The 141063-nt window shown below is 45.5% G+C and overlaps 3 protein-coding genes and 1 non-coding gene across 13 annotated transcripts; 1 reads left to right on the top strand and 3 right to left on the bottom strand.

Moving 5' to 3' along the window:
- Positions 1–2272: 2272 nt before the first annotated feature.
- Positions 2273–2463, bottom strand: LOC123930395. Its single transcript, XR_006816105.1, has one exon. It is a non-coding gene; the product is annotated as a U2 spliceosomal RNA (small nuclear RNA).
- Positions 2464–21489: 19026 nt separating this feature from the next.
- Positions 21490–28599, bottom strand: TMEM106A (transmembrane protein 106A). Of its 4 annotated transcripts, none has more exons than XR_006816033.1 (9): positions 28282–28515; positions 27037–27257; positions 26472–26535; positions 25674–25827; positions 25015–25155; positions 24858–24901; positions 24311–24364; positions 22654–23933; positions 21490–22182 (listed from the first exon to the last, which is right to left on the bottom strand). XR_006816033.1 is itself a non-coding variant. In XM_045986615.1 (9 exons), the coding sequence occupies exons 3-9, from the start codon at positions 27239–27241 to the stop codon at positions 23813–23815; spliced, it is 783 nt and encodes a 260-aa protein (XP_045842571.1). In that variant the 5' UTR covers positions 27242–27257; positions 28282–28420; positions 28522–28599; the 3' UTR covers positions 22342–23812. The 4 variants fall into 4 exon arrangements, 3 of the variants coding, with proteins under 3 accessions (XP_045842571.1, XP_045842572.1, XP_045842570.1); XM_045986615.1 differs by lacking the exon at positions 21490–22182 and adding an exon at positions 28522–28599 and having other exon boundaries at positions 22342–23933; positions 28282–28420; XM_045986616.1 differs by lacking the exons at positions 21490–22182; positions 28282–28515 and adding an exon at positions 28522–28590 and having other exon boundaries at positions 22342–23933.
- Positions 28600–28780: 181 nt separating this feature from the next.
- Positions 28781–61312, bottom strand: NBR1 (NBR1 autophagy cargo receptor). 3 transcript variants are annotated; one of them, XM_045984739.1, is made up of 21 exons: positions 60915–61312; positions 56319–56429; positions 52849–52911; positions 51943–51961; positions 50425–50447; positions 46895–47086; positions 46355–46432; positions 45435–45649; positions 44566–44733; positions 44072–44281; positions 41639–41798; positions 41253–41543; positions 40170–40319; positions 39634–39709; positions 38892–39002; positions 38487–38651; positions 36407–36809; positions 35478–35572; positions 34752–34809; positions 33784–33892; positions 28781–30550 (listed from the first exon to the last, which is right to left on the bottom strand). In XM_045984739.1, exons 2-21 carry the CDS (start codon positions 56418–56420, stop codon positions 30377–30379), a joined length of 2862 nt encoding a protein of 953 aa, XP_045840695.1. In that variant the 5' UTR covers positions 56421–56429; positions 60915–61312; the 3' UTR covers positions 28781–30376. The 3 variants fall into 3 exon arrangements, with proteins under 3 accessions (XP_045840695.1, XP_045840694.1, XP_045840696.1); XM_045984738.1 differs by lacking the exon at positions 60915–61312 and adding an exon at positions 60560–60664; XM_045984740.1 differs by lacking the exon at positions 60915–61312 and adding an exon at positions 60560–60643 and having other exon boundaries at positions 46355–46429.
- Positions 61313–61607: 295 nt separating this feature from the next.
- On the top strand, positions 61608–128684 carry BRCA1 (BRCA1 DNA repair associated). 5 transcript variants are annotated; one of them, XM_045986453.1, is made up of 23 exons: positions 61608–61744; positions 62670–62755; positions 73071–73124; positions 82782–82859; positions 84242–84330; positions 84908–85047; positions 86705–86807; positions 88050–88095; positions 89039–89115; positions 89729–93169; positions 93567–93655; positions 99382–99553; positions 106603–106726; positions 108704–108894; positions 110203–110513; positions 112983–113070; positions 116244–116321; positions 116758–116798; positions 119571–119654; positions 125102–125156; positions 126753–126826; positions 127203–127263; positions 128283–128684. In XM_045986453.1, exons 2-23 carry the CDS (start codon positions 62676–62678, stop codon positions 128426–128428), a joined length of 5622 nt encoding a protein of 1873 aa, XP_045842409.1. In that variant the 5' UTR covers positions 61608–61744; positions 62670–62675; the 3' UTR covers positions 128429–128684. The 5 variants fall into 5 exon arrangements, with proteins under 5 accessions (XP_045842409.1, XP_045842408.1, XP_045842407.1 ...); XM_045986452.1 differs by having other exon boundaries at positions 106600–106726; XM_045986451.1 differs by having other exon boundaries at positions 86702–86807.
- The last annotated feature ends 12379 nt before the right edge of the window (positions 128685–141063 follow it).

Genomic DNA, 141063 nt, shown 5'->3' with positions numbered 1-141063 from the left:
AGGAGGTAGCTAAGGCCTGGCCATTTTCAAGGTGAGGTTGTTTTCCCCCTCAAGCAAGGCGTTAACATTTAGAGCATTGGGAGCTTCCTGGAAGGAGGTCGCGCTTGTCACACCCAGGGTGGGGGAGGGTGCCCAGTGTCCCTTTCTGCTTGGTCTTCAGCCGGCCTTCTCCCTCCTCACCCATACCGTAGGAGCTCCATGTTTGGTGTTTTCTTTTTAGGTCCTTAGTGACTGAGGAGCTTGCAAGAACTGGGGATGAGACAGGGGAAAAGCATAGAAGAATCTGATTAATGAGGTGCCCCTGAACGTTCCCTGAGAGACGTGAACAAAGAAGTGGGGGAGCTGTTACGCTGTCTTTCTCTGACACAGCCGGGTGTTACTCCAAGCCTGAAAACCTTGGATATAGGACGTCCCCAGAGTTGCAGATGATTGAGGCAATGCGTGGGCCAGCAGAGTGCCTTTCCCCCAACCTCCCACCCCAAACGTGTTCAGGATCCTGGGGCTAAAGCATAAGTGTTTGTGTGTTGGAGAGCAAGTTTCATGTCCAGCTCCACTGGATCCATAAAACTAGGTTGTCTCAACCAAGAACGGGCCTTCAAAACTTGCCTGCTATTATTTAGCACCCACTGTGTGCCTGCTAATCCCCACATTTTCCCCTTGTTTTTTAAGCATCTAAATTCAATTAACGACTATAATGTATTACTCCTTTCAGAGGTAGAGGTCAGTGATTCAACACTCTTATATAATACCTAGCGGGGTTTTTTTTTTTTTTTTTAAGATTTTATTTACTTATTTGACAGAGACACAGTAAGGGAGACAACACAAGCAGGGGGACTGGGACAGGGGAAAGCAGATTTCCCCATCAAGGAGGGAGCCCAGTGGGGATACAACCAGGGACCCTCGGACTGAGCCACCCAGGTGCCCCCCTCAGTGCTCATTCTGAAGCTGGAGAGCTAGGTTCTTGTCTCATGGAGCCAAAGAATGAATCTTGAGGACAAAAGAGAGTAAAGGGATAGAGGTTTATTAAGTAAAATACAGAAGAAGCCCTCAAGAGTGAGAAGGGTCAGGGTGCCTGGGTGGCCCAGTGGGTTAAGCCTCTGCTTTCGGCTCAGGTCCTGATCTCAGGGTCCTGGGCTCAAGCCCCACATCAGAGGGGAGCCTGCCCCACCCACCCCCCCTCGGTCTACTGGTGATCTCTTTCTGTCAAATAAATAAGTAAAATCTTTAAAAAAAAAAAAAAAGGCGATAAGTGTCCCAACAGGATTGCCAAGGAGGGCCGTTAGGGTCTTTTATAGAAAGGGAACCAAAAGTCTTGTAACATCTCTATTGATATTAGTGATAACACCTTCAATGGCTTACTTCCTTTTTATGGCCTGGTAGTTCTTTGTTGGTCGCAGGTGATTATCATAAAAAAGACATTCATCCCACACCTGGGGCAGAGGTCGGGTTTGTTCCCTGATCTGTGATTTCCCCAGGCCTCCACATTTTTGAGATTTCTGTAAGCCAATCACATGGCCTCTGTGTCTCCCTACCTAGTCCCACCTGTCCTTACTCAATTCCATCGCCTGCCCTCCTAAATGTCCATCACCCAGTTTCCCCATCCTCCCAAACCCCTCCCTTTAACCCACTTCATTCTTTCAAGGATCCCAAAGAGAAGGCCCAGCACCCAATCTCTTCAGCTTCCTTCCTCTTCCTCCTCCCACAGAATGAAAGGAACCCTTACTCTTGGCTGGTGGTTTTACAACTTGGTGAGTCCTTAATCCCATCCACACAGTGATAAAGTACATTAAGCTAATACTTGTTGAACAGATTGAGAACATGGAGCTTCAGAAAGAGAGTCGAACTCGCTAGATTTAAAGTCAGGTTTAGCAAAGACAGTAACAGAAAGGTCTAGGACCCTGCCAGTTTCTTCTTCCAGCAATCTCTAGAAAACAAAACAAAACAAACAAACAAACAAAAAACCAAAAAACACTGCCTCCACGTTTAATTAACCTGAATAAGAAAACAGAAAACTATGTTCTATTGCGATAAACCCACGACAATCCCCCCCCAAGGCTGCAAACCAAGGACGAACGTTGCCTCACAATGTACAAAACCGCGCGGCTATAAAGTCCCAAAAACGTTGAGTTAGGAAAACCACAAACCTTAACGAAGCTTAGGTTAAGAGCATCATTAGCCCTAATACACTTTCAGAGAAGTGCCAAAGTGAAAAATCTGAAAACTACCTCATCTAAAGGTGAATTCTGTCATTGGTAACATAGTTTAACCCCCAAGGGGGTGCACCGCTCCTGGAAGTACTACAATACCAGGTCAATGCGTGGAATGGACGGAGCAAGCTCCTATTCCATCTCCCTGCTCCAAAAACCAATTTAATATATTGTCCTCGGATAGAGGACGTATCAGATATTAAACTGATAAGAACAGATACTACACTTGATCTTAGCCAAAACACCGAGAAGCGATACCAAACACCCCTCCCTCGCTGTCACCGCCAAGTCGCCATCCATATTGCACTCACGGCGAGCCACGGCGCGCCCAGCCCACGCCTCGCTTCCCTCCCCTCTCCGACAGCGCTATGGCGGCCATCGGTCAGGACGCTCTCCCCCACAGATGCCCATTCTCTACACCTGAAAACACAAATGGTGCTTCTGTGGTCGCTTTGACTCTCGCGCCGATCGCCATTGCTAATTTGAATGCCCCGCCCCCTCCGCGCAGGGAGGCGTGGCCGCGCCGGAGAGGAACCCCGGTGGAAGCAGAGCTCCTCTTTGCTGGAAAACTTTTGCTGGCATAAGGGGAAGACCCAGAGAAGTGGGGGTGTGTCCGGGGAGGACGAGGGCTGGGGCAGAGTCATCACTGTAGGACCCTGCTACAGGCTTGCTGGGTCCAGGCCGCTAGGAACCATTGGAGAAGGGCCAGGCTGTGGCCACCTAGGAAGGGCTCCAGAGACAAGGCGGAGTCCCGAGACTGGGCCCTGATAGGGTTGGCCACCCTGCCCCATCCGCAGGGCCCTTGGGCACACTACCTAACCTCCTGAGCCTCAGTTGCACTAGTGGAGAAGTGGTCGCCTTCAAACCTCCTTGATGGGATTTAGGGAACACAGACATAGCTAATGAGGTGACCTTGGTGTCAGTCGCGAGAATATGGGTTCTGGGTTAGGGTTAGATGGAGCAAGGGACACAATAAAAAACAAACATTCCTTGTTTGGGCTCACACCTGGGCTCAGTGCTTTCTTCATATCAAACTTGGCTAGTTTGCCTATGGATGGGGCAGTTGAGGCAGACAGGTGAAGCACGTTGCCCAAGACCATGGGCTTCGTAGAAGAATCTGGCTGGGCCTGGGATGACGAGAGCACAGGGCCTGGAAAGGGCACCAAGGAGACGTGATGCTTGTGTGTCCAGCTCACGAGGAGATGAAGTGTTGCCCAGAGTGACACAGGTCTCCTTCCCGCAGACAGGCCGGAAGGTGGCGGCCCGGGCAGCCCCTGAGAGCGTTGGGTCCGAGTACCCAGTGGGACCAACTGTGTACCTTGGCCTCCTCGATTCACCCTCTCCCTTCAGTCCCTTATCTCTAAACTGGGAGCTGGGGAGATGAGAAATTATTGCATCATTACTGGGGATAAGGAGACATGTTTGCTATAGACTGTATCTGGGAGTACCCAAACGCAGGGAAACCAGCTCCACAAGTCACTTCTCTGTAGCTTTCTCATCTCCAAAGGGAGACTATGAACAGCCCGCCTGTAATCCCGACCTTCACCTTCCTTCCTCCACCCAGGGCCCCGGGTTCTCCCTTACCTGCCTTTCTTTTATTCCGGAGCAGCGTATCCCTGGACACCTAAATGTGAGTTTATATTGCCTTTTAGCTCAATAGCACATAAGCCCTAGAGCAGGGATCTCTGTCTGTTTTGTCCACATTTTTTTTTTAAGATTTTATTTAAAAAAAAAAAAGGTTTTATTTATTTATTTGACAGAGACACAGTGAGAGGGAGGGAACACAAGGAGGGCGAGGGGGAGAGTGAGAAGCAGGCTTCCGGTTGATCAGGGAGCCCAGTTCGGGGCTCCATCGCAGGACCCCGGAATCATGTCCTGGCTGAAGGCAGGTGCTTAATGACTGAGCCACCCAGGCACCCCCCTGGTGCTCATTCTGGTAGAGCTAGGCTCTTGTCTCATGGAGCCAAGGAATGTATCTTGGGGACAAAAGAGAGTAAGTAAAGGGACAGAAGTCTATTAATTGAGATACAGAATAAGCCTGCAAGGGTGAGATGGTTCCCCACAGGCCTGCCAATGAGGACCTTTAGGATTCCTCTTTTATAGAAAGGGAACCAAAATCCTTGTAACATCTCTATTGATATGAGTGATAGCACTTTCAATGGCTTACTTCAGTTTTATGGTCTGGTTATTCTTTGTTGGTTGCATGTGATTATCATAAAAAAGATACCCATCCCACATACCTGGGGCAGGGCAGGGGATAGGGTTTGTTCCCTTATCTCTGGTTTCCCCAGGCCTCTTCTCCCCAGGTCTCATTCTTGAGATTTCCGTGAGCCAATCACATGGCCTCTATCTGTCTCTCCCTACCTAGTCCCACTTGTCCTTACTCAATTCCATCACGTGCCCTCCTTAATGTCCTTCACCTAGTTTCCCCATTCTCCCACCTTCTTCCCTTAACCACACGTTTCCTTTTGATCTTTCAAAGATCCCAAAGAGAAGGTGTTACTTATTGTTGGGCCCATGGTCAAAGGAGCGAGACTGATACAAAACGAAGGTCAAGCTTTTTTTGCGCCAAGCATCGAGAATCAAACTGACCGGCCAGGGCCATCTCTTGCAAAGAGGTGATCTCTCTCTGCCTTACAGACTAGCTTTTAAGGGCAAAGGCCATGTGGTTGGGCCTGGCCATGCACAGGTGGCCAATGAAATTGTAATATAGAGAAAGCTTCACATTCCTGCTAGGTCACACATAAGTGACCAACAGAATTACAATTTACCCTATAGTAGATATTTGAACTAGCCTATCACCTTGGTCAGAATGGGCGCCCAAAGGGCGGGGCCCATACTCCTTGGTAGCTAGGAGACAGTATGCGCCCCCACGGATTGGATACCTCCATCTGGCTTGACCCACCCTTGTATTTGGGCTTTGTTACTTGGGACTGATTTCATGGACTTGTTTTTAAGTAAGTTGGGGGTGGGGGCAGGGGCAGGTTGGAGCTGCTGTAGCTAAATAGGCCCTTATACTTATGATATTTTACATCTGAAGAAATTGAGGCTGCGAAGGCCCAGCTCCCAACTTCTTCAGCTTCCTCTTCCTCTTCCCACAGAATTGAGGGGACCCTGACTCTTGGCTGGTGGTTTTACATCTTGGTGATTAGAGGGTCCTTATTCCCAACCACACTGTGAGGAAAGTGGATCCCCATTTAACAGATGAGAAAAATGAGAATGTAAGGGCCTATTTAGCCAAAGCGGCCCCACCTTGGTTGAATAGCCATTTTGTTGTTTATGCAGTAAAACTTAAACTGACCCTGCCCGCCCCCCAGGGGAACTTACTTAAATGCAAGTCTGGGAAACCAGTCTCAGGTAACAAAGCCCAAATACAAGGGTAGGTCAGGTCAGGTGGAGAACTGAGCCGAAGGCAGAGGCTTTAACCCACTGAGCCACCCAGGTGCCCCAGTCGGTTTGATTCTTGATGCTTGGCGCGAAATAAAGCTTTGCTTGACCTTCGCTTTATATCAGTCTCGCTCCTTTGACCATGGACCCATTATTGGGGGACCTGACATTGGGGACCGAACAAGAAAACTGAGCTTCAGGGGCGCCTGGGTGGCTCAGTGGGTTAAAGCCTCTGTCTTCAGCTCAGGTCATGATCCCGGGGTCCTGGGATCGAGCCCCACGTGGGGCTCTCTGCTCAGCAGGGAGCCTGCTTCCCTTCCTCTCTCTCTGCCTGCCTCTCTGCCTACTTGTGATCTCTGTCTGTCAAATAAATAAATAAAAATCTTTAAAAAAAAAAAAAAGAAAAAGAAAACTGAGCTTCAGAAGAGATTCGAACTACCTAGATTTGGAGACAGCCTCGGGTGTGTGGCGGGCTGATTTAAAAAGCTGGAAAACTGGGGCACCTGGGTGGCTCAGTGGGTTAAAGCCTCTGCCTTCAGCTCAGGTCATGATCCCAGGGTCCTGGGATCGAGCCCCACATCCGGCTCTCTGCTCAGCAGGAAGCCTGCTTCCTCCTCTCTCTGTGCCTGCCTCTCTGCCTACTTGTGATCTATCTGTCAAAAAATAAGTAAATAAACAAATCTTTCAAAAAATTTTTTTTATTTCTTTATTTGTTAGAGAAAGGGAGAGCACAAGCAGGGGGAGCTGCAGGCAGAAGGAGAGGCAGGTGCCCCGCTGAGCAGGGAGCCGGATGCAGGACTCCATCCCAGGACCCTGGGATCATGACCTGAGCCAAAGGCAGATGCTTAACTGATTGAGCTACCTAGGCAGCCCAGAACTTAACTTTCTTTAAGCCAATTTAATAGAGATCTTTTACAAATTAATTTTTGCAGTATCACCAGGAGGTGGAAAATACCAGTCTATCACACACACACACACACACACACAGAAAAATATAAGGAGATCTTGTAACTTGCATTTAAAAATTCCTGCCAGGGTGCCTGGGTGGCTCAGTGGGTTAAAAGCCTCTTCCTTCGGCTCAGGTCATGATCCCGGGGTCCTGGGATCGAGCTCCACATTGGGCTCTCTGCACTGCAGGGACCCTGCTTCCTCCTCTCTCTGCCTGCCTCTCTGCCTACGTGTGATCTCTGTCTGTCAAATAAATAAAATCTTAAAAAAAAAAAAAAAAAAGGAAATATGTGTGATGGACATTTAAAAATTAAAAAATAAAAATAAAAATTCCTGCCATGGGGACCCCTGGGTGGCTCAGTGGGTTAAAGCCTCTGCCTTTGGCTCAGGTCATGATCCCAGGGTCCTGGAATCAAGCCCCACATCAGGCTCTCTGCCCTGCAGGGAGCCTGCTTCCTCCTCTCTCTCTGCCTTTCTCTCTGCCTAGTTGTGATTTCTGTCTGTTAAATAAATAAAATATTTAAAAAAAAAAATTCCTGCCATGGGGGTGCCTGGCTGGCTCAGTTGGTAGAGCATGGGACTGGATCTTGGGGTCTATTTTTTCAAGTTCCAGGTTGAGCGTAGCGTTTACTTTAAAAATGTCGAGCTGGCAGGGCGCCTGGGTGGCTCAGTGGGTTAAAGCCTCTGCCTTCGGCTCAGGTCATGATCCCAGGGCCTTGGGATCGAGCCCCGCATCGAGCCCCGCATCGGGGTCTCTACTCGGCAGGGAGCCTGCTTCCTCCTCTCTCTCTCTGCCTGCCTCTCTGCCTACTTGTAATTTCTGTCTTTCAAATAAATAAATAAAATCTTAAAAAAAAAAAAAATGTCGAGCTGGGCAGATAAAAAATTACTGCTGATGAAGTTTTGGACTACAGGTTAAGTTCGGTGGGGTGGAGTCCAGACCCGACAACCAAGAAAGAATTCTCGAGACGTCTTGGTGCAAAATGGTGGTTTATTAAAGGATGAGGACAGGACCTGGGGGAGAAAGAGCAGCTGCCCCCAGGTTGTGAGCAGTGACTGATTTTATACTATGGGGTTGAGGGAGGTAAGGAGAAAGGGAGGTTTTGAGAAAGATATTTCATATGCTAAAAAGATTCCCTGGTGCCTGGGTGGCTCAGTGGGTTAAGGCCTCTGCCTTCCGCTCAGGTCATGATCCCAGAGTCCTGGGATCGAGCCCCACATCGGGCTCTCTGCACTGCAGGGACCCTGCTTTCTCCTCTCTCTCTGCCTGCCTCTCTGCCTGCTTATGATTTCTGTCAAATAAATAAATAAAATCTTTAAAAAAAAAAAAAAGATTCGCAGGGTACTGGAGGCCTTGCCATTATCAAGTTAAGGTTGTTTTCCCTCTAGCAAGACTTTACCAGGGAGCTAGTTGGGAACTTCCTGGAGGAACATTTCACTCTGCCTGCTTCAAGTATCTGTCAATGGGCTGCAGGTTATAAGGACATTTAATTGTATGTACATTTCCTTCTGGCAGCTAGGCCATTGATAGAAATGCTTTGTTCTTGTAAGTTACTAAGATATTAGTAAACTGAGGGAGACTCAGGTCTTGCAGGATTGTGATCTCTACAAGTTAAGGATTTGTTTTTCCTTTAGGGCAGCCAGGAGTGCATGAGGAATGTCACAGATATCCCACTGGCAGGGTGGGAGGGGGCGGGGAGGTGGGGGTTATGGGTGCCAACTTCTGCTTTGTCCTCAACTTGCCTTCTGTTCCCTCATCACTGCCATGAATTAGGTACAATAACACAAAGCTCACAACTTATAAAAGATCAGAGTTGGGGGCGCCTGGGTGGCTCAGTGGGTTAAGCCACTGCCTTTGACTCAGGTCATGATCTCAGGGTCCTGGGATCGAGCCCCACATCGGGCTCTCTGCTCAGCAGGGAGCCTGCTTCCCCCTGCCTCTCTGCCTACTTGTGATCTCTCTTTCTCTGTCAAATAAATAAATAAAATCTTAAAAAAAAAAAAGATCAGAGTTGTTTTTCTGATAAATGGAAGAAGCTAAGGTTACTGCTCAGATGACTAGGACTTTTTCTATTAATATATTTGGGGAAGACATTGAGGACAAGTTCGAAATAAGCTTTCCTCCTTTTATTCTGTTGATAAGAATTACCTCCCTGAAGTGTGCAGATCAGAAAGAAGGTCTGCTCTGGTAGAACGTTTACATCTCCCAGGTACAGAGGGGAAAAAATGCAAGTTCCTACATACCCTTTAAGATACATCTAGACTCTGAATAACAATTCTGGAAACATCTGGAGCCATCCAGCAACTAGCCTGTAAAGGCTAGATTTGTAAGGCAAAGAAAGCTATCTTTAATTCCTGAAAGAACAGGGCAGGGCGGGGGGGCACCTAAATGATTATCAACTCTTGGAAGGTTTTTTCTTCTCTCTGGGTACATTTAGCTTAGGGGAGAAGGTCTTAACAAAAAAAATCCTATCAGGCTTTGAATATTGGCTTCCCAGGAGGCCAAATTTCTGATCGTGGTACTATTGAATCCTTTCAGATAGCTTATCACATTTCAGTGTGGACAAGCAATAAATATTTCAGACTGTATGGCACAACCCTATTAATTTAATTTTACTTTTCCCTTAGCTGTTTAAGGGAGTCATGTGGCAGTTTATAAAGAATCTCTCAGAATCCCATCAACTTTGGGGGGGATTCATGAGGGGGCCCTCCTCCGAGGGTATATGTGGGGGCATTTGAGTTGATGTTATAGAATTTGTAAAGGGCCTTCAAGGTCAACCTCTTCCACTATCCCAGTTGATTACCACTGAGATATCACTCTTTGGGCCTGTGTTTTGATGGTGGAGCCCTAGAAGGGTGCCATATGGGAAGATAAGGGTTTATTTTGCATGCCTGGCCTTGGAGTTGTTCAGCTGTAAAGTGAATAGCATGGTGGGCCTTGATTTACAGTCTTGTTCCAAAGTTCTTTCAAAGTGCTCAGTTACGGTCACGAGTTCCTGCAGACTGGTGCCCTCGCATGATATATTCTGCCTTTTTGGCAATCCGCTAATCTCGGGAGATAAGTCACTTACAAATAGGGCGGCTAGAGCAGGTGGAGTGACCTTAGGAAGAGAGCTTCCAAACCAGCTTTCAAGTCAGACAGACTCTTCCTTTTGTTCACATATTTGCTGTGGTTTTAAGGTTTTATATTTTTAAAGTAATCTTTACACCCAACGTGGGGCTTGAACCTACAACCCCAAGATCAAGAGTCCGTTCCTGCACTGACCGAGCCAGCCACGTGCTGCTCCTTGCGTATTTGAATAATAGACCCATCGGCGCAAACAGGGAAGACTCTAGCAGTGGCTTGTCAAAGATCAGTTGCTGTTTTGCAAGTTTTTCTACCTATGAGAACATATGGAAGATTGAGGACCTCGAATACCATCCTTGTGGTTTTGCCACTTTGCTTCCTGCTTCCATTCTTGGCCTTTACTGGGTTCTACGAACAAGTACATAAGTGATAAGTACCTGGCAGCCCAGGCCCGTAGGCCCCAATAATGACAAAATTCTTCAAAAAACTTGGGGGAGGCGGGGGTGGTCAGCCCTAGGCTTAGGAAATTCTTTAACTATGATCCTAAGTTTAGCCTTTGACTAGGAGTGAGAGATGCTAAATGAAGGAGGACCTTCATTTCATTTCATTTTTATTTATTTTATTTATTTGAGAGAGAGAATGCAGGCGCACAAACGGGGTGGGGGCTGGGTGCAGAGGGAGAGGATCTCAGGCAGAAATCCCACTGGGCCCAGAGCCAAGGGGGACCCTGAGATCATGACCTGAGACTAACCAACTGAGCCACCCAGGCACCCTGAGTAGTTTCACTTTATTTATTTATTTATTTATTTATTTATTTATTTATTTATTTGACAGAGATCACAAGTAGACAGAGAGGCAGGCAGAGAGAGAGGGGGAAGCAGGCTTCCCGCTGAGCAGGGATTACCATGTGGGGGGCTCCATCCCAGGACCCTGAGATCATGACCTGAGTCGAAGGCAGAGGCTTTAACCCACTGAGCCACCCAGGTGCCCCTATTTTATTTTATTTTATTTTATTTTTAAAAGATTTAAAGTCATCTGTACATCCAACGTCGGGCTCGAACTCACAACCCCAAGATCAAGAGTTGCATGCTCCATCTACTGAGCCAGGCTGGTGCCCTCCAACAGCTTTTAAATTCTCGACCCATGCTTTCCGTCTCCGGCACCTTTGGCTTCCAAGATTCCCGTTACCAAGAGCTTTTACTTAGTGGACCCAGTTCAGTTTAGGTTGGACCCTGTCCGACTCCAGCTGGTAACTATCAGCAGTTCCCAGTGTGGCATCTGGGGACTGGGGAAAGGACTGAACCAGCAGACCCAGGAATGGGGACTGCGGACTGATTCCAACCGGGGAATTGCAGCTGTCACCACGCGGTTCCCAGCATGGAATCTGGGACAAAACCAAGGACAAAGATTTCCGATCAAATAAGGATCTGTGCAAAGTCAATTAGGTCAGGGCTTGATGCAAAGAGAATGGAGTTCAGACTTAGAACTTACCTACAGCCCTCAGAACCGGCCAGAAAGAGAAAGCATCAGCTTCATGGGGTACCACACCTGTTTCTCATCCCCAAATGCTGTCAGAAGTTTGCTTGGATGCTGTCTCTGCCACGAAATGTGTTAAAAAAAAAAAAAAATCAACGGAATAAATTTGGAAAATAAATGTGGTCTTATTCACTGATTCGTGGGTTAGGTAGCATCCCATCTGGCAAGTAGAAAAGGGCTCTGGGGAGCTATACAAAATGGAAGACTTTTATAGGCAGAAATGAGGCTGGACAAGGAAGTTATTAGCAAAAGAAAAGAATGGGTTGTTTTGGGCAAGGTCCTTTGAGCAAATTCCTTTGAGGAGAAATGCTGGACATCTATCATGTGGATTACCTAACTGGTGTGCATCAGAAAATTCCAGATTGACTGGTTAAAAGTCACATTCCCGAAATTAAGTCTTGATAGGCCGTCCTGGGGACAAGCAACTCCATTTTGTGCCCTTCCTCCTTCCTTCCTTGTTTATTTACTTAAGTCGTCTCTACACCCAATGTGGGGCTCTAACTCATACCCCAAGACAGTGGCAGTGCTCTTGTGACTGAGTGAGGCAGGCATCCCACTTTCTTTTTCTTTTCTTTTCTCGTTTCTTCTTTCTTTCTTTCTTCCTGTCACACATGGCTGCACACCTTTTTTTCTTTCTTCCCTTCACAAGTACATAAAATCTCAATTAATAACATCTTTTTTTAAAGATTTTATTTATTTGACAAGCAGAGATCACAACTAGGCAGAGAGGCAGGCAGAGAGAGAGCGGGGAAGCAGACTCCCAGCCAAGCAGAGAGCCCGATGCGGGGCTCGATCCCAGGACCCTGGGATCATGACCTGAGCTGAAGGCAGAGGCTTTAACCCATTGAGCCATCCAGGGGCCCCTCAATTGATAACATCTTATATTTATGAAATACTATACAGATGGCCCCCATTTATGACAGTACAACTGACATTTTCTTGACTTTTTTTTCTTTTTTTTTTTAATTTTATTTATTTATTTGACAGAGAGAGATCACAAGTAGGCAGAGAGGTAGGCAGAGAGAGAGGAGGAAGCAGGCTCCCTGCGGAGCAGAGAACCCGATGCGGGGCTTGATCCCAGGACCCTGAGATCATGACCTGAGCCGAAGGCAGCAGCTTAATCCACTGAGCCACCCAGGCGCCCCGCATTTTCTTGACTTTACCGTGATGTCAAGTGATACGCATTCAGTAGACATTGTACTTTGAACTTTGAATCTGGTTCTTCCCTCGGACCAGCGATATATGGTACAATTCTCTCTCGTGATGTTGGACCAAGGCAGCCAAGCTCCCAGGTAACCCACGGGATCTGGAAGGTAAACAACCATTCTCTATCCGTACAACCATCCTGTTTCTCACTTTCAGCACAGCATTCAATCAATTACATGAGACAGTCATCACTTTATCATCAAATGGGCTTTCTGCTAGATGATTTTGCCCAACTGTAGACTAATAAAAGTGTTCTTGTAACCAGGCTCAAGGAGTTTGCTGCTTGGGGTACATCAAATTGAACACAACCCAAGGAAGTGTTGAAAGCAAAGAGCTTTTTAATTACTTGTTGCCAGTAAGGAGACAGCAGATAGGTCTCCAAGCACTGTCTCTGGGGCGCCTGGCTGGCTCAGTCTGCAATGTATGAAACTCTTGATCTTGGAGTCGTGAGTTTGAGCCCAACGTTAGGGATAGGGCTGACTTAAAAGAAAAAAAAAAGGTACTATCTCTCCTGGGATCAGTACAGGAAGCTTTATAAAAATGAATTAATTAGGGGCACCTGGGTGGCTCAATGGGTTAAGCCTCTGCCTTTGGTTCATGTCATGATCTCAGGGTCCTGGGATCGAGCCCCGCATCGGGCTCTCTGCTCCACAGGGAGCCTGCTTCCCCCTCTCTCTCTGCCTGCCTCTCTGCCTACTTGTGATCTCTCTCTCTCTGTCAAATAAATATTTTTTAAAATTAATTAATTATAGATCAAATAATTTCAAACAAATTTTAAAGTTTTAATTTAAAAAAAGATTTATTTATTTATTTATTTGACACACAGAGAGAGAGACAGGGAGAGAGGGAACGCAAACAGAGGGAGTGAGGGAGGGAGAAGCAGGCCTCCTGCCGAGTAGGCAGCCAATGCCTGGCTTGATCCCAGGACCCTGAGATCATGACCTAAGCCACAGGCAGACCTTAAACAACTGAGCCACCTAGGTGCCCTAAATTTTTATTACTATTACTTTTTAAATTTCAATTTTAGGTAGTTGACATATAGTACAATACTGGTTTCTGGAGTAGAATTCAGTGATTTGTCACTTACGAAGAACACCCAGGGCTCATCCCAACAAGTGGCCTCCTTACCCAGCACTTACCTGGCCCATCTCTCCCCACCTCCCTCCGTCAACCCTCCATTTATTCTCCATCATTAAGAGTCTCTTGGGGCACCTGGGTGGCTCATTTGGTTAAGGGTCTGTCTTTGGCTGAGGTCATGATCCCAGAGTCCTGGGATTGAGTCCCCTGTCGGATTCCCCACTCAGTGAGGAGTCTGCTTCTCCCTCTGCCCGTCCCCCTGCTCATGCTCCTTCTCTCTCTCCTTTTGTCTGTCTCTCAAATAAATAAATACAATATTTTTAAAAAAGGGTCTCATCATGGGGTGTCTGGGTGGCTCAGTGGGTTAAGCCTCTGCCTTTGGCTCGGGTCATGATCTCAGGGTCCTGGGATCGAGCCCTGCATTAGGCTCTCTGCTCAGCAGGGAGCCTGCTTCCCCCTCTCTCTCTACCTGCCTCTCTGCCTACTTGTGTTCTCTCTGTCAAATAAATAAATAAAATCTTAAAAAAAAACAACAACAGTCTCTTATGGCTTGTTTTCCTCTCTTTTTTTCTTTTCTTTTCCTCCTTCCGGTATGTTCCATATACAAGTAAGATCATATGGTATTTTCTTTCTCTGACTGACATGTCACTTAGCATAATACAGTCTAGCTCCAGCCATGTCATTGCATTTGGCAAGATTTCATTCTTTTTGATGACTGAGTAATATTCCTCTCTCTCTCTCTCTCTCTGTGTGTGTGTGTGTGTGTGTGTGTGTGTGTGTGTGAGATATCTTCTTTATCCATTCATCAGTTGACGGACATTTGGGCTCTCTCCATAGTTTGACTGTTATTGATAACGCTGCTATGAACGTCGAGGTGCACGTATGCCTTCGAATCTGTATTTTTGTATGTAACCATTGGGTAAATGCCTAGTCGTGCAATTGTTGGATCCCAGGGCAATTCTATTTTTAACATTGTGGGGAACCTCCATACTGTTCTGCAGAGTGGCTACACCGGTTTGCATTCCTACCAGTGCAAGAGGTTTCCCCTTTTTTCCTTGTGCTCACCGACACCTGTTGCTTCTTGTGTTAATTTTAGCCATGCTGACAGGTGTGAGATGGTATCTCATCGTGTTTTTGATTTGTATTTCCCTGATGCTGAGTGATGTTGAGCATCTTTTCATGTGTCTATTAGCCATCTGGATGTCTTCTTTGGAAAAGTGCCTATGCAGGTCTTCTGTCCATTTCTTAACTGCGTTATTTGGGGTTTCTTGGTGTTGAGTTTGATAAGTTCTTTGTAGGTTTTTGGATACTAACTCTCTGTTGGATATGTTGTTTGCAAATATCTTCTCCCCTTCTGTAGGTTGCCTTTTAGTTTGGTTGACTGTTAGGAAGCTTTTACTGAGTGTATTAGGGGGAAGGGGCGGGGACCTCACATAAGCACTTTAGTCGAACTGTGCATGCTTAGCATGTCAGCATGTTAACGCATACACGGTATATTTAAAAAAAAAAAAAAGCATTGAACTCCACCCATAGGAGGAGATCTTACTATTATAATGAGCTAAAGGGAACTTCAGGACAACTCAGGGAAGCTTCTTCTCAGGTCATCAGCTCCATTCCAGCACAGTGTTTGAAGCTGTGGCTGGCTGGGAAGGCCTTTTTTACCCATGCCCTTCCCCTGCCAACAGACCCGAAGCTGGACTCAGGCTCTGCTGCTTCTAGAAAGATTGTTATCTGTGGGTAAGGGCATGTGGGTGTACGAGGGACCCTAGCAGTCAATGGCCGACCTGGTCCCTCCTCCCAGAAGCCTTCCTGGATTGCAGGAAATGACCCCCTCCCCTGGCTCTTCCACCTACGGGGGATGAGAATCAGGTAGGAGAATGACAGACATCAACCTGCCACTGGATAATTTTCTGCTTTGTCTTGTACATTTCTTACCCATTGTCCACTTGGTCCTGAAGCCAGTCCTGTGAAGGGGGTAACAACTAATACCCTTCCCATTCTACAGGCAAGGACACCAAGGCCCAGAGAGGTTAAGTGGGGTCTCCAGGGTCAGAAGAAGAGGCAGACCCGAGGCTTGCGCCCAGCTTTGTAAATCCCCAGGCAAATTAGCCACCCTGCCTTCACAGGGGCTCAGACCCAAGTGAGCGTCTATTGCAGTTTATATTTTCTTAACCCTTGTCTCAGTACAGCAGGAGGAGATGGAGCGTAAGGACCTATTTAGCCAGAGCGACTCCATCTTGGTTAAAAGCCATTTTGTTGTTCGTGCAGTAAAACTTAAACTGACCCTGCTCCCCTCCCCCCAGGGAAACTTACTTAGAAGCAAGTCTGGGAAACCAGTAAAATATGGTCAGCTAGTTCCTAATAACAGAGCCCAGAATACAAGGCCAGGTCGGCCAGTTCCTAATAACAGAGCCCAGAATACAAGGATGAGTCGGGCCAGGTGGAGACATCCAATCAGTAAAAAACACACATACTTTTTCCCTAACCACCAAAAAATGTAAACCCCGCCATTTGGGCGCCAACCTTGAGCACCAATTCTGACCAGAGTAATAGGTTAGGTCAAACAGCTACTATAGGGTAAATTGTAATTCAATTGGCCACCTGCGTGTGACCTAACATGACTACAATCTCATTGGCAACTTTTGCTCTATAAAAGGTAGTCTGTAAGATGGGGAGGGGTCGCCCTCTTTGGAGGGGGCCCTGACCAGTCAGTCAGTCAATTCTTAAGAGCCTGTAAGTTGGGGGTGGTCGCTCTCTTTGGAGACGGCCCTGGCCGATCAGTCTGACTTCTTTTTTTTTTTTTTTTAAAGATTTTATTTATTTATTTGACAGACAGAGATCACAGAGATCACAAGCAGGCAGAGAGGCAGGCAGAGAGAGAGGAAGGGAAGCAGGTTTCCTTCTGAGCAGAGAGCCCGATACGGGGCTCGATCCCAGGACTCTGGGATCATGACCTGAGCTGAAGGCAGAGGCTTTAACCCACTGAGCCACCCAGGCGCCCCCTGACTTCTAATGCTTAACATAGAATAGAGCTTTGCATAACTTTCACTTTGTTTCAGTCTCATTCCCCTGGCCGATCAGTCTGATTTCTAATACTTATCATAAAATAAAGCTTTAAATAACTTTCACTTTGTCTCGGTCTCATTTCATCTAATAACGGACCTAACAGGAGGACTGGGGGATGGTAATTCCAGAGAACTTCGGCGGGGGGGGGGTGGGAATGAGGGGGGACGGCGGGGGGGCAGACGGCCAGATGAGGACACTGGGATCCTGGGAAGGGCAGGAGAAAGAAATCGGAGAGAAAAGCCAGTTGACCTGGAAATTGTCCCTGGGGGCTCACGGAAACTCAAAGCCCTGGTGGAAAGGTGTCTTTTACCTTCACAGGGCCTTGGAGAGAAATATAGTTCACAGACATTCCCTAGGCAACTTAGGAAGACCACCTCCCTCCTCCCATTGTGAGGCGGTTCTGGGTACAGGCAGTGGGGTAGGGGTGGGAGGAAACAGAGGCGGTGGGGGCAGTGACCTGGGCTCTGCCTGCCCCCACCCCCTTCTGACGCCTTTAGTCACCACCAGCATTATGGGCAGTGCTTACCACTGGGAGGCCCGGCGTAGGCAGATGGCTTTGGACCGGAGGAGGTGGCTGATGGTCAAGCACCAGCGGCAGCAGCAGGAACAGCAGGAACAGGAGGAACAACGGGAACAGCAGGAGCAAAAGGTGCAGGAGAGGGTCCAGGTTCATCAGGGTCCTTGCCAGGGGTGGAAGTGGGGCTGGAAGGGGGTGGGGAGGGAAGACCCATGTCTAGGAAGCTATTATTTGGTCAATGTATTTTTTAAGATTTTATTTATTTATTTGACATAGATCACAACTAGGCAGAGAGGCAGGCGGCGGGGGGGGGGGGAGGCAGGCTCCCTGCTGAGCAGAGAGCCCCATGAGGGTCTCTATCCCAGGACCCTGGGATCATGACCTGAGTCGAAGGCAGAGGCTTTAACCCACTGAGCCACCCAGGTGCCCTGGTCGATATATTTTGCTGGGAGTAGAAAGAAAGTCAAGTTCCTTCGACATTGTCTTGGATGGACTGTGTGTGTCTGTGTGTGTGTGTATTGTGGTAACTCAACTTTGCTGTTGTACTAGGCTGAGGCCTAGCGTGGGATCCAGGGAGGGTCAGGCCTGAGAGATTTTATTTATTTATTTATTTTTATTTTTAAGGACTTTATTTATTTGACGGAGAGAGAGAGAGAGAGAACCAGTAGGGGAAGTGACAGACAGAGGGAGAGGAAGAAGCATGCTCCCTGCTGGTCAGGAAGGTGCGGAGCTCCATCCCAGGACCCTGGGATCATGACCTGAGTGGAAGGCAGAAGCTCAGTGACTGAGCCACTCTGGTGACCCCGCCTGAGAGATTTTAAGGCTGCCCTGTCCAATAGGGTGGCCACCAGCCTGTGTGCTGTTGAGCCTTTAAGAGCGGGCTAGTGAGACTGAGGAACTGAATTTAAAATTGTATATAGATTTAATTAATTTAGACCTAAATGTAAAAACAAATACTCTTGGGGCATCTGGGTGGCTCAGTGGGTTAAAGCCTCTGCCTTCAGCTCAGGTCATGATCCCAGGGTTCTGGGATTGAGTCCCGCATCGGGCTCTCTGCTCAGAGGGAAGCCTGCTTCCCTTCCTCTCTCTCTGCCTGCCTCTCTGCCTACTTGTGATCTCTATCTGTCAAATAAATAAATAAAAATATTAAAAACAAAAACACACAAATACTCTTTATGAATTGGAAAACTTTGAAGTATGTTTAGAACGACTTGGAAATGTAAATCTTTTTCAACTGTGAATTAATGATATCTAAATCTAAAGCAATTATTATTATTATTATGTTAAGATTTTATTTATTTATTTGACAGAGAGAGGCACGATGAGAGGTGAGAGAGGAAACACAGGCAGGGGGAGTGTGAGAGGGAGAAGCAGTCTTCCCGCCCCATGCAGGGCTCCATCCCAGGACCCTGGGATCATGACCTGAGCTGAAGGTAGATGCTTAGCGACTGAGCCACCCACGTGTCCCTAAAGCAATTCTTTTTCTTTTTTTTTTTTTTAATATTTTATTGATTTGACAGACAGAAATCACAAGCAGGCAGAGAGGCAGGCAGAGAGAGAGGAGGAAGCAGGCTCCCTGCGGAGCAGAGAGCCCGATGCGGGGCTCGATCCCAGGACCCTGAGATCATGACCTGAGCCGAAGGCAGAGGCAGCAATTATTTTTGATCAAAATGTAGAGTCCAAATTCAGATGTGCTGTTAAATATAAAATGCAAGCTGTACTTTGCAGGCTTAGTACAAAAACACAGAATATAAACTCACTCATATTTTCATATTGATTATATGTTTTGGAGGTATTGGGTTAACTAAAATATATTAAAATCAATTTTACCTGTTTTCTTCCTGCTTTTTCATGTGGCTACTAGATTTGTAAATTACATGTTGCTTGCCTTATATTTCTCTTGGACAGTGCTATTTCAAAGTCTTTGCAAGAATGTATCCTTTACTCTCCCCCTACTGCTCCCAAGGTAGGAGGTAGGCGCCTGGAGACCGCTGTTTCCTGGGCCGGGGGCTGTGCCAGGGGGCACTGTCACAGAAGAAACAGGTCTCGGGTGTTGGGTGGGTGAAGGGAGATAACCCAGCCTTCAAGTCCAGGGAACAGAGACATTCACGCCACCTCTGTCCCTCCACTGATCGCTTGCCTTGCTCCCTGCAGTGTCTCTGGCAGATGGGTGACTGGGTAGGGAGGGAGGAGGATGCCACTTGTGGGGGGCTTCTTGCCAGGAACTGAAGAAACTCCAAGAGGAGAAAGGCCAATCTGAGAAAAAAACCCAGTCCCCTCAGAGGTCGCGACAGGAGCAGCAGCCACCACCACCACGGAGGCCACCAGGAGCGCAATCACAGCCTCAGGCACCCCCTGCCCAGCCGCAGCTTTGCCGAATGCAGGTCCCGGAGCAGACACAGACCCCGCGTGCTGGGCCGCCGCAGCCGCCGCAGCCACCGCAGCAAGGCAACAGAATGCTTTAGACCCTCTTACTCAGTGCACCTCTGTGCATGTTCTGACCCAAAAGCCAGGTCCCTAGCTTGGCTCAGTAGGGACCCATCAAGCTGGAGGGCAATCCGACTTTAACAGCTTCCTGGGAGGAACAAAACCCCCTCAAGGCCCTAGTAAGTGAGATGCCTGGGAAGGCAGGTGGTGAGAACACTCTGCTCCCACCCCCAGCCCTATAACCCAGAGTCCACATCGCCCTCCCACTGTCTCTGACACTCTCTGGGGGCATCCTTGGCTTTTACTTGGGGGCCACTCCCCCTGGGGATGTTTGTCTCACTCCAGGGGTGCAAAGGAGGCTGCTGACTTTTACAGGGGGCAGCAGCCCCTCCTCTAAGACGAGGGTGTCAGAGGGAGTGAGGGTAGGCTTAACGAGAGACTTACCCAGCCCTGGCAAGTCTGGAACAGGGAAGGACAGTGCAGGGTTCCCGATTGTGAATTTTCAGGGTAGCCTCCACCGGGGCCTTGCCCTAGGTGGGGGCTGCCGCCTGGGACCCAGACGCATAGTAGAGTCCAGCTCTGCCGCGTTCCATTTTCAGAAACTGTCAGATGCATGATGCGCGCTTTCTTTCACCGTCAGGTTTCAGGAAGTCATTGCAGTCAAATCCAGATAAATACGCAGAACACTCACGATTCACGGTGAGACTGTGTGGAAGGCGGGTCGACTCCGGCTGCGTGTCTAAGTGTGTGCGGAATCTAGGGAGGCTTCCTTGGTGGGAGGGGCTACAATTATTTGTATTTTATGAAGTCAATTACGTAAAGCCTTTACATGGCAATTGTATGGTCACTGCTGGATGGCCCATTCCTCCATTTGTTGCCAAAAAATGTGGAGGAGGACCTGTCAGTCGCTCAGCATTTGGCAGAAACAGAGGGCTTGAAGATCTATTCAGAAAGACAGGACGGGGGCCAGAGAAGCAAACCAGAGGGGCTCTTTTAAGTGCCGCCTGGAGCAGGAGGAGGGCAGGACATAAAACCAGAGATGGGAGTCTCGGGGTCGCCACTCCCCAGCTGTGGGATAGCATCTCTGGGCCTCGAGCGCCCGTCCATAAACTGACAGTGATAACACCACCTCCTTGACAGACGTGTCAGGACCACTGAATGTGACGCCTGAAAGAGAAGGCATCATAAGCCCTTAGCTTTGAACCTGGCTCAATCCAGGCCTTCAAACCCGGGGGTGGTCACCCTTGATGAGGATGCGACACAGTACAGGCTTTGGAAAGAAGGTTTCTCTGACACAGGTGCAAAGAACGAGAGAGCCCGATGCTAGCCCCCTTAGGGTGGGTGAGGACTGGGGCGCTCCATTTTGTGTTTATTCCTCTGGCCTCAAAAGGGCCGATACAATGTTCTAGAACCGCAGGCCCAGAAATGGCTAACTAACCCGGTTTGCCTCCCGTCTCTCCCTCTTCTCAGTCAACGAATTACATGCAGCAGTGGTGATCCAGAGACAGACCCTCAACCCCACTGGCCATCAGCAAAAAAAAAAAAAACAAAACCCAGATGACCGCTTTCTCACCCCCTCCCCACCCCCAGGATCTCCACTCCAAAAGTCACCCCCTCCTGATTCACTCTAGGAGGCTAGCTGGGCATCAAATGTGATTTCCTCTTGAAAAGAATCAAGAGACTGGTCAGCTCTTTGAGACTGGGAGGAAGCGAGGGGAGAATGAGGACCCGTGAAGGGGATGGAGTGGGTGGGAGAAGAAAGTAGGTGACTCCATGCTTCTGTGGGCAAAGCCAATGGGAGAACTTGGTCTTGACCATCCCAAGTCTATAGCTCCATTGCTGGCTCTTCTTTAGCAAGGACAGGTTTGTTGGGGGCTTCAAAGATTTTATTTATTTGAGAGAGAGCGAGCACATGTGTGTGCTCGAGGGAGTGATGGGAGGAGCAGAGGGAGAGGGACAAGCAGACTCTTTTTTTTTTTTTAAGATTTTATTTATTTATTTGACAGAGATCACAAGTAGGCAGAGAGGCAGGCAGAGAGGGGGGAGAAAGCAGGCTCCCTGCTGAGCAGAGAGCCCGATGTGGGGCTCGATCTCAGGACCCTGAGATCATGACCTGAGCTGAAGGCAGAGGCTTTAACCCACTGAGCCACCCAGGTGCCCCGGCAAGCATGTCCTTACTGAGCACAGGGCCGGACACAGGGCTCCATCTGGCAACCCTGGCTCAAGCCAAAATCAAGAGTCAAGTAGGATGCTTAACCAACTGAGGCCCCCAGGCACCCCTGTTGGGGGCCCTAGGTTTAGGACTCTTGCTGGAACCATCACCCACCCCACTGGCAGATGCTTACTGAGAAGGAGGAGTTGCATCACACCAGAGCAGGCCTGGAGCTGGACTGGACGTGGCAGGCAGGGCCCCTCAAAGTCCAGTGTAATGCCTGGCCCATAGCGGGCACTGAGCTGTGGCATAGATAACAAGAGGCAGGGCTGGAAAGAGCTCAGAAGAAAGGCGGACTGTCCCCTTAAACACAGGACACCTCATCTTGGGAAGGGGAGGCGGACTGGCCCACAAAACCCCACAGGTCTCTTCCTTCCTCCACCTCAGCCCTTCCCGGAAGCAGTCAGGCTTCACCCCCTCACCACTTCCTGAAGCTGACATCCGGGGTCTCACGCACAGCCTGTCCCCTTTTCCACCTGGCGCTGATGAGGGGATGCCTGGGCCTTTCATGGAAGCCTACACAGGAAGGGAACTTGAGACACAAGGTGAAGGAAAGGGGAGAGGGGACGGTTAGCAGAGGGGCTCAGGGCCTGGGGAGAGCTTGGCACCCAGACACCCCAAAACAGCCCAGCAGTGTCGCCCAGGTCCAGCTCTCCTCCCAACTCACAGGAAGCTCTCTGTTTACTCTTTAACATTGTGAAGTGTAGTTTATTGAATACAATATAAATCCTTTACATGTGGCAACTGACACTCAGCAGAAACTCCAGGCTGGCCTTTCGGGACTTCTGTGCTCCTGCCAGGCTCTTCCTGACTCTAGTTACTTAGGCACAAACGCGGGGAGACAGGACAACCTCCAACCTTCCCGTTGTCCCCGCAGCCAGTTAGCCAGGTGCTGTCCCCACTGCCCCCTCTCCACCCATCCAACTTGGCATTCAGCTTTCCCCACCACCTAAGTTCATCTCCAGGCCTGAGGAAACCACAGATGCCTTTAGCGAGCAATTACCATTCCTGCTCAGCGACACTGCAGGCCGCCTCCAGCTGGAGCCCAGGGGGAACCCATGTTAGCTGGGACTTCGCTTCTTCATCCGAGTGACAGCAAAGAGAAGTCGAGACCAGTCCCTCCTGATGTGAGGTTCCAGCCTGCCCATGCCCGAAGGAAAGCAGAGGCCTCTGGGAGCAGAGGATGGGCCTTGGAGGTAAACCGGGGAGGCCGTAGAGCCCAGCAGCTTGTGGCCGAATCCTGACAGCTTGACCTCTGCAAGCTATCGCAGAGCAGCAGCTGGGACCACAGGCTGACTGACCTGTGTCCAGCATTGGGGGCCGACCACCAGCCAGAAGCCTAACTTCAATAAATGCCTTTTCCCAAGTGACTCTGGCTTCAACTGTATTTTTTTTTCCTGGAGAGACGGAGGGGGTGCCAGATGCCTCCCTCTCCTCCCCTACTATGTTTGCTCCTGCTGTGATGGGAATAATAAAATGATTTTCTGGCGAGAAGCTTTAGCCAGAGAAAAGCTGTCTTCCTAGGAACGGGGGCAGCCTTTAACCGGGGAGGCCGCCGAGCCGCAGGCCCTTAGCCAACCTTGCCATCGGGGCACGAGTTCCCAGGAGAGAAGCCGACCAGCACCACCCCTTTGTCACATGACCAAAGCAGGGAGGACCGAGACAGCACGGATGTTCCTCAAGTCACCCTCCCATCACTGGGTGGGGAACTTGAAAAAGATCCACGTTTTAAAAGCCAGGTAAAATGAAAGATTTCTCCCTTCGGGCAGGAGAAAGGCCAGCCCCAGAGGAGCCGGGCAACCAAGGTGCTCAGTACAGAGAGCAGACGCCAGTGCAGACACCTCAAGGCTGTATCAGGTCAGATTCTTCTCAAGACAGACACAGGGGAAAGCCTGGCGCTGGCCCCTTAGAAGAACCAGACTTCTTTTCCGGCGGAAGTCAGAGGACGTGGGTGACGTGCATCTGTGCATGCGTGTGTGTGTGTGTGTGTGTGTAAAGTTAACTTCCACACAGGGCTTCCTGGGGTGAGGGGGTGTGTGTGGTGGGGGGAGGTAGAATAAAGCAGGGCTTTTCCTTTGGCAAAGTCACTGTAGTCCTTCCTTGGGTTCTGAGAGATACAGCCCGGGCTGGCAGGGGCCTGGAGTGCGGGACCAGCAGGCAGGTCACAGAGGAGGCGGGACCAGCAAGTGGGGCACTGACGAGTTTCCCCGGCAGTCCACGTACTCATAGTTCTGGAAGACTAGCTGCTCTGAATGGCTCAGGTAGGAACAGGTCAGGGTGCCCCTGGAGAGGAAGCAGGCTTTGTTGCTGTGTCTGGTGGTGGGGGGGTGGGAGGGGGTGGGGAGAAGAGGAAGCTCTGGCCCTGCTCTGCTGTCTGGGGTGGGGGGATCCCTTAAACACCCTCCCTTCCTTCTGCTCCCTGCTCTGCCAACGCACCTGGGACAGCTGTCCCACCTGTGATCCAGACAGCTCGGTGGCTGTCACACCGATGGCTTATAAGCAAGGCGGGGTCTAGGGAAGGGGCAGGATCTGCCTTCCCAAGAGCCAGCAAAGATCACGGAGTTAGCTTTGGAGGACCTCTCCCACAAGGTGAGCAGAGCGCAGCTCTGCTGGGGTCAGAAGGAGGCGAGGGGGACACCCGGGCTCCAAGCCCTACTTACTGGATGTGCAAAAGCACGTGGTGGACTTTGATCTTCATCCAGGAACAGATTTTGCTGACAGAGAAAGAACACGTGACCATGTCTCACACTGAGCAACCTGGCAGCTCGGAGGAGACCTGCAGGTCGGTCCCAGGCTCCCGGCCTCTTTTCCCTCAGGGGCCCCAAATGCCATGCCCACTCTTTCTCCCTCTAAGGTGAGCACATCGCCCTTGCTGCAGTGTCATTCCCCCAAGCCCCATAGGCTCGGCCCCGGTGTGTGCTAGCTGCCCCCTCAGCAGAAAACAAGACATTCATCTTTCTTAGTCATTTAGGCTGAAGAGTCCAAGGTCACCTATTGTAAGAATTAACTAAATTCTGGCCTGTTTTCATTCCAACCTAAGTCCAAACAGGCAGAGGGATGGGGACCCTGATTCCCTTGCAGATTGCAATCTTGGCCATGAGAGTGAAGGCCAAATGCTGGCTGCAGAGAAGGAAATCTGGTAGGGATGAAGACTGGGTTTCCAACCCGGGACAGAGGCTAAAGGAGAAGAGATCAAGGGATACTTACTATGTGTTTTCATCCCAGATTTTGTTGGCCACTGCATAAAACATCTGTCAACCAAATGGGCACAGGGTGAACCCCAACCCCAGCTTCCCCTTCCACCCCCACACGTGTCCACACCCCTGTGGGTAGGGCTGGCCCCGGGACGGGGGGTGGGGGTCACCTGTTCACTGGCCAAAGGACCAATGTGGAGGAGGAGGCTATTGGTGACCTGCCCCACCACGAGGGACAGGTGCAGAACCTCGATGGTCAGCTGGGTCACCGTGATGGGGTAGTAGTTGCTATTGGAGATGTTTAAGATATTCTGAGGAGGAAGACAAGGGAAAGGGAAGTGGGAAGGTGACCATCCTTGAAAAGGAGAAGTCAAGTAGCTACCTTATCCTTGCCTGCCCCACCGCCTGACTGAGCCCCACTCCCACGATGGGCCTCAGCTGCCGAAGCCCAGGGTCAGGAGCCCCTTGGAGTGGCTCTTAATGGTGAAGGGGTCACCGTAAGACATGAAGTTGGCCCAGGACCCAGGCACATCCTGCAAGGCTTCTCTCTGTTCCGTTCCGTCCACCCAGAGTGTCTCAGGCATGCCCTCCACACCCTGTGTTTTATTTCTCTCGCCCTGACTCTTCCCCCTCGGGGTGTACAGTCCTAATTCTGCACGTTCTCCTATGGGGCTCATGGTTGTACCTGCTGCCCCCCAGGCTTTGACACCCTCTGGCTGCCACAGGACCCCTGGCTACCTGAGCCGGGGATGGCAACGCCCGATAAGGGCCGCAGAGAAGAGCGGCCGGCAAGGCAGCATGGGGCTCAGGGGTGCGGGCACCCACACACCGTTATGTTGAGGTGGATGTCAGCCTCGTCAAAGGCCACCGTGGAGGAGTTGAGGCCTGCGGGCTGCACGGCGATGGACCGGGGAAACAGGAAAAAGACGATGAGGGAGGAGGTCACAAGGCAGATGAGGACGGCCAGGAACACGAAAAGCTTCCTGTGGGAAAGAAAGCAGGATCCGGGGTAGAGGAGGGGACAGGTCTGAACGCCATAGAACCTTGGGCAGAGAGGGACACTCCTCTCCCTCGACCACTGAGCAAGGTGCTCAGTGTTCTTCAGGGCTCAGTGCCCTTCAGGCAGAAGGGGCAGGGATTCACGTCCAAGAGACTCATGACAAAGAGGGTCACGGCCCCCTCCAGGGACACTCAGGGCCGCCTCCGAGTCTGTGCAGTACCTCAGAACAGGAAGCAGCTCACTTTCCATCTCAACCAGAGAGAACAAGCAGGTCTGAGCCCATAGAGAGGGAAGCTCACAGGAAAAATAACTTCCCCATATGAACCACAGCCTGGGCCGTTCGCTCCCTCCCGAAAGACCTCGCAGAGTCAAGAGATCCTCTTTTTTTCACAAGGGAGCCACGCTTCTTGGAAGCACCGAAGCTCCTGACACCAGGTGGCCTCAGGTGGCACCTGCTGTGGCCCAGACTTCTTAAACCAGGAAAAGCCCTGGAAACGGAGCTAGTATATATGAACTCAGTGAGGCTTCCCATGGAGAAGAATTGCGGCGGGGAGGCAGAATGGGGGAGACAGAGAACAGACCCCAGGGGTGACAGCTTGTGGAGCTGAGGTGAGAAGAGGGGCTTACGTGCGCCTGGGCTTCAGCCTCTGGTCCCCATAGGGGATGAGGGCCACTAGCTGCTTCTCTAGCTCTGTGGAGAGAAAGAAGGTGAGAGAGAGGGCTAAGAAGTTGCATGACGAATGTTTCCTGTGCCAGCCTCCCAGAAGCAACCCCTTCACCCCACCGAGTGGGGTCAGAAGCATGCCACCTCTGCCCCAGAGCAGGCCTGGGATCGCTGGGCAGATGACAGCAGCTCAACTTTGTCAGCTCCGGAATGGAAGTGAGATTTTCATTACTAAGTGTGAATTTCCGGAAGGCACGAGCGAATGAGAGAAGTCTAGCTTCTCTGGAGAGGTCATTTGTAACTTCATGAATCCTAAGGCACAGTGTTGCTTAAAGGAGCAGGGAGGCTGGAGACACCTGGGGAGAACCACTGGGGCAGGAGGGGTGGGGTGTCTCTGCAGGCAGTGCAGGGCTAGGGAACATCTCGCTGGCCTCCCTGCAGCTGGGGGACCAAGCCCCAATTCGAGGAGGCTCAGAGGGGCCTGACCAGCTGGAATTCAGGCTCTTTCCAAAGCCTTGGGCCACTCACCTTGAGGGATCTCCCCGCTGCCCTGACAGGTGGGACAAGTCACAAAGCTGGCACGGGCAGCCCCTTCACAAGGCGCTCGGGAACAGGACTTGCTGCTTCGGGTGCTGGAGTAGCGGGCAGCGTTGCAGCCAGTGGCGGGGGTGGGGGGCAAGATAGACCTGTTCTCCTCCTGAGAGCCCAGATGGGAGAACGTCTCACCCATCATTCAGGGGGAGTTTTCACTAAGGAGAAAAGAACAGAATTCACTGCTAAGCTTGTTAGCACAGACACGGGATGTCACTCTGGTTTTGGGTTCTCAAGGTTGGCAAGGAGCACCACCCCAAATTCAGCAAGCTCCGGCCCAAGGAAGTTAGGATATGGAAAACTGAGCAGTTACACGGGATTCTGGGATCAGAAATTTCAGTGTATTTCCTTTCATTACTGCAGGGGAGCTCAATCTGCCTGTGAGGGGAAGAGAAAAAAAAAGCAGAAGTTATTTCCCTAGAAGGGACTTCCAGAAGTGAATGGTGGAGCACTTTATTTTTATTTTCTGGGAAAGTTGCTGAGCTGTCAGTTGCTTCAGGGGAAGGAAGTGGACAGGGCTGGCGGGCAGTGGGGGAGGCCGCAGTCCAGAGTCCCTTCACCCTCTGCGGCAAGAGGACTCTGAAGAGGTGTCCAGGACACCCAGGCAGAAATGCCTGCCATCTCCCAGCCTGGGAGTGGAAGGAAGGCTTCCATTCCTGAGCCCCGGCAGGTGCTGGCAGAACAGGAAGGCAGGGATTCTTTGAAACAAGGGAAAGGCGGCTAGGCTGGTCACAGGTGTGCCTAAGAACCTTAAAAAAGCCCTGAAAAGGAGCAGAAACCTCTTCCTCACTGCTTTCTGTGGGGAAGGAAAGAATGCCTGTGGAAGAGGGGGAGCAATGGTCAGGGTCCCATTAAGGGACATTAAGGAATGCTAAAGGCTAAAAATCCAGATTTTTCCCCAAAGGGTCAGGAGTGGTAGCAGAATGAGAGGGCAAGGTGAGCCACACCTTGCTGGGCCAAAATCAAGGGCGCCTCATCTGGTTCAGGTCTGGGATCCAACGCTCCTGTCACCTAAGAGTGAGATTTCTGGAATGTGTCTTTCAGGAGAAAGGCTTGTAGGGCAGGGCGACCCGAGGGACAACGGGGCTGGAGCTGGCCAGGCTACTTGCCCCCTTCCACTGAGTCCTGGGGGAGCGAATATGCAGCGTTGGAGATGGGTGGGGAGCAGCGACCTCGGCCTACCTGAAGCTAGGCTGCTTCCAGCCCTACTCCCGGGCTCGGCCAGGGTCCCGAATAGCGGAGCAGTTGCTCCGCAGAAGCTAGGATTTCACTGATGTAGAATTTCAAGTCCTTCCGGACACCCTGTGGCCGTTAGTCGAACCTGTTAACCCGCGAGTGCCTACGTGAGGCTACGAGGCACTGAAGGTCCCTCGGCCCTTGCCTCCCAAAGGGAAAGAAAGGAAAATCTGCGGAGCGCCTTACCCCACCCCCGGGTGACAGCAGAACTGAAACGGCTGCAAGCAGAATCGAAAGTGCGGGAGCCCAGGGCCTCGCCCTAAGCTTTGACTCGTTGCCGGGGGAGGCTCCGCCCCAGCTCCTCCAGACCCGCCCCCTCCCAGGGGCTCGCCCCGCCCTCCTCCCAGGGGCCCGCCCCCTCTCGAGAAGGGCGAGGGAAGAGCTCATCTCTTCACAGACCACCCCGCCGCCCCGACGCTGCTTCCGCAAACACCAGCCACTCCAGGCAGGGCTTTCAAAGAACCTTTATTTGACCATTCTTGAAGCGGTTACATACAAGTACAATCGGATGGACGACTGGACCTCAGAGTCCTCCTGGACCCCTGCAATACGATTCAGGAGGTCAGAACAGGTCCCGCCCCAAATCAACCCAATTAATTACACACACTTTGCCGCTCAGCCTCTACCCAGAAACCCGGATAAAAACGTTTTAAATAATGAACAGCCTGGTTGGCTTGCAGTCTGAATCTTGGTTTATTTAATAGCGGTCAAGAAGTATACTGTAAATAAACATCATGATGACTAACGATTAATTAACATCATCATTCATTATAAATACCAACCAGGTTAAATAATACTAGTTTATTATCCTTCCCCCTTTTGGATGAGGGTTAAGAGTCTTCTTTTTCTGGAAGTCATTTTCATGAATAATAGCTTTTAGTGTTTTGTGTTTTTTTTTTTGTTACCTTTTCCTTCACCCATTGAACCCAAGAGTCCTTTCTGTAAACAGAATGAGGACCTGGGGCCCTGGCAGCAAGCTTTCCCGTTCATTCTGGGATTAACTCAAAAATTTTTCAGAGTTTGTCCCCTTCCAAGATTTGCAAAACAGTCTCCCCTGTGCTAGGCTCTCTCAGGCTAGATACCTTTGAGCAGATTTCAGACATTCAAGAAGCCATCAGCATTTCCTATTTGCCTGCCTCTGAACTGACTTTGCTAGATTGAGCTGGGAGCCTGCCTTTCACTTTCCACCTTTCAACTGTAACATCTACCCTGACCTTAAGAAAAAAAGGTAACCGTTACATTTTTTTTTCCTTTTAATAGAAGTTTTTCCCTTCTCTACAGTATTAGCAAAATATTTCACACTATCTACTTAAATTTGTTCCCTTAAATAAAGAAAAATGTATGCAAAATGACTACAGTAAACACTGCTAATAGGTGCTGGTGGGTTAAAGAGCACACTCCCTCCTCCTTTTGCTGAAGTGCAGAGACCCAGAAGGTGATCTTCCTGAATGTACCAGTGGGGTCTCTAGAAAACAACAGTGCTGATCACTAAGTCTTGCAGGGAATTGACTTTGCCCTTGAACAAGCTGGAGTAACAAGATTTCTCTGGGGCTCTGGGTGTCATTTCAATACCACACAGATATGAGGCTTGGGGTGGGCTAGAAAAATTGTTAAGAATTCTTGAAAACAACTTCCGAGGTTAGGTTAATTTCTTTTAAAAACTGACAACAGATATCCCCATAGAAACATCCACATTTAACCAAAGGAAAATACTCAACTTTGATACAAGCAGAAAGAAAAATGGTTCTATAGGAAGTTCAAGTTATGCTCTTCGATGCACTACAATGGAGACCGGAGCTTTATACAAATCAACTGAAAAACCGCTTTCCTATAATTCATCTGATGTCTCTGCTTCAGTTCTGGTCTTTGATTTGCTCCCCAAAATACTGTAATGCAGGTACGGTCTTGAAAATTCAATAATGGGCTCTATAGATTCATCAGATTAAAAAATAAGCCAGGGCTTTCTCCCCTACGCCTCCAAGGACAGAATAAAGATCATCTCTGAGCAGCAGGCTAATGATTTAATATACGAGGGCCCTCCTCAGTAGCGGTGGCTGTACCAGTCATTGTTGTTGACCTGAAGCAGTTCGGTCACAACCTGCAGAATGTTGTAATTGTGTTTCTTCAGCAGCCTGAGGTTCAGCTGCCGGTCACAGAATCCCATTTCGAAGAGATGGGCCATCAGGGCTGCTGTCTGATCTTCAGAAACTACTGGCTGTATAGAGTCAAGAAAAGCAGAGCAACATTTTCGGTATCACGTATGTGCCTTGTCAATTGTTACTATCTTGTAAATCATACAAATCTTTCCAAGATCTGTTTAAAATATTAAGGAATTCAACGCAAGGGTGGGGCCATTCCTGTCCACCTGCCACCATCGCACGCGCCACCTGAGGGAGGGCTGGGAAGGCCCCGCTCTGGATTCCCTGTGTTTGTACCGGGAACTGGGCAACTCAGGAACTGTCTTTAGCCTGATAAAGGAAAAGAGGCAAGCAAGTACTGGAAACACTGTGAAGATAAAGCTAACTGTGCTGATGGGGCTAGTGAAGGCAGGGCAGAGAGGTCACCGGGAGAGCGGGGTCAGCTACGCAAAGGGGCTAAACAAGAAACTGTTTGTGAAATGACATCTTGGGCGATCTTCTTGGCGTTTTTCCCCCTTTTTAAAGAACAGAAGCAATCCATGAAAGAGGAAGCTAACATTCCTTTACCTCTCTCTTTGAGCCAAGCCCTGTCGTGGACATATAACCTTCCTAAATCCTACCACTTTGGATTACCTTTTTTTTTTTTTTTTTAATTAACAGATAGTGTATTACTAGTTTCAGGGGTAGAGTTCAGCGATTCATCAGTTGCATATCACACCCACTGCTCATTCCATCATGTGCCCTCCTTAGTGCCCATGACCCAGTTACCCCAGCCCCGCGCCTCCCCTCCAGCAACCCTCAGTTTGTTCCCTAGAGTTAAGAGTTTCTTATGGTTTGTCTCCTTCTCTGTTTTCGCTCTATTTTAGTTTTCCTTCCCTTCCCCTATGTTCCTGTTTTTTTTTTTTTTTGTTTTTTTGTTTTTCTTAAATTCCACATATGAATGAAATCATATGGTATTTGTCTTTCTCTGACTTTCCTTGCTTGGTGTAATACCCTCTAGCTCCAACCACATTGCTGCAAACGGCAAGATTTCCTTCCTGGATTACTCTCTTACCAACTGCTTACCGTGCTACCAATTAATTCTCTTGTGTAGGAAACAGATACAAAATACCTTGTTTGGAAGGGTTGTTGAGAGGATTAAGACAAGAGTGTGGATACATGTTGAACGCAGTCTCTGGCATTTCTCTCTACACCTAACTCCACTGTTTCCTTCTTCCTTCTTATTTCAGAATAAACGATCATCCTCCTTTCCAGAATCATCCTTCCTCACATCCTTTTGCTTGCTATTTTGTGATTTCTCATCACCTCAGAAATCTGTGTATCATCCTCTTGACTATTAGCCTCCTATGCTACTGGCTCAGCCAACTATAGGAACACCAACCTCGCTGACTTCTGCGGCCCAGCTTTCACTCTTCCCCTCTGTGCTCCAGCGACTAGAGAATGAGGCATACTCCGAGGCCTCTCTGACCTGCTCCTTGTTCTCTGGGGGCTCTGGCTCTTCCTCCCCATTCAAGTTCCCTTCCCTGAGCTCCATCCAGCACATCTTCCTCCTACTTCTCAGGCTCCTGGGCAGGGCCCTTTTGCTTTTCTGGATTCTTTTGTGTGTGTGTGTGTTGTTTTTTAAAAATTTATTTTATTTTTTATTATTATTTTTTTAGATTTTATTTATTGATTTGACAGACAGAGATCATAAGTAGGCAGAGAAGCAGGCAGAGAGAGAGGGGGAAGCAGGCTTCCCGCTGAGCAGAGAGCCTGATGCGGGGCTCGATCCCAGGACCCTGAGATCATGACCTGAACTGAAGGCAGAGGCTTTAACCCACTGAGCCACCCAGGCACCCCTAAGATTTTATTTATTTGACAGAGAGAGACACAGCGAGAGAGGGAGCACAAGCGGAAGAATGGGAGAGGGAGAAGCAGGCTTCTGGCAGAGCAAGAGCAGATGCAGGACTCGATCCTAGGGCCCTAGGATCATGACCTGAGCCGAAGGCAGATGCTTAACAACTGAGCCACCGAGGCGCCCCTCTTTCTTGGATTCTTAAAGGCTCCGTCTTGCTTTTATACCCTTTCTTCCTGGAAACTCTCACTGAATCATGTGGTTTCTGCTGGAATGTGTATACAGGGGACTTGACCTCCAGGCCAAATCACTCCTCTGAGCCACAGGAACATGCCCAGCTGCACTGTGGGTAACCTTACTTGGACGTGCCTCCAACTCCACACCATCCAAATGGACCTAATTTTCTTTTTTTTTTTTTTAAAGATTTATTTATTTGACAGATAGAGATTACAAGTAGGCAGAGAAGCAGGCAGAGAGAGAGGAGGAAGCAGGCTTCCAGCCAAGCAGAGAGCCCGATGCGGGGCTCGATCCCAGGACCCTGGGATCATGACCTGAGCCGAAGGCAGAGGCTTTAACCCGCTGAGCCACCCAGGCGCCCCTGGACCTAATTTTCTTCTCCTCCTGTCCAAATATATCCTTCTTGGATATCCCCTCTTAGTGAATGATACTACCTGCCCAAAGCCAGAAACTCAGGATTCCTCCTTGACTTCTTTCTAGCCTCTTAATCATGGTCTCCAAGTTCTGCCATTTCTCTTTCTCTTCTACCCTTCTTTTTCATCTACACATGGGTTCTCAAACGGGTTTCTTTAGGGCTCCCCCAACCTCCACATGGTAATGGAATTATGTTACTAGGTACAAATCTGATGTTTATTTTTCTAAAGCCCATTCACTGCCCCTCCCCCCACCAGAAGTCTTAAAATAACACCCAAACCACTCAACACAGCACCCCCACCTACATAAATTTGGCTTTTCTCTTCTTACTCTTCCCTGCCCAAATTCACCTTGCCAGCTCACGTTTCTAACTCTTTTTACTGGCTAGTCTCAGTCACAATCCTCTTTCTATTCCCCTTTCCTGGCGCATATTTATTGTGTCCTTAAGAACTCAGCTCAGGCGCAATCTACCAGGAAGCCTTCTCTGGCGCCACGGAGGGGCCCACAGCAGGGGTGGTCAAGGTGTTCCACCTGAGAACACTGGCGCAGGATCTTACACTACTGTTTACCTTACTTGTGTCCCACCGTCTTTTGGGCAAGGACTGGTGTCTTCACCTTGTAGCATGTACTTGTAGGAGCTCCCCACATGTAACAGGTCCTCAACAAACAATAAGTCTTTTTCCTTTCTTCCCTTAAATAACCTGGCTAAAGTCCTACAGCTAGATAGAAAGTGGCAGAATGCCATACTACTTTCCAGCCCAGGCAGGCAGCATCATTTTCCCCAGTGATTTGGCTTTGGTCAAAGAAAAGGAGACATACACTGACCTGGGCAGTGACTGGTGGCCCAGCAAACAAGGCCTTGTATGCAGAAGCAGCCACAGACAAAGCTCCCTTCACCAGTCCTCCGGCAATGCTGCTCCCATGGTGGTGGTGCCTGGGGAGGAAAACCAAATTATCTCCCTAAAAAACACAAACCATTAGCTTCCTACAAGCTAATCCGGGCTCTAACCCTTGAAAGAAAATGGATCTCCCTGAGGAAAAAAGTCAGATGTAAAAAAGAGAATGTGATCATTTTCCTATTGGTTTTATGGCCAAAACCTTGGTTTGATGTGGAGTCCAGCTCCACTGCGGCAAGGTTAAGGGGCATGCAAAAAAGACAGCCCTCTTTCTGTAGAACACTGGCTTTCTGTCCCAGCTGAATAGTATGTGGTCAAGGGCAAAAAAAGGGTATTTAGCAGTCTGTCTGCTTAATTATCATCTCAGAGGACACACCTCCAAAGGAAATGTGATTTTCTGGACACTGTACGGAGGAGTCCACCTTGCCACGGATCTGAGATGACTGGAAGCAGAGAGGCAGGCGTGTGTAAGAGACTACTACGAAGACGCACAGTGGGCTTGAACTTCCTGCCTTCTTTGGTACTAAGGTGAGGTAAATTTGAGAGTACCGGTCTGGACTGTGAACTCTTTTTTTTTTTTTAAAGATTTTATTTTTTTCAAGTTCTCTCTACACCCAATGTGGGGCCCGAGCTCACAACCCCGAGATCAAGAGTCATACGCTATACTGGCTAAGCCAGCCAGGCACCCCTGGAATGGGAACACTCTTAAAGCGTTAACTGTAGCCCTCTGTTCAGTGTCGCTCACAATCTTCAGGAGAAGAACGAACAAGAAGGAATGACGGCTCTCCTTCTCTGCCCTCTGGAGGCACATGGTTTGAGAAGCTTGTGCAAGCAGAAGCAATACTAGCATATATATCCACCTGCTTCTGAAGAAGAGGCTGCACAAGGTCCAGTTACCTTGAGTGGTCAGAGCTCTTCTGTCTGCTGTTTACAAGTCCTGATGAGCCTCTGGGCTCTAAAAGCAAAAGAGCTATTGGTTAGACGCGGCATCCACAAGCGCCGAGTGTTTCTTAACTCGTGGTGGGGCGAGTTTTGAGAGGCAAGCAGCAATCTGATCACAGCTTTTATTTTATTTAAAAGATCTGGGAAATTTTGCAGATGGTTTTCAGTGATAAGGAGGAACTGTCCAGAATGCAGTGCAAGGTAACTGTTCATTGAATCCAAAAAAACTAAGTTCATAAAGCTATCACACCCATTTATTAGTTTTTAAGTACTTTTAGGTTTTGTGTGTTTTTTTTTTTGATTAAGAGTGGGAAGTGACTTTGAAGGTCTACTAACAACTTCAAGGTGCTAAGAAAACAGCCCCACAGGTTTTATGACTGTGCTGAACCGCTTCAAGGTCACACAGTGAGGAAAGGGGGAGCTGGGCCTGGAACCTAGACTGGTCTAGCTCCAAACCGTGTGTTCTTGCCAATACAGCACAATGCCTGCCTCTGTGAGGTCTCACCTAATAACTATGAAGCTAGAGAACAGAAAAGAATGTGAGGGAGGGCCACAGAAAAAAGAGACAGGCAGGTTTCTGAATAATGCCACGAATCATGAAGACAGAGTGCCTATTTATGCCTGGTTTCATCAGAAAGGAGCACAGAAAAAGACATCAAGATCAGGCTGGTCGTTCGTTACCTCCTCTGATCTGATCGGGGACTGAAGAAACTTCTGGTATGGTAACTGGTAAATCCACTCCTGGGGAACAATCCAGCTGTGCACGAGGAGGGCTCCTTTCAGAAAGACAATATCAAAAGTCAGTGGCAAAGGCACCTAAGGGAACGCTGGAGAGACAGTACACGTAGCAGAGCTGTGGCGGATTCTCTACAAAGGCTTCCCTTTTCCGACCCAGACCTCATGTCTGAATGCAGGGATCAGGTAGGAAGGGCTCATTCTACCTGAGGTTTTCCTCTTTAGCCACACTCAAACTAGAGAGCCCGGCTTGAGTCAGGTCGCTCCCCACTCCGTTAAATGGTCTTGATAAAGGGAAATGTCTAGCTGCCAGAGAGAGTGGTCTAAATCCTAGTCAAGGCTCCATCCTCTGCCACACCATGAGAGAACAGTGACACACACAGATCAGATGATGAAAAATAACTGTTCTCTGGTTTTAGAATGTATTTGTTTCACAGTAGATTAAGCTTTCTCTTGTACTTTGGGTTAACATAAGAATGAATTTTGGTGCCTTTACCCATGAGTCAACAGAGCAAGGGGGTGGGGGGGTTCAGCGACATTTGTGTTTAAAAACTGGCTCTCTTTGACCCTCGGTTTCGGCAGCAAAAGCAAAAAAAACAAACCAAACAAGAAACTGGCTCTCAATGATCAAAGCAGAAGTAGACAGACTACGCTCAGAGAATTAAGAACAAGCACAGCTTTAAATTCAGAATCCACAAATTCTGGGAAATACAACTTTTATTCGTCTAAATTCAGACTCTCCTATGGGAAAAAGGTTCCTCCCGCCCTCACAAACAACAACAAACAACAACAACAACACAGGTTTTGAGATGGAGCTGTTTCCTCCCTATTCCACCTGTGAACAACAGCCTGGCTGAGGGGGGTGTGGCTGGTACCTGGACAGCCGTGGCGGAGGCCCCACTACCTCTGGCGTGAGGGGCACTGTGTCCAGAGTCTGTGAGGTCATGAGGATGTCACTGACGCTCTGCTCCTGCAGCTGGTTCTCCCCTCCAGTGAGTCTCTCCCCCGCCTCAACCCCAGGTTCGCCTTCAGCCCCTCGCTCCAGGCCCGGCTGTGAGAGTGCAGAGCTGTACATGGAGTCGCCCAGGGGGCGACTGGTGTCAAAGCACTCAGGCAGGATGATGATGTAATCCTCTGAAGAAGTAGAGGACTGACTCTGAACTTCATCTTTGAGCTCATCCTCGTCCTCCTCTTCCTCCACAACAGCTTCTTTGGCGCTATGGACGGTCTCCTCCTGCTCATGTCCAAGTGGTCCTTCTTCAGGGGAGGCAAATTTCACTGAAGGATGGAAGCAGTTCATTTTAAGCTGTAAGCTAAAAGCAGCTCCCGGTGCTGCTCTTACCTGATAAAGCCTTGTGGGTCATGAACTCTAATGAGAGCCAGAGGAGAGGGATGGCCAGAGGGAAAGGGCTGCCGCTCGAACCACTAACGGCCACATTCTAAGTCTGAAGCCCAGGCAAAGCCAGAAGAACTGAAGCTCACGAGGTAAAGGGAAACACCAAGGCTTCTGAGAAGTGTCATGAATTTTTTTTTTTTTAAAGATTTTATTTATTTGACAAGAGACACAGCGAGAGAGGGAACACAAGCAGGAGGAGTGGGAGAGGGAGAAGCAAGCTTCTCGCCGAGCAGGGAGACTGATGTGGGCCTCAATCCCAGGACCCTGAGATCAGGACTTGAGCCGAAGGCAGATGCTTAATGACTGAGCCACCCAGGCGCCCCGGAGCGCCATGAATCTTAAAGACAAATCAAACTGATATATTAGCTAATGGTGTTATAGCAACAGAAAATGTCAGGTGGTGAGTACTGCATATGCCTACTTTCCTCTGCTAAGTAATGGACAGTCATGGCAGAAAATTGGGAAAACAAGGATGAAGGGAAAAAAATACCTATAATTCTATCAGAGATAACTACAGTGAACATTTTTTTTCTTTTTTAGATTTTATTTATTTATTTAACAGAGAGATCTCAAGTAGGCAGAGAGGAAGGCAGAGAGAGGAGGAAGCAGGACTCTGCTGAGCTGAAAGCCCGACGTGGGGCTTGATCCCAGGACCCTGGGATCATGACCTGAGCCGAAGGCAGAGGCTTTAACCCACTGAGCCACCCAGGCGCCCCTACTGTGAACATTTTTTGTTATGCATTTGTACCTAAGTCTGTGGGAGGAGGGGGAAATGAGTGTGTATCTTGAAACAAAAGTGAGACAAATTGTATTTAAAAGCATAGGCCAAATTTCATTATAATAAACAAAATAAAATTTTCCATATTATTTTGATGCACGAGAATTTGAAGTTTTGGATAGTTCTTGAGATACATAGTATGGTCGCTACTTATCCAGTATCTACAAGTTTCTGTTACAAAGGAAATTGATTACAGCAGACTTTAACCTTGGGAAATTAGTTTGGTACTCCTGCTTCTGCCCACTATTTCCTAGACTGTGTCACTGGAGAAAGGACACAATTCAGCTGCCAGTGGAGGTGTCTGCTGAAGAGTTCGGTCAGCTTACAGGAAGACTCCTCAGCGCACATTCCAGGCAGCTGGATGCTAAGGGGCTGCTGTGCCCCTGAGTCGCGCAGCTGTAATTCTGCCCCCAAGAAAGGGCGAAAAGGGGCTATGGTGACTGCCTTGCATCCAAGGCTCTAATTAAAAGAGTTGGGTAGGGAAGCCTGGGTGGCTCAGTCGTTAAACCTCTGCCTTCGGCTCAGATCATGATCCAGGGGTCCTGGGATCGACCCCGTTTTGGGTTCCCTGCTTTTCCCTCTCCCACTGCCCCTGCTTGTGTTCCCTCTCTCGCTGTGTCTCTGTCAAAAAAAAAAAAGAAAAATCTAAGAGTCGGGTAGAGTGTGTGGAGTCTAAAGAAACCACCAACCGCCACTAAGAGGAGCCCTTTTTCCTCCTCAGGTCCAGCAGTCACAAATTCACACACCGCCCAGCTAGCTGGGGGACCTCAGGGACACTCACTGTGCACAGACTTCTGTCTGCAAGGTGGGTTGTGATCCGGGGCAGCGTCCAAGGTAAGGGATCGGATTACAGTCTCACACACGAATTGGGTCCCACTCAGGTCAACTTCTGTTTCCTCCACTGAGGCACTGTTCTGAGCCTTCCTCTTCACTGAGGCTGTGGGATCTGAAAGACAAGAACTTTGCCTGTTGCTGTTAAGGGGCTTCCTGAAGCCATGTACCCGTGCGGATCCCACGCCAAGAACAGCCGCTATCAGGCCCATGGGAAGGTGAGGAGACTTCAGAAAATGAGAGGCTACAGACAACCCACGGACATGCTAAGGTAAGGGTAAGAAGGAGTATGTGTGAAAATGGTGTAATATGAGAAGGGACAACGCAAACACTAGACAAACAGTTAACCCCTTACCGGGAAGCACTTTAAATCCCGCCCCTTCGCTCTCTTCCTGTATCTGCCCCAAGCCTGGCTTCTCTATTAAAGGATTGTCATGCGGCAGAGGAGACATGCAGGGGGTCATATCTGGAGAATGAAAACAGAAGAACCATCAACCAAAAAAAAGCGCAAATCATTAACAGTCAGTGTCTAGAAACAACAGCTCACAGCTCACAGGCTTCCTGCCTCCTGCAGGGCTGAAATAAACCTAGGTAGGCGTCAAGGCCTGTTATAAAGAATTCCTCCAGACCATGAGGTGTGCAAGCACCTCAGATCAACGAACGCAAGAAGGATCACACTCGTCCAGCCTGAGAAACCATGGCCAAGACACAGAACCAGAAACATAAAGGATAAACATTTAGAGAAAAATGGAGAAGGACCCCATCCGCCTGCTTTCAAAGATTTTAAGTAAGCCCTACACGAACATGAGGCTCGAACTCACAACCCCAAGACCAAGAGTCATATGAACGAGCCAGCCAGGCTTCTCAAGGGTCCCTTTACGGCAGAGAAGCCTTGCACAAGCATGTATTGTTGACTCTGACAGACAACAGGGAAAAGGAGGAAAATGGACCCACGGGCGCAGTTTTAATGTCACACCGTAGGAGAAATCCTTGCCGTGCAGTTCCTCTGAATAAGATTCTCACTACCAGGGTCTAGGGTGTGGCACTTTTGTTGTCTGTTAATAAACTGAACGACCTGGGTGGAATGACATTCTTACCCACGGGAGTATTGTGGGGCACTCTCTCCAACTCTTGGACAATGTTTATATCCAACAGCTCAAAGGACAGCAGATCCTGAGAACAAAAAAGGCAACGTTAGGCGACTTGCAGTGGATGCTGGAGCCAGGTTTTGTCTCGAGGGGACTTGCAGGCCACAGAGCTCCACACCTTCCTGGACTCTGTTCAAATTCATGTCTCCCCTCAATCAGGTGAAATCAGGAAGAGTGAAGCAGGAACTAGACGTCCAAACAACCAAGCGGCAGGAAAGAGAGAAAAGGCAGTGGGGGTGAAAGTGAACCCGAAAAGTAGAAACGCAGAGGCAACTAAAGGGAAGCTGTGGGGAAGCCCGAGAGTGAGTTTCCGACGCAGAGAAGAACCATTTAAAGACCTGCTTCCACTACTGATCTTCCTGGCTACCGTGGGCAGGTCTCTGACTCTCGGGGCCCTGCCTGTGCCTATACTCCCTTCTCGCCAACAGGGTAAGGACTCTCCACTGCCTTCTGTCCCTAGTCCCCCAAAGCGCTCAATCTTCTACCTGGGCAGTCAGAAGGTCCACGGATGGGATGTAGAGCTCCCTCTCGTTGGCAACATTTTTTGTCTTCTGTGGAATGGAGGTTCCTGTTCCTTTGGTCTGCTTAGTCGCTTTATCAAGCTGAATTTCTTCTTTAGCCAGAAGAAAAGTCTCCTGTACAGAAAAACCATCGGGACAAAGGGTTTTAGGCACTCAAATGAACAAAAGGTCAACTGACAGCTGCCTCCCTAAATATTGAAACACTGCTGCACGTCTAGGGGTTTTAAAACTTGTTTCGAGATAATTTTAGAATTACAGATAAGTTGCAAAAAAAAACAGAGTGTTCACTTACTACCCCCCCTTCACCCAGCTTCCTTTAATGACAAGTTAGAGTAACCATAGTAACAACTGTCAAAAGGATGATGTTAACGTTTGTTAACTGAATCTAAGCAGTAAAATGCTCTAAAAACAGTACTCCACCACCTGGGGTGGGTGGGGGAGGGGAACAGTGCCCCACTAATGAAGGGAAATTTCTTTTTCTTTTCCTTTTTTTTTAAAGATTTTATTTATTTGACAGAGAGAGATCACAAGCAGGCAGAGAGGCAGGCAGAGAGAGAGAGGAGGAAGCAGGCTTCCTGCTGAGCAGAGAGCCCGATGTGGGGCTCGATTTCAGGACCCTGGGATCATGACCTGAGCCAAAGGCAGAGGCTTTAACCCACTGAGCCACCCAGGCGCCCCGAAGGGAAATTTCTTCAAACCAAACCAAACCAAAAAACTATACCAACTGAAAACAAGGGCAAGACTTCATTAGCATTTAGGGAACACAGGCATGGAATGTTCAGGAGAGGTGATCGTTAAGAAGCAAAGCCATCGGTCTTGCCGTTCAACAGGCCAGGTAGGCCTGTCTTCCCACATATAGCAGAGAGGCTGGCCAAACATCATTACAAAGAGATAAAAAAACACTAAGGGATGCCTGCACCAAGATCCTAAGGACATGCCAGCAAAGCTGGAGGAATGGGCCCAGTACAAGCACACTGGTGTGAGGGGGAGGAGCGGCCAGCTCTGAGCGGGCTGCTGCAGCGTTAGTCCCCCACTTCCAGTGCTCACCTCTTGCTGGCAGGTGAGCTCATCAGATTTGCTTGAGCGAATCATGCCCTTTTCAGTGTTCTCAGGGCTCTCCGTGGAGGGGAAAGGATCCACTATGATACTGCACCAGACCCGAGGCCCGAACTGCTGTCCTTTGTGAGAGAGACGCCAATGGGAAGTGTATGTTCCCTCCAAGGCTGGGGCGATGAACTCTACAGACACAACCCCCACATGGCCGGCCTTCAGGCAGGGAACCAAAACATCCTTCTTTTCTGTAGAAGCCAAAGTTAGGTTTCCCCACATGAACTTGAGCTGAAAAGAACAGGGACAAGAGAAAGCAAGCTTGTCAGTCAGCTGAGCAGTGTCACTTCAGATCACCTTATCTTCAGTCCGTGGGGGAAAAATACCTTTGTGTCTCCGTTCCACTTGACATTTCCTGTGTTTTTCATCCTCCAGTGTTTGATAAACTTGGTTCCTGGTTGAAGGTGAGTCCCATCAGGCAAATTCTCGTCCACAAATGCTGCACTGAGGGTCGGCATAACCGGGGCACAGGGCTGCAAAGGGAGCCTGAACAGAAAATTCAGATAGTCACTTGTGTTGGGTATAATGGCTTCCGAATGTCTAATACATGGTTCAAGAGGCTGAGATAACTTTTTTCTTTTTTTAAGATTATTTATTTGTCAGAGAGAAAGCAAGCAAGTGAGCAGAAGCACAGAAAACGACAGGCAGAATAGGCAGAGGGAGAAACAGGCTCCCTGCTGAGCAGAGAGCCTGATGTGGGACTCTATCCCAGGACCCTGAGGTAATAATGCTTCATAAATAATAAATTTTAAAAAATTAAATAAATAAATTAGAAAATAATAAAAAAATAAAAAACAACAAATTAAATAATAAATGCTTAACCAAATGAGCCACCCAGGCGTCCCTGAGAGTGACTCTTAATGTACTAATGCATTTGCCTCAAAAATAATACTAACAGGAGGCACTAATATAATAATTAATTATATTAATAATATAATATAATTATATTATTATCATACAATATATTATTAATAATATTAATAATAATATTAAAATAATTAATAGTATTATTATTAATAATAATAATAGTCAGTGACGCACGTGACTCTTGATCTAGGAGTTAAGTTTGAGTCTGACATTAGGGGTACAGATTACTTAAAAATAAAATCTTAGGAGCGCCTGGGGGGCTCAGTGGGTTAAGCCGCTGCCTTTAGCTCAGGTCATGATCCCAGGGTCCCAGGATCGGGTCCCGAATCGGGCTCTCTGCTCAGCGGGGAGCCTGCGTCTCCCCTCCACTCTGCCTGTCTCTCTGCCTACTTGTGATCTCTGTCTGTCAAATAAATAAATAAACAAAATCTTAAAAAAAAAATCTTAAAAAATATACTAATAACATTTTTGAAAGAACAAGACGGAGGGGTGCCTGGGTGGCTCAGCTGGTTGGGCGTCTAACTCTTGATTTCAGCTTGGGTCAACTCAGGGTTGTGGGATCGAGCCTGGCGTTGAACTCCATGCTCAGTGTGGAGTCTGCTGGAGATTTTCTCCCTCCACTCCTCCTCTCACACACACTCTCTCTTGCAAATAAATAAAATCAATTTTGCTTATCTGAGAAAGAAACAGTGTGCAAGAGCGCATGAGTGGGTGGGTGGGGGGATGCAGAAGGAGAGGGAGAAGCAGTCACCACAGTGAACACAAAGCTGACATGGGGCTTCATCCCAGGACCTCAAGATCATGACCCGAGTTAAAGTCAGAGGCTTAACTGACTGAGCCACCGAGGTGCCCCATAAACAAATAAATCTTAATAAATAAGTAAAACAGATTTGGGGTACCTGGCTGAAGACTCTTCATCTCTGGGTTGTTAATTTGGGCCCCATGTTGGGTGTGAAGGTTAGTTAAAAATAAAATATTACTCCTGAAATGAAGAGCCATGGTGAGGATAAGCACCCATAAATACAAGAACTACAGAGTCAGGCTCTTCGAATCCCAACTGCCTCCACTCAAGAGAGGTCCTACCAGCCAGTCTGGAATCTTACTGGCTGCTCTGTCAACAATGACTACCAAACCACCCTTTAAGAATGCTAGGATCAGAGGGGCGCCTGGGTGGCTCAGTGGGTTAAAGCCTCTGCATTTCGCTCAGGTCATGATCCCAGGGTCCTGGGATCAAGCCCCACGTCGGGCTTTCAGCTCAGCAGAGTCCTGCTTCCTCCTCTCTCTCTCTCTGCCTGCCTCTCTCCCTACTTGTGACTCTATCTGAATGCTAGGATCAGAGAATGAGAAGTTTTAATTCCTTTTTTTTTTTAAATTAAAGATTTTTATTCATCTATGTGACAGAGAGAGAGACAGTGAGAGAAGGAACACAAGCAGGCAGAGCAGGAGAGGGAGAAGCAGGCTCCCCAGCAAACAGGGAGCCCAATGTGGGGCTTGATCCCAGGATCCTAGGATCATGACCTAAGCCAAAGGCAGAGACTTCACGACTGAACTACCCAGGCACCCCTAATTATTATTATTATTTAAGATTTATTTGAGTGAGAGAGAGAGGTCGTGTGCATGCTAGCGAGTATGCAGAGAGGGAGAGAGAAACTTCATCAGACCCCCACTGAGCTCGGAGGTCTGATGCGGGGCTTGATCTCAATACCCGGAGATCATGACCTGAGACAAAGCTGGGTGCTTAACTTGTCTGAGCCACCCAGGTGCCACTAGGATGGAAATTTGAACAGTGTGGGTGTTAAGGACTGCCGGTAAGTATGAGAAAACCCGGCTAAAGTCCTGGTTTCGGCCGGCTGCACTGCCAGCCCTGGTGCCCACCCTGGCCCCGCGCTTACATCAGCGTGTGTGACTGCAGCAGGCTCTCGGGTCGGCCCAAAGGGGACCTGGGGCTCTGCAGTCCGTGGATGGAACTCCACAGATGAATCTTCCTGTGGAGCTTAAGCTGCTTTTTGAGTTCCTTGACCTCTGCCTTTCGCTGTTTCTTCTCAGCTCGCAACCTTTGCTTTTCTGCCTTAAGAAAATTCTTGTCGACCTGTTTCTGGAGCCTGTGAGGCAACAAATGAAAAGTCTTAAAAAACAAACCTCATAAACAAATCTTGAAGCTTACTTGAGCCCCTCGCAGCCTCCACCAGTGCCAGCTTCTAGCTTAACGTCTTCCTACGGTTCTTATTTCGGTCTCATTAGCTTCGGCTTACGGTCCGTGTTGTCACACACCAACCAGAAACACGCAGGAACTATGGAGACTGTGTGAGGTACTGTGATTCGTGCCCCATCACCACAACCAAGATGCCCTTCCGAGAAAAAGGCTCCCGTGTACTTATGGCTTTACCTGGCTTGTTCCAGAGCAGCAGGGAGACGAGAGGTGGGGAACCTCGGATGAGAGAAGGCTTCAGAGGAACCCACCACAGGTCTCCGCAACTTCAGCAGGATGTGGTTGGAGTCATGTGCGTACGGCCCCGATTCACAATCTTCACAGATGGTGTAGGATGGGCACAGGCTGTGGGGAAAAGCACGGCAAGTGGGAAGTACCAGAGGGAGTGAGAGAGGAGACCGACTTCCATGCTGGCTGTCCTACCAGCTAGGTGGTAACCGGAGCCTGTCACCTGGCCACGCCCTGTCTCAAGTTTCTTATTAATAAAATGAAGGCAATAGCACTTAACATGTATCCATTTCAAAGGAAAATCTATGGGAGCGAGCAAGATAGGAACACATGTGGAACAACAGGGAGATAATCCCTGCAGATATAATTTCGTTTTGGGGGAACATAACTTTGCCTCTGCTAGTTCAAGTGTGTATCTGAACACATCAACAATCTGGCCAGTTACCCTTTCAAGAGTATTTTTTTTTTTTTTTTAAAGATTTTATTTATTTGACAGAGAGAGATCACAAGTAGGCAGAGAGGCAGGCAGAGAGAGTGAGAGGGAAGCAGGCTCCCTGCTGAGCAGAGAGCCCAATGCGGGACTCGATCCCAGGACCCTGAGATCATGACCTGAGCCAAAGGCAGTGGCTTAAACCACTGAGCCACCCAGGCGCCCCAGGAGTATTTCTCAAGGGTGATGAATAGCTTGTTTCCAGTCTAGAGCTGCTATGCGCGCTATCAGAGGTACGTATGCCCAGTTTCCCGAAACCGCTCCAGGATGCCAGGAAGCCCTGTTCAGGGGTCTTCTAACAGCTCTGCGCTCCGAAGGGACGGCTCACCTGCACTGGTAGCGCACACCAACGATCCTCCTTTGGCAGCTGTTGCAAGCAATGTGCCAGTTGAACTGGTTTTCTGGCAAAAACAGTGTTTCCTCTGAAATGGGCATTGAGACTTCTGATGGGCAGGAACCCAGGGATGGGTTCTGGAGGACTAGCTTCTCGTGTAATTTCTGTTCAAGTTTCTCAACCGTTTCTTTAACCACTTGTTCTCTGAACTAGAATACAGAGGAGAAAATGGGGAAAAAAACCTCAGTTCCAACTTTGGGAAAAAACCTGAAGACGTCAAACAGACCAGACACCTCCCTGTCTCTGGTATAAGAACATCATAAACAGCTAGTAGCTACTGAGCGAATGGACAGAAATGTAGCAAAAGGTCTATTCTTTCCACATGTACACTGGTTCAAAGGGGATACCGAGAAATCATTTTGTATATGTGCTGCCGAAGCGAGCACTCGAGAAATCATTTTGATGAATAAATTTTAACCTCTTCCTTCTCAAGCACAGAGACTTGTCCCTTTCCGTCAACTTAGAATTAGGCTCCCTTTTTCTTTCTTTCTTTTTTTTTTTACTTTATTTATTTGCAAGAGAGAGAGAGCGAGTACACACAAGCAGACAGAGAGGCAGGCAGAGGCAGCGAGAGAAGCAGGTTCCCTGCTGAGCAAGGAGCCCGATGCGGGACTCGATCCCAGGACCCTGGGATCATGACCTGAGCCAAAGGCAGCGGTTTAACCAAATGAGGCTCCCTCTTTTTCTGATACATCCCTGTAGAAGTGAGGAGGTTTCTGGACTGGAACTGCTCCAGTCTGGAAATGATTAGCTATCCCTCTTCATTCCCCTGCATCCGAGGCAGCAGACCTCTGGGTTCAGCTTTCTCCCACGCTCCAACGGCTGCTAAAACCCACACCAGAGAGAACACTCACCGTCTCCAGGTAGCTTGTGAACCAATCTGGGGGCTTGTCTTGAGGCTGGTCTGCATCACGTGGAGCAAGTGGAAACTGCTGCAAGGAAACACAACCCAAGATCTTGGACGCTGCTTTTTGCCCCTACGATATCAAAAAGACTTTGGCTTTTTTTTTTTTTTTTTTAAGTAATTTCTACACCCAATATGGGGCTTGAACTCACAACCCTGAGATCAAGAGTTGCGTCTTCTACCAACTGAGCCAGCCAGGCGCCCTTGTTTAAAATAATTTTCCTGAAATGTAGTACTCTGAGGTTTCTTTTGTCAAATAATATAAATGAATGGTCAAAAAACCCCTAATAAAGAACATGAAGAAGTATAAACGGAAAACAAAGTCTCTATATCGCCCTCCTGCCCCTTTCTCCAGGACCAGTTACCCGTTTCCTAAATTCAGGCAGAGATGGGCACAGTAACGGTCCAATCTCCGAGGGACAGTTCAAATGTTACACCACCAAGAGACGTAAGGCTAGGAAAACTGTAGACAGGTCCATTCCCTTCGTACCTGTGCTGCAGGCTCCTCTGGGGTCTTCATGTCTGATCCTAAGACCCTCACCAGTGATGAATAATGTGCAAGTGGCTTCTTCCCTGCCCTCACGACAGGCCGTTTTTCTGGTACGGCTGGTGCTGGGGCTTCGTTGACACGGGAGCCTTCGTGGACTTGCATCTGGAGTTGGTTTCCCTGCTTAACTGCCATCTGAGAGGACACATTATGAAATTAAAACGTATTGTGTGATTCTCCTTTCCCAAATGAAAACTCAAAGACATCTAAACAGAAGGGGTACGAAGATTTATGCTGAAAATATTAGCATTTACCTTTATTTTATCAAATCTAATGACAATGTTAACAGTCATCCTGTTTTTTGTCCAGTATGTTAACCAGGAATGGTTTTATCATCAAAAACACGACAATAGGTTTAGGATAGCGCTTTCAGGTGAGATGTTCTCATTAACTGGGTTACTACTTTTCTCTTGAACAGGTTTTGTGTTATGACCCCACTTATGGATTGTTATCTCATCTTTTCAAAAAAAGTCAATCCCAGACTACCACAACCCAAAAAGTTATAGCCTATAATTAAGCGTTTATTTTTCTTTCTTTCTTTTTTTAAAGATTTTATGTATTTACTTGAGAGAGTGAGAGAGAGAGCATGAGAGGGGAGAAGGTCAGAGGGAGAAGCTGACTCCTTGCTGAGCAGGGAGCCCGATGTGGGACTCGATTCCAGGACTCCAGGATCATGACCTGAGATGAAGGCAGTCGCTTAACCAACTGAGCCACCCAGATGCCCTAAGTGTTTATTTTTCCATTCGAACAGTGTTTTGAAAAGCATGCTGGTATGGTTACCTCTTTTTGATGAGCATCTTCTTCTTCTTTTTTTTTTTTTTAAAGATTTTATTTATTTATTTGGCAGACAGATCACAAGTAGGCAGAGATGCAGGCAGAGAGAGAGAGAGGAGGAAGCAGTCTCCCTGCTAAGCAGAGAGCCCGATGCGGGGCTCGAACCCAGGACCCTGAGATCATGACCTGAGCGGAAGGCAGAGGCTTTAACCCACTGAGCCACCCAGGTGCCCCTGATGAGCATCTTCTTAAAAATGCTCTACTTCAGGGAACATTTAAGGTTCCATGAAGGTACTCCAGTGTCCAAGAGGAGATTAGAGGTGAAGTCCATTAGCTTCTAGATCTCCCCATTTGTCATCCAGTGACAAGAACTGTTTTTTTCATCTATTTTTACACATCAGACTTAAGCTTCCATTTAAAAATAGCATTCTATGGCAAAAAATTTGAAAGGTATTATCTTAAGATCAGAGATCAGGAAATTTTCTTAAAGGGCCATATAATAAATATTTTAAGCTTGCAGGCCATACAGTTTTTCCTCTCAAGTCTGCACAAAAGCAGCCACAGACACTATGTAATAGGAACAGCTGGGTTCCAATAAAACTTTATTTATAAAAACATATGGCTGGCCCACTGGCTACTTTGCCAGCCTCTATTCTAGACCATAAGCCAAAAAGCTGGTAGTAAAATGTATGGTACAGTCTGTGGAAAAAACTGCTCAAGAAATGACTATAATGCAATATGTCAAAATGTAAATATGGGATCTTAAAATATCATATAGCAAGTACTATGTAAAAATGTGTATTAAAAAGTCTTGCTTCCTGAAACAGGGTAGGCTTACACAACATCTAGACTCTCAAGGTCTGAGTTTTTTTTTAAGATTTTATTTGAGAGAGAGAGAGAAAGCAAGAGCACGCACTCAAGCACAAGTGTGGGGGTGGGAGGCAGTGAGCAGACCCCTTGCTCTGCAGGGACCTATGTGGGGTTCGATCGCACAACCCCGAAATCATGACCTGAGCCGAAGGCAGACATTGAACCAACTGAACCACCCAGGCACCCCCCCAAAGTCCGAGATTTCTGACTATGTAAACAGTGATTATGGGAAAGAATAGTTTTGAAGACCATAGGCTTTTTTCAGTGAAACTACTGTAGCTTCTGAGAACAGGGCAAGAGAAAAGCCAGGAGTTGGACAAGGGTGAAAGGGTGTGGGGGAAAGGCCCTTACAACAGCTTAAAAGCAAAGAGGAAATGGGGCACACCTGGGTAGCTCAGTCAGTTAAGCGTCCAATTCCCGATTTTGGCTCCGGTCATGATCTCAGGGTTGTGAGATCAAGCCCCAAGCTGGGCTCTGCGCTGGGCAGGGAGCCTGCTTAAGATTCTCTCTCTCCTTCTGCCCCACCCCCTTGCTCCCCTGCATGCTCTTTAAAAAAAAAAAAAAAAAAAAAAAAAGACGAAGAGGAAATAGAAGACCACACGAGAACTGGGAAGAAGGAAACTGTGAAGCATGAGATTGCTAAGAAATGAGTATCTCAGCTAAGAGAAACCAGGGTGGGGCCCGAATGTCCAAAACCAAGAGACTAGCTGGTAAATAAGGATTTCTGAATAAAAACCAAGACTGGCTAAACTGTTGAATCCAGTGGCACCCACAATGGCAATTTGAACCAGGCAACAAAAAGGGTAAATCCAGCTCCCAGTTGAAAAACATCTTGCCTTGGGGCACCTGGGTGGCTCAATCAGTTAAGCTTCCGATTTCTGATCTCAGCTCAGGTCTTAATTGTGAGTTCAAGTCCCTCCTTGGGCTCCACAATGGGCGTGAAGCCCACTTAAAAAAAAAAAAAATCTTGCCTTTCCTTCCCTAGTCCAAAAGTGATTATGGAAAAGAGTTTAGTCATGGTTTAGAAGTTCATAAAGATAGTCAATCTTAATCACAAAGGTGGTAATGAAGGGCCAGCTGGGCACACCTTAACGAAGTGACCTTGAGGAATGCTTTAAAATTATTACTGACAAGCAAGAGATAGTGAACTCAATAGTTTGTACCTTAAAGTCTCCCCCATTATCCTATAAGATTCTATAGGAAACAAGGTAAAGTTAGGAACCAGAAACAAGGAAAGGTGTGAACCAGAAAGCATCATTTCCCGAAGTTATTTTTATTTTTTTAACTATAATTTTTTTAAAGTAGGCTCCGCACCCAGCATGCAGTCTCCAGTGAGGGGCTTGAATCCATGACCCTGAGATCAAGAGTCAGACACCCAACAAATGAGTCACCTAGGTGCCTCTTTGTTATTTTTAAGTGCTACAGTGGTTATACCAAGACCAGAAATGAGAGGGACCGGTAACTAGAAAGAACCTTTAATAACAGGAGCTGCCTTTGCTGAGTGGTATGTCCCACTTGTCACACTCTCTAAAAATCAGTTCTGCTGTGTTGCATTTGTTTGTGCCCTACCGGAGTTCAGGCTCTAGTTTTAGTCAATAAATGTTTTTCCCCCCAAATTTTATTTATTTATCTGCAGGAAAGAGAGGTAGAGAGCACGAGCAGGGGGAGGTGGAGAGGGAGAAGCAGGCTCCCCACTGAGCAGGGAGCCCAATCCCAGGACTCCCGGGATCATGACCTGAGCAAAAGGCAGCTGCCTAATGGACTGAGCCACCCAGGCACCCCTAGTCAAGAAGTATTTTTAAAAGAAAGTAAGATGAAATGACCATTACCTTAAGTGCTTCTTCATACTCTCCTAAAAAGACAAAGAACAAAGAACATACACTGTGATATTTCTTCACCAGCCCAAAAGAGTCTATTTAAGTACTGCCAATCCTTACTTTTAAGAATCTCCTGCTTACAATCCTTATACATGAACAGCTGCTACTTTTTTGCTGACAAACTCCCCTCCCATCCCATAGCAAACAAACTACTTGTAGATTAGTTCTCTCTCTCCCGTCCTCCTCTGCTACTGTAGGCTTCCAGCTATGAAACCTCAACCCAGCTGCCTCACAGTAGGTTTAGTGACCCTCAGGACACAAGGGAATTCATGGGTATTGTTAATGCAGACAGATCTCAACATATTGCCAGTCTGGTTCCAGACCACTTGCAAAAAACCAAGTCAAATGAATTTTTTTGTTTCCCAGTGCATATAAAAATTATGTTTCTACTACCTGCAATCTATTAAGTGTGTAACAGCATTATGCCTTAAAAACAAAAGTACATACCTTAATTAAAAAAAATTCTTTCCTGCTAAAAAATGCTAATTATCATCTGCGCGTTTAACAAATCATAATTACTGGTCACAGATCATAATAATATATATAATATAACAATGAAAAAGTTTGAAATACTGAGAGCAAAATGGGACTACTTTAGCAAAATGGGACACACAGAGTGAGCAAATGCATTTGGAGAAAGTGATGCAGGGTTGCCATAAAACTTCAATTTGTGGGGAAAAAAAAAAAAAGGTCGTATCTTCAAAGCCCAATAAAGCAAAGCACAATATAACTATCATCATTAACTATCGTTAGAACTGGTTAAAATAAGCTTGGTGGGGGGCTAGCCTGGGAACCTGACCTTCATATAGAACACTGTTCCTAGGGAAAAGGCACTCCCAACTCTGAACAACTAGCCATCTTATAAATAAGTTCTGGGAATACCACTTTATATGTTTGTAAGCTGACAGTGATATATGGACCACGTCAGGGACAAAGGCAATGCCAGGAGAATGGAGTTGTATGTTTGAATGAGAGGCATATTGTCAGAAGATTAGCGTCTTTTTTTTTTTTTTTTAAAGATTTTATTTATTTATTTGGCAGAGAGAAATCACAAGAGAGGCAGGCAGAGAGAGAGGAAGGGAAGCAGGCTCTCCGCTGAGCAGAGAGCCCGATGTGGGACTCGATCCCAGGATCCTGAGATCATGACCTGAGCTGAAGGCAGCGGCCTAACCCACTGAGCCACCCAGGCGCCTGAAGATTAGCGTCTTAAATGTTAAGAGAACCCTCCATTAAAGCTGTCCTTCGGGTCCAATCAAAGGCACTAATCTATACACAAAAAACTGCTACAAAATAAAAATCCGCTATGTAACTAATGTCCATGGCTGAGTGAATGAGATGTCAACTTACTGTATACTAAATTCCACTCTAAAGTAAACACTGCAGCAGTATCTGAGTGTAAATGGAAATGTATACACTCAAGAACAGACGAAAGCTTTTAAATAAAGCTGAACAGGTTCTCTCAGAACTCACCTTGACTATTGATGGATACCTGTAAAACGACAAAAGCAACAGTGAATTATAAAATTCCCGTCAACTGAACACTTTTGTTGCTAGGACCAGCCTCACAGGTAAGATGCACAATCTCAGACTGGGGGTTTTTCCAGTATCATGAACTAATTGTGAATAATAATTAAGGACTTTCTAAAAAAGAGTTTATTTATTTGACAGACAGAGATCACAAGGAGGCAGAGAGGCAGGCGGGGGGTGGGGGTGGGGAAGCAGGCTCCCTGCCCTGCTGAGCAGACAGCCTGATGCGGGTTTGATTCCAGGACCCCGAGATCATGACTTGAGCTGAAGGCAGAGGTTTTAACCCACTGAGCCACCCAGGCACCCCAATTAAGGACTTTTATTGCTTAATTTCTATACCCTCCTTTTATTTCAGGTACATTAAGAGGCAGCATTTACAGTGGTTAATAGCCTGGGCTCTGGAGCCAGAAGGTATGGAATGAACCCCTAACTCCACTATTTCCAAGCTTTTGTGCTTCTGGGCAAGTCACTTAGGCTCTCTGGGCCTCAGTTTCCTCATGGGTAAAAGACAGATAATAACTAACACCTAATGCACAGTATTGTTATTAGTCTGACACATACCACTCAATAAAGGTTTACCATAAACTAAATGGTGGCTTGTGGTATATTTCAACTATATCACTATATAGTTTTAAAAGTTCTCTCTCAAATTTCGTTCTTCAATGTTGCTTCCTTATTTCTCAATTCCATCTCAGATGTCACCGTCAGCTCAGAACATGTGATTATCAAGTACATTTAAACCACTACACAATGAAAAAACACTAGTCTGAACTTTTCGATTCGCCATCACTCTTGAGAAATAAGATCTGTTTTCTGAACAGCTGCCCATGGGTACCATCATATACTTACCTCTTCATTTTCCTCATCCAGGTATTTTATTTGAATAGTGGTCAGATCAAATGAAACTTTTACCTGCAAATGAAATGTACACGCAATATGATCAAGGTATCAAAAAGGCAGGTTGTTAACAGAAACCCAGCAGTCATAAAAGAAAGGATGGGTATATTTCAATACATAAAAATTAAACCTTTAAAAGGCATAAAAGAAAAAACCACGAACAAAGTAAAAAAAAAAAGAATAGTTGAGGGGAGTATTTACAACTCATAACAAAGGGTTATTATCTGCAATACACAAAGACCATCTGCAAAACTGCTAATTGTTAAGATTTTTTTTTTTTACAGCTTTTGTTTATTTGACAGAGAGAGATCACAAGTAGGCAGAGAGGCAGGCAGAGAGGGGGAAGCAGGCTCCCCACTGAACAGGGAGCCTGATGCAGGGCCGGATCCCAGAACCCTGAGACCACAAACCGAGCTGAAGGCAGACGCTTAAGCCACTGAGCCACCCAGGCGCCCCTGCTAATTGTTAAGATTAACAACCCAGGTAAAAGGGGGCAAAATTATATAGAGATTTCATACAAGGGAAATCACATGAGCCCAACAAATATATGAAAAGATGTTCAAGCTTAATTGTAGTCAAAACAATGCAAATTTAAGCAATGGGATGTCATCTCAACAGAATGGTGAAGAAAATTTAAAGCTGTAATATCCAATGTTGTAAAAAATTCAGGGCACTGTCATCTATTTATTGATTTATTTTTAAAAGATTTTATTTATTTATTTGACAGAGAGAGAGCGAGAGAGCGAGCGAGAGTATGCATGAGCAGGGGCAGAGAAAGAGGTAGAAGCAGGCTCCCCCCGCTGAGCAAGGAGCCCCATGGGGGACTTGATCCACAGGACCCTGGGATCATGACCTGAGCTGAAGGCAGCTGCTTAACCAACTGAGCCACCCAGGCGTCCCTCTTCTAAAAAAAATTTTTTTTTTAAAATTTATTTGACAGACAGAGATCACAAGTAGGCAGAGAGGGAGGCAGAGAGAGAGAGAGAGAGAGGAGGAAGCAGGCTCCCTGCCAAGCAGAGAGCCCGATGCGGGGCTCCATCCCAGGACTCTGGGATCATGACCTGAGACGAAGGCAGAGGCTTAACCCACTGAGCCACCCAGGCGCCCCAGGCGTCCCTCTTTTATTTATTTTTTAAAGATTCTATTTATTTGAGAGAGAGAGAGAGACAGAGCATATAAGCCACGGCTGGCAGAGGGAGAAGCAAGTTCTCTATTGAACAAGGAGCCTGATGTGGGACTTGATCCCAGGACCCTGGGGTCATGACCTGAGTGGGAGGCAGACGCCCTATACCCCAGGGGCCCCTTGTCATACATTTCTATAAGGTGCTACAGAAAAGCATCTGCAAAGCACCTGGCAGCATCTATTAAAATTTAAACTTACATGCATTGTGACCCATTAATCTCTCTTTAGGAAACCATCCTACAGAATAGTATGCAAGTTTATAGACAAAGAGATCTCCCCTGTAGTTTATTATACAAAGGTAAAAAGCAAAACAACAAAAAAACCTATTTCACCTTAAGGGCACTGAGTAAGTGAAGTAACAATGAACTCAAAGATACAGATAACACACTGGCAGTTGCCAGAGGCGGGGTTGGGAGGCAGATGAAATGGGTGAAGGTGGTCAGAAGGTACAAACTTCAGTTATAAAACAAGTCAGTCCTGGGGATGTAATGTACAGCATGGTGCTGTACACTGGCATATACACTGTGCTGTATATCTGAAAACTGCTAAGAGCACAGATCTTAAAAATCCTCATCACAAGAAAAATAACTGTCACTATGTGTGGTGATGGATGTTAGCTAGACTTATGATCATTTTGCAATATATAAATACACAGAATTGTTATGCCGTATACCTGAAATCTAGATAATGTTATAGGGCAGTTATACCTCAATTAAAAAGAAAACAAACTATATACAATCTTTCAGTAAGAAACGGTTAAATTATGGTATGATAACACCAAAAGACTATGGACAATCCATAGCTTAAAAAAGATGAGTGCGGGGCGCCTGAGTGGCTCAGTGGGTTAAGCTGCTGCCTTCGGCTCAGGTCATGATCTCGGGGTCCTGGGATCGAGTCCCACATCGGGCTCTCTGCTCAGCGGAGAGCCTGCTTCCCTTCCTCTCTCTCTGTCTGCCTCTCTTGTGATTTCTCTCTGTCAAATAAATAAATCTTTAAAAAAAAAAAAAAAAAAGATGAGTGCGGACCCTTATCTATTGATTGAGAACTGTCTGTAATAAACTGTTGGGGGAAAAGCACGCTGCAAAATTATGTTCATAATATGATCCTAGGACGAAATCTGTATGAGCATGAAAAATGTGATTAAGTATCTACAGGGCTTTTAACACTGGTTATCCCAAAGAGGTGGGAATAGTGGATGGAAGGAGTAGAGAGATAGTAACTTTTTCTTTATATATGTTTGGATTGTTTAACTTCTTATAATGGGCACCTATTACCCTTTTATAATTTAAAATTTACAGTAAAGAAAAAAGGGAAGCTATCAGCTCATTTAACTACTAGAAAAAGAACACTAACTATATTCGATTTTTAGATCATTTCACAAACAGACCCAACTTTCTGGCTAACTACCTGTGTAGGACAGTATGAAGAAGTATTTGCTGGCAGACAGAGAACTAGACCAGATCATCTTGTGAAGCCTCCCTACCATTTTTTTTTTCCCCTTCTTAGTTATCATACCACATGACCAAATAAAAGCAAGTTTTTACCAAAGGGTTCGCTGGATAAACACAGCTGCACAGGAAGTAAAACATTCACTATTGCAAACCAAATAAAAACAGAAGAGTACAAAGGGCAAACCAAGAGGAGGAAAGGCACTGACAACGTAAGAACAGGTGAGCAGCTAAGCACCTGTGGAAGTTTTTTCTGCTCAAAAAAATTTTAAGTAGGAAATACGCCCAGTGTGGAACCCAATGCAGGGCTCGAACTCACTACCCTGAGATCAAAACCTAAGCTGAGTTCAGGAGTCGGACGCTTAACCAGCTGAGCCATCCAGGTGCCCCACTGCTCAACTTTTAGGTACTCGACCTCTGCCCTAGCAGTAACAACCATCAGCTTGCAAAACGTTAGGTCACATCCGTGGTGCTTCACAAACCACAATGACATAGCTGCTCAGGCAGGAGAACATTTAGGTGGGACCTGGATAGGGTAGGGCGCGCACCAATTCATTCCTCATGCTGTTTCTAAAATTAACAGCTTTTTAAAGTCCTAGCTGCAAATGAAAGAATTTGTTTGTGCCCTGGTGCTGGTGGTGCACAGCCATATGAATACTTAATCCCCATAAAAAGTAATTTTCCAAAAGGCCTAGAAAAGGCAAATAGGACAGCTATGAAACAACAGAGCTAAAACTAGCTGTCTTGAAAAAAATTATGCTTAAAGGAGGGAGAAACAAAGTAACACTCACCATAGCTTCCACATCAGCCCAAGTTGTATTTTCTGGATCGGAAACCAGAAAGCTTTGAGTTTCATTTTTAAAAGTCACATTTAGAGTAACCTGTGGTTCCATGCTGTGGGGCTAGAGCAGAGAGGATGGGGAAGAGAGAGCACACACATTAGGGCCGGTTCTATAAACTGCATAAATGGGGGCACCTGGGTGGCCCAGTCATGATCTCAGGGTCCTGGGATCAAGCCCCGCCTTGGGCTCTCTCTGCTTAGCAGGGAGCCTGCTTCCCCCTCTGTCTCTGCCTGCCTCTCTGCCTATTTGTGATCTCTCTGTCAAATAAATAAAATCTTTAAAAAAAATAATAAACTGCATAAATAATCATTCAACAAATGCTTGTAAAGACCTAATACAGGCTAGGCCAGGAAGACACGACAGTGAGTAAGACAGGGTCTCTGCTCTTCTGCTATCTATTTAAAAGATTTTACTTATTTACCTGAGAGACCAACAGAGAGGCATAGTGAGTGCATGAGCAGGAGGGAGAGGGAGGAGCAGGATCCCAGGACCCTGAGATCATGACCTTAGCCAAAGGCAGACACTTAACTGACTGAGCCACCCAGGCACCCTCTTCTGCTATTTATAATCTGGTGGGTTGCATAAAACACATCTCACTGTTTTGTTTTTTATTTTTTTTAAGATTTTATTTATTTATTTGACAGACAGAGATCACAAGTAGGCAGAGAGAGAGGAGGAAGCAGGCTCCCCGCTAAGCAGAGAGCCCGATGTGGGGCTCGATCCCAGGACCCTGGGATCATGACCCGAGCCGAAGGCAGAGGCTTTAACCCACTGAGCCACCCAGGTGCCCCACCGTTTTGTTTTTTAAGAGATTTTTATTTATTTATTTACTTGAGAAACAGAGTGAGAGAGCCAGCAAGTTGGGGGTGTGGTCAGAGGAGACAGACAAGCAGACTGCACTGAGAACAGAGCCTGATGTAGTGATCCTAGGAGTCCGAGATCACGACACCAGCCCAAACCAAGAGTCGGATGCTCAACCGAGCCACCCAGGCACCCCTTTGTGTGGGCTTTTTAAAAAGATTTATTTATTTTCGAAAGAGAGAGCTCACATGAGCACGGCGAAAGGCAGAGGAAGAGAAGCAGACTCCCTGCTAAGTGCAGAGTCCCACCAATCCTATGACCGACCCCAAGACCATGATCTGAGCTGAAATCAAGAGTCAGAGGCCCAACTCAGTTACCCCCAAATCTCACTGATAAAAGTTTGCTGAGACTGTAAATTTTGGCCACACCTGCAGAAACCATCTAACATTTACAAAATCCTTCTGGATTTCATGAGACTTAATATGATTAGTTAATTCAATAGAGACTACTGAGTATCTGCTAGTAGTAGGACAGAACAGTAAGACCCATATAGGTCTCTACCCTCAGGGAATTTACATTCTCATAACTCAAAAGTGACATTCTACATTTTTTCTTGGAAAAGCAGTCCTAAATTGAGCAGCCCAGGTTCTCTATTATATCGGGTTTAACAATTTAGAGGACAAAATACTAGCCAAGAAATTACACCGGGGTAGCAGTCAGCACCTTTCATCCAAGTTCATGTTTTTTTGTTTGTTTGTTTTTAGTAGTTTCACTTTCTTTTCTTTTATGGAGAATTTCATATATAAAAGTAGAGTAATGGACATATAATTAGGAAACTCAAGGCTACCCTCATTTCATTTATACTTCCGTACTGCCCCCACCCAATTCCCCCAAAACAGAGCGACGGCAGCCAACTGTTTTAACCTAACTATGGTAATCTAATTTTAAAAAAAAGTATTATGGGAAAATTTAAATATATATAAAAGAAAGATTAATATATAATGAACCCTTAAGGACCCATCAGCTATCTTCCATAATTATCATCAACACAGGACTAATCTTATTATAGCAATACTTGATCCCTACTGGATTATTTTGACAGCCATTACTTCTTCCCTAAAACTGAGCGTGTTAATCTTTAAAAAAAAAAAAAAGGCTTTTTGAAAACCATGATACCATTATCATGTTGAAGAAGTTAACAATTCTATAACTGAATGTCTACTCTGGTCAGGTCAATTTTTTTTTCCTTTAAAAATTCTATTTTTTTAAAAAAGATTTTATTTATTTATTTGACAGACAGATCACAAGTAGGCAGAGAAGCAGGCAGAGAGAGGAGGAAGCAGGCCCCCTGCTGAGCAGAGAGCCCCATGCGATGTGGGGCTCTCCCCAGGTCCCCTGGGATCAGGACCTGAGCAGAAGGCAGAGGCTTTAAACCACTGAGCCACCCAGGCACCCCTAAAAATTCTATTTGTAAGTGGTCTCTACACCCAACATGGGGCTCAAACCTAAAACCCAAGACCAAGAGTTGCACATTCTACCAACTGAGCAGACCAGGCAACTCTCTGGTCAGTTGTTTTTAATTAAGGATTTTATTTACTGATGAATTAGATGGGTTTGTTCTTAAGATTTCATGAAAAAATAGTTTGCTAAAACCCAAACCGAAGTTGTAACAAAAAAGGTCATCTTTTAAACATATTCATCAACAGATCTTTAAAAAATCTATTCAAATAACCAGATTCTGCTCTAGGCATAGGAGGTAGGAGATGAGTAAGACGAAGCCTCAGCAGTTTGCAGCATACTGGGGGAGGGAGCAAAAGGGTTGAGAAGAGCTGGGCTCCAGACCCAGCTCTGACACATTACTAGTCATGTAATGTTGAGCGAGTCATTTAACCCCTGAGCTTCAGCCTCTAAATTTATAAAATAGGTCAAATAAAAACGGGTGTGCAAGTTCTCTGAAAACGTTACTCAAATATAAAAATGATTACAATAAATCAGTCTTTAAAAACCAAAATGCAGTGCCCTGTGAAACAATACAATTGAGGCTGTCATTAAAAAGGGCCTTGAAGTCTCTGAGGATCAGGGATTTTTTTAATCCCAAAACAATTACCCTCCAATTTTTTCCATTGTCTTTACCTAGAGCCAAGTTCACTACCAAAAAAATACCAGTTTCTAGCACCAATCTGCTGACATCTAGTATTCATTTACATGGAATGCAATTCTTGGGGTCCTTAACATTTGGAGAGATTTCCTGTCAACTCCCCCGATTCTTGGGCAAAAAATATCAGGAAAATGAAGTAACTGGTTCAGTCAGCCAAAAAGTAGATATCTGAAACACATTCTCACTTTTCAACTTCTGAGAAATCCTTCCACACTTTTGAGAATCCAGGAGGAAGGAAACAAACTCCCCTTTTCTCCAATTACACAATTAAAATTAGTTTAGTTACCCTGGAGCTCATCCAGCTGGTAAGGCTGATGAGAGAAAACAGGAAGTGGGAGATTCTAGCTAAGCTGGATCATATCCAGGTCTTCATAAAGAATTGCCTATTTCTGTTTGGCTTTTATGTGAAAATTCTTTCAGCAAGAGCATTAATCTTGAACTTGTGGAAATACCAAAGCTATGGTTAGGACCATCTGTCCTTGTAGGTTTAAAGCCTAGTAAAGTCAGATGGCTGGGACCCAGGCCTTCAGCTTTCAAAACCGTCATTATTTTAAGTTCATGCCACTGGCTCACCTCTGCTTGGCACAAAATAGTTTTTCCTCTACGTCAGTTTTTTTCAGGATACCAAAAATCCCGTTAATGAAGCAGACCTGGCAACCTGAGCTTTGATTATTATCTCCACCAAAGGCCTGACAAGCTATCTGGGGGTTAAAATGTGTGACCTATAGCTGGGTGTTTGACAAAAAGGAAAAAAGGTGTCCTTCCAATACCTGAGGTCCCTGACCAAGGAGACTTCTTTATGAGGTTCTCAACAAGCGGAGGCGGATCGGGTTGGGAGGCTATGGGCAGTGTCATTTTTTCTTTCCTTGCAGACTTTATCCTAGTCTTCCAGTTATCGTTTCCTAGCATTCCACGTCCCCAAGACAGTGTCACCACCCTCTGAGGACTCTCTCGTTTTCTTTGCTTAGGCCCCTTTTCTGCTAAGGAGTCTTGGCCTTCTGGAGGCCGAGGTTCTGAGCCACCGACCCTCCATTTCTCTGGCAGTATCCGGCCGCTCGACCGGAACGGCTCTCTCATCCGGTCACTGACAAGACTGGCTGCCCACGGACACAGGAAAAGTAGCCCCCCCCCCTTTTTTTTTTTTTTTTGCAGGATCCCTTCCTTACACTTCCCCTAGCCCTCTCAGTTGCGATGTCCTACCACCCCTCCGTAACCGCAGCTGCTCTCTTACCAGCTCCCGGCCCCCGGGGGGCGCCTGCCGGAGGCCCCTGCAAGAACCGTTCGCTGCCAGCTCCGCTGCTATCCCTGCGGGGTGAATCTAACATGGCGGACAAAAATAGGGCCTAGTCCCCAGTTTCTGAGTTTCCGACAAGGTGATTGGCTCTTACCAGTTGTCCCTCAAAACTACCATCCCACTGATTGGTCAAGCCTGCGTGCCAGGGGCGGGGCGGGAGCTGCCAGAACGGCACAACAATAACAAACACTGGGACAGAGGGGCGGAACTACGAGTGCGCAGTCGTGGTGCGAAGCCCATTTCCCCTTCCCAGGTAAATTCGGCGCCCTCCGAGTTCCTTTAGGTCACTGACCTTAGTGGACTCCTTGCCCGAGATTCGCGGGGCTGGATGGGAATTGTAGTCTTCCTCGGACTTGTAGGTTCTTTAGCCTATTCGCCGCTCTCAAGATACGCAAACCTAACACTCCAATCCATATCTGTTGACGTGCATAAGCGCACGGAGCTCTTCAAACTATCAACTGGCTAGCCATGAGAATCGCGCCCGCTTCCGGTGTCCAAAGCGCCTCTCCATAAGACTACAGTTTCCAAGGAACACTGTGGCGAAGGCCTGTCGATCCGCAATGCATCCTGGAGATCGTAGTTTTTCCCACACAATCCTTTTATTTACCTAAACTGGAGACTTCCATGCGGCAGAAATGGTGAGGGAACAGGGCCCCTTTTTTGTGACTGTTTCAGCACTATCTTGAGCTCATATTCGGGCCTCAGGTAGTGATTCCGGCCCTAGTCCAGCAAACTGTGACGTAATAAGCCACCAGTAGAAGCGTAGAGGTGAGGGGGCAGGGGCCTAATAGAAAACTCCGGGAGAATTCCGTCTCTTCCGGCTCTTTCTAATTACGTAACGCGGTTAGAATGGATGACCAATCGGGAGCCCGGAGAGACTCTCGGCTCTTTCTGCTCCGCCCTTCCGTAACGGGTTTCGATGTCGTCTTCAGAGAGGTTCTCGCTCAGTGGCTGCGGCCAGTTTCCATGGCAACAGGAAAGCGCGGGAATTACAGATAAATTGAAAGTGCGACTGCGCAGCGTGAACTCGCCAAGGCTTTCAGGATTGAGGGTGGTCCGGGGGGTTTTCAGGGAACTGGGTCCCTGCACCCGGGAAGCCCCGACACTTTGCTCTGAGTGAAGGTGAGCGAGCCCATGGGAAGGGAGAGGGTCCCAAGTGTGCTGTGGGAGAGCAAGATGGGTGTTACCTGGCGGGGACCGGCAGAGGGTGGGAACCTAAGAAGACGAAGACGTGAGTCTGGGGAAATCGTGGGGATGGGGGCATTTTGTGGGTCTCGGGGCAGCGGAGACACTGAGGATAAGGAAGGGGGCAGGGTGTGTCCGAGTGGGAGTCCTGATGGCAGGAACTGGAATGTGTCCTGGGAAGCATCATAGTATAAAAAGTCCGACTGGTATATGTGAGGAGATCCTGAGGAGGAAAGGGGGGCAGGAATGTGTCTGAGAATAGGAGGCTGGATTTTGTCGGAGGGAGAGCCCTTAAGAAAGAACTGTCTTCATACGCGTTTCTGAGAGGGGACAGGAAGAAAGTAGAGGGGCGTCAGTATTTACCGATGCTACCGGCAGGGACGGGCCTAAAGAGGATTCTGAAAGAAATGCAGACCAGTGGGAAACACTGGGGAAGAGCAGGGGTGGGGAGCGTTGGTTGGGTTTGTTTTTGTTGAGGTTGATTTTCAGCAAGAAAAAGAAAAGAGCCAGGATCATTGGAGAAATATGAGGCTGCCATCACTCACCCAGTCACCCCGCTGTGGCTTTTTTTTCTTGGAGAAAGAAAAAGACCAAAAGGAAGTTGTTGGAGGCTTTATGTGGGGGAAAAAAGGGTCTTAATTACCAAAAAAACACAGCTTTGAAAATTAAAAAAAAAAAAAAGCTTTTGTTATTAATTCTGTGATTGGTATGATTTTAAAGCACTCCAGTCTAAATTTCTTGTTTAAAAATGACATTTAATGAAACTAGGCTGTTTTTATTAACCTTTCAAAGTAATGTGTGTGTGTGCATGCAAATATACACATATATATTTAAGCTTATGCCTCACAATTCACTGGAACAGGAAGAAATGGATTTACCTGCGGATCGTGTTGAAGAAGTACAAAATGTCCTTAATGCTATGCAGAAAATCTTAGAGTGTCCAATCTGGTAAGTCGACAGAAGGGTTTATTAATTTGAGATTCTTTACTTGATTATATCCTATGCAAATAAGCAGAATTGACCTTGCATATATTGAGAAAAAATTATATCTATTAAGATTAGACTATTAGGGGCACCTGGGTAGCTTAGTGGGTTAAGCCTCTGCCTTCAGCTCAGGTCATGATTTCAGGGTCCTGGGATTGAGCCCCGCATTGGGCTCTCTGCTCCGCGGAGAGCCTGCTTCCTCCTCTCTCTCTGCCTGCCTCTCTGCCTACTTGCGATCTCTCTCTCTGTCAAATAAATAAATTAAAAAAAAATCTTTAAAAAAAAGATTAGACTATTAAAGTTGCTGCTTTTCTAAACTTGAGAGCTTTTGGGAATATAGGATTTTACTCCTTTTTCTCCACTTTGCCTCTCCCCTTCCCTATTTACTCCCTTAACACATTCCGCTCCCCTATCTTTCCTAGCTCGCAGACCTCTCGGTTGATTCTACTTGGGGACAGAGATCTGGTTGGGAGTAATTGGCCTTTTCATCCAAGCTCTAAAAACAGCTCAGTCACTTGAACAGGCATAGTTATTAGTGGCAAAATAAAATTACAAATGATTTGTGTTTGTGAGTGGTAGGTCTTTGGTTGAAGTAGCCCTATATATTTAAATAAGAATACTTGGTGGAAGGGGGTGCGTGCCTGGGTGGCTTAGTTGGTTTAGCGTCTGCATTCCACTCAGGTTATGATCCTGGGGTCCTAGAATCAAGCCCCAAGTTGGGTTCCCTACTCAGTGGAGAATCTGCTTTCCTTCTCTCTTTGCCCCTCCCCCTTCTCATGTTTTCTCTCTCTCTCTGAATAAATAAAATCTTAAAAAAAAAATTAAGAATATGGGGGTGCCTGGCTGGCTCAGTTGGCAGAGCATGCAACTCTTGATCTTGGGGTTGTGGGTTTGAGCCCCATGTTGGATGTAGAGATCACGTGAAAATAAAATCTTTTTTTTTTTTTTAAAGATTTTATTTATTTGAGGGGCACCTGGGTGGCTCAGTGTGTTAAAGCCTCTGCCTTCAGCTCAGGTCATGATCCCAGTGTCCTGGGATGGAGCCCCGGTTCCGGGCTCTCTGCTCAGCGGGGAGCCTGCTTCTCCCACTCTCTGTCTCTGCCTGCCTCTCTGCCTACTTGTGATCGCTGTCAAATAAATAAATAATCTTTAAAAAAAAAAGATTTTATCTATTTGAGAGAGAGAACATGAGAAAGGGGAGGGTCAGAGGGAGAAGCAGCCTCCCTACCCAGCAGGGAGCCCAGTGTGGGACTCTCCACTCTCCCTGGACTCCAGCTCACGACCTGAGCCAAAAGCATTCACCCAACCAACTGAGCCACCCAGGTGCCCAAAAAGAAAATCTAAAAAAAAAATAATAATACTCCAAATCATCAAAGCTTTTGGCAAGTCTCTGAATTTTTGAGTGCGCCTTTATTTTTCTTCATCTATAAAGAGGGAGCTAGGGGCGCCTGGGTGGCTCAATGGGTTAAAGCCTCTGCCTTCCGCTCGGGTCATGATCCCAGGGTCCTGGGATCAAGCCCCACATCAGGCTCTCTGCTCCTTGGAGAGCCTGCTTCCTCCTCTCTCTCTGCCTGCCTCTCTGCCTACTTGTGATCTCTGTCTGTCAAATAAATAAATAAATAAAATCTTAAAAAAAAAAAAAAGAGGGAGCTAGAATATTCAAAATATTCAAGTTTTTTTTTTTTTTTAAGATTTATTTATTCGACAGATAGAGATCACAAGTAGGCAGAGAGGCAGGCAGAGAGAGAGAGAGAGGAGGAAGCAGGCTCCCAGCCAAGCAGAGAGTCCGATGCGGGGCTCGATCCCGAGACCCTGGGATCATGACCTGAGCTGAAGGCAGAGGCTTTAACCCACTGAGCCCCCCAGGTGCCCCTGTTTTTGTTTTTAAGATTTTATTTAATCATTTGACAGAGGTGAGAGCACAAAGTCGGGAGACAGAGGGTGAGGGAGAAGCAGGCTGTCCAGTGAACAGGGAACCTGATGCGGGACTTGATCTCAGGACCCTGGGATCATGACCGGAGCCGAAGGTAGCTGCTTAACTGACTGAGCCACTCAGGTGCCCCTCAAGGTTTTTTTTTCCCCAGTTGAAACATAATTTATGTATAGTGAAATGCAGAGATCTTAAGTGTGCAAGTCAATGAGTTTTGACAAGTGTCTATATCTGTGTAACCCAGTCAAGATATAGAACAGATCTGTCACTCCAGAAAGTTCTCTAGTGTCGATTCAGGAGCTCTTAATTTGCTGACCCTCCTCGACCCTTGGAGGCCTATGGCTAGAACTTTATTTCAATATAATTGGTTTCTTGTATAATTTTATATATTTTTATATTTTATGCACATAAAAGCATTATTCTGAGAAGGGTGCTTTTGGGATTCACCAGCTGCCATAGGGGGGTCTATGGCACAATACAGGTTATGAATCCCAAGCAGTCACTAGGTGATATCTATGGCATTTGCTGAATCTACAAAATAATTAAAAGCTATATCTTAGACTATCTTGGTGAAAAGCCAGAAAGGAACCTTAGAAGAATTGTTGCCTACCCTCTTTCATCTTATTCCTTTTATTCTGGTCAATCTGGCCTCTTGGTTTTTGTTTTTTGTTTTTTAAATAGGTTCCATGCCCAGCATGGAGCCTGATGTGAAGCTTGAACTCACAACCCTGAGATCAAGACTTGAGCTGAGATCAAGAGTTGGATGCCGGGCAACTGTGTGGTTCAGTTGGTTAATTGTCTGCCTTTGGCTTAGGTCATGATGCCAGGGTTCTGGGATCGACTCCCACATTGGGCTCCTTGCTCAGCCGGGAGTCTGCTTCTCCCTCTCCCTCTGCTTCTCACCCCCCCCCCCCCGCCCCCATGCTCGCTCACTCTCTCTCTCAAATAAATAAGTAAAATGTTTTTTTTTTTTTTTAAGATTTTTTTTATTTATTTGGCAGAGAGAGATCACAAGTTGGCAGAGAGGCAGGCAGAGAGAGAGAGAGAGAGAGGGAAGCAGGCTCCCTGCTGAGCAGATAGCCCAATGCGGGACTCGATCCCAGGACCCTGAGATCATGACCTGAACCGAAGGCAGCGGCTTAACCCACTGAGCCACCCAGGCGCCCGATAAGTAAAATCTTAAAAAAAAAAAAATACCACTTTTTCAAAGAGGCATTTCCAGACAACCCTATTTAAAGTGATAAAACCATCACCCTCAACACACTATTTCCCTTTCCTATTTTTTTACCCCCATAGCTTTTATTAGTATCTAACATTCTGTATAATTTGTTTATTCTTTTTCTTTACCCTTATAGGATTTAAACTCCATGAAAGCAAGGGTTTTTATTTCTTTTGTTTACTTCCATGTCATTAGTAGTTAGAGCAATGTACTTGGGACATAGTAGCTACTCACTAAACATTTGTTTAAGGTATTAAATAATAAGCTAAATTGGTTCTTTGATAGTTTAATGTTTTTAATATCGTGATGGATAGTGGTGGGTAATATTCAAAAGATAAATTGGAAAGATTTCCCTATTGTCCCTTCAATAAAGGAGAGTAAATTCAAGTACATTTCTCTTTGTGCTTCAAAGTTGTTTTTCATATTTGGAGTCAAGTAAATAAGATAAAGAAAATGCAAGTCGTGTTTCCAGAGAGATACAAGATTTGTAAGTAACCCTCCTCTCCCTTGCCCCTGAACATTTCAGCTAAATAAAAACGAGAGCTAAATGAGATTTATAGCCTACTGTATGAATCATCAGAGCCAGAGAAGCAGGAAATGACAACCGGAAAAAAAAAATTGCTTTTGAAATAGCATAAAACTTACTCATGATATTTACAAAGAGTGATCAGAAAGTCTTGAATAGTGTGGCATCAGGGTCCATTTATTTTACATTTCCATGAGACTCAGTCATAAAAGTGTAATGTTCTTTCTCATTGTGGCAAATTAAACCATCAATTAAAAAGCTCAGATACGTAAGAAGTACAGATGCAAGAATGAAAGTTAATGGTAAATTATCATTTTCAACTAGCTATTGTATGTTTTCCAACTCCCTATTTTTTTTAAATCTATTTTCTATTAACAATAGGCTTAGGTTTTTATTATTTATTTTATTTTATTTTCTATTTACTTTATATATATATATTTTAAAGATTTTATTTATTTATTTGACAGGGAGAGAGAGATCACAAGTAGGCAGAGAAGCAGGCAGAGAGAGGGAAGCAGGCTCCCTGCTGAGCAGAGAGCCCCATGCGTGGCTCGATCCCAGGACCCTGAGATCATGACCTGAGCCAGAGACAGAGTCTTAACCCACAGAGCCACCCAGGCACCCCTGATTTGATTTGATTTGATTTTTTTTTAAGATTTTATTTATTCATTTGATAGACAGAGATCACAAGTAGGCAGAGAGAGAGGAGGAGGCAGGCTCCCCGCTAAGCAGAGAGCCCGATGTGGGGCTTGATCCCAGGACCCTGAGATCATGACCTGAGCCGAAGCCAGAGGCTTAACCCACTGAGCCATCCAGGCACCCCAAATATATACATATATATATTTTTTAAGATTTTATTTATTTATTTGACAGAGATCACAAGTAGGCAGAGAGACAGGCAGAGAGAGAGGGAAGCAGGTTCCCTGCTGAGCAGAGAACCCAATGTGGGGCTTGATCCTAGGACCCTGGGATCATGACCTGAGCCGAAGACAGAGGCTTAACCCACTGAGCTACTGAGGCGCCCCCCCCGATTTTATTTTTTAAAAGATTTTATTTATTTGACAGAGAGAGAGACAGTGAGACAGTGAATACAAGCAGGGGGAGTGGGAGAGGGAGAAGCAGGCTCACCACTGAGCAGAGAGCCCGATGCAGGGCTTGATCCCAGGACCCCAGAATTGTGAACTGAGGCAGACGCCTAACAACTGAGGCAGACGCCTAACTACTGAGCCACCCAGGCGCTCCTCTACTTAGGTTTTTAAACTAAAACTTTTCTTCTCTTCATTGTTAAACTTTAAACTCATCCAAGTGGAAAGTTCTAGAATGGGAATCATACCTACTCTACTTTTTGTTCATTTGTTTAATAGTCCCCTTGGGTCACCTGGGTGGCTCAGTAAGTTGAGCATCTGACATCTGCTCTAGTCATGATCCCAGGGTTCATGGGAATGAGCCCCTGGGCAGGGGCTCCCTGCTCAGCAGCGAGTCTGTTTCTCCCTCTTCCTCTGCCCCTACCCCCTGCTCATGCTCATGAGTTCTCTCTCAAATAAAAAGTTTAAAACAAAAAGACAGTGCCCAGAACAGTATAATTTGCAATTGTGTCTTAATGATTCCTGATTATGACTGGAAACAATGTTCCAGTAGCTAAAGGATAGGCTTCCAGCTTCTTCTTTTTTTTTTTTTTTAAAGAGTTTATTTATTTGACAGAGAAATAGAGAGAGCTCAAGCAGGCAGAGCTGCAGGCAGAGGGAAAACAGCCTTTCCACTGAAGGGTGAGCCCGATGCGGGGCTCGATCCCAGGACTCTGGGATCATGAACTGAGTTAAAGCAGCTGCTTAACCAACTGAAGCACCCGGGAATCCCCCCCCCCTTTTAAAAACATTTTATTTATTTATTTGACAGAGAGAGAGAGAGAGATCACAAGTAGGCAGAGAGGCAGGCAGAGGTGGGGGGGGGGTGAGGCGGGGAGGGGGCAGGAAGCAGGCTCCCCGCTAAGCAGAGAACCCGATGCGAGGCTTGATCCCTGGACCCTGAGATCAGGGCCTGAGCCAAAGGCAGAGGCTTAACCCACGGAGCCAACCAGGCACTCCATGGCTTCCAACTTCTTTGAGATCCCTTGAGCTAAAATACCTTTTGTTAGCCTCTGTTTAAATTACCGATGGTGTTTATTTCTTATTTCTTTCTAACTTTTTACACAGGACTCTATAAAATTTTTTACTTTCAGAAGAGTTTGCTAAAATGTGTATCCTGGTAGGTGGTGGTGGTTTTCAGCTTCTCTTTCTAATCACTTAGACCCATGCCGGAAGCCCAAAATGCAAATACACAGTAAGTCTAAAATGTTGCCCGACACAAGAAGAGTTTAAAATACTTGAATCACTTTCATAGTGAGCACTTACTTTCATCAGATCTAGAAGAGGACTAACTTTTTTCATTCCCATTCCCTCTTCTTTTTTTTGTTAAGATTTTACTTATTTGAGAGAGAGAGCAGAGTGAGAGAGCATGAGTGGGATGGGGGGAGGAGGGAGCAGCAGGCAGAGGGAGAAGGAGGCTCCCCGCTGAGCAGGGAGCCTGATGTGATGCTGGGTTTGATCCCAGGACCCTGGGATCATGGCCTGAGCCAAAGGCAGATGCTTAACCCACTGAGCCACCCAGAGACCCTTTTCTCCATTCCCTCTTCAAGCTTTTTTTCAACAGTCCTTACCTTTTTACATTTCGAAGTTTTCATCCGTTTAAAGTTTGTGTTTACAGTATGTTTGTATAGCTCGGCTTATAATTACCATACTGAAACATAATTATTTCAGAGTTGAGTCAGTGGTGAGAATGAAAGCCATCTGGTATCATAGCTAAATCCAATTTCGCCTTTACTGAGAATTTCTTTGATATGTAGCTTATCTGAGGATTTGTGATTTAGTAGCAAATCAGAGTTCCCTTTGTCGGTGGTTTTTCTTTTTAAAATCACATTAGGTCCGGATAATAATTCTCGCTTTGGTACAAGTCATCTCAGGTTGTGAACATTTTCCTAAGTAACATTTAATTTTATTCTGACAATAACCTCAAGAGACTGTTAGAGTGGGTACCAGAGAAGGAACTCGGGATTCAGGTCGAGGGCTTGGCCTGAGGTCACTCTGCTAATAAAAAAAGAGACCAGGTAGTAGAAACCTGGCCTTCTGACTTCCTGTGATATTTTCTTCTCTGTTACCTGTGCTGCGTCAGAAACCGTGTGATCACAAGAGTTGTGTTACCAAACCTTTTGCAACGAGGCTATTGTCCCCCAGCTTTGCTTGGGATCCTTTTCTAAAAAGTGAAACACGTAATGAAAAGACCCACATTCCTGCCACGCACAGATGGCCTGTTGTTTGATGTCCTGGCTGAACTAGACCAAAAACCCGTTGCTGAAGTTCTCATTCAGAATAGAAGATAAAGACTTAAAAATCGCCTCTGGGTTCCTACCTGCTCAGGTTCCCAGATGCCTGCCTGACCTCTTGTACTAGTGCTTGCCCCATGGCCTGCTCCCTGACCTTCAGAAACAGCAGGCAGGGACCTGCTCAGAGTCTGCCTTCTCTGCTCCCTCTGCTGGAATGTTCTTCCCCCAAGGATTGCACAGCCTGTTTCCTCACATTATGCAACTGTCTGCCAGTGTCATCTCAGCGAGGCCTTTCTTGGTCACTCTGTACACATTGTCCCCGCCCCCCCCCCCCAGCACTCTCTGTCCCTGTTACAGGGCTTTATTTTTATTTTTAGCTCTTATTCCCATATGTTCTTGTTTAATTCTCAGTTAACTGTCTTACCAGAAATCGAATGAAAGTTCTATAAGGACAGGCTTTGTTTTGTCTCCTGCTCTACCTCCCCCTCTAGGAATTGTACTTGTGTATAATTCCTTGTTGTATTAGTAAGTGAAATAATCGCAGGAAGATACTAAGATTTTGTGAATAGACGGGTAGGGATGGGAATTTGGGTGACAAAGTTTTCTCTTCTCAAAATTTTAATAGTTTTCTAAATTTATTTTTTTATTTTCTAAATTTTCCATGGTGAGTATTTATTACGTGGTTTTTTTACAAAGTAAGCACAAGCCAAGCATCCTGTACCTCCTAAAGTGACATATAGTAAGACCCAGCACACAACACCGCCTATGAAACTTTTTGTCAAAAAATTCAATCTGGGACGCCTGGGTGGCTCAGTGGGTTAAAGCCTCTGCCTTCAGCTCAGGTCATGATCTCAGGGTCCTGGGATCGAGTCCCGTATTGGGCTCTCTGCTCAGCGGAGAGGCTGCTTCCTCTCTCTGCCTGCCTCTCTGCCTACTTGTGATCTCTGTCTGTCAAATAAATAAATAAAATCTTTAAAAGAAATTGAATCTGGGGGTGCCTGGGTGGCTCAGTTGTTAAGGTCTGCCTTCAGCTCAGGTCATGATCCTGGGGTTTTTGGATTGAACCCTGCATAGGGCTTCCTGCTCAGTGGGGAGCCTGTTTCTCCCTCTCCCTCTCCCCTGCCCCTCCCCTTGCTCCTACACGTGCACACGAACTCTCTCTCAAATAAGTCAAATCTGTTTTTAAAAATGGTACAGGAGGCCTGGATGGCTCAGTGGGTTAAGGCTCTGCCTTTGGCTCAGGTCATGATCTCAGGGTCCTGGGATCGAGCCCCGCATCGGGCTCTCTGCTCAGCGGGGAGCCTCCTTCCCCCTTTTTCTGCCTGCCTCTCTGCCTACTTGTGATCTCTCTCTCTGTCAAATAAATAAGTAAAATCATTAAAAAAAAATGGTACAGATCAAATGACCTGCTTTTTAAAATAATTGACAAGGGGGAAAAGGGAAGCGAGATCTATAGATTAAAAGATACCTAAGATACATCAGTCAAATGCAGTGCATGGATCTTGTTTGAATCCTGATCTAAAGAGATATTAATTATTAAATTTTAAGAGACAGTGAGGGAAGTTAGCATATTGTATATTAGATGATATAAAGGAATTATTTTTTAAAAATTCATTTATGTATTTGAGAGAGAGAATGTGGCAGGGAGGGACAGAGGGAGAAAGAATTTTAAGCAGACTCCACGCTGAGCACAAAGCTCAATCTCATAACCTTGAGATCAGGGCCTGAAACCAAGAGTCAGACACTTAAGCAACTTTCCACCCAAGCACCCCTAAAGAAAATTATTATTATTAGGATTTGATTTGTTTGACAGAGACACAGCGAGAGAGGGAACACAAGCAGGGGAAGTGGGAGAGGGAGAAGCAGGCTTCCCACTGAGCAGGGAGCCCGATGTGGGGCTCGATCCCAGGACCCTGGGATCATGACTTGAGCCAAAGGCAGATGCTTAATGACTGAGCCAACCAGGTGCCTGGAAAATTATTTTTTTGAGGGTAGTAATTGTTTCATGGTTACCCTAAAAAGATCTTTGCCTTTTAAAAATATGTTTTAAATATTTTATATTAAATTAAAATTAAATTAAATTAAATATTTTATAGATGAAATTAGTGACTCCTGGGATTTATTTTTTAAATGATCTGGGCTTTGTTTGGGTGGGTGTTTGTACCGATGTAGTAAGACTGGCTTTGAGTTGATAATTATAATTAAGTGATGGTACATGGGGTTTATTTTACTATATTATTTGTATAAATGCTTGAAATTTTCCATATTAAGAAATTTAAGGGGTGGGGATGCCTGCCTGGGTGGCTCAGTTGGTTGAGTGTCTGCCTTCAACTCAGGTCATGATCCTAGTGTCCTGGGATCGAGTTTCACATCTGGCTCCCTGCTCAGCTGGGAGTCTGCTTCTCCCTCTGCCTGCAATTCCCCATGCGTATGCTCCCTCTCTCTGACAAATAAATAAAATCTTTAAAAAAAAAAAGAAGAAAGAAAGAAAGAAATTTAAGGGGTGCCTCTCTGGTTCAGTCCATAGAGCATGAGACTCTTCATCTCAGGGTGGTGAGTTCGAGCCCCACATTGGGTCTAGTGATTACTTAAAAAAGAAAAGAAAGAAATTTAAAATAAAAAGGCACTCACACACACACACAAAAAAAGAAAGTGCTGTTACACTTTAACAAACAAGAAGTTTGTTATCTTCATGGAACTTAAAAGTTTAGTTAAGGTATAGGATGTTCCCCACAAATTTAGCTTGAAAAATGTATCAGTGAAAACTAATAAATAATAGATTAATGTCAACCAATTTTTTTAAAAGATTCTCTTTATTTATTTGACAGAGAAAGCATAAGTAGGGGGAGTGGCAGGCAGAGGGAGAGGGAGAAGCAGGCTCCCCACAGAGCTGGGACCCTGATGTGGGACTCGATCCCAGGACCCCGGGGTCATGACCCGAGCTGAAGGCAGTCGCTTAACCAACTGAACCATCCAGGTGCGCCCCAGCCAATCTTTTAAATGCTAAAAATAATAGAGAGTATGGAAAAGAGTAATATATTCTGTTTTGAGGGCTGAAAGCTCAGAAATGTAAGGATCATATTCTCTGCTGTATTTTAGCAGACATTTAATATTTATTAAATGAACTTAAAGCCTTACCTTGACTCAGTACAGCAGCTTAAAATTGCACTTCACCAAGAATTTATTTATATTGAAATGAAGTATTGAGCCTTCTTTCTTTCTTTTTTTTTTTTCCTATCCTTCTAGTCTGGAGTTGATCAAAGAGCCTGTTTCCACAAAGTGTGATCACATATTTTGCAAGTAAGTTTGAATGTTTCATGTGGCTCCGTTATTTAGCTTTTTCGCTTATTCTTCACAACACAGGAAATACCTAACTTTATAGAAGCTTTAGCTTAAGTGAAAGTTAAGTGTAAAAGAAAAATCTAACTCTGTTTCACTCCGCCTAGGAGTACTTAGAAAACCTTTGGAAGTTGGTTGTAACCATAGTTCCTGGGAAAATATTGGCACATTTATCTAGTGGGATATGAAATCATTCTGAACAGCTGTTTGTGTTTGTGGCTGTGGTAAAAGCAGATTGCCAGCGATTGTGCAATAAGCAATTTCCCAGTTTCTCCTTTCTGTTATTTCTGTTTGTCACTCTGCTTTCTCCCTTCTAAGGCTCAATGTTTGCCTGCTTCATAATCCTTGTGAAGATAGGAAAGGATCTGATATCAGTTTATGTTTAGGCTGAAATTAATTCATACCAATGATTCAAGTTATATTTACATTTTTAAGGATCTTTCCTTTTGAAAATGTTCCTTGATGAAAGAATTTGGGAAAACATTTGGTAGGTGATTTGGTGGAACAAGGGAGCTCTCTCCTCGTTGTAAAGCCGTGATTGACACTTGCTCTGAATGCCAACTAATTTGTTTTTAGATATTTTTCCTTTTTAAATATATATATATTTTTTTTAAGATTTTATTTATTTGACAGAGAGAAATTACAAGAGAGGCAGGCAGAGAGAGAGGAAGGGAAGCAGGCTCTCCGCTGAGCAGAGAGCCCGACGCGGGACTCGATCCCAGGACCCCGAGATCATGACCCGAGCCGAAGGCAGCGGCCTAACCCACTGAGCCACCCAGGCGCCCCTATTTTTCCTTTTTAAATTGGAAATGAAAGCCATGTCTATGGTAATGAGTTTACTATCACAAAAGGTTATATGATGGCAGAACATGTTTCCCTTCTGCCCCCTAGCCACTGCCTCTCCCTTCCCTCCATCTCTGCACCCAAAGTGGAGCTCAAATTTCCAACCCTGAGATCAAGAGTTGCATGCTCTACTAACTGAACCAGCCAGGTGCCCCCTCAGGAATTTTTTTTTCTTTTTAAGGAATTTTTCAATTCAGGCATTCTTTTTTTTAAGATTTTATTTATTTATTTGACAGACAGAGATCACAAGTAGGCAGAGAGGGGGCAGGGAAACAGGCTCTCTGCCGAGCAGAGAGCCCCATGTGGTGCTTGATCCCAGGACCTTGGGATCATGACCTGAGCTGAAGGCAGAAGCTTTAACCGACTGAGCCACCCAGGCGCCCCTAATTCAGGCATTCTTAATTTGGGATTTGTGAATGGTTTTCATGAATGTCCTAGGATTATATTTGGTTTTAAACATAATTGTATTTTTTTTTAAAGATTTTATTTATCTATTTGACAGACAGAGAAATCACAAGTAGGCAGAGGGGCAGGCAGAGAGATGGGGGGAAGCAGGCTTCCTGCTGAGCAGAGAGCCTGATGTGGGGCTCGATCCCAGGACCCTGAGATCATGACCTGAGCCGAAGGCAGAGGCTTAACTCACTGAGTCACCCAGGTGTCCATTAAACGTAATTGTGTTAGGAGCTATAGTCATGTGCAGTTTCCTGGGAAAGACAGTCCATAATTTTCATCAGATTCTCAGAGTGTTTCCATAACCTAAAAAACGTGAAGAGCTTCTGTGATAAGGATAATGAGGGCTGGCTGAAGCTGAAGGAAACCTGTTCCCTCTGGAGGGATATCCGAATGCTAGCTGGCCCCTTCTTTTGCCCGAGTTCTACTTTATTCTTCCCATTTGTCTGTCCCAATAAGGATCCAGAGCCCATTCCCACTGCCTCTCACCCCTTTCCCATGCCACCCCCCTGTCCTATGCCACCCGCTGTCCTAGATCTGCTCCCACGAGTTTCCTTCTGATCCCTGAGGCCCTTCTCCCCGTCAGGTGTCAGACTGCACAGGTTTATCACTCTGCTTTAAGAATTTTTAGTTTTGTGGCCCCTGGAGGGAAGCTTCTCAAACTATTGTGGTATAGAACTGGTTTCTTTGAGATTGATACTTTTGTAAAACAAAATTTAAAAGTCTCAGTACAGGGGCGCCTGGGTGGCTCAGTGGATTAAGCCGCTGCCTTCGGCTCAGGTCATGATCTCAGGGTCCTGGGATCGAGCCCCGCGTCGGGCTCTCGGCTCCGCGGGGAGCCTGCTTCCTCCTCTCTCTCTGCCTGCCTCTCTGCCTACCTGTGATCTCTCTCTGTCAAATAAATAAATAAAAAATCTAAAAAAAAAAAAAATAAATAAATAAAAAAAAATAAAAGTCTCAGTACTGGGATGCCTGGCTCAGTCGGTTGAGGGTCTGCCTTTAGCTCAGGTCGGGATCCTGGCGGTCCTGGGATCAAGCCCTGCATCTGGCTCCCTGCTCAGTGGGGAGTCTGCTTCTCCCTCTGCCTGCTATTGCCCCTGCTTGTGCTCTCTTTCTGGCTCTGCTCTCTCTCTCTCAAATAAATAAAATCTTTTAGGGGCACCTGGGTGGCTCAGTCGGTTAAGCAGCTGCCTTCAGATTGAGGCCCACATCGGGCTCCCTGCTCCACGGGGAGTCTGCTTCTCCCTCTCCCTCTCCCTCCACCTGCCAGTCCCCTTGCTTGTGCTCTCTCAATCTCTGTCAAATAAATAAATAAAATCTTTTTTTTACAAAATCTTTAAAAAATAAATGAAAGATCCAGTATTTAAAAAGTTATAGATAGATGAAAATTAACCTTTTAAATGCTGGACTTTCACTGTTTCTTCATGAGAATCGTTCTGAAATGTACTGTATGCTTTCCTGTCACCTTGAGTAATGAATACATAATATTATAGCGAGTAAAGAAGAGATTGCATTGTGAACATTCATTACTTTGAGAGCTTGTGGAAGAAGGAAATTATAGGTAGAGTAAATAATATGAGCAAAGGTATGAAGAGAAGAAAGTAGACTCTCCAGGGAAAAGAAACTAACTTTGCAAACATGTATAGGAGTAGTGTTGGGGGGTGCCTGGGTGGCTCAGCTGGTTGAGTGTCTGACTTTGGCTGTGGTTGTGATCTCCGCAATCCAGGCAAGTGATGAGTCAGTGTCAGGGAGGTTTGATGGCCAGAGACTTTAAGATCATTGTATCAGTGAATTCTGGAATTTACTAATGGGTTGGTACATCAGAGATGTAGAAATAGGCAAGACATGGATAATCTAGCAAATAGATTGAACATAGTCTCTCAGGAGTCTAGGAGCAAAAATGAACACAAATGTAGGGTGGTGGTTATATGGGAAGAGTCGTGGCAGGGATCCAACCGTAAGAGGCTGAGGGTTAGGGTTAAGATTCCTGTCCCTAAGAGACAAGAACATTGACCCATGAGACTGGGATACCGGGCAAGGAACTTAGGCACTGTCTTCCAGATGAAGAGCTCAAGATAGATTCTTAATCATTGGGACTAAATACAAATTAGAGGTTTGATCGAGAAGACAGAGCCCAAATATCAAAACTGACAAGATTTGGTGGGACCAGCAACACAGTGGATGCTGAGGTGCACAGTTATGTAGCTCTCAGGGTCTTTATTTCCTTTAACTAAGAGCTGCATTGGTTCATGATCTGTTGGCAGGAATCCAGGGCACCCCCATTGTAATGAAAGGAAGCCAAAAGTCATCCTGCCTTTATTTTGCCCAGACTTAGAACTATTAATTTATTGCTTCCTGCCGGGATAGATTTGGATCAACAGCTCAAAATTAGATGAGTTTCCATAACATTGTTAATCTGCTCCTGGTACAGACGTGCCCAGAAATGAGTACTCTGAACGTCCCCCCAAATTAGTTTGTGTCACTGTGATTTTACTGTGATTTTTTAATCAGCTTTAAAAATCTGACGCCACTCTTTAGAAAACATACTACATTGGCTTAAAAAATATATTGTCTTTCCCTAAGCATTGGGCTTTAGAAATTGAAGAGGCTAAAAACTTGGGATGCCTGCTGGCACGTGACTCTTGGTCTTGGGGTTATGTGTTTGAGCCCCACATTGGGTGTGGGGATTACAAAAAAAAAAATACAATCATGGGGACGCGTGGATGACTTGGTCAATTAAGCATCTGCCTCCGGCTCAGGTCATAGTCTTAAGGTCCTGGGATCCAGCTCCACATCAAGCTACCTGCTCAGCAGGGAGTCTGCTTCTCCCTCTGCCTTCCACTCCTGCTTGTGCCCTCACGTGCGCATGCTTTCTCTCTGACAAATAAATAAAATCTTTAAAAAAAATTCAATCTTAAAAAAAAAGATGACTCAGACATTTTTACTGAGAACCTCGTGTAGAACTTATATATGTGTGTGTGTTCTCATTTGATTGGCATATCACATGGATTCCTCAGAGCTCGGGAACAGAATTTAACAAATTCTTCTCAGCCTTGAATGATATACCAATGTTCCATTGATCTGTGGGTACTTTCCTTATCTTAGTCTTTTTCAAGTCATGTACAAGTTCATTTTCTCTTTTGAGTTTAGTAAATAGCCTTGAGGCATCTTCTTTTTCTAGCATAAGGAAAGATTGGAACCTATATTTTGGTTGATTTCTACTTACCTAGTTCCCCTGCATCATTTGTGTAATTATTGTACAGGCTACAACACTCTGTAATGTAGCTTGTCCCTCTTGGCTTAGTTCCTCTATGCTGCAATATTCTATTTGGGAGATTCCCTCCCTTTCCCTCCCATGAACTGTGTAATTATACCATTTGCCAGTGTAATGCACTGATGCCTCCTAGGGCCATTATGGTAGCATATGGGTAGGATTTGCATCTTTTCAAGGAGTGGTAGCCTCGTCTGTGGCTCTTTAAAGGGGATTACATACAATGCAGGTAGATTTTTAAAAAAAAATTTTTTTTATTAACATATAATGTATTATTAGCCTCAGGGGTACAGGTCTGTGAATCACCAGGTTTACACACTTCACAGCACTCACCATAGCACATACCTTCCCCAATGTCCATAACCCCACCACCCTCTCCCTACCCCCTCCCCCCAGCAACCCTCAGTTTGTTTTGTGAGATTAAGAGTCTCTTATGGGTTGTCTCCCTTCTGATCCCATTTTGTTTCATTTATTCTTTTCCTACCCCCCACATTGCCTCTCAGCTTCCTCATATCAAGGAGATCATATGATAGTTGTCTTTCTCTGATTGACTTATTTCGCTAAGCATAATACCCTCTAGTTCCATTCCGCGTCATGGCAAATGGCAAGATTTCATTTCTTTTGATGGCTGCATAGTATTCTATTGTATATATACCATGTCTTCTTTATCCATCCATCTGTTGATGGACATCTAGGTTCTTTCCATAGTTTGGCTATTGTGGACATTGCTGCTATAAACATTCGGGTGCACGTGCTCCTTCGGATCACTACATTTGTATCTTTTTTTTGACACAGAGAGAGATCACAAGTAGGCAGAGAGGCAGGCAGAGAGAGTCGGGGGAAGCAGGCTCCCTGCTGAGCAGAGAGCCCAATGCGGGACTTGATCCCAGGACCCTGAGATAATGACCTGAGCTGAAGGTAGAGGCTTAACCAACTGAGCCACCCAGGCGCCCACTACATTTGTATCTTTAGGGTAAATACCCAATAGTGCAATTGCTGGGTCGTAGGGTAGCTCTATTTTCAATTTTTTGAAGAACCTCCATGCTGTTTTCCAGAGTGGTTGCACCAGCTTGCATTCCCACCGACAGTGTAGGAGGGTTCCCCTTTCTCCGCATCCTCGCCAGCATCTGTCATTTCCTGACTTGTTAATTTTAGCCATTCTGACTGGTGTGAGGTGGTATCTCATTGTGGTTTTGATTTGTATTTCCCTGATGCCGAGTGACGTTGAGCACTTTTTCATGTGTCTGATGGCCATCTGGATGTCTTCTTTGCAGAAATATCTGTTCATGTCCTTTGCCCATTTCTTGATTGGATTATTTGTTCTTTGGGTGTTGAGTTTGATAAGGTTGCACGTAGCTTTTTGATGCCCCTTTTCTCTATACTATAGAATTGTTGTTGAGCACAGCTCGGTCATGGAGCATCTGTACAGGTGAAGAAGGAACCTAGTCTCCTTGACTGTTCCTAGGGCCCGTCTGTACTGTCAAATAAAGACAATACAGCAGGGTTGTTGTGTAGAGTAAGAGAGGGCACTGCGTGTTTGGGAACATGGTCAGTAAAAAGTGCTCTCTGCGTCTGCTGGCTTAACCATTTCTGCTGCCTTTTCAACTCCCTTTTTTCTTTCATGGTCCTTTTCACTGCCAATGTGTGTTCCCTTCCCCAGTCACCTTCCTCACCAGAATATTCTGTTCTTTATGATGGCAGGGATTTTATTTTGCCTTTCGCTGAATCCCCTGCATCTAGAACAGTACTGGACATGTAATAAAGATCGGTGGTATGAGTAAATCCCTGCTCATAATGAGTGTCCTTGCACCTGTCTCTACTGCTCTCTTCCCTTTTCCCCTTCCTACTTGTCTTTTCTCTGAATCTTCTGTCTTCTTCCTAAGGGAATTTTGATCTTCATAGATACCATCAGTCAGTAGGAATAGTATTTTTTTTTTTTAAGGAAACAGACTTATGAGAATATGTTGCATATGTTGCATATGTCCTTCATGTCTTCCTAGCCATATTTGCTGTCTGAGGTAACCACCAGAATTGTTTTCCACCCAGAGATGCTCTGAGAGCCCACCTGTCCCAGAAGGGTGGAGCCTTCCTCATTCCTTAGACTCCTAGTGAGCGACTTGGTTTTATGCCAACTATCATGGCACACATTGTGAATATGAAAATGAGTACATTTTCTCCCTGCCTTGAGCTTTTTTTTTTTTTACATTTTTATTGAAATATAATTTACATGCTATAAAATTCACCCATTTTAAGTGTACAGTTCAGGGTTGTGGGTTTTTGTTTTTGTTTTGAGGGTTTTTTTTTCATATATTCATAATATCTGCATAATATCTGCAATCTAAGTTTAGAATTCTTTTTTTTAAAGATTTTATTTATTTGAGAGAGAGAGAGTGAGTGAGAGAGAGCATGAAAGGGAGGAGGGCCAGAGACAGAAGCAGACTCCCCACTGAGGAGCCTGACTCAGGGCTTGATCCTGAGACTCTGGGAACATGACCTGAGCTGAAGGCAGATGCCTCATTGACTGAGCCTCCAGGCACCCCAAGTTTAGAACATTTTCATAACCCCCCAAAAGAAACCCTGTACCCATTAGTAGCTACTCCCCATTCCCCTCCCATCTCCTCTTTTGCAACCATAAATCTACTTTTTGTCTCTATAGATTTGTCTATTCTGGGTATTTCATATGAGTGGAATCATACAATGTACGACCTTTTGTGTCTGACTTCTTTCACCGAACATGATGTTTTCAAAGTTCATATTGTAGCTTATCAATACTTCTTTTCTGTGGCTGAATAATATTCCACTGTGTGGATATACCACATTTTGTCTCTTCATTCAGTAGTTGATGGACATTTGGATTGTTTTTGGCTATAATGGGTAATGCTGCTGTGAACATTTGTGTACAAGTTTTGTGTGGACTTATGCTTTCATTTCTCCTGGGAAGAAACTTTAGGAACAGACTTCCAGAGTCATATGGTAACTCTGTGTTTAACTTCTTGAGGAACTGCCGAACTGTTTTCCAAAGTAGCTGCGTTGTTTTATATTCCCACCAGCAATGAATGAGGATTTCAGTTTCTCCACATCTTCTGTAACACGTATTTTTTAAAATTATTTTTTAAAGATTTTATTTATTTATTTCAGATAGAGAGAAAGCGTGTGTGCATGAGCCAGGAAGAGGGGCAGAGGGAGAAGCAGGCTCCCTGTTGAGCAGGGAGCCCAGTGCTGGGCTCCATCCCAGGACTCTGGGATCATGACCTGAGCCGAAAGTAGATGCTTAACTGCTGAGCCATCCAGCCATCCCTGCAATACATATTTTTTTTTTTTACGTTTTTATTTATTTATTTATTTGACAGAGAGAGAGATCACAAGTAGGCAGAGAGGCAGGCAGAGAGAGAGGAGGAAACAGGCTCCCTGCAGAGCAGAGAGCCCGATGCGGGGCTCGATCCCAGGACCCTGAGATCATGACCTGAGCCGAAGGCAGCGGCTTAATCCACTGAGCCACCCAGGTGCCCCGCAATACATATTTTTAATTATGGCCATCCTAGTAGATGTAAAGTAGCATCGCATCATGGCTTTGGTTTGCATTTTCCTAATGGCTAATAATATTGCACATCTTTTATGTGCTTATTGACCATTTGTACATCTCCTTTGGAGAAAATTCAAATCCTTTGCCTATTTTTAGTTGGTTTATTTCTCTGTTTATTATTGAGTTGTAAGAGTTATTTATGTATGCTGGATATGTCTCTTACCAGGTATATGATTTGCAAATATTTTCTCCCTTTCTGTGGATTGGCCCTTTCCTTCCTTCCTTCTTTTCTTTCTTTTTTAAAAATTTTATTTATTTGAGAGAGAGAGAGAGTGAGCACGAGTCAGGAGGTAGGGAGGAGCAGAGGGAAAGGGAGAAGCAGACTCCCTGCTGAGCAGAGAGCCTGACACAGGGCTGGATCTCAGGACCCTGAGATCATGACCTGAGCTGAAGGCAGACGCTTAACCAACTGAACTACCCAGGCTCCCCCTGGCCCTCACTTTCTTCATGATATTATTTGTAGCACAGAAGTTCTTAAGTTTGATTTAGTTCAGGGGCACCTGGGTGGCTTCAGTGTATCAATGTATCTATTTTTTTCTTTGGTTGTTTGTGTATTTAAGAAATTATTGCTTGAGCGCCTGGGTTGCTCAGTGGGTTAAACCTCTGTCTTTGGCTCAGGTCATGATCTCAGGGTCCTGGGATCAAGCCCCGCATCGGGCTCTCTGCTCAGCGGGGAGCCTGCTTCCCCCTCTTTCTCTACCTGCCTCTCTGCCTACTTGTGATTTCTCTCTCTCTCTCTGTCAAACAAATAAATAAATAAATAATCTTAAAAACAATAGAAAAGAAAGAAATCATTGCTTAACCCAAGGTCAAATGGTTTATAGTTTTAGTTCTCACTGTGATCCATTTTGAGTTAACTCATTGGATTGTGTGTTAGGATTCTAGCTTCTTCTTTTTGCATGTGACTATTTGGTTGTCCCAGCACTATATTTGTTGGTACACTATTCTTTTTTTATTTAATTGTCTTGGTGCCATTGCTGAAAATTAATTGACCTCAGATAAATGGGTTTTTCTGTATTCTCCATTCTGTTTCATCCATGTGTGTCTGTCCTTATACCAACAACCACACTGTCTTGATTTACTGTAGCTTTGTAGCGACATGCTGAGTTTTTAATTATAATCATTTTACTTAAACTATTTATCATTTATATCTCATTATTCAGAGGGAAATAATTATGAATCTATCATTAAATATACCATATTAACTTTTTAATAAGTTTTATTTGATCATAACAGTCAGCCATATGCATGTTAAGTTCAGTTTTCATAGATTATTGCTTATGTAGTTTGGTTTCTGCTTATCCAGCATCTAAAAACAATTAAAACCACTGGTTGTAATTCACCTGCCATTACCTTTAAAATGGCTCTTAAGGGCCGTTGTGAGATTATCTATTCATGGCTATTTGCCTTTTGAGTACTCTCTACCAAAAAAAAAGTAACTTGAATTGTTCTTTTCATTTATAATTTATAGATTTTGTATGCTGAAACTTCTCAACCAGAGGAAAGGACCTTCCAAGTGTCCTTTGTGTAAGAACGATATAACCAAAAGGTACTTAATTGGGGTAGTAGTGGGAGGTTGGATTCAACAGTAGGGAGAAGTAGAAGTTCTTTCATAACAGAGCTGGTGCTCCTGTCAAACTATTCATCAGTAGAAAAATGTATAAACGAGTGTTGGGCTGACAGAATAAATTGTTTCTGAAGTCATTTTCTTGAAAGTTTTGTGGTAGGTCTGTTTCACAAAGGTATTAGGAATTCATTGCCTCTTTCTAATGCTTCTGAATGGCATAAAAACATGCAGTCTTACCTAACGTGGGACTGTACCATTCTGTCCCCTTTGTCTCCAGGTCCTGCTTTTCTTTTTCTTTCTTGGGCTTGTTTCTACTTAATTATACACACACAGTGTGTTTATACATTTTGGGTCCCTCCCACCAGGATATAAATTCTCTTAGGACCCTGACTTATTCTGTCTCCATCAATGCTGTTTTTCAATGTTTGGCACATGGTACTCACTTAGATATTTAAAGGAATAAATGAATTATATTGTCCTACAACTTTCCTAAACCAAAATCTCTCTTTGGCCATTATCATCTATGATGTGGGAAACAAAGGCAGAAGAAAAATTACTAATCTTCCTTACTGCATACAGCCCATTGACAAGTCCCTGAAACAGGCAGAGTGACGTTCTTCTAGGGACTCAACTGCTTCCATGTTGACACTTTGCTAAGGGCAAATGGCAATCTTAGCCTGACCCTCCAGGATCTTGTAAGTCTACTTTAACATATAAAAATACCTTTATCTCTACCCCCCAAGATCCATGTTGGCAATCATCTGCCAAGCATATGACCCACTGATCTTCATCTGAAGAGTCTCATGACTAAGGTTTTATTAGACAGTAATAAATGACCTTTTCCTTACAGTAGCTAGTCCCCTCAAGGTCCTGGATACCTTGCTTCCAAAATTCCCTAGAGACTTACACCACCCTTAACCCCTTCCCAACTTGAAAGTGTATAATGGGCCATTACGTTGCATTGCATTGAAGTAACATAGTCATCGTTTCACAGAAATAGCTGAAAGCTCAAATTAGGAGGGTGGGTAGATGAGGTTCAGTTGTTAAGAACAGTGGGTTCTCTATGCAGTGAATTTATATCTACTATCAATTCAGAGTACAGTATTTTGGATAGTTACAGGCTTTGGGTAGGTTTGAATGGCCAAAAAAAAAAAAAAAATTTTTTTTTTTAGAACAACCAATCCTGCCACACAGTTTGTTTTGATGTTTTGATGATAGTGTAAGGTCACTAATAGCTCTTTTCTTGAATGTATTTTTACTGTTGCTACATCTGGCTTTTTGTTTACACATCTTCCCTTATTCTAGTGTCCTTAAAAAGTTGGTAATCCTTTGCTGAGTGTGTTTCTCAAACAATTTAATTTCAGAAGCCTACAAGAAAGTACAAGGTTTAGTCAACTGGTTGAAGAGCTGTTGAAAATCATTCATGCCTTTGAGCTTGACACAGGATTGCAGTGTAAGTGTTGCATAGCCCCGGGGGCCAGCGCTCAAGTGGCTGTCCATTAAAACTCAGGAAGTTTTCACAGTTACTCTGTGAAGAGGCAATAACACCTTTTGGTCTAGGTTAATTTTAACTCTTTATCTGTGATTTATTTTTTAAATCGTTCCCACTGATCTCACATCTCATTTTATAAGCCCTGAGATACACATTTTTCACAGTTTAGCATCTCCAAAATTGGGAGCAATTTACCACCTGTGGTGTGCCATTGTTAATTTAGTATGTTTTCTTTCTAAGTGGCCCAGAAAATAATTATGTGTCTTGCATCATTGGTACCTTGGATTTAATGAAATATGATATTAATACAAAATTTGTTAGTCCTGAAGTAGGAAGAAAAAGATTAGAAATAATTTTGACAGTCTGTGTGTTTCCTAGGAGTAGACTTTCCAAACTAGATTTAAAAAATGATAGGTAAGCTTTAATGCATTGTCTTAACAAACCGGAGAGCTCATACACAGGATTTCTTTTGGTTCTTTGATACAGTTACTATATTGTTTTAAACTATGACAATAACATTTTCCTTTGTAATTCGTAGTTGCAAACAGCTATAACTTCTCAAAAAAAGAAAATAACTCTCCTGAGCACCTCAAGGAGGAAGTTTCTATTATCCAAAGTATGGGCTATCGAAATCGTGCCAAAAGACTTCGACAGAGTGAACCTGAAAACCCCACCTTGGTAAAGCCATTTTCATTTATTCTGGTAACATCTCTTGACTGAGCATTTTGAATTAGTGAAGGTGCTAGATACTCATGGATTTATATAAAAAGGCAGTAAACATGGGTTTGTAAATAGTTAACATGGACTTATATAAAAAGGCAGTAAACATAAAAAGTCAGAGCCACCTGGGTGGCTCAGTCAGTTAAGTGTCGGAATACTGGTTTCAGCTCAGGTCATGATCTGGGGTCATGGGATCAAGCCCCACACTGGACTCTGTGCTCAATGCAGAGTCTGCTTCAGATTTGCTCTCCCTCTCCCTCCTGCTTGATCGCTAATAAATAAAATCTTTTTTTTTTTATTTTAAAGATTTTTATTTATTTATTTGACAGAGATCACAAGTAGGCAGAGAGAGAGGAAGGGAAGCGGGCTCCCCCCTGAGCAGGGAGCCCAATGTGGGGCTCGATCCCAGAACTCTGGGATCATGACCTGAGCTAAAGGCAGAGGCTTTAACCGACTGAGCCACCCAGGCACCCTAATAAATAAAATCTTTAAAAAAATAAAAGCTGCTTAAGAAAAAGGCAGTAAACAAGGTCAGATAGTAAATTAAGTGCTTGGTCAAGAGTTAGAAGAGCCAAGAGAATGTCCACGTACCTAGTGTGGGCAAGAGAGACCTTCTGGGTCCATCCCCTGTTTTAGTGCTTTTATCCATTCTGATGTTTGTCTAAAATAGCCTTGAGGTCACTGATGACTTTAAGATTTGAGCTTGCTAGTTTTTAAAATAATCACCTCACAGCAATTCCTCAGGCATGAGGAAGTATCTTCTAATTTATTTTCTTTGAAAAGTTGCCTGGGAAATAAAGTCGGTCTTTACCATTTGAAAATTGCTTCAACTTAGGGGCACCTGGGTGGCTCAGTGGGTTAAAGCCTCTGCCTTTGGCTCAGGTCATGATCCCAGGGTCCTGGGATCAAGCCCCGCATCGGGCTCTCTGCTTCACATGGAACCTGCTTCCTCCTCATTCTCTGCCTGCCTCTCTGCCTAGTTGTGATTTCTCTCTGTCAAATAAATAAAATATAAAAAAAAAAAAAAATTGCTTCAACTTAAAAGGTGTAATTGTCAAAGAAAATGCAGTGATTTGCTCTGTTGTTACTTGCATATGAATGAATAATGCAGATCTTAAAAATAATTGTTCTCATCGTACCAGTATTCATTTTTCAGTAGATGTTGAAGGACTCAAAAAGAAGGAAAGCTTCATCAAAGTGATATTGGATTTTTAAATATTCTTTCCTGTGCTGAATGTTTGTAGGATTGCTGGGTTTTTATTCATAACCCTGTTATCAGCTGTGATTAGAAATGTAAACTAAACGATTCTCATTCCCTTCCTATACTATAATACAAAGTATTAGCTTCAAAATACACTTTTCTTCAAAAAATTACATAGATAATACATATTCAGTTTAGAAACGTTTAAAACAACACAGAGAGGAAAAAATATTTAAACCACACATAACTCAATACGTTTTGATTTGTAGTTTGCCAAGTGTTTTTTCCAGTTGTCAAATTTTAGCTAGTTATAATGGTTTGTTTTGTCCATGGCCTGGAGTTTCTCTTCAAGAAACGAAACACAGAACTGGTTTCAACAATTGATTGATCATTCTTTACTGTACTGCTTAGCAGGAAACCAGTCTTAGTGTCCAACTCTCTGACCTTGGAATTGTGAGATCTCTGAGGACAAAGCAGCAGATACAGCCTCAGAATAAATCTGTCTACATTGAATTGGGTAAGAGACACAGATTTTGTAAGTTTAGCATGATAGTTGCTGGATTGTGGTCTGACAGTTATACCAAAAGCCTCATAATTTATACAATGTCAGGGAAATTTGGGAAGTAGAAATAAAATAATTTTATTTTCCTAGCCTTCCGGTGTGTTACAAATAATGTAAACAATGTAGCACTCACCGCTTTATAAAACAAGACCCTTATTTTATAAAGAGAGCAAAAGGAAGTCTGTCTTCATTATAACATGTGTAAACATGCTTTGGGAGGATGGAGAGTAGGGATAAGAAATAGCATGATGGGATGGCCACGGCATTTGGAGGGATCCAGGATACATTGTACTAGACTAGGAAGACTTTTTTTTTTTTAAAGGAAGACTTTTAAGAAGACCTGAACTCAGTTAAACAGGTCTCTCTAATTGTCTCATCTGTTAGAATATATTTATAATTGGAAAGAGTGTGCTCGCTTCGGCAGCACATATACTATAATTGGAAAGAGTGACCTTCTTTGGGCTGCCAAGCACCGCCATAGGTCTACCATAGCACTTACCGGATTCTCTTGAAATTACCTGTGTGTTTTTTCCCTGCTTGAAGATCATAAGTCCCGAGACAACAGGTGTTGTCATAAAAATAGTATTTAGGGGGCGCCTGGGTGGCTCAGTGGGTTGGGCCGCTGCCTTCGGCTCGGGTCATGATCTCAGCGTCCTGGGATCGAGTCCCGCATCGGGCTCTCTGCTCGGCGGGGAGCCTGCTTCTCTCTCTGCCTGCCTCTCTGTCTGCTTGTGATCTCTCTCTGTCAAATAAATAAATAAATAAAAATCTAAAAATAAAATAATAAAATAAAAATAGTATTTAGGAGAACTCACCACAGTCCAGACACTGTTGGGACTTACTTGTATAACTCATGTAAGATGCACGGCAACCCCCTGAGGTTGTTAATATTATTGCATTTATTTTGCCTGTGAGCAAATAGAGGCACACAGAGGTTAAGACATTTTGCCAAGATAACAAAGATAGCAAGTGGCAGAGCTGTAATTCAAACTTGGGAATTCTGGCATCAGAGCCCATGCTTGTAACCACGTCTCTGTGTTACCTGCCATATGTCTCATTGTGTCTGCAGATTTTATACATGGTGAGTGTGCGGTAATATTTCTTGAATGGATATCTTGTGCAACAAGTACATCTCATGACTTTAATCCTTTCAGTAAAAATCCGTTTACTGATTTGTTATCTGGGGAATTTTTTTAGGATCTGATTCTTCTGAAGATACAGTTAATAAGGCAAGTTACTGCAGGTGAGTTAAAGAGAGCCTTTGTCTATGAAGTTGGCATTTTGTATTTAGTTAATAAATATTAAGGATTGGCATTTAGGTTAGAATCATGGCATTGGAATAGACCTTAAAGGTCATTTACTTTTTATAGGTGAGACAACCTGTCTTAGTGGAATCCAGAAGAGTATAAACAGAATTCTGCTTAGACTTGCTTCCAGCAGATGGTTGTATCTAACTTAGTTCCTCATGCACAGTAGTATTTTGGCTTATGAGAATATTAAAGGACTTCATTTTCAATTCTTTTTCTGTTCCTTAATTCCATCTATCTCTCAAGCTTTGTCTACATGAATTATACAATGATCTGTTATCCACCCATCCCCCAACTGGGTTACCTGTCATATTGCTTTCCTTAGGAACGATTGCTTGACCCTAAGATCTGTGATGGCTTGTCTGAACTATGCTGGTACCATTGCCAGTCAGATCTTGTTCGCAAATGACTTTTTCCTAATCTGTCATTGGGAGGAAATGTTTTTTAGCTGGAAGAGAAGCACAGAGGCAGTGTTGCATTCTATTGGAATGTCCACTCTCTCCCAGTGCTCCTTTTAAGTATCTTTGCTCTTGCTTTCTCATTAAGATACACTTTTAAATTATGTTGAGTTTTTTCCTTTACTATCTTTGGGATATTGTTTGTCTACCATTTAAATTTTAGTTCTCTTTTTGCTCGTCCATAAAGCAATGTATCTGTGTGACTCTGCTGATTTTTATGACTGTTTCTCCTCAGTCTTTGACCGTTTGATTTTGGCTGGAAGTTACTAAAGCAGAGTGCAAGTTTCACAAAGTGAATCAGATTGATCAGCTTACTGCAGTCATACCTAGAGGAGCTGAAATACTTGATCTTGCTTATGTGACAACTCTGTGAGCATAAAACTAGTGTTTTCTCATTGAAGCTTCTGTCTTTTCTCTGTAGTGTGGGAGACGACGAGTTGTTACAAATCACCCCTCAAGGATCCAGGGCTGAAGCCAGTTTGAATTCTGCAAAAAAGGGTAATGACAAGTCTTCCCAGTTTAACAGGCACTGAAGAGAGAATGGGTAGATTCTATACCATAATCAGATTATTCTGAAGAGCATTTGGGACATTTATAATTCACAACATCTCTTTGCAGAGTTAGAACGTCTTTCTCAAATGTCATGGTACAGGCTGATCTGTTTCAGTGGCACAAGGCTGATGTGATTATAATACTACCCTGTGTAACTCATTGTTACCTTTTACCTTTTTAATTGATGTGTTTGTGTTTCATCTTTTATACATTGGTATTTAAATGTAGGGAGTATGAGTCTGAAGATAGAACGGAGCACTGTATAGCTCATGCCCAGTTTGCTTTCAGTCCACCGTCAGAGGTTAGGGAAATAGGAAGTGTGGTTTATCAATAGGGAGAATTCTGAAATTAAGTATTTGGGATGGAAATAATGAGAATCTAGATAAATAGGAATTCTGTGAAAGTGCATGAGCTACATCTTTCATATACTTGGTGGTCAGTGAGGTCAGGTTCTCTAAAAATAGCCATGTACTTTATTTCCACCCCTAAGGTGTATTAAGTATTCATGTTTCTTCATAATAGTTCAGTTTTTAAGCACGTTGTTTTTGTATGCTTTCAGCTGCTTGTGAAATTTCTGAGGACATAACAAATAGTGAACGCCATCAATCCGATAATAAAGATTTGACCACCACTGAGAAGCATGCAACTGAGAAGCATCCAGAAAAGTATCAGGGTATTTCTGTTTCAAACTTGCATGTGGAGCCATGTGGCACAAATACTCATGCCAGCTCATTACAGCACGAGAACAGCAGTTTATTACTCACTAAAGACAGAATGAATGTAGAAAAGGCTGAATTCTGTAATAAAAGCAAACAGCCTGCCTTAGCAAGGAGCCAACAGAGCAGATGGGCCGAAAGTAAGGAAACATGTAATGATAGGCAGACTCCCAGCACAGAGAGAAAGGTACTTCTGAAAGCTGATCCCCTGTGTGGGAGAAGAGAACCGAAGAAGCAGAAACCTCCATGCTCTGGCAGTCCTAGAGATTCCCAAGATGTTCCTTGGATAACACTGAATAGTAGCATACAGAAAGTGAATGAGTGGTTTTCCAGAAGCGATGAAATATTAACTTCTGATGATGACTCACATGACGGGGGATCTGAATCGAAGACCGAAGCAGCTGGTGCCATAGAAGTTCCAAATGAAGTGCATGTATGTTCTGGTTCCTCTGAGAAAATAGACTTAATGGCCAGCGAGCCTCAGGATGCTCTGATACGTGAACGCGAAAGAGTCCACACCAAGTCAGTAGAGAGTAACATCGAAGATAAAATATTTGGGAAAACCTACCGGAGGAAGGTAAGCCTCCTTAACATGAGCCACGCGAGCGAAGATCTGATGATAGGAGCGTGTGCTGTAGAACCTCAGACAACACAAGCCCATCCCCTCACGAGTAAAGCAGAGCGTAAAAGGAGAACTACAGCAGGCCTTCGTCCTGAGGATTTTATCAAGAAAGTAGATCTGGCCGTCGTGCCAAAGATTCCTGAAAAGCTAGTTGAGGGAACCGACCAAATCGAGCGAAGTGGTCACGTGACGAATATTAGAAATAATGGTCCCCAGGATGAAATAAAAGGTGATTATGTTCAGCCCGAGAAAAATGCTAACCCAACAGAATCCCTGGAAGAAGAATCTGCTTTCAGAAGCAGAGCTGAACCGATAAGCAGCAGTATAAGCAAGATGGAACTGGAATTAAATAGCTCCGGTTCCAAAGCCCTTAAGAAGAACAGGCTGCGGAGGAAGTCCTCCACCAGGCACGGCTGTGCGCTTGAATTCGTAGTCAGTCGAAATCCAAGCCCGCCTGATCGCAGCGAACTGCAGATCGATAGCTGTTCTAGCAGTGAGGAGATGAAGAAACAACCTACGGACCAAATGCCAGTCAGACGCGGCAAAACGCTTCAGCTCCTGGAAGAGGAAGAACCTGAAGCTGGACCCAAGAAGGGCAGGAAGCCAGGTGAACAGATACATAAGAGACTTGCCAGTCATGCTTTTCCAGAGCTGAGTTTAACAAACGTACCTGGGTGTTTTGCTAACTGTTCAAGTTCTAATAAACCTCAAGAGTCTGTCCACCCTAGGCTCCGAGGAGAAGAAAGAGAAGAGAGCCGAAGAACGACTCAAGTGTCTGGTAGTACCAGAGATCCCAAAGAGCTGCTACTGAGTGGAGGAAGAGGTTTGCAAATTGAAAGATCTGTAGAGAATACCAGTGTTTCCTTGGTACCTGATACTGACTGTGGCACTCAGGACAGTATCTCGTTACTGGAAGCCGACACCATAAGGAAGGCAAAAACCGCACCAAATCAACGTGCAAGTCTGTGCACGGTAATTGAAACCCCCAAGGAACCTATCCACAGTTGTTCTAAAGATACTAGAAACGGCCCAGAGGGCTTTGCGGATCCACTGACGTGTGAAGATAACCACACTCAGGAGACAAGCATAGAAATGGAAGAGAGTGAACTTGATACACAGTATTTACGCAACACGTTCAAGGTTTCAAACCGTCAGTCATTTGCTCTGTTTTCAAATCCAAGAGATCCAGAAAAGGACTGTGCGATGGTCTGTGCCCACGCCGGGGCCTTAAGGAAACAAAGTCCAAAAGTCACTCCTGAATGTGGACAAAAAGAAGAGAATCAGGGAAGGCAGGAGTCTGAAATTAAGCATGCGCAGGCAGTTCCTGCAATGGCGGACTTTTCTGCAGTTGGTCAGAAAACTCGGAAGCCAGATGATTATGCCAAATGTAGCATCAGAGGAGGCTCTAGCCTTTGTCAGTCATCTCAGTTCAGAGGCAAGGAAACTGAACTCCTTATTACAAATAACCGTGGAATTTCCCAAAACCCTTATCATATACCACCACTTTCTCCCATCAGATCAGGTATTAAAACTCTATGTAACAAAAACCCATCAGAAGAAAGGTTGGAGCAGCATTCAATGTCACCAGAAAGAGTAGTGGGAAATGAGAGCGTCATTCAGAGTACAGTGAGCACAATTAGCCAAAATAACATTAGAGAAAGCTCGTCGAGAGAAGTCAGCTCAAGCAGTGTTAATGAAGTAGGTTCCAGTACGAACGAAGTAGGCTCTAGTACTAATGAAGTAGGTTCCAGTGGTGAAAACATGCAGGCAGAACTACGTAGAAACCGGGGACCTCAATTAAATGCTATGCTCAGGTTAGGTCTTATGCAACCTGAAGTCTGTAGCCAAAGCCTTCCTGTAAGGAATTGTAAAGATCTGGAAATGAAAAGGCAAGGAGAAAATGAAGGCATAGTTCTGTCTGTTAATGCAGATTTCTCCCCATGTCTAATTTCGGATAACCCCGAACAACCTTTGGGAAATAGTCATGCTTCTCAGGTTTGTTCGGAGACACCCGATGACCTATTAAATGGTGACAAAATAAAGGGGAAAATCAGCTTTGCTGAAAGTGACGTTAAGGAAAGATCTGTCTTTAGCAAAAATGTCCCGAAAGGAGAATTCAGAAGGAGCCCTAGCCCTTTAGACGATACACGTTTGGCCCGGGGTCAGAAAAGAAGGGCCAGGAAATTAGAGTCCTCAGAAGAGAACACGTCTAGTGAGGAGGAAGAGCTTCCCTGCTTCCAACACTTAATATTTGGCAAAGTAGCCAACACACCTTCTCAGTCTACCAGTCACAATGCTGTTGCCACAGAGGGTCTGTCTAAGAAAACAGAGGAGAACCTAGACTCCCAGAAGAGTAGTTTAAGTGACCTCAGTAACCAGGTACCATCAGCAAAGGCATCCCAGGAACATCACCTGAGTGAGGAAACGAGGTGTTCTGGTAGCTTATTCTCTTCACAGTGCAGTGCTTTGGAAGACCTGACCGTTAATACAAATTCCCCGGATCCTTTCTTGACGTTTGATCCTCCTTCCAAACAAGTGAGGCATCAGTCTGAAAACCTGGACGCTCTGAGTGACAAGGAATTGGTTTCAGATGATGATGAAAGGGAACTTGTTCTGGAAGAAGATAATCTCGAAGAAGAACAGAGTGTGGATTCGGACTTAGGTACTGGAACCAGGTTTTTGTGTTTGCCCCCGTCCGTTTTCTAGAAATGAGCTAACTGTTGGTGCCTTGTGGGGGAGCACATTTTACAAGTTTCCAAGTGCAACTAAAGTCACTGCTTCTTAAACTTTACACATGTTCCTCTAAGGTGCCTTTCCTTAAAAGTGCCTTACCCAGCGGGCACATCTCCTCTGTTTGAATGAGATCTAATTGTTGGCGGCCTTGTTTCTGGTTTGCATTGTTATGATTTCCAAGAGGAAATCTGGGTGTCCCAAAACAAGGAGCGTAATCATTCTGCATAACACAGAAGTGAAGTTTGTCCTGCCAGTAGGAAGATGGGTACGGCAAGTTGTGGTACGTGCTGTTTTTACATCTGAAACTATTTTTATCATCATTTAAGGTGAAGCGGCATCCGGGTACCAGAGTGAAACAAGCTTCTCTGAAGACTGTTCGAGGTTGTCCTCTCAGAGTGATATTTTAACCACTCAGGTAAAAAGTTTGTGTGTGTGTGTGTCTGTGTGTTTTTGTCGTGTCCTCTGCATTCGGTAGCGTGCATCCCACATTCTGACATTTGCTTGTATCATCCTTTTTTTTTTTAAGATTTTATTTATTTATTTGACAGAGAGCAATCACAAGTAGGCAGAGAGACAGGCAGAGAGAGAGAGAGGAGGAAGCAGACTCCCTGCTAAGCAGAGAGCCCGATGAGGGGCTTGATCCCAGGACCCTGAGATCATGACCTGAGCCAAAGGCAGAGGCTTAACCCACTGAGCCACCCAGGCGCCCTGTTTGTATCATCCTTTAAAATCAGTGGTCTAACTGTTGTATGTGGTGCCTCATCTCCTCAAAGTAGATTGTAAGCATCTGAACCGAACTCATGCTGCCTTTCATTTCCCCCACACACACACATACACCACAGCTGGCTGAGAACACTCAATCCTGAACTTAATGAATAAGCTAAACCTTCAAAACTAATTCTCCCCTATATCAGAAAATATCTATGAAAACCCTACTGTACCAAAGAGAGGGGTATGGTTATTCTCGGGACCAAAGTGAAGCCTACAGAGTTCTCTTTCTGCTGGAGATGATTCAGCATTTTGTTGCTTCGTGGAGATTTCTTTTTGTTCTTTCTCTTCTAAGCTGGTAGTAGTTTGTTCTTTGGTGCCTGTAAGTCCACTTTTTTCTTTAAGAAAGGAAGTACACAATTTTACTTCCTATATCTTGTGGTCAAGACCAATATTGGGGTTACTTACGAACGGGATAAGAGCCTTGTCACATCTTATGGCATTTGATAACATGAATGTTTCAGTACTACAGAGAGAAGAGTCTCAGAAAAGCACTCTATCCCAGCATTTTTTTTTTTAAGATTTTATTTATTCATTTGACAGAGAGACACACAGTGAGAGAGGGAACACAGGCGGGGGCATGGGAGAGGGAGAAGCAGGCTTCCCGCTGAGCAGGGAGCCCAACTCGGAGCTCGATCCCAGCACCGGGGGATCATGACCTGAGCTGAAGGCAGACTTTTTTTTTTTTTTTTTAAGATTTTATTTATTTATTTGACAGACAGAGATCACAAGTAGGCAGAGAGGCAGGCAGAGAGAGAGAGAGGGAGAAGCAAGCTCCCTGCTGAGCAGAGAGCCTGATGCGGGGCTCGATCCTTGTGATCTCTCTCTCTCTCTGTCAAATAAATAAATAATCTTTAAGATTTTTTTTTTTTTTTTTATTTGACAGATAGAGATCACAGGTAGGCAGAGAGGCAGGCAGAGAGAGAGGAGGAAGCAGGCTCCCCGCTGAGCAGAGAGCCCGATGCGGGGCTCGATCCCAGGACCCTGAGATCATGACCTGAGCCGAAGGCAGCAGCTTAATCCACTGAGCCACCCAGGCGCCCCAATAAATAATCTTTAAAAAGAAAAAGAAAAACTCACTTTAAAAAAAAAAATATATATATATATATATATATATTTATATCAGGGGTGCCTGGGTGGCTCAGTCATTAAGCACCTGCCTTCGGCTGAGGTCATGATCCCAGGGTCCTTGGATCGAGCCCTGCATCGGGCTCCATACTCAGTGGGAAGCTTGCTTCTCCCTCTCCCACTCCCCCTGCTTGTGTTCCCTCTCTCACTCTGTCTCTCTGTCAAATAAATAAATAAAATCTTAAAGAAATTTATATATCTCATACTCCATGTACTTACATTGTAATGTTGTTTTTTTCTATTGCATTAAGTTTCCTCTCATGATTCATTTCTAATTAGTATACAGTATTCTGTCTTTTGGATAAGTCATGATTTTTTTTTTTAAAGGTTTTATTTATTTATTTGACACAGAGAGAGAGATCATAAGTAGGCAGAGAGGCAGGCAGAGAGAGAGGAAGAAGCAGGCTCCCTGCTGAGCATGGAGCCCGATGCGGGGCTCGATCCCAGGACCCTGAGATCATGACCCGAGCTGAAGGCAGAGGCTTAACCCACTGAGCCACCCAGGCGCCCCGGATAAGCCATAATTATTATGACCTGTTGCTGAATATGAGGGTTACGGGCTAAGAAGCACAGTTTGCTATTATGTACGGCATATCTGTACATATCTTTTCTCTGGTAATATCTTTTATTTTTTAAGTAATCGCTACACCCAACATGGGGCTCAAACTCACAGCCCCAAGATCAAGAGTTTCTTGCTCTACTTACTGAGCCAGCCAGACACCCCTATAGCAGTATCTTGATAGCTAAATATTTGCCCATGTTCCCAGTGCTTTCCTTAGTATAAATTCCTAGGACTGAAATGTTTGGTCTTTGATACGTATTGTTAAATTGTTCTTCAGAAAGATTGAACAAATCTAAATTCTTCCAGCCCCCGTGGTACTTGATGGTTCCCATTTCCCTGTACCTTTGCCAACACCAGGTGGTATCCAGTTTTTAAATCTTTTAATTCTTGGCATTGCTGTGAGGACTGAAGAAAGAAAGGGCTTGTCTTCTGCTGCCCACAGAGCAGATTCCTCTAGGACTGAAACCTGCTGGAGTCAGGAGGAAATCTCTTCCTACCTGAGTTGTCACCACTGTTCTTCCCGCCTACAGGATTACCATGGTGACTGAATGAACAAAAAGACCAAGGAGGCCTTTTCTCTGCAACTCCTCTGATCCTTTCTGGGTGTGGACTTGGGGCTCTATCGACCTTTCAGGAATGCCTTTCACCTTTTTGTGCCTTGTGCTTTAAGGTTGTAGGTCCTGGTTTCTGATTCTGTCCAGCCTCCTTGTTTTTTATATTTCTGATCTTACTTGCAGAGATACGTCTGTTTGTTCAAGATGCATTCTGCAGATTGTTTTTAGCAAGCATCTACTCCAAAATAGACTTAAGGTCAGATTTCCTGGCTAACCTAAATCTAGAGTAGCAAAGATGCAAAATGATTGAAGTAGGATATTTTCCCTCTATCTGTTTAATCAAACTAAGGAGAAGTGTATAGGAGATAGAGAAACCCTAATTTGGTACCATTAGTATCTGCTTTTTATTTTTTTTTAAAGATTTTATTTATTTATTTGACACAGAGAGGTCATAAGCAGGCAGAGAGAGAGAGGAGGAAGCAGGCTCCATGCTGAGCAGAGAACCCGGTGCAGGGCTCAATCCCAGGACCCTGAGATCATGACCTGAACCGAAGGCAGAGGTTTAACCCACTGAGCCACCCAGGTGCCCTTCTGTTTTTTATCAAAGACTGATTAATTATATTCATTCATTCATTTCTGCATTAAATATTTACTGAGTGCTTAATTACCTGCTAGGCATTGGGAATACAAAAATGATTAAGGAAGGATTCCTCCCCTCAAAAGGGGTCAGTATCCCACTTCCATATACTAATGCATTAGCAGTATAAATGAGGTCATGAGGGATCGTCTGTTCCTAATAGTAGATGTAGATGGTGGGATTTCTGAAGGAGCCATTTGAGCTGGACCTTGAAGGAGAAGAATTTTTCCAGGTAGAAAGGGGAAGGAGGCAGCAAGCAAGGCAAAGACAGAGGCATGAAATGTCCAGAAAGCAGAGTTGTCCCATGTGACTGGAAAACAGGACATATGGGTAGTTGAGGGAAGAAATAAAAGATCAGGGTGTGTAAGTCCTTTTGAATGCTATGCTTAGGAATTTGGACTTCATCCTGAGGGCAGGAATGAGTAATAATTATATAGTGTTCAGAAATATTAACGTATCTGAGCAGTGGTATCAGTCCATAAAGACTAAGGTCTTTATGGAAGAAAGAGACATGATAAACATGGCTTTTAAAGAACTTCCACAGTAGAGGTGCCTGGGTGGCTCAGTGGATTAAGCCGCTGCCTTCCGCTCAGGTCATGATCTCAGGGTCCTGGGATCGAGCCCCCCCGCCTCGGGCTCTCTGCTCCGCAGGGGGCCCGCTTCCTCCTCTCTCTCTGCCTGCCTCTCTGCCTACTTGTGATCTCTCTCTCTGTCAAATAAATAAATAAAATCTTTAAAAAAAAAAAAAAAGAACTTCCACAGTACTGCAGCTGTATTAAAAGAGATCAGAGTAGCATGTTGGGCATAGAAAAGAAGAATAGGGCTAATTCCAGAAACACTTAAGAATTAGAATTAAAAAAAGGAAGAAAAGCCTCTGTAAGCAATTTGGTTTTGGTTTCCCGAATGTATCTGGGCAATTACCTACAAGGGAATTTAGGTTATAAAGTAATTCCTTTGGGAAAACCCAAAGGAAAGTTCTCTAATTACAGTTCTCCGGTTACTATTTTTCCTGATTTTTCTAACCTATTTAATGGCCACAGAGAGGTTAGATGTGATGGTGGTGCCAGAAGTGACTAACATGGCTTCGGAAGCTTGTCAGATAGCTGTTACTCGGTTTCCTGCCAGATTTACAGAGGAAGCCCCACGGCCAGGGTGTGATCAGCGACAGAACTACCTACAAGCACCACGTGGTGGCAGTGGCCCTGCTGCACACATTGGCTGCAGGGCCGTCTCAGGGCAGGAGCAGAAACCTTGTGACGCTGGGAATACATTTTCTGGCCATAAAACCTATAAGCTGTGAACTCGGTGTCGCGGGAGAAAGTAGATGGCTTGTTTTTAGTAGAGGGCAAAGTCATTTGCAAGGATCCGAAGCAACGGAGGGTGAAACAGTCTGTTTCCCTGGGGTTCGCCAGCAGCCATGGATATTCCTTCTAACAGTGATGAAGAAATGTGTGGTTTGGAAAGCTCCTTACTTACCAAGTACTTTGTTTATCAAAAACCCAAGACTTAGGGGCGCCTGGGAGGCTCAGTGGGTTAAGCCTCTGCCTCTGGCTCAGATCATGATCCCAGGGTCCTGGGATCAAGCCCCACATCCGGCTCTCTGCTCTGCGGGGAGCCTGCTCCCCCCCCCCCCCCCGCCAGCTTGTGATCTCTCTCTATCAAATAAATAAAATCTTAAAAAAAAAAGAAACTAAGACTTAGTAGATTTTCTTCTTGAAATGAAGAAACAAACATCAGAAGCCACGCAAGCAAGAAGAGCCCATTATCTTGAATTGAAAACAGTAACTGTCCTTACAGGATTTCCCAGGGCTCTTTCTGCTAGATCCTTCCCCCCAGCTGGTAATCTCTAGGTACCCTCTGAGAACCACAACACCACACCAAGAGGGCTCTAATCCCCAGCACTAGAACAGGGCCTCGCATATAATAGATAGTCAGCAAATAATTGTTGAAGGAACAAGTAGATGAATCAATGGGTTAGCTCTTTGCCCTCTCTCTTTTAGAGACTTAATGGTCCAAGAATCGCAGAAAAGGAAGAGTCCTTACCAACCAGAAATCAGATGATATTTGTATGGACTAATCCAAATCCCATAAGAGTCCTACGGTACCAAATCTGTGAAACACAGCCTGTGTAAAATATTAACAGAATCATGCTGATTTTAAATATCGTGTTTGAGTACCTTCATTGTTTTCTTTTGCTTCCTGTCTTTAAAAGAAAATAACCAGCTTTGAAAGGACATCACAATAAAGCCAAGTCTGTTTGGGAGAGTTTGAGGGTTTTTTTTCAACTCTACCTCTAACATCATTCTGAAATAATTTCATGGGCATTAATTGCAGGAGTGTGGTTGGATTAAAAGGTGTTCAGCCAGAACTTATGATTCCATACTAGGTGGTTTCCACTTCCATGCTAAAATTAATTGGTGTGACATACTTTTGCTCTCTGGCAAGTCGCTAAAAGAGTGTGACTTTCCTGGTGTCATTTCTTGTGTTTACAGCAGAGGGATACCATGCAGGATAACTTGATAAAGCTCCAGCAGGAAATGGCTGAACTGGAAGCTGTGTTAGAGCAGCACGGGAGCCAGCCTTCTCGAAGCTCCCCTTCCCTCGTGGCAGATTCTTGTGTCCCGGAGGATCTGCTCAATCCAGAGCAAAGCACATCAGAAAAAGGTTTGTCATATTGGCCAAACGCTGGTATGTTAAGAAGAATTCTCCTCCCTAAGCCTTTATCCTGCTACAAAGTGTGGGCTTGGGGCACCTGGATGGCTCAGTCGGTCAAACATCCGACTCTTGACTTTGGCTCAGGTCATAATCTCAGGGTCCTGGCATCAAGCCCCACATCTGGCTCCGTGCTCAGCGCAGAATCTGCTTGTTCTTCTCCCTCTGCTCCTCCCCCTGCTCATGCTCACGCTCTCTCATTCTCTCAAATAAATAAAATCTTAGGGGAAAAAAAGATGTGGGCCTAACTCCAACATTTTATGTTCTTTGCTCAGCAGAGGTTTGCTGAGTCACTCCGTGGGTAATTTTATTTCCAGCCTTGCCTCTGGCCCCTGCTCATAACTGTTTACCTTACAGAGTAACCAAGACAGTCATGAAATGTCGTCGTCTGAGTACGCACAGTGAGGAGATGCTATGGGGAGCCCATAGGAAAGCGAGTGTGATGGCGGAGACTGGATCCAACTAGGCAACCCTTTATTCTAGAAAGCTTAGAAAAAACAACACTTAGACTTAGTCCTTTTAACAGTGGTATCAGGTCCCAAAGCCTTATTTATTTACTTATCCCCCCCCCTTTTTAAAAGATTTATTCACTTGAGGGAGAGAATGAACAATGGGGGAGGCAGAGGGAGAAGCAGGCTCCCTGCCGAACAAGGAGCCCGATGTGGGGATTGATCCCAGGACCCTGGGATCATGACCTGAGCTGAAGGCGGACGCTTAACCGACTGAGGCGCTCAGAGAGAGACCTGTCCTAGGTGTCAGGAATTGCACCATGATCCACAAAAAGTCCAGTTCTTTATCACAGCATCGTGGTCATCAGCAAGACCAGGTGGACCTCTGAGAGAAGGCATTTGGAGCAACCAGGCAGCTTGGAATTGATCAGAGCTGACTTCCTATAAGAAGTGAGCAATGAGGGAGCCTGGGTGGCTCAGTTGTTAAGCGTCTGCCTTCAGTTTGGGTCATGATCCCAGGGTCCTGGGATTGGGTCCCGCATTGGGCTCCCTGCTCAGTGGGGAACCTGCTTCTCCTTCTCCTGCTCCCCCGCTGGTGTTCCCTTTCTTACTGTGTCTCTCTCTGTCAAATAAATAAAATCTTTGAAATAAGTGAACACGGAGCTGAGGAATAACATGGCATAAATGAAGGAAAGCGAGCTGAAAGGTTGAGTCTTTAACTGGACAGAGCCTTGTGGTGTCGTGAAGGCAGCACATCAGGCCAGTTGTAAACAGGGGCAGAGCCGCAGAAACGTAGGGGAGAGGCTATGCTCAGGCACGGGTTCCAGCCCAGGGGGGGACAGGGAGAGAGAGATGGGGGGCTGGTGCTTAGGACCGGCAGGTGCAGTGATGAGCACCCCCCCCCCCAGAATGTTCTTCACTACTGTCTCCGTGATAGCCACCCTGCTAACTTCCTGTGAAGGTTCCTTCTTCATCACTCCCTTCTGCAGCCCTGCTGGGGGCCTTAGGCCCTGCCTTTTCGTCTTTCTAGGAACTCAAGTCTTAATTCTCCAGAAGAGTGTGGCCCTGGTCCCAGAATGTGCCTTGCAGTATTTTTGTGTTCAGGGAGAAACAGTAGCTCATGCATGAGGAGCTCAGGACTCTGTTGCTATGGCAGTGGTTCAAATGTATTTCCTTAAATGCTTTCTTTGTAACCGTACCTTCATTTAGTTCCTCTCCCAGATAATGAAGCCCAAAGTCTCGTCCCCGGCACAGCTCTCTTCTTTGGGGTGCTTTCACCATCTTCAGTCTAAAAACAGACGAGACTTTCCATGTTAATGCACAGCATAGAAAATGTTACTGTCTGGCTTTGAATATGTGTGTAAATCTACTGTCTCCGCTTTGGAGTGTAGTGTGTGTGCATTTATGTTTTCCTAAAGATCTGCAGACAACGTGTTTCTTGTGACTTGCTTTCTATTTATTTATTAAAGGTTTTATTTATTTATTTTACAGACAAGAGATAACAAGTAGGCAGAGAGGCAGGCGGAGAGAGGGGGGAGGAAGCAGCTCCCCACCGAGCAGAGAGCCTGACCCAGGGCTCCATCCCAGGACCCTGGGATCATGACCTGAGCCGAAGGCAGAGGCTTTAACCCATTGAGCCACCCAGGTGCCCCTTGTGGATTTCTTTCATTTTAAAATTTCATAAATGCTATATTTTTATACATTATGCTTTACTTTGGACTTTTTGGAACCTTTTTGAAAATTTCTCCTGTATCTCTGTATGACATTTTTGTCAGGAGCTTTTACTCTATCCTTTATAGTAAACTTATACACAGCCTTCTTTTCCATGAAATTATAGTGTCCTCAGACTTCCGAGGTAGGTGGGTACATGTTGAAAGGAGAAAGGAGAAGCTTATGAAAATTTCCTAGTTTAAAAGAAAAAAGGAAGGGCGCCTGGGTGGCTTCGTGGGTTAAGCCTCTGCCTTCAGCTCAGGTCATGATCCTGGGGTCCTGGGATCGAGCCCGCATCAGGCTCCCTGCTCAGTGGGGAGCCTGCTTCTCCCTCTCCCTCTGCCTGCTTCTCTGCCTGCTTGTGCTCTCTCTCCGTCTCTCTAATAAATAAATAATATCTTTTTAAAAAAAGAAAAGAAAAAGGGTGCGAGGTGCCTGGGTGACTCAGAAGGCAGATGCCTTCTGCTCAGGTCATGATCCTCATGGTCCTGGCATAGAGCCCTTGGGCTCTCTGCTCAGCAAGGAGTCTGCTTCTTGCTCTCCCTCTGTACTTCCTCATGCTCTCTCTCTCTTTTCCAAATAAATAAATAAGTCTTAAGAAAGAAAAGCGTCCTGGGACGCCTGGGTGGCTCAGTTGGTTAGGTGGCTGCTTTCAGCTCAGGTCATGATCCCAGCATCCTGGGATCGAGTCCCACATCTGGCTCCTTGCTCAGCGGGGAGCCTGCTTCTCCCTCTGCCTCTGCTGCCACTCTGCCTGCCTATGCTCTCTCTCTCTCTCTCTGGCAAATAAATAAATAAAATCTTAAAAAAAAAAAAAAAGAAAGAAAAGAGTCCTTCAGGTGCCTCGCTGGCTCTGTCGTGCATTCAAGCCCCATGTTGGATATAGAGAAAAGAGAAGAAGGGGTGCCTGGGTGGCTCAGTGGATTAAAGCCTCTGCCTTCAGCTCAGGTCAGGATCCTGGGGTCCTGGGATCGAGCCCGCATCAGGCTCTCTGCTCAGCGGGGAGCCTGCTTCTCCCTCTCTCTCTGCCTGCCTCTCTGCCTACCTCTGATCTCTGTCTGTCAAATAAATAAATAAAATCTTTAGAAAAATAAATAAATAAAATTTAAAAAGAGAAGAAAAAGAAAAAAGTCCTTTCTCCCAACTCCACAGAGAGTGTCCTCCATGACCTTGTACGTTGGCATAACTGAAATATGTTGTGCAAATTGCTCAAAGCCTACTTTTCAATAAGATATACCATGAACCACCATATTTTCTATTGTAACTTTGACCTGTCTGACTTCTCTAGCTCCACTTTACCCTGTTTTTCTTTTCATAAGCCTTGCAAACTTTCAATAATACACAACTTGTTTTGCTTACTGTTTGGAGTCCTTCCTCACCTCCCACTAGAATGTAGATTCCATTGAGGGCAGAGAACTCTGAGAACATAGTAGGTACTCAGTAAATACTTTTAATTCACATTATTCAAAACCCACCCCACGCTTACCGAAAGGAAATTTTGGGGTATGGATTCTGAGATTTGGGGGGCTTTATTTCTGAAACAGTGTATCAACCTAATATCAACTCCAGTTTTGCAACTTTTCCTTTCTTAAGTTGGTTTGAATTGAACTAAAATTCAAGCAAACTTTTTACTTCTTTTTTTTAAAGATTTTATTTATTTGTCAAAGAGAGAGAGAGAGAGCACAAGCAGGGGGAGCAGCAGGCAGAGGGAGAAACAGGCTCTCCACTGAGCAGGGAGCCTGATGTGGGACTTGATCCCACAACCCTAGGATTATGATCTGAGCTGAAGGCAGATGCTTAACCATCTGTGCCACTCAGGCGTCCCTCAGGCAAACTTCTTGATCTAGGAAGGGTAGTTTTGTTTATCTTCAGCTATAAGGACATATTTTTTTATGCACTTTTTATTTTTGGATTATTTTAGATTTATAGAAAAGTAGCAATGATAGTACAGAGAGTTCCTGCAGGATTTCTACCACTTATCTAGTTTTAGTTTCCAAACATCACCCTACAACCCCATGGTGCTTTTGTCACACCCAAGAAACCAGCATTGGTACATTACTAGTAACAAATGAAACTCTAGACTTATTTGGATTTCACTGGTTTTTATTTTTAAGATCCTATCTATTTGTCTCTCTCTATGTATGTAACTTAAGATCCTGTATACATATTTTATTTATATATATATGTGCATATATATATATGTGCATATATATATATTTTTTAATCTCTGGATGGCAGGATTATGGATGTTTAAGATCCTTTTTTTTTTTTTTAAGATTTTATTTTTTGAAGGATGTAGGTCCTATACTTTGTAGTTTATCCTTTCTTAAACCTGAATTTCATTGTAGGTTCTGTATTTTGTAGTTTATCCTTTCTTAATAGTGTTCCTTCTTCCGTGATTTTTTTCCTTTAATCCCTCCATACTTTTCATAATTCTTAGTGCATAATAGGCAGTAAGTTTATTAAATGTTTGGTCTAGCCCATATTCCCTACCCATGAAGAATATAACGGGTTAAGACCCCCAGAAGAGGGGTACCTGGGTGGCTCAGTCGGTTAAGTGTCTGCCTTTGGCTCAGGTCATGATCAAGTCCTGGGTCATGGGATCAAGTCCCACATCGGGCTCCCTGCTCAACAGGAAGTCTACCCCTCCCCCTTGTTTGTGATCTCTCTCTCTCACACTCTTTCTCTCTCAAATAAATAAAATCTTTTTAAAGGGGGGGCGGTGATTTAAGAGGGATCATTCCAGGACTTGGGCTCTGGGTCCTGCTTTATGAAATAAGGGTTGAGGAAAAAGAAAAGCAGAAAACTTTTTTTTTTTTTTTTAATTTATTTGACAGAGAGAGATCAGTAGGCAGAGAGGCAGGCAGAGAGAGAGGGAGAAGCAGGCTCCCCGCTGAGCAGAGAGCCCAGTGTGGGGCTCGATCCTAGGACCCTGAGATCATGACCTGAGCCCAAGGCAGAGGCTTAACCCACTGAGCCACCCAGGTGCCCGAAAAGTGGAAACCTTTTGCCCAGTGTTTTTTGTATACTCTTCAGGTATGAAATCCAACTCAGGTTAGTTGAATTTCTTTGGTGTTTGAGCCTTATTATATTGAAAAGAGTGGGACACCTGAGTGGTTGAGTCAGTTAAGTGTCTGATGCTTGGTTTTGGTTCAGGTCATGGTCTTGGGGTCCTGGGATTGAGCCCCATGGAGTTTTGGGCTCAGCTCAGAGTCTGCTTAGGATTTTCGCCCTCCCTCTCCCACCCTCTCCCCCGTTCTTGAGCACTATCTCTCTCTCTGTCTCTCTCAAATAATAAATAAAATCTTTAAAAAGAAAAGAGCAACTCGTATGTCAAATGTTTAGACGATGGAATGACTTTAATATCTGTGTTTGTATCTAAGCCTCCTCCCTGCCCCACACCTTTTCACTCTTTTTTTCCTTTGATTTCTTAAAGATTTTATTTATTTATTCAAGAGAGAGTGAAACCATGAGCAGGAGGAGAGTGAGAGGGAGAAGCAGACTCCCCACTGAGCAGGAAGCCCTACATAGGGCTTGATCCTAGGACTCCGGGATCATGACCTGAGCTGAAGGCACACTTAACCAACTGAGCCACCCAGGTGCCCCTCACTTTTTTTTTTTTTTTTTTTTTAACCATTTTCAGTGGTTAATTCTGTTTGGTGTGATTCCTTAGAAACTATGCATTATCTTTTATCAGTTATCACCCTGCTTTGAGGGGTAAGTGATACACAGTTGAAAGAATATCCTGCTGGTTCACTATAAGACTGCTTGCTTTCAGCAGTTGGGAGTTCCTGTATTTCTAACGCACAGATCCAGAAAAGATAGGCATAAAGGAAACTAGAAGTAATGCATTGGAGGAGCAACTCAGGAGATCAATGATTATTTCCCCCCACCAGGCTACCCAGTGACTTAAAAAACAGTTTAATTAATATAGCCTTTTGCTTAAAATTTTCTGCCTTTGTTTTATGCATTTGAACTTTTCTAATAAAAGCTCAAAATAAATTAACAGTCATCAGTGACTTTTTAATGGGTAGAAGACATTTGTAATTTTAAGTGTTTGTTTTTGCTTTTTAAAAGATTTCTGCCTCAAAGGCATTTCCTAGAAAACAGTGGTACAACAATACATTTGGAGGAATTAATAAATAAAAAGGACGCGCTAACGTGCCAGAAATTTGCCTTAGGTCTGTTGTGTGTGTTTGCCTTTTCCTGCGCCATTTCATCAGCAGTTCCATAGATTACTTCAAGGTTCCTTATCAGTCAGCACCTTGGTTTATGTGTGTGTTGGTTTTTTGGTTTGTTTTTTTCTTAGTCATTGAAAATGGGAAGCAAAATGTCACCTGATTTTTCTTTCTCCTCCAACTGCTCCCCTCTTATTTCCCCACAAGTGCAAACAGCTCACGCCCCTATCCTCTAGTCTTTGATGTGGAGGCAATAGGGAATGTGCTTGGTGCTTTCCGGTACTTCTCTTCCCTGTTATCTAAGGGGATTTCAGAATAATTTATTTTGCTGCAGAGATAAAAATTCATTTCCTATTCTTGTTTCCTTATCATTCTGGGCCAAAAAAATGTATGTTTTTCCCAGCCTCGTCTCAGCCGGGTATCTTCATTTACTCCGTCCTAAAGTGTTTCCTTTCACTGTCCCTACAATTTTTGAGTCATTTAGTTTCATCTGGTGCCACATCACTTCTGTTTACAAAATTCTGCCTGATATATTTGTTTAAAAAAACCAATTTGATTGTCACAGGTTGCTGCTTTTAAAAAATCAATATCCTCACCTGAATTACCACCATCAGGACAAAGCAGTAAAGTAGATTTCTTTGTTTTCTCATTCCATTTAAAGCAGTATTAACTTCAGAGAAAAGTAGCGACTATCCTAAAAGCCAGAATCCCGAAAACCTTTCTGCGGACAAGTATCAGGTATCTCTGGATAGTTCCACCAGTAAAAATAAAGAACCAGGAACGAGAAGGTAAGAAGAAATAAATGTCTCGTTGTAGTATCTAAGTAACATCTTTACTTATCTCAAACTCTTATTATTAAGTTTTTTTTACCGTCCTTTTCTGTTTTTTTGTAAAGAGCCGTTTCTAACCTCTCATTGCTCTAGGACACTTCTTTTGTTTAATTCCATGTAGGTTTTCTGGAACTATACAAGTCCTGAGGTCCAAGGTGAGAAATGCACAGTAGATCTGTCCCTTTTGAAGGGCAGAATAAAATATAGAACTGAAACCTAAAGCCTGGCAGCTGAGGCAGACAGGCAGCCCTGGCCCTGATTGAAATTTTGGCCTCTCTAGAAAAAGTTTAGCTATTGATTTACCCCGGGAAAATTCAGAATATCTCTCAGGGATGTCTATGCAATTCATTATTGTAAGACTGTGCAGCACTTCATGTTTTCAAAAGTACTTTATCTGCTTCCTCGTTGGATCTTTACAATACTATGAGGGTAAAAGGACAAGTTGGGACTGTTCTTTCTATTTGATAGTTCAGGACAGAACCTCAGAGCCATTAGAGTCCAGTGTCTCACCACTCTAGGAAGGAAAAGGAATTCCTATTTATTGAGTTCCTACTGCGTATACATATACTTTTATTTTTTTTATTTATCTTCCTGAAAATAGTTGACAAGTTGTTGATAATCTAATCAGACTGTCTTTCAAGCCTCGTGAACTGACGGTATATTTTTGAGGCTGGAGACTGACATTGTGGCTGTGACAGAATACAGAGGCCTGGCCTCCATAAGCCCACGTTTAGAGGGAATGACCTCACTGCCATGTTTTAATCTGTTGTGCTAACCATCCATTTAATATTTACACTAAGTAGGCCTATACCTCCTCCTCCTCCCCAGTGTACCCTACAGAGACTTCTATTAAGAAACCTGCACATTAGGGCACCAGGGTGGCTTAGACAGTGAAGGCTCCGATTCCTGATCTCAGCCCAGATCTTGATCTCAGGGTTGTGAGTTCAAGCTCCACATTTGGCTCCATGCTGGGTGTAGAGTGCACATAAAATATATATTTCATATATATATACACATATTTGTAGATATGTAAAGGAAAGAAACCTACACATTGATTGAACGTCCTCTCTCTAGTAGACTACCTGAGAGCTGTGATTCGGGTTTTGCTCATCTTTAATGCACAGAGCCTACTTTTATTGTCTGACTTGTAGTAAACACCCAATAGTTGTTTAATAGACAATTATTTAATGCATTTTAGTTATTAACATTATGTTATAATATCTTATAGTCCATTATGATAGATTGTATATTATAATAATTTTATTATTTATTAAAGACCATTGTTTAATATTTAAAGGAAACTATAAATAATGCATTTGAGGATGAATTCCTCAAATCTGTTAAGCATCCTTTAAATCTGTTGCTAAGTATCTTATTCTGTAAAGCCCTAAACACCTGAAAGAGTGGAGGATGGAATCACTGGGCATATGTGCTCTTCTGACAGTATTTTACAGCTGGCTTTTGTTTTGAGAATGGCTTTGGACGTCGAAAAGGTAGGAGGTAGGCATGATTCTATGAATTCTGCTAAAATGGGGTAAAAAGAATGAGTGTATAAATGTCAAAATTAATCAGCTTTCTATTTTCACGAGAGATCTGATTCTAATACATCCATTTGGACTCAAGTGGAGTAGCCCATAGAATTTGATTGAGTGAGCGGCAGTGGAGAATTTGGTGAAATTTGCTGACACGCTTTTAAACAGCTGAGAGATAGCCTGCCTCAGCCCAGGCCCTAAGCAGAGCTGTTATATGTCAGCCCTGACATCCTGGCAGGCTTCATGAATCCAGACTTCTGGGCAGTCACTCGGGTTCTTTTTCGCTAGTCATTCCCCCATCCCTGACAGTGAGCTGTTCCACTTGCGTGTCCACTGCCCAGGAAGGGTGATGAGTCCTTTCACAAACTGTCGTGGTGTGTTTCTCCCTTCATCCTTCTTCTAGGTCTTCTCCCTCTCAGTCCCGGTTGTTAGATACGAGGTGGTATGTACCCAGCTGCCCAAGGAGTCTTCAGGACACGGACTGCCCTTCTCAAAAGGAGCTCATTAAGGTTGTCAGTGTAGAGGAGCAACAAGCGAGTAGGTCAGAGGCGCAAGATTTCATGGAGCAGCCTTATTTGCCAAGACCAGATCTAGGTAATACTTCATCTGTTGTAATGGAGAAAACACATCTGTTTTACTTTGAATCTGACCTAAAGATATTTTGGTTAATCAACTTTTAAGATGTCTAGCATGTCTAGTCTATAGTGAATGCTTCTCTTACACTTAAACCCATTTTAGAAAAATAACTTGAATATTAATCCAAATTTATAGGAAAATTATTGCAGCTCTTAGTCTGTCTTTATTGGTTTAACTCCAACAGTTTTGAGGATGGGAGAGTCTTGTGTGCTCTACATATTTTATTTCAACTATTATAAGAATTCTAGGGTCCTAGGACCACCTGCCTGGCTTAGTCAGTAAAAGAAACAACTCTTTTTTTTTTTTTTTTAAGATTTTTATTTATTTATTCGACAGACAGAGATCACCAGTAGGCAGAGAGGCAGAGAGAGGAGGAAGCAGGCTCCCTGCTGAGCAGAGAGCCGGATGTGGGGCTTGATCCCAGGACCCTGGGATCATGACCTGAGCCGAAAGCAGAGGCTTTAACCCACTGAGCCACCCAGGCGCCCCAAGAAACAACTCTTATTCTTGGGGTCGGCGACTCTTGATCTTGGGATCGTGAGTCTGAGCCCGACAATAGACATAGAGATTACTTAAAAATAATAATAATAAAGTAAAAAAATAAAGAATGCTAGGGTCCTAGAATGAAGTTTTCAGCCTGTCCTTTATTGAAAAATGAGTCAGATCTCCAAAGTAAGCTCTTATTTTATGAATTAATGAATATAAATGACTATGTATTTTATGCCTTATAAATCACTTTAAATGAGTGGTATGTTTTATGGCTTATAAATCAAAGTTTTAATCAGTAAAGAAAGTTTTAAATTAGTCCTCAAAAACACATTATCATAAAAGGTGCTCTTTGGCACCTAAATGTTGTATTTGGCTGTGTTCATTAAGGTTATTTTAGGAATCTCACGTTTTCTTTAGCTATGCTTACTTCCTGGTGGAGTGACGTCTTCTGAAGCGTTTCAGAAATGTTCTTCCAAAAAAAAAAAGAAGTGTTCTTCTAGGGGCGCCTGGGTGGCTCAGTGGGTTAATCCTCTGCCTTCAGCACAGGTCATGATCAGAGTCCTGGGATCGAGCCTCACGTCGGGCTCTCTGCTTAGCAGGGAGCCTGCTTCCTCCTCTCTCTCTCTGCCTGCCTCTCTGCCTACTTGTGATCTCTGTCTGTCAAATGAATAAATAAAATCTTAAAAAAAAAAGTTTAAAATATAAAATCATGATGAGTCTATTTGTAATTGAAGATTTTCGTCATGTGGGTTTAACTTCTTCCCTCATGCCTTTCAGAGGGAACCCCTTACCTTGAGTCTGGAATCAGCCTCTTCTCTGATGATCCTGAGTCTGACGCCTCTACAGACAGAGCCCCAGAGCCAGCTCATGTTAGCAGCATGCCAGCTGCAACCTCTGCATTGAAATTACCCCAATTTCAAGTTGAAGAATCAGCCAAGAGTACAGCTGCTGTCCATATTGCTAATACTGCTGGGCATGATAAGAGGGAAGACGGTGTGGGCAGGGAGAAGCCAGAAGTTATATCTTCAATAAAAAGAGTCAACAGAAGAATATCTATGGTGGCATCAGGCTTAACCCCAAAAGAATGTGTGAGTGTATTTATGTATCTCCCTAACAACTGAGACGTCTTAACCTATTGCAAATAGTTTTCAATACGTACTAGCAATGAATAACGTATAAGAAATCTAGGAACCAAGAACGATTCTATGTAATCTAATTTCCATTGCTAATTTCTGAAAACTGGGGCCTAGGTAAAGCTGTAGCATAGACTATTTTGTATATATTTACTTAAGAAAATAGTTATTAAATATTAGCAGAAAAGGTATAGTTTTGGGTATAAGATAGAGCTTTTTAATTTATTTTTTTAATCTAAAAAACCAAGTAAGTATAGTTTTAATCCCCAGAGAAAACACCTTGGTTTACATCTGAGTGAATTTACAACCATAATTACTAAATCCAAAGTGCTTCCAAGCAAACGGCCAGATAGTGGCATTTCTCCAGTGTTTGCCTTTATCCTGGCTTGTAACACAGTTATTCCGTAGCTCGCTCTATCATTTCTGCCCTACAGCACCCCTTCCCTATTAGGATTTGACTCGTCCTTGGGCCTCTGGTACCAGAAATAGGAATTGTTTCACACTGTAGAAAAATATCCATTAAAATATTAAGACCACTGGAATTTTGTTTCTGCTTGGGCTGAGTGTAGATTCCAGACATCTTAGGAAATTGATCTCCCTGGTAATTAATCACCATTGATATCCTTTCATAATAAAGTAGTTGAATGAATATTTCTTTAATATCATAGAAGAACACACCAGCGTATCAAATGGATGAAATAGTGGGTGCCATTTATTGCACACTGAGAGATGACCCAGTCATTCTTTTTTTTTTAAAGATTTTTTTTTAATTTATTTGATAGAGATCACAATTAGGCAGAGAGGCAGGCAGAGAGAGATGCGGAAGCCGGCTCCCTGATGAGTGGAGAGCCCGATGTGGGGCGCGATCCCTGACCCTGAGATCATGACCTGAGCCGAAGGCAGAGGCTTAACCCACTGAGCCACCCAGGCTCCCCTGACCCAGTCATTCTTAAGTATCTTTCTTAATATATCCTTCCTAGGCTTACTTTAACCCTTTCTTAATATAACTTTCCTAGAACCATTTCTCACCTCTCTATAGGTAGTGGCTCAGGGGCCAAACGTATCCCACTACTAATCCCACTGTATCTGCTGTCTGCCGTAGTAGATACAGTGCATACATTCTCATCAGTAAAGCTAAAATTCCCATCTCACAACCATGTGCCCAGATCAGCTATTTGTTCTGAAAATTCATACCTTCGTCTGCTTATATTGCTCTTGATCCTTTGCCTATACCTCTAGAATCCCCATTTATTCATTGAAAATTAGCATTCCCCTTTGTTTTGTGAGTTCAGCTTCTCAGAGAGGCTAAAATGATCTAATCTTTCCTTGCCACGGAGGACTCGGGGGAGCTGCAGATTAGACTGCAAGCGACTTGGGTACGTGTTGTCTTTAGGCAAGCCAAGAAGAAAACTTTTCGGCTCCATTCAGACTTGCTGAAGTGTGGTAAATTTATCATGAAAGCTGCTGACTGTAGTACACATGATGAATTCCGAAGCCCACATTAAGATGATCTTTTCAGCAGTTGCTGTTCTAACTGAACACTGTTTCAAGGCTGGGATTTCAGCAATTAATCAGTTCAGAATTGCTAATGATCCTGGCAGAGGGCAGTGGCAAAAGGGGGAGGATGTCATTAGCTTCTCCAGCCTCCCTTTTGCAGTGCCCTGTGGCAGTAGGGAGCAAGCAGCTTAAAAGAAAGATGACTGCTCTCCGTTGCAGTTTTGCGCAGCGCAGAAATATTGGCAGGGGTGGCCGTGACTAGTACAGGATGGCCCTTAGGAAGAGAAGTTGTTTACCAAACAGTAGCTACTGATTATGTCAACTGTGTCGGTAATGGATCTGGTTAATCCCTTTTACTGCTTACTGATTTTTATTTGATTGATAGATAATAGCTAGAAGGCTGTATCTTTCTTTTCCGATGCATCCGAGTCTCTTCCAATCCTTATTCTTAAGGGGAATTGATAGCTTTTGCACTGACCTTTAGAAACATCTTGAATATTTTGTAACTCTTAGAGAGTTGAACCTTGTTTTCAGCCACGTACCTGCGGCATAACTTTCTGAACAGGCTGGTTACCTCTTGGCTTATAAAGTGTAGGCAGATAAACCTAAATTACAGTAGAGTATCACTCTGCAAAGGAACTGGCTTAGGGAATCAGATGATACGGGCTATTACAGGGAAAAATTATTATTTCTGAATCCTGGGTTGTAATTCTGTGTCTGTGAGCACAAACTATTTTAGAATTTTTTTCCAATGATGTCTACATAATTTTTTATTAAGTTACTATTTATTTTGGGACTTCAGGCATTTTTAATAAAAGGGATGTAACGTTTTATGAGGAAAATGGAGAGTCAAAGCTAGGGTAACTAGCATTCTAAGCTGTGTACTAGAGCTAATTGATTATAATGTAATATTTGATTTGATTTCAGATGCTTGTGCACAAGTTTGCCAGAAAACACCACATCACTTTAACTAATCAAATTTCCGAAGAGACTACTCATGTCATCATGAAAACAGGTATACCAAGAGCCTCACAGAGCATGTTATGTCTGTTGCATAAAACTACATGAAGAAATGGGAGAATCTGTTAGGCCAAGGATGGATGACAGTCTTCCAACAGTCGATCGGTTATTTATGAAAGAAAAATAAGGGGCGCCTGGGTGGCTCAGTGGGTTAAGCCTCTGCCTTCAGCTCAGTCATGATCTCAGGGTCCTGGGATCAAGCCCTGCATCGGGCTCTGCTTGGCAGGGAGCCTGCTTCCCTCTATCTCTCTCTGCCTGCCTCTTTGTCTACTTGTGATCTGTCTGTCAAATAAATAAATAAAATCATAAAAAAAAAAAAGAAAGAAAGAAAGAAAAAAGAAAAATAATAGTTTTGCTATGTCCTGACTCCCTTTTGTTTGGGGTAAGATCTGGAGAGTAGTGAGCCAGGAATGGTGAACCACTTCTCGTCCACCCTGCCTAGACGGCACTGTGTGAGGGGCTGTCTGATAAGGCAGATCCCAAGTCCTGGAGAAACATATGGGGCAAAGAGGGGAATGAAGTGAGTTCCCACTCTAAATCTGGGCAGTTGAGGGGGGCGCCTGGGTGGCTCAGTCGCTTAAGTGTCTGCCTTTGGCTCAGGTCATGATCCCAGCGTCCTGGGATCAAGTACCACATCAGGTTCCTGAGCAGGGAGCCCGCTTCTCCCTCTTCCACTCCCTCTACTTGTGTTCCCTCTCTTGCTTTCTCTCTGTCGATAAATAAATAAAATCTTTAAAAAAAAACAAAAAACTGGGCAGTTGCAAACACTAGCTCCATGTCCACTCTGTGCCCTAGCTCCACTCATGCACGTGGACGAGCATGGTTGAGAGTTTTTCCGGGAAGCAAGTCTCCTGTCAGCTCTGAGGTAGCCTAGCATATGAACCAGGAAAAAGAGAAGGGGAAAATTCATTTGTCCTACACCTTCCTCTTTTTCAATCTTAATTATGGCTTGTGTGATAACGGAGACCTCAGAGGCTTTTAGCTAAATCTAAGTAAACATTTCAAGGCCGCTGAAAAAGCACATTTGAAATTGGGCCTTATGTACACAAGCCTAGTGTCCAGAGCAAGAAAAATGTAGATGCTGACCCTCCCCTCCCCCCACAACGCATCCTCTGCAGGAGCGACTGCCTGGAAGGTAACGTGCTCTCCTTTGGCTTTCTTTTTAAGCTGGTCACTGACCAACTGAGTGTTTCTGCAGAGGTAGAGGTAGAGGATGAGGATGGGGGGAAAGGAATTCAAAGCAGTGTCATTTGAAGAACAGAGGAAAGAATGGAAAGACCAGGGGCGCCTGGGTGGCTCAGTGGGTTAAAGCCTCTGCCTTCGGCTCGGGTCATGATCTTGGGGTCCTGGGATCGAGCCCTGCATCGAGCTCTCTGCTCGATGGGGAGCCTGCTTCCTCCGTCTCTCTCTGTCTGTCAAATAAATAAATAAAATCTTTAAAAAAAAAAAAAAAGGATGTGAAGACCAAAGGCAACGAGCTAGCTGTCTTCCAATATTCAGAGAGCTGCATTCTGGAAGAGGAGGTGGACTCACTTGTTGGGCCCCAGAAAGCAAAGAACAGTGCGTGCAGCACACGGAAGTGGCAGATTGTAGTTCAAGTCTTAAACTCTTTTGAACAAAATGGACTCTCCAGAAATACGGTGGCCTTCTCCAGGATTTTTCTGTCATATAGCTGATGGCGCTTGAGCGTAGGGGTCCAGACTCCTTGGCAGGGACACAGTGCCTTAGAACCTCTAAGATCTTGGATTTCTTTTTTTCTTTTTTTTTTTTTATTTGACAGAGAGAGATCATAAGTAGGCAGAGAAGCAGGCAGAGAGAGTGAGAGGGAAGCAGGCTCCCTGCTGAGCAGAGAGCCTGATGTGGGACTCGATCCCAGGACCCTGAGATCATGACCTGAGCCGAAGGCAGCGGCTTAACCCACTGAGCCACCCAGGCGCCCAGATCTTGGATTTCTAAGGTGCAAACACTGTCCCACTGGGTCAGAGGATAATGCTCCCAGGAGTCAGGTACCAGGACAAGGTACTTTGAACTAATTACTATTTTAGAGATGAATGTCATTTATGTTTAATATATTTCTTAAGCTATAGTTTTAGATCAAAGCTGCTAAAAGGTGAAAACTTTAAAAGGCAAATCAGGAGTGCCTGGGTGGCTCAGTGGGTTAAGCCTCTGCCTTCGGCTCAGGTCATGATCTCAGGGTCCGGAGATCGAGCCCCTCATCAGGCTCTCTGCCTACTTGTGATCTCTCTCTGTCAAATAAATAAATACAATCTTAAAAAAAAAAAGTTTAAAAGGCAAATTAAATCTACAGTACTTTGGTCTTTAAACAAAGGCGATACATTTGCTACTTTTAAACTAAAAATGAACTGAAATAGAATTCTGAGTTTAAAGCCTATTACTAAATCAACTTTTACAACATTTAAAGGCTTTAAAAATTGAAGAAAGAAAAGAAATTTTTTTAATTTGTGAAGAATTCTGGGAGAGAAAATGGCTATTTCTTCCACTGGCAGATGGCCTACTGTGTTTAGGATTTAGTTAAATCCATTTCTCCTGTTTAAAACTAAATGTTCCTCCATTTTGTTTAGTTCTTCAGAGGGGGCCTTCAAAACACTACGGAACAAACAGAACTGATTCTTCAGCTACTGCTTTCTGAGATATATAGAAAGGAGAAGAGTTGTGAAAATAGTCTATTTTCTTGGCCCTTTCAGGGGAATTGGGAACTAAGCAGTTAGGACTTCCCAGGTAGACTTTCCGGTGGGTGAAACTTTGTCACTTACATGGACATTTCAGATTCAGGATTTCACATATTCGTATCCTTTCACATTTTGCCATCCAGTGAAATAGACCTTCCCATTCACATGTATCAGTACTCCTGACACGGGGAATTTCTTGAACACAGTGACCGACATCTTGAGCACCTAGAAGATAGAGCAGATGTCTCCTGTGGTCTTAACCTCGTATCAGCCTTTTCTAGACTTCCAAAGATGCACACCTGCTGGTTATAATTAGGGATGCTTCCAGCCTCTGAGTCTATCACCAGGGCTTCTGGAATCATCAATCCGGATTGATCTTAAGTGGCATAGGACCTGGGGGGCATTTTAGCTTCTTACAGCAGAACTTCCTGATTTTTGTTTTCAACTTCTAATCTTTTGGATGTTTTTCATCCTGCAGATGCTGAGTTTGTGTGCGAACGGACACTGAAATATTTTCTGGGTATCGCAGGAGGAAAATGGGTAGTTAGCTATTTCTGTAAGTACAATATAATGTCTCCCCTCCTCCCCTTAACACCTCAGAATTGCATTTTTACACCTAAGATTTTTTTAACACCTAGGGTTTTTGCTGATGTTGAATCTGAATTACCAAAAGGTCTTTAATGGTAACACTAAACTAGCTTTATCTTGAATCATATCTCTTTGTTCGGATAAGCTGGTGATGTTGGGGAAAATGGATTTCTTTTTATAACTAATAGGACCTAATCTGCTCCTAGCAAAGTTTGCCTATAACTAAGGATTTATTTAATATGAGGCAGAAATCCATGTGCAGCAGGCACTTTTATAATGTTTAAATTAAGCCACCACAGTGTTTCCAGAAGAAAAATCTATTAGGGAGCTGTGGCTTTACAGAGAGAGGACCTCTACTCCGTGTTCTGCCTTCGTGTGACCTGTCTTTTCTGTCATCTCTTTAGGGGTGACCCAGTCAATTAAAGAAAGGAAGATGCTAGATGAGGTAGGTACTTGATGTTACAAGTGAATCAGAAAGACTTGGTACCATCGAGTCACAAAATCACTGAACACTTCTCTGCTTCCTTGTTTGTACTACTTTCCAAAGACTTTCCCCAGTGATGTGGATCATCAAATTGAATTGCACGGAGCAACCCAGGAAATTCTGCGCTTTTGCTCATTTGTTCAAGTTTCGGTAGAAACAGCCCTTTCCTCAGAGAAAGGAAAAGGAATTTATAAAGCAGAAAGAAAAGATTCATAAGCCTAAGAAACAGGCCAACCCGATCACACAAGCATAGACCTTTGTAGAAAACTGGTCGTCCACTGTCTTTGAAGAAAAACCCTTCGTATTAATATGCAAATGTATCTGCTTAAAACTCAGATGCCTTCAAAGAGATCTTACTTTTATGATTTTGAGAACAGTGAGGTAAATAAGACGGTGTGTAGGAGGAGGAATAATTTTAGAACAGAGCCATCTAAGAGCTGCCGGTGACAGATCAGGCAAAATAAAAGTAGCAAAAGCACTTTTAAACCACTATGCACTATTTGGCTTATTCATTATTAATCAAATGACGTTTTCGTTGGTTTTAACTTTGATTCTGTGACCTAATAGGATTGGGAGCCTACTATGTCCTGGGCAGTGGGAATACAGCCTCAAGACTGATGGGTCCCTGCTCTGCTGGGACTCATGTTCTATCGAGGGGAGATGTACAATAAATAAAGATGCATTTAAAATACCAATAAATAGGAGCACCCAGGTGACTCACTTAGTTAAGTGTCCTGACTCTCAGCTCAGGTCTTGATCTCAGGGTTGTGAGTTCAAGCCCTATGTTGAGCTCCACAATGGGCGTAGAGCCTACTTAGAAAAAGCCAACAAAACAAACTAACAAAACCAATAAATACTGTGAAATAAAAACTTTTTTTTAAAAGTGATAGTAGTAAGATAATTAAAAAATAAATAAATACATATATACTTAACTTGGAGAAATATATGTAACAGACTAGCACCTGACTGGGGACAGAGGTTGACTACCTAGGGACACCAGGGAAGCCTTTCTGAAAAGCTTGAGCTGAGACCTTAAAGACCGAGATTTGGCCTGGAAAAATGTAGGGAACAAATGTTTACAAGCAGAAGAACAGCAAGCATAAATGTCTTGAGCTAGGAATGAGTTTGGTTTATTAAAGAAAAATAGGCCCGTGTAGCTGGAGAGTAGTAATTGGTGAATCATATGTAGGGAGCAGAGGTTGGACCAAGGGTTGGAGAAGGTCACGGACAAGGGTTAGATAAGGCAGGATTTGGTGGAAGTCATGGTAAGGAATTTGAATTTTATTTGTAGGGTAATTGGTGGCATGGAGTTGGTAAGAAGAGATTGATTTATGTTTGGAGAGAGGACCTGCTAAAGTGTTAGATTTGGAGGATGAGATAAAGGGAGGCATTGGGAGGCTGAGGCTTGGGTTTTTAGCCTGAACCGTAGAGTGGATGTTAGTAATAGTAAATCAGATAAGGAAGACACAGAGCAGAAGGAGCATCCTGAGAGAGGGCAGAACAGGAGGCAAGAGCTCTGTTTCAGATGTGTGAATTTGGGGATTTACTTATTTTAAGATTTTATTTATTGGGGTGCCTGGGTGGCTCAGTGGGTTAAAGCCTCTGCCTTCGTCTCAGGTCATGATCCCAGGGTCCTGGGATCGAGCCCCGCATCAGACTCTCTGCTCAGCAGGGAGCCTGCTTCCTCCTCTCTCTGCCTACTTGTGATCTCTGCCTGCCAAATAAATAAATAAAATATTAAAAAAAAAAAAGATTTTATTTATTTATTTGACAGAGAGAGATCACAAGCAAGCAGAGAAGCAGGCAGAGAGAGAAAGCAGGCTCCCCAATGAGCAGAGAGCCCGATGCGGGGGTCAATCCCAGGACCCTGAGATCATGACATGAGCCAAAGGCAGAGGCTTAACCCACTGAGCCAGCCAGGTGCCCCAGAATTTGGGGATTTATATTAGACTTCCAGGCAGAGAGCTTAAGTAGCACAGGGGTATAATCAGGACAAGAAATTTGAGGGTCAGCTTCAAACATGACATTTTTAGCACTAGACTTTTCCCACTCAAGTGACTACGAAATGTTAAGTGTTTTTTCCTCTAATAATAGCCTATGGTGACATTCATGACTCTGTCCTCCCTACAATCTAGTTCGATCAGAATTGTTCCTAAGCATTCTTCCCCAAAATTCTCCCGAAAGCGCTAACCTCCGTAATCCTATTATTCTTTATTTCCTCATCCTTGAACCAGTGAGTTTGAAAAAGTGCTAACTTTAATGTGATCAATGTATATTTTATCATTTTGGTCTCATTAACTGTAAATCTCTTGATGGACATCTGAGAGCCCTTATTTCTTTAGATGGCAATGCACAATTGATTTAAGAGATCGGGAATTCTCCGGTTTCCTTTATAACAACACAGTATTAGCAGTTTAATCTCAATGCGAAGTGACTGTTTTGAGGAGACAGATGTTGAAAATTAAAATACATTAAGTCCTGATGAGGTGAAAAGCCAATTGTTCATTTCTGCTCACAAAGATTTGCTTCAGTGAATTGATTTCAGCAGCCGAGATACTGGTCATCTCATTCAGTCCACCAAAAATGATTTTTTTTTTTTTTCGGGCGGGTACGGGTTTGTGAAAATTCTACCCAGCAGTACTGGATTCCTTAATAGGATGTATCTACTCTACTGCCATCGAAGGACACTTCTCTTTTCTCTGATCTCTGTGGTTTGCCTTGGGTTTCTTCCAGCATGACTTTGAAGTCAGAGGAGACGTTGTGAATGGAAGAAACCACCAGGGTCCAAAGCGAGCAAGAGAATCCTGGGACAGGAAGGTAAAGCCCCAATCTGCCCTGTTGGCAAAACCCCACCCACCGTGCTGCATTCCAGTCCCCTTGGTGGAGCTGGTCTCAACCTGCAAGGGGCATAGCATCCTCACTCATAGAGCACTAGCTGGGTGCTTCCTTGAGGTTCTTGTTTGTTTATTTCAAGGTTTTATGTATTTGAGAGACCGAGTACAAGGAGGGGGAGGGACAGGCAGACTCCCCTCCAAGCAGGGAGCTAAACTTGGGCTCAATCCCAGGATTCTGACATCATGACGGGAGCCAAAGACAGACACTTAACCGACTGAGCCACACAGCCGCCCCTTTTTAAAAAGATTTATTTATGTATTTATTTATTTATTTTAGAAAGAGAGAGTACATGAGCAGGAGGGGCAGAGGGAGAGGGAAAGAAAATCTTGAGCAGACACTCCACTGAGCCTGGAGCCCAACATGGGGCTCAGTCCCACAACCCTGAGATCCCAACCCGAGCCAAAACCAAGTGTCAGGTACTTAACTCACTGCACCAGCCAGCCTCCCCCAGGTTCTTTCTCAGTTCTCCTAGCCCGACACAGTAAGTAAATAAATATTCTCTCCGTTTTATGGATGAGGGAACTTAGAGGTGTGAGAAGCTATGTACTTTGGACTCCAGTCTGGGGTTCAAATCTCAGCTGATAAGTGGCAGGTCTGGGATTTGAAACAGATGTGAATCTAAGGCCTTTGCTGTTTGCACGTCCCCGTGGCGTCTTTCTGTAACCTAGAGCGGTCGCTGCTGGGAGGCGGATGTACACAGTGCTGTCTGTGGCGGCAGAAGAGAAAGTGACCGATAAGTCAACAGCTAACATCTTTATGATGTATACTCTGTATACATTATAAAGTACATAGTCAGCTCTGTACACGTGATCATATTTTAACTCAGATTTTCACAGTAGCCCAAGCCCAAGAGCCTGGGTGTCTCAGTCAGTTAAGCATCTGCCTTCAGCTCAGGTCACGATCTCAGGGTCCTGGGGTTAAGCCCCGAGTTGGGCTCCCTGCTCAGCACGGAGTCTGCCTCTCCCTGCTCCCTCGCGTTATATCTCTCTCAAATAAATAAAATCTCTTTTTTTCTTAAGATTATTTATTTATCTGACAGAACAAGCGCACACAAGCAGGGGGAGGCTTAACTAAGCCACCCGGGCACCCCACAAATAAATAATATCATTAAAAAAATTTTTTTTACAACGGCCCTATGAGTTGTGTACTATAATTATACCTATTTTGTTTTAAGATTTTATTTATTTATTTGAGAGAGAGCATGAGAACGGGATAGGTGCCGAGTGAGAGGCAAAGCAGATGCCCTGCTGAGTGGGGAGCCCAACACGGGGCTTGATTCCAGGATTCTGAGATCATGACCTAAGCCGAAGGCAGACACTTAACCGACTGAACCATCCAGGTGCCCCTAATTATACCTCTTTCATAGATGAGAAAATGACAGCTCAGAGAGGTTGAGTAAATTGCCCAAGGTCACACAGCTAGTTGGGAACCCATGACTAGTCGACCACATGGACTCAAGCTCCAGAAGCTGAGCTCTTTTTTTTTTTTTTTAATATTTGACAGAGGGAAATCACAACTAGGCAGAGAGGCAGGCAGAGAGAGGAGGAAGCAGGCTCCCTGCGGAGCAGAGAACCCGATGCGGGGCTCGATCCCAGGACCCTGAGATCATGACCTGAGCCGAAGGCAGAGGCTTTAACCCACTGAGCCACCCAGGTGCCCCCAGAAGCTGAGCTCTTAACAGTTTCATAGTTTCTTGGCGCTCGTGGCTGGCTCAGTCAGTAGAGCAGACAACTCGATCTCAGAGTTGTAGGTTTGAGCCCCACATCAGGTGTAGAGATTACTCAGAAAAAAAAAAACATCATAACCAACAAAACAATAATAGGGCTCTCTGGCTGGCTCAGTCAGTTCTGCACGTGACTCTGGATCTTGGGGTTGTGCGTTCGAGCCCCAAGTTGGGTGTAGCGATTACTTAAATAAAACCTCTAAAAAATAATAATACCATAGTTTCTTGGAAAGGTACAGAAGATTTCACAGAGGAATAAAATAGATTATCCCGGCAACTTTACAAATGAAGGACTAGAGGCCCAGGAAGACTCCATGATTTTCCCCAGGTCATACTGTAGCAGATGACAGAGCCAAAGCGATGTGGCCCTCTCAGGGAGAAGGCCCGGCAAGACTTCACACCTGTGTGTCAGGCCAGCACTGGCTGCTTTTTTAGGTCACTGACTGAGCACTTGCGTGCCGAGTCTGCGTTTCTTCCTTTTTTAAATGTGCACCACTGAGCATTTCAGAACAGTCCCATACAGAGCACCGTCTGTCCCTTTGTAGAACTTGAGCAAGAACCAGTAGGGGTGATTTTCTAGAGAAAACTTTTTTGGGAGAGCTCTGAACCCTTGGGGTCAGCCCACACCCACCCCCTGAGCCTCAAGTAACTTCCAGATGCCAAGAAGAGCTGCTGGCCCTGTTTCTGTTTCTGCCTCCACCCCAGGGGAGTTCTGTGGGAGCCAGCCATTTGTTTTTATTCCACTGCATGCCAGTCAGCCTTAGTGCCAGATTCTTCCTCCTTCAAAGGGAATTCCAGTGTTTGGGGATTTTTCCTGATTTGGGGATGGCAGTGATGGAAAGTGCTTCGTCAAAGTAATGACATTCTGAAGATACTAAATGTCACTATAGTATTTTCCTGGGCAAGAGAAATGTGTTTGTAGAGATGAAACTTCAAATTTCTTATCTCATAACTAGACATCCTCATCAGTGAGTGTCAGCTTGGATATAACAGTTCCTAATCTTTCGTACATTTCACAGCAACACTTGGCTGCAGCCAGCTGCCTGGGGAGAGCTTTTAGTATTATGAGCATCAAGAGCCTGTCAACAGGTTGGGGTGCGGTTTATTCATACAGATCCTAAGAATGGCATGTGTGGATGCTGTCACAACAGAGACAGACTTGGCCTGCTGTTCTTTTTTCTTTTTTTAGTTTAATTTAATTTAATTTTTTTCAGTGTTCCAAAATTCATTGTTTATGCACCACACCCAGTGCTCCATGCAATACGTTTTGGTTTTTTGCTTTGTTTAAAGATTTTATTTATTTGAGAGCAAGAAAGAGAGAGATGGCGAGAGAGAACACAAAAGGGGAGGAGAGGAGAAGCAGGCTCCCGCCAAGCAGGGAGCCTGAGGTAGGGCTCGATCCCAGGACCCCAAGACTACTACCTGAGCCAAAGGCAGACGCTTAACCAGCTGAGCCACCCAGGTGCCCCGAACTGCTGCTCTTTCTTATTCCTGTGGCTGTAATTGAGATGAGAGTGCAAGGCTCATTTCCTGAAGGCCATCGTGAGTTTTTAACCTCCTGATTTTTTTTTTAAAATATTTTATTTATTTGACAGAGAGAAATCACAACTAGGCAGAGAGGCAGGCAGAGAGAGAGGAGGAAGCAGGCTCCCTGCAGAGCAGAGAGCCCGATGTGGGGCTCGATCCCAGGACCCTGGGATCATGACCTGAGCGAAAGGCAGAGGCTTTAACCCACTGAGCCACCCAGGCGCCCTAACCTCCTGATTTTTCTGTACTCTGGTCTCTCTTATTTGATAGGAGGTGAGTTCCAGGCCTAAGCAATTCTCTTTTTTGTGGCATGCGGAGAAAGAGGGTCAAGAGAGAATGATGGTTACCCAAATGACATACACGCAGCCAACGGACACAACTTTGCATTTCTTTCAAATGACACCCTAGTGGGGCACCTGGCTGGTGCAGTCGTGTAGACATCCAGCTCTTAGTTTTAGCTCCATCCTGATTTCATGGGTTGTGGGATCAAGCCCCATGTTGGGCTCTGCATTCAGCAGGGAGTCTGCTTGAAAGGCTCTCTCCCCCTCGCCCTCTGCCCCTCCTCCCACAGGTGCTTGTGCATGCATGCGTGCTCTCTCTCTCTCAAATAAATAAATAAATCTTCAAAAAAATAAATAAGAACCGAGTGCTGGGGGCGTCTCAGTGGTGTAGTTGGTTAAGTGTCTCTGACTTCTGCTCAGGTCATGATCCCAGGGCACTAGGATGAAACCCCATATCGGGCTCCTGCTCAGTGGGGAGCCTGCTTCTCCCTCACGCTCTGCCTGCTGCTCCCCTGTTTGTTCTCTCTCTGTGTCAAATAAATAAATAAAATCTTTAAAAAAAGAAGAAGAAGGACCTAGTACTTGCCTAAGAACCTGAGCTAACGTATGTATAAGAATCTCTCTGTCTCATGAGCCACACAAGGCTGTTTAAATTCTACATAACTAGATTAAATAAAATAGGAAGTTTAGTTCCTCACTCACCGTAACCACATTTCAAGAGCTTGGTAGCTACGTGTGACTTGTGGCCACCTTACTAATACGTTATTTCCATCATCACAGAAAGTTCTTACGCTTTGTCTTTTAAAGTTTATTTACTTATTTAAATAATCTCTACACACAGCATGGGGCTCAAACCCATGACCCCAAGATCAAGAGTCAAACGATTCACTGACTGAGCCAGCCAGGTGCTCCCCAGAAAGTTCTTGTGGGCGGTGCCAGCGAGCACTGTACGGAAGTGGAAGAGGCACCTTGGAGGTGCCAGATAATCTGTGTCTCCCGGAAACCAGGCAGTCAGGTCATCTCAGTGAGGAGAGGCAGAACCAGGCTTCACTTCTAGATTAGATTAACTTCTGGATGAAACAGGTTGCCTGAAGGAATAATGGCTGTTCTTAGAGCAGCGTGAAGGTAGGAAGAAATGTCAGATGCTAGAAGAAAGTCAGAGGAGAAAAGGAGCATGTAAAATCAACGTAAGGGGCGCCTGGGTGGCTCAGTGGGTTAAAGCCTCTGCTTTTGGCTCAGGTCATGATCCCAGGGTTCTGGGATCGAGCCCGGTATCAGGCTCTCTACTCAGCGGGGAGCCTGCTTCCTCCTCTCTCTCTGCCTACCTCTCTGCCTGCTTATCTCTGTCAAATAAATAAATAAAATTTTAAAAAAAAAATCAACATAAACTTCCCCGCTAGTTAGGGTGATGGTCAGTCTTGATGTACCACGTCCGGATAAACAAACTGCAGCTTAGAGCTTGAATTTCTTGCCATCCAAACCTCTTATTAAATATAAAGAAGACCTGGGTTTTTTTTTAATTTCAACAAGAAGTGAAGGAGCCTGGGCCTGACTGGTGGCAGGTGGGGGGTGATCAGCCACTGAGTAGCAGGGAAGGACTGTAGAGCAGATCAACTACAGACACACCTTTCTTAGAAGCCTTCTAAAGTCCATCAGTGTTCTGACAGTGGACCCATTGTCTCCAGGAAGTAGCAGAAATTATCAGGTGGTAAAGAAAAAAGAAAGTCCTTCATTTTGGAGACTCTGTTGTTGTTGTTGTTGTTTTAATGCATGCTCTTTTATAATTAGTATTTCTTTTCTCTCCATCCCTCTGTCCCTCTGTCCCACTCTTCTCCCAGATCTTCAGAGGCCTAGAAGTCTGTTGCTATGGGCCCTTTACCAACATGCCTACAGGTAAGAGACTGGGAGAAGTGCAGGGTCCAGCACCAGCCTTTTCACTACGTGGTGGAGTGTTACAGGAGAGACTGTCTTAAGGGGGCTCCTTGGTGAGGTGCTCTGGAGCTCATTCTGTTTCTCTACCATCTGTCAGACAAAACTGCCCCTAAACATTGCTGTATGTCAAAAACCCTGTCCTGTGTCTCTTCTCAAGAACTAGAAGGCCGTGAAAAGTTAGCTTCTAGGATGCAGTGTTCTGTGCTCTGAAGGGGTAGAGCTGCCCTTACTGCCCTTTGGTTTAAGAAAGGAGGGAAAGAATAAGGTGGGGAGAAGATATCTTTCAGGTTTGTGAATGTTAAGAAAGAATTCTGCTCTTCCTATATCATTTTCATTTGATACTGAGAAACAAGCACAGCGGCTACTTAGACCCTGTGGGCCTGGGCCCCACAATAGGCCCAGAGCAGACAGGGAAGGACTCTAGATGAACATTTTCTAATTAACTTTGACATTGAATGTGATGTTATGTTTTGGAGTGCTAGGGGGCTCAACCTTGGAGTTGTGTGGCCCTGAGGCCCTGGCACGTGGATAGATCTGGTTTGTTCTTCTCAAAACAAAGTCCACCCACCTTTGCTTCTGTGCCCACTTCCGCCCCAGGGATCAGGTTCTCTGGCTCCTCAGAAGATGGCCTTGGCCTCTGGTCAGGGACAGATGAGTGGCAGCAAGAGAGCCCAGCAAATTTTCCTTCTGTCTTCTTTATTGGTTATTGATTGGATTTTTATGAAACTTCCAAGTGCCACTAGGGGATTTCTCGGTGTTTTTGTTCTTTGGTGTAATGAAAACCAGGTCTCTAGCAGGTATCATTTTGGAGATGAATCAATTGACCTCAGTTCTTTAAGACAAACAGGAGCCACCTCCGCAATCCCCAGAAATGGACTGATGGGAAAAGAGCACCCAGAGAGAGGCCCCGAAGCCATTCATCAGTCTGTTCTGCTGATTTTCCAGGAGCGGGTAGAACATCCCTGCAGTCCATTTCGATTTCTGTTCCCCCTAGTGTGTCGATTTCAGCTCAGTATGGAGCCCTTCCCCACTGATGGGCTGAGTCTCCATTCAGGATAATGTGTATTGTTTTTGACTGAATGAATTATCTTCCTGTCTCTTGACATTTACAGTAATTACCGCCAAGTATGGTGTCCTCAGTGGCCGTGATTATCGATTGCCAACACAGAATTAGGCAAGGAGGGAGGGAAGGCGAGCGGGCATTTTTCACAGTTTCTTAGCCAGCAATTTAGCAAATTAAGGGAAACTGCCTCTTGGATTCTTTTCTTCCAAAGTGTTTTGTTTGAGAGACTGTCAAACCTTATCTACCAAGGGGCCTTCTGGGGACTGATAACCAGGGTAGGTCGCATATCGGTGGCAAACTGACTTCAAATCCATACCTGGTATAGATTCTAGTTCAAGGCCTCTCTGTCTTGAACTGCTCTCTTTGGGAGCAGAGCTGGAGACTCGCCCTTCGAAGTGTTGCTGTAAGCCTTCTCCCAGAGGAGTGGGGGGTCGAGGGCCCAGGTGAAGTGTGGAGAGTACTGTGGTGATTTTAGGTCTCCCTGTGCTATTTAGACCAACTCGAGTGGATGCTGCACCTCTGTGGGGCTTCTGTGGTGAAGGAGCCCTCGTTATTCTCTCTTAGCAAGGTGAGTGTTTGATGCCCTGTCAGAGGGGACCGCATACAATCTGTCCTGTGACTGAGCAAGGCTGGCACCCATCTGTCCCTGTGAGCCCTGCCAGTGGGCCTCAGAAGCCTGTCTTAGCCTGAGCCTTCCCCGATCATATGCCAGTGCCAGAAAACTCCCGTGTGTGGAGGGTCGGTGAGGACTGGAGTTCTCAACATATTTAATTAAGGGAAGGCTCTCCCTCCAACGTTCCCTTTCGGCCTCGTGCCCTTCCCCATCCTTTCTGTGGCTGCGCCTGAAGTGGTGTGCTTCAGCACACCGCCAAGAAATGGCGAAGCGACTGTTGCACAAGTCCAGCTCTGAGAACCTCCATCCTGTTTCCTTCCCGGGGACGCAGGGTGCTCACCCCGTGGTGGTCGTGCAGCCGGACGCCTGGGCAGAGGACAGTGGCTTCCATGGTAAGTTCTGCTAAGCCTTTGTCTGCAAGAGTCCGGGTGGCAGGGCCTACATGAAGTCTGCAGGTGACTGTGGTAATTTTAGGTCTAAATGACCTGTTTCAGTCAGCTGGAGCAGATGGTGCGCCTGTGTGGGGCTTTAGGAGACGATGGGCATGTGCCTGTGACATGTGGAGTCCTGGGTGATGGGGTTGGTTCACCACAGATCACCCAGTGTTTGGTTAACACAGTAATCAGGACCTTCTGGGTGCTCAGTGAATATTTGAATGAATGAATGGCTAAAGTGTCCTTTTAAAACTTCTTGTGGTTTGCTCATTTTACATTATAAAAGTAATACGTGAGCTATTTCCATTGGTGGGGGTTAAATATTAATTACCGCTCATCACATAAAATATAAATGAGCACAAGCAATGAAATAATCCCAGTAATCCCACCACGTAGAGATGCTGATGGGAAGATATACGTACACACATGTATTTTACACACATGTGATCGTGCTTATCATACTGTTTTGCTTTCCCATCTAAGATGTTGCAAAATCATAAATTGCAATGTTGATTCAGGCTCTCTACTGCCTTTTTTTTTTTTTTTAAAGATTTTTAAAAATTTTTATTTGAGAGAGAGTGAGCAGGGGAGGGACAGAAGGAGAGGGAGATAACCTCCAGCTGAGTGCAGAGCCTGATGCAGGGCTTAATCCCAGGACCCTGGGATCATGACCTGAGCCTAAACCAAGAGTTGGTTGCTCAACCGAGTCACCCAGGTGCCCTTGATGACTTTTCCTTTAACAGACTGGAGCTCCTTTTAGTAAAGTTGCCAGAGGCTGTAGGTTTTCACCAGCAGTCACTCCTTAGGCTTCTGAATGAGGTCCTGTGTCCTGAAGCGTTACTCAAGATGAACAGTTTTGCACCTACCTGAGTGACACTATGAACTCATACAACCGGGTCCCTGCAGTAGATTGACAAGAGTCTGGTCTAGGGAAACATGAAGTGACACTAATTTCTGCCTCTCTTCTCTGTCCCCAGCAATTGGGCAGACGTGTGAAGCACCTGTGGTGACTCGAGAGTGGGTTTTGGACAGTGTAGCCCTCTACCAGCGTCAGGAGCTGGACACCTACCTGATCCCGCAGATCCCCAGGGCCGCTGCTCACTCCAGCCAGCCGTGCGTGTAGCTTCCGGGGCCTGTCTCCACAGGACCCTGAGAATGATCCTAAGAAGCAGCCTTTTCCCAGGCCCTGGGAGCTCTTCCTCAGTCTTTCCACAGCCCCGGTTACTGAATATTTAATGTCCATCAGCCTGAGAAGAAATTCTGGCTATGCAAGGGTCCCTTAAAGATTTTCTGCTTCCAGTCGCCCTTGGAAATCTACCATGAGCACAAAATTGTGGTAATTTTTCACCTGAAAAGAATTTAAAACCGTTTAAACCCCACCAGTCGAGCAAGATGCTGATTCATTATTTATCAGCCCTCTTCCTCATACTGGGGATGCTGGCTTAGAGCTGCAGGCGCAGAATGGCTGGCTTCAGGAGACTAGTTGGTCTCCCTAAGTTTGCGTCTCTAAAACCTCATGTTCATAAAGGCCAAGAGTCAGACCCTTCAGGGGGAAGCGAGTACTTGGGGAATCGGTGACATGACTTCAAATCAGAACAGTCCTCGGGGGCTCTCACATGCTGGCGTGGAGCATGGGTGGGGCTGGAGGGATTCAGAGGCAGGGAGTAGATGGAAACACGAACCCTGGGGGTCAGAGGAGAGGCGAGTCACGCCAACCCTGATCCCCAGAAGTCTGTGCTGTAGTCACTGGATTTCTAAAGAATTGCTTAGCATTGATGTCCTCCTCTGAAATAGAATCTTTTCAAGAACTGGTGTCCGAAGAGAGTCTTCTAATTCCCCGTCAGAAATAAATACAGGGTTTATTGTCGCAGCTCTGATGTGTCACCCATTCCTCTTGAAACATAAGATCTCTGATACGAATATTTCATGTCTGTGAAATGACGGATCCCACCAGGAAAGGAGCTGTTGCTTTCCTTGAGGTAATTTTTTTCTCTTTGCCTCCTATTGCTGAATGGTACAGCTTCATAAATAATTTTGTTTGCCAAAGGAAAAGAAAGTGTTTTTCATCAACTCATTATCCAGGACTGTTTATAGCTTTGGAAGGACTGGGTCTTCCTTAGCCCCCCAGTGTACAGGGGCAGTACAGATCAGATTGTACAAAATGTTGTGTAAACGTTGTGCTGTTTACCTGCAAATAAACTTGGCAGCAGAGACTTCTCCTGAGTATGATTCCTTGAGGCTTACAGCTGCAGACCTGCTCAGACCCTTTCACTGTCCTTCAGTCTCCTCATCTGTAAAATGGGGGTAACGATAGTACCAACACCCAGCATTAATCGAGGAGACTTTAGTACCTACTGTATTTGCTGTTGCTTCCATAGCAAATTGCCACAAATCTAATGGCTAAAAACAACATCCACTTACCATCTCACAGTTCTGTAGGTCAGAAGGCCAAGTTGGCTCAACTGGTTTCTTTGTTTCAGGTTTCACAAGGCCAAAATCAAGGCAGCAGGGCTGTGTTCCTTCCAGAGGCTCTGGGGATGAATCGCTTCCAAGCTCATTTCATGTTGCCCAGATTGTTCTTTGCAGTTGTGGGACTGAGAATCCCGGTTTCCTTACTGGCTATTGGCCAGAGGTCCTCCTTAGCCCCTCCCACATTCCTAGACTCATGAACCCCTTGTTCCATCTTCCAAGCTAGCAATCAACACTGGTTAAGACTTTCTCATGTTTGGAGTCTCTCTGACTTCCCTTTCCTTATCTCTCTGTCAGATCTAGCTCCTGCCAGAGAAATTTCTGTTTTTAAGGGCTCAGGGGATTAGATTGTGCCCACCAGGTAATCCAGGGTGCTCTCCCTATCCTAAGGTCCATAACCTGAATTACAGCTGCAGAGCCCCTTCCCAGCCGGGCCTAGATGAGTGTTTGAATAACCAGGGGACCGAAATCTGGGGAGGGTATCTTGATATTTCTTTTTTTTTTTTTTTAAGATTTTATTTATTTATTTGACAGGCAGAGATTACAAGTAGGCAGAGAGGCAGGCAGAGAGAGAGAGGAGGAAGCAGGCTACCTGCTGAGCAGAGAGCCCTATGCGGGGTTCGATCCCAGGACCCTGGGATCATGACCTAAGCTGAAGGCAGAGGCTTTAACCCACTGAGCCACCCAGGCGCCCCGGTATCTTGATATTTCTGACAACCACTCCTATTTAACATACTTAATCCACAGATAAGAATCTGTATCTTTTTTTTTTTTTTTTTTGGTCTTCACATGTTCAGAGATTAGAGTGGTCTTAGAGGCAAAGAGAATTAAATCACCCCACGATTCAGCACTGCCACCTTTGTGAGGAGGGTGGGTGGGTGAGGGGAGAGTGGAGAAAACGGAAGGAACAGGCATCATGTTGGTTTCATGTGGTCGTCATCGCAGCCCTAGGAAGTGGGTATTTGTCACCTCATTTGAATAAAGGAGAATGGGAAAGAGAAGATTTTGCTCCAAGTTTGCATAGCTAGTAAGTGACAACCTGGAAATCTAAGCCTATGTGCTCTGTGCCCCATCATGTAGCTTCCTGCCCATGTCCATCATCTACCCGGTCAGAGGCGCTGGCTTAAGCCTCCAGGGAATTTGGGGGAGAGGAGTGGGTTGTGAGGGGAGGTAGCACTCTAGACTCTGGCGGGCCACAGTGGGAGTCAGTAGAATGTTCCTGCCTTCCACTGGCAGCTCTCCCTGGCGAAAGCAGCCCTCCTTTGCTCTCAGCAGAGACTGACAAGATTGGCTCACAGCTGCCGGTTTCCACCTCCATCCAGCCTCCTGCTTCTGACTGCTTACCTTTCAGTGATCAAAGCCTTCCAGTCCAGGGGCGCCTGGCTGGCTCAGTCAGTGGAGCATCTGACTATTGATCTCTAGGTTGGGAGTTCAAGCCCCAGGTTTGGTGTGGAGATTACTTGAAAGTAAACTCTTTTTTCTTTTAAGATTTTATTTATTTATTTCACAGAGAGAGAGATCACAAGTAGGCAGAGAGGCAGGCAGAGAGAGAGGGAGAAGCAGGCTCCCTGCTGAGCAGAGAGCCCGATGTGGGGCTCGATCCCAGGACTCTGGGATCATGACCTGAGCTGAAGGCAGAGGCTTTAACCCACTGAGCCACCCAGGCACCCCTTGAAAGTAAACTCTTTAAAAAAAAAAAAAAAAGCGTTCCAGTTCAGTGTCGCCTAGGGCACCACCTGTCCCGGGCTCATGCCAGCACACTGTCAACCTGGCGGGGAGTCCCTGGGTCTTGGTGGGAACAGTAAAGGCAGGTGGGAAGCAAGTGCTTCGGTCACAGTGACAAGCCATGGCTTGCTGGACCCTGGGGGTGAGCCAGGCCTCAGCCTTCCCAGGAAGGGTGAAAGCAGGGATGACTGAGACACATAAAAAAAGTTTTCTATAATTATCTCTCAAGGTCTTCCAACAAATAACCACCCCATCTGTTTCTCGAACTCTGCATAACCGTTCCCAGAAGTCAGCCTCTGGCCCTGGCCTCATGATGCTCCGCTGGGTTTTAGAGGCTTATCTGGTGATGAAGTAAATCTACTTGCTCCTTTGACCTCCGGCTTTCAGATGTCCTCCCACTTTTCCATCCCACAGTCTAGCCCTCTGGGCATGGCCGTGTTTGGGGTGCTAGTTCCTGTGTGGCCTTTATCTCATCTCACAAATGAACTGCAAAGGAGCTGGAAAGGCAGAAGAGGCGGGGTTACCATGCAGGTGCAGAGAGGGGGCCTAGAGAAGAGCTCTGTAGATTATCTCCCTCCTAAAAAATGCAACCAGAATGATAAAGTATCGGCTTAGAAACACGCAGAAGAAAAGAAAGGAATCAGTGTTGGGGTGGTTGGAGCGGAAGAAGCCAAGCTGCCCAGAGTGTATCCTGTGAAGGCTGCAAGGAGCAGATAAGAGGGCCCCAGAGGCGGGCAGCGCGAGGGGAAGGGCAGATCTCCCTGAAGAAACCCGAGAGAGTACCGCTTGCTAGCCAGGGACCCGGGGAGCTTGCCTATCAAAGGCTGTGTAGACTGACTGAGCCAGAGGCCCCTTTACCATACTTCGATGATGCTCAAACAGCCTGTAAATCTGCCCATAACGAGGAGGAAATTAAAGAAATGAATCCGAGCAAATAGAAAATTAAGGAGAACTGGAGACAGACAGCTCCTGTAGAGAGCAGGGCTTGGGGACATGCGACCAACGTGAGGGGTGGGGGGTGTTATCCTGAAATGAGTCCGAATGATCAGGAAAATCAAAGCAATGGTTGGAGGTTCTGGAAGGAATGGAGAACTGGAGAGTCCCCCCAGGTTACTGGCACAGACGAACTTTGGAGACCTAGTTTCTGGGACCCAGAATGATGAGGCAGTTTCACAAGTAGCTTAGTGCAAGGATTCTCAAACCCTGGGGAGTCTGGGTGGCTGAGTGTTAAGCGGCTGTCTTTGGCTCGGGTTGTGATCCCAGGATGCTGGGATCGAGCCCCACATCAAGCTCCTCGCTTGGCGGGGAGCCTGCTTCTCCCTCTCCCTCTGCCTGCCTGCAGCTTGCCCTGCTTCTGCGCGCTCTCTCTCTCTCTGTCAAAAAATAAAATCCTTAAAAAAAAAAAAAGGATTCTCAATCCCTGATCCTCTGATGGGGACTGGGGGTGGGTGGGGATACCACCACCACTAGGACCTTGTTAGCTAAGCAGATTCTGGGGCCTGCTCCCCACATTCTGCATCGGAAACCAGGGTTGGGGCCCAGCAATCTGATTCCGAAGCAAACTCCCGTTTGAGAACCACTGGCTTAGTGGAAGGGGCTGCTGATTGGTATAAACAGTTACCTGAGGTCTATTTAGTCTCCAGGAGAGGTGACTCTTGGAACTCTTAAGGAAAACTAAGGTCTGTGAGCTGTTTAGTGGTTCTTATCTACAAGGTTGCAGCAGCTGGCTTCAGTTGACTCTAAAATGGCCCTTTAAATCAATACAAAGGACAAAGATTAAATTATATTAGCAACCTAGGAGCAGAAGGGCCAGGCTGCTTTAAAAAAAAAAAAAAAAAAAAAAACCAGCTAGAGATTTTATTAATATTTAAATTGCAGTGAAACCCCAGCTGCAGCCTTCCACTCCAGCATAGAGATATGCAAATGGGACTTTCTAAATAAAGGCAATTTCAGACAGCCCGCAAGGTAACAAGAACAAATAAAACAAATGATTTTGTAATTTATCTTTATTGACTGATGGAGAGCAAGGCGAAGAGACAGCCCTCACCTAGCAAAAGCCAGCCACCAGCGGGTTCTCAGGGGAGAAGAGAGGGCTGGCCTGGAGGGAGAAAGGCAGGCAAGACCCACCGAGTGGGGACAGGAACGCCCCAAGGAGGACAAAACAGAAGGAGGCAGATGGGAGAAGAGGACTCAATCAGAAGGGAAGAAAAACGGAAGGCCAGCCCTGGGTTCCGTGGACCGTCTGAATCTTACCAGCTCTCAGGGCCAACAGCAAAAGTGATCGTTAATGACTTGCCACATTCCTACTAAGTGCCATGCACTATTCCCAACCTACAAGCAAGGAACAGGACACTTTGAGAGGCCAAGCAACTTGCCTGAGGTCACACGACAAAAGGAGGTTGGCAAATCCGTGTTCCGAGAAAGATTTGTGGGGAGCTAAACTGTGCTGGGAACCAGTGCTAGGAGGCGGCGAGTAACAACCAGGTTAGTGATGGAGGGGAGACTAAGTGCCCAGTTCCCTGGTAGCCTCTGTGTGCGTGTGCACCGAGGTTGTGGAAGGGAGGGAGAAAAGACCCATTTCTGGCCTTTGGATTGCTTACTATTCAATGCGGGGGGGGGGGGGGGGGGCAAGAAAGCCGCGGAAAATCCTTAGAGAATTGCGCTGTCTGGTTCAGAACCCTCTGGGGGTTATGCGGCAGCACCTCTGGGTGAGGCATCTCAAGCTGACCCTTGGAGCTTGGGTAGGATTTGGCTGGTGAAAAGGAAGCTGGGAGATTCCAGAAGGCCCAAGTGAGAACCCCTGCAGGTGGCGGAACCAGGGGAACCTGATCCAGAAAGAGTTGGGACAGTCTTCTGCAGATACCGAAGACTGTCTCTGACCGCCTCCCAACCCCTACCACCCCCACCCCTTCCCCCGGGCTTCCTAAACGGCCGTCCCAAGCTGAAGTCCAGCCTCTCCAGTGCCCCACCTGCTGCTTCCCTCTCTGGCACCCTGGCCACCAGACATGGCGACCCGCAGGTTCCGCTCACACTGTAACTTGTCCTCAGCAAGTCCCGCTTTGCCATCTCCACAGGCCCAGTCCTGCCCAAGACACCTCCTCCTTGGAACCTCCACCGATCTTTCTGGCCAGACTCTCTCCCCGCCCTGCAGAACACCCCAGAAGTTTGCTTTATTTAATGACACTTTCTTCCGTCAGTAAGTTATTTGTGTGTATTTTTTGTTTTCTCCATTTGACTAGAATGTCCTTAGGGGCAAGATGAGTATGATTTGATCTTTGTTTGGAAATTAGCCTCAGTACCCAGCAGATATTTTGTTAGGTACCCAACGAGGATTTGCTGAATGAATGAGTTCAAGGATGAATGAATGGACACACAGAGTGAAGGGCTTATCCGACTGCCCCAACCCCACCCCACCAGGAACGCTAGTTTCCTGGGAAGCCCGCCGCCTTCTTCCCCTGGGAGTGCTAATTCCCTTCAGTCCTTCCCACCCACTGTTCTAGGATCCTGATTTACTCCAGAAACAGTGTAAGAAATCTAAGTGTCGGGCATCTGGGCGGCTCAGTGGGTTAAGCCTCTGCCTTTGGCTCAGGTCCTGATCTCAGGGTCCTGGAATCAAGCCCTGCATCGGGCTCTCTACTCAGCGGGGAGCCTACTTCCATGTCCCTCTCTTCATGCCTCTCTGCCTACTTGTGATCTCTGACAAATAAATAAAATTAAAACAAAATAAAAGAAATCTAAGTGTCCAAGAGTCACTTCTTCTCAGCCCACACCTACAGATTTCCTCCTTGATTCTCTCTTGCCTGCCATGATGCCTACTCCTTTCTGATTAATCAAGCCAACATCCTCGCAGATGGAGGACATCCATTTCCCCTACCCCTGTGTCATTCAGCAAGGCCCCCTCCAGGCAGGATACTCAAGACAGATAAACGGCCGCGGCCATCGCCAGAGAGATAATTACAATGTTCCTGAGAATCTCTTCGCAAGTTCAAAGCACTGGCACAACTATTATTTCTCCCTCCTCACTTGTTCCCTGGGAGATGGCTAGGGTAAAAATTGTTATCCCCAATTTATAGGTGGTAAAACTGAGGTCCTTGTCAAAGGTCACCCAGTGAATTGGTGGCAGAGCCAGAACTAACTAGCCCGGGACTCCCTAGTCATTAGAAAGCAGACGAAAATACCCTCATTATGTTGTCTGGGCTGTGTTTGTCTGGGAGAGAGGGAGTATGGACCCCAGCTGAGCAGGGATAGGGGCCAGAGAAGCTAAAAGAAAGTTTGTGACCCTGTAAAGTTTCTTTCTCTGCAGTGCTCCAGCCGTTGGCACTGGTTAATTCCAGAAGAATCTTGTTCTATTTTTGTTTTCAAACACGACCACATGTCCTAGATGAGGGAAGTGGGGAGAAAGGGTGAATCTGAAGGTAACACAGACACACAGGTAAGCCGGTGTTTGCCGTCTTCTCCTAAAAACGACAGAAAAGGGGCGCCTGGGTGGCTCAGTGGTTTAAGCTGCTGCCTTCGGCTCAGGTCATGATCTCAGGGTCCTGGGATCGAGTCCCGCATCGGGCTCTCTGCTCGGCAGGGAGCCTGCTTCCCTCTCACTCTCTCTACCTGTCTCTCTGCCTACTTGTGATCTCTCTCTGTCAAATAAATAAATAAGAAATCTTTAAAAAAAAAAAAAAAAACGACAGAAAAGCAAATGGTAGCGCATATTAGCAAGAGAAACCCAAGCTACAATTTCCGGGAGTCTTTCCAGCTGTTAAGCTGTATAGGTCTGTGGAATAAACTGGGCCACAAAGGTGTAAAAGCTTTCCTTGGGTAAGTCTGTCCCCGGAGTCTGTGGAGGGGAGGCCTCCCATGGTGGCTGAGGGCTCCTGGGGGTCTGTCTCAGGGCCCTCCGAAGCTACCAAAGTGAGAAGCCTGCTGGTGGGATCATCCCCAAGCCCACAGGGCCTCTGAAAGTCATGGAAACGAAGATCTGTGCCAGAGCAGCCTCTGGTTTCTAACCAAATGCCAGAGAAATTAGGAAGAAAAAAAATTTTTTTAAATTTTTTTTTTTTTTTTTAAATTAAAGAGGCCATTTCCTAAAGATAGGGTCCCAGGGCTATGTTGAGGGAAAGCAGTGATGCTCTTTCCTGTCTTCTCCTTGGGCTCCATCCTAAAGCAAAGGGCTTGTCCCTTTCAATCCCAGACCCGCTCTGGGCTTTTCTCAGCCTTTACCCCAACACCAGCCTCCATTACTCCTGGACTCCGCTGAAGCCCAGCAGCTTCCCCGGGGCTACTGGAGGCTAGGGGTGTGGAGAGGGCCAGCGGGGTACAACACCCGAACCCAGAAAGGGAGTGCCGCACTACATGAGTACGGCGTGAAATGCCATAGAATTGTACAGCTCGAAATGGCTAGTGGTGTGTCATATGCATTTCAGCCCAGGTAAAAACAAAAACTGAGCTGCCCTGGTTGCCCTTTGGGGTGGGCTGAGAAGCAGGCCAGCCAAGGGCTGAGGTTTCCTTGCAGGGAGTGGCAGCGAGTCACCATGGGAAGAAGGCTGGTCTGCCCACAACCTCCTTTGTCCAGGACCAAATGGGAACTGGGGGCTAGGGAGACAGGTCCACGGGCGGCCGTCCCGGGGTCTGGGCAGAAGAGAGGCACTCAGGGAAAGCCGGGTCGCTGCAGCCGCCGCTCATTTGCATCATAAGTGATTGGTTTTCCCTGCTCGTCCCTCATTAGGACACAATGGACAGTTGTGTGCTGGTGCAGCAGATCCATTTACCCAGGGAGAGAAGAGATGAGCAAGAGTGCCTGGCCGGCCCTAGAGAGGAGGGGTAGGTGTGGGGGTGGCCGCCTGTCCTCCCCTGCTCCCTGGGGCCTCTGGGACTCTCAGGTTCTCGCACACGCAGCTAGGACCTTAGGGAGTAACCTGAGTCCCTCATTTTACAGATGGGGAGACTGAGGTAGTAAGAGGGGAGGAGACTTCCAAGGCCAAGTTCAGGGCAGAACTTGAAATCTACCATCACTTCCCTCTTCCTTAACCACCTCGCCCCTCTCTTCCTGCCCATCTCCCTCTTGTTTCTTTCTCTCCTGATTTCCAGGCAGCCGGGATAATTACTAAACTTCTAATTAACCCCTGCCCTAACACGGGTGGGCCTGGCAGGAGAGGCAGCAATTTTAAACCTGTCTTGGTGTGTTTGGGGGAATCGGTAGAAGGGGGAGAACTGGTATGTGTTGGGCCTATTAAAACCTGGCACTAGGACAGACTTTTGACATGGTTTATCTCGTTGCATCTTTTCAGTCTTGCAAGGTCGATGTTCTTGGAGCAGAGGAGAGTAGGAGAGGCTCAGAGAGGTTGGGAAACATGCAGAACACCCAGCGGGCCAATGATAGCTGTCTCAGTCCAGAATCCCTGTTTTTCCACCCCACAACCTGGCATGGGGTAAAGCGGGTTGTGGGGTCCACTGATTCCGGGCTCCTGGCTGGCACAACGTTGCTGAAGGAGGCCGCTGCTTTGTTGCTCCCCTTAGGCGGCACCTGCCTTTCCCCACAACCCTTTCTACCTTCTGGCTCCCACCTTCTTCTGGGCCCCTTTTGCCTGGTGGTGAAGTCTCCCAGATGTAAGCTTAGGCCCCTGGGGGGCCCTGGGGGAATGTGATCAAGAGGAAGAAGCCAGGGATGCCTGGGTGGCTCAGTCGGTTAAGCGTCTGCCTTCGGCTTGGGTCCTGACCTCAGGGTGCTGGGATCGAGCCCCGCGTTGGCCCCTCCCCCCCCCACTTGTGCTTGTGCGCTCGCGCGCTCTCTCTGTCAAATAAATAAATAAAATCTTGAAAAACAAAAAACAAAAAACAGGGAGAAACTGACAAACCTAGCTCCAGACCCTCTAGGTCTCCCTCTTGTTGCCACCCCAGTTCCCTGTCTGCCCCTCCTCTTTGTGGGTCAAACTTGCCAGCATCTGTGTCTGTCTCATTGTGTTCTGGGGACAGGGGAGAGTCAGGCAGGGTGGTGGGGGGAGGGAAGGGTGGAGGGTGAGTGGGTGTCTGTGTGCATGAACATAAGGCCTCCGGGTTCATTCTGACACTGAATGAAAAACTCACCAATTATTCGTCCGATCTCATTAATATGCAGACAGACATCTGTTATTTCGGAGTCAACAGCGGAGGCATTTTCGTGGGGGGAGGGGTGCTCCCGCACATGCCCCTTGTTCCTTGGGCTGCTGGGGTGGGCAGCTGCTGGGAGCCACCACACCCGCCAGGACCTGGAGCCTCCCCTCTCTCTGACCCTCACCCCCACCCACGCGGGGAGAGCGGAGAGGGTGTCAGGATTTACTAGAGATGGAGACAGACCCCGCTGGAAGGAGGAAGGTGGGAGAGGGGCTGCACTGTGGTGAAGGAACTCTTTTGTTGGCAGAGAGCGAAAGGGGGTTGGGGGGACACCACAGAAGAGCCAAACCCCTTTCTTGGGGAAGTGAGTGTGGAGGGGACGGAGACAGCTGTACCAGGATTGCCTGCTAGAGTCCTGGTGACCACGGGAACCTCAGGGATATGACCCCTTCCCCCCACCTCCCTCAGCCTGCGGGACTGCAAGGCTGTCTGGGGTGAGGTCACCATGGCAACGTGGGGTTCTCTCTCAGAGACTTTGGTAAAGTTTATGGGGGAGTTCAGAAAGTTGGGGACCAAACGACTTCAGCCCTTGGAGGAGTCATTAACAGCTCTGTCTAGGCCTCAGGAGAGATGAGGGAACAACACAGAGACCTCCCCCTTCCTGTCTTTTGGCGTTCCTTCAGACTCTCAATCCTGGGCTCAAGGAGCCTCCTCCAAGACGCCTCTCCTGATTCTTTCAGGCAGGCTCAGAAGTGGTCAGGATGTCGGGGCGCCTGGGTGGCTCAGTGGGTTAAAGCCTCTGCCTTCAGCTCAGGTCATGATCTCAGGGTGCTGGGATCGAGCCCTGCATCGGGCTCTCTGCTTGGCAGGGAGCCTGCTTCCTCCTCTCTCTCTCTCTCTCTCTCTGCCTCTCTGCCTACTTGTGATCTCTGTCTGTCAAATAAATAAATAAAATCTTTAAAAAAAAAGAAGAAGAAGAAGTGGTCAGGATGTCAAAGCTGTAAGGAATAAAGTTGATCCCAACTCAGTCACCAGTAAAGGGTCCAACAGCTCTTCCAGAGCCTTTCTCCTCTCTGACTCTTTCTCAACAACACAGTAAAGTTGATGTGGTCATCAGCCCTTTTCCAGGTGTGAAGCCAGAGGTTCAGACCCGTGCAGAACCTCACCAGAGGCTCCCCAGGGAGGACGTGGCAGAGCTGAAAGCCAGGCCCTCTGCTTCCAGATCTCCAGCTCTTTTTCATGACTGTCCCTTGAGGGAAGGCTGCAGTCCGAAGGGGATGACTCCTCAGTCAGCTGAAGCGTTTCGGGGGTTATTAGACCACGTCCCGGCCCCTCGCTTCACCCCTTCTCCTTCCTCCCTCTAGGGCAGGCTGATTGCTGGGTGGGGGGGTAAGACACCCTGGCAGCATCACAGTGTGATTAGTTGTTTATTTCATTAAATGATTAACGAGGCTACATTGTTTCCCAAACGGGTGTCTAATTTGTGGGGGAAACAGCTGCGGAGGAGGAAGCTGGGTCTGACTGGGTCTGACTCCTGCATCTGGGCAGGGGGTGGGGTTAGAGTCCTGCCAGGGCCTTTGAGGATCCAGAAACAGCCCCATTCCCTCCTCCCATCCACTGGGCTGCTCAGCCCAGCAACACAGCCCCCTCCCCGGAAATCAAACGTCTGGCAACCCAGACCTGCAGAGGAGACCACGACCTATTCCCGGTGGTATTGGAAATGGATTAAACTTTGGGGGCTCCTCCGCTGATTTATTTTCCTAATTATGTTTGCTTTAGGCGGATACTGAAATGCTTCTGCATCGCCTGAGCGAGGCAGGAGAGGGCAGTTGGGAGAAGGGAGGGGCCCAGATGATCTGCACTTTGGCGGCTATAAGGCTTGGGTCGGCTTTGTATCAAAGTCCAAAGTGGGGGAAAAAAGCCATGCTCCCAAATACCAGGTTGGAGGTGGGGCAGGTCCCTGTGGGGGAGGGTTCAGACCTCAGATCCCCCCTACTGGGCCCCAGCCCTCTCCAGCTCCGGCTATCGGGATCCCAGCGCAGGGTCTTGGAGTCAGCTCCTAACCTTAGTCTGGGTGCCCAGTGCCCTTGAAGCTGTCCCAGAACCCTTGAGGAGATTAGCTGAGACGGACCAGGACAGGGTCCTGTAGGAGAGGGAGGGAAAGGGGTATCTGATGAGCCAGCAGTGGGTGGGGTTCCTTTCCTCCCGAGACGGGGCCCTGGCATAGGGAAGGAGAAGCTGTTTTAAAGGACTCTCAGGGCGCCTGGGTGGCTCAGTCATTAAGCGTCTGCCTTCGGCTCAGGTCATGATCCCAGGGTCCTGGGGTTGAGCCCTGTATCGTGCTCCCTGCTTGGCTAGAAACCTGCTTCTTCCTCTCCCACTCTCCCTGCTTGTGTTCCTTCTCTCACTGTGTCTCTCTCTGTCAAATAAATAAAATCTTTAAAAATTAAAAAAAAATAATAATAAAGGACATATCTCAGA

Source organism: Meles meles, chromosome 18 (assembly GCF_922984935.1).
Source record: "Meles meles chromosome 18, mMelMel3.1 paternal haplotype, whole genome shotgun sequence".
In the NCBI taxonomy this organism is placed as follows: domain Eukaryota; kingdom Metazoa; phylum Chordata; class Mammalia; order Carnivora; family Mustelidae; genus Meles; species Meles meles.
The sequence above is the reverse complement of the archived record's forward strand: the minus strand, read 5'-3'. Positions and strand labels throughout refer to the sequence as shown.

Coding starts and splice junctions, on each gene's coding strand:
- BRCA1 (XM_045986449.1), top strand. CDS start 62,646: ATGCCTCACAATTCACTGGAACAGGAAGAAATGGATTTACCTGCGGAT. Junction 62,756..73,070: donor ATCTTAGAGTGTCCAATCTG/GTAAGTCGACAG, acceptor CTATCCTTCTAG/TCTGGAGTTGATCAAAGAGC. Junction 93,170..93,566: donor GAGTGTGGATTCGGACTTAG/GTACTGGAACCA, acceptor TCATCATTTAAG/GTGAAGCGGCATCCGGGTAC.
- TMEM106A (XM_045986615.1), bottom strand. CDS start 27,241: ATGATGGGTGAGACGTTCTCCCATCTGGGCTCTCAGGAGGAGAACAGG. Junction 25,828..26,471: donor AGGCTGAAGCCCAGGCGCAC/GTAAGCCCCTCT, acceptor TCTTTCCCACAG/GAAGCTTTTCGTGTTCCTGG. Junction 24,902..25,014: donor GTCCTTTGGCCAGTGAACAG/GTGACCCCCACC, acceptor TTTGGTTGACAG/ATGTTTTATGCAGTGGCCAA.
- NBR1 (XM_045984739.1), bottom strand. CDS start 56,420: ATGGAACCACAGGTTACTCTAAATGTGACTTTTAAAAATGAAACTCAA. Junction 36,810..38,486: donor CAGACAGAAGTCTGTGCACA/GTGAGTGTCCCT, acceptor TCCATCCTTCAG/TGAAATTTGCCTCCCCTGAA. Junction 30,551..33,783: donor GGCCACCAGTCACTGCCCAG/GTCAGTGTATGT, acceptor GACTCTATACAG/CCAGTAGTTTCTGAAGATCA.